General features: G+C 42.3%; 2 protein-coding genes and 1 long non-coding RNA gene across 10 annotated transcripts in view; 2 read left to right on the top strand and 1 right to left on the bottom strand.

The window, feature by feature from the left end:
• The window catches only part of RNF44 (ring finger protein 44), a 16,621-nt gene extending 2,582 nt beyond the window's left edge, over positions 1 to 14,039 (top strand). Inside the window, exons 1-11 of one of the 6 annotated variants that reach the window (XM_061150974.1) lie at positions 673 to 3,164; positions 8,471 to 8,622; positions 8,830 to 9,019; positions 9,412 to 9,579; positions 9,984 to 10,160; positions 10,270 to 10,425; positions 10,508 to 10,632; positions 10,918 to 11,005; positions 11,094 to 11,215; positions 11,370 to 11,469; positions 11,666 to 14,039. In XM_061150974.1, coding sequence (XP_061006957.1) covers positions 8,516 to 8,622; positions 8,830 to 9,019; positions 9,412 to 9,579; positions 9,984 to 10,160; positions 10,270 to 10,425; positions 10,508 to 10,632; positions 10,918 to 11,005; positions 11,094 to 11,215; positions 11,370 to 11,469; positions 11,666 to 11,728 — 1,296 coding nt within the window. In that variant the 5' untranslated portion in view covers positions 673 to 3,164; positions 8,471 to 8,515 and the 3' untranslated portion in view covers positions 11,729 to 14,039. Of the gene's footprint in view, positions 1 to 672; positions 3,165 to 3,266; positions 3,962 to 4,002; positions 4,371 to 8,470; positions 8,623 to 8,829; positions 9,020 to 9,411; positions 9,580 to 9,983; positions 10,161 to 10,269; positions 10,426 to 10,507; positions 10,633 to 10,917; positions 11,006 to 11,093; positions 11,216 to 11,369; positions 11,470 to 11,665 lie in introns of those variants that run through there. The other 5 variants (XM_061150972.1, XM_061150969.1, XM_061150975.1 and 2 more) reach the window with 5 other exon arrangements.
• Positions 14,040 to 27,742: 13,703 nt separating this feature from the next.
• On the bottom strand, positions 27,743 to 87,917 carry FAF2 (Fas associated factor family member 2). Of its 2 annotated transcripts, none has more exons than XM_061150976.1 (11): positions 87,791 to 87,917; positions 51,340 to 51,408; positions 43,976 to 44,110; positions 42,278 to 42,354; positions 39,803 to 39,941; positions 38,104 to 38,189; positions 37,914 to 38,005; positions 36,141 to 36,318; positions 35,050 to 35,221; positions 34,309 to 34,452; positions 27,743 to 28,791 (listed from the first exon to the last, which is right to left on the bottom strand). In XM_061150976.1, exons 1-11 carry the CDS (start codon positions 87,851 to 87,853, stop codon positions 28,609 to 28,611), a joined length of 1,338 nt encoding a protein of 445 aa, XP_061006959.1. In that variant the 5' UTR covers positions 87,854 to 87,917; the 3' UTR covers positions 27,743 to 28,608. The 2 variants fall into 2 exon arrangements, with proteins under 2 accessions (XP_061006959.1, XP_061006960.1); XM_061150977.1 differs by lacking the exon at positions 87,791 to 87,917 and adding an exon at positions 57,982 to 58,353.
• LOC133062238 (uncharacterized) lies at positions 87,343 to 96,436 on the top strand. Of its 2 annotated transcripts, none has more exons than XR_009694130.1 (3): positions 87,343 to 87,621; positions 90,988 to 91,131; positions 96,057 to 96,436. It is a non-coding gene; the product is annotated as an uncharacterized LOC133062238 (long non-coding RNA). The 2 variants fall into 2 exon arrangements; XR_009694131.1 differs by having other exon boundaries at positions 87,518 to 87,579.
• The last annotated feature ends 31,893 nt before the right edge of the window (positions 96,437 to 128,329 follow it).

Below are 128,329 nucleotides of genomic sequence, written 5' to 3'. Positions count from 1 at the left end.
CGTGTTATTGGCCTCTGGTCCTGGGGGCAGGAACCTTGAGGGCTGTAGGGATTTGCTGAGGGCATCCCAGGGACATAAACCAGAGGGTCACGTGTGAGACAAGGCAGGAGGAAGATTTCCTGGCCCTGAAGCATCAGGGGCAAGGAAGAGCAACCCAGAGCTCCTTCCTTGGGCATCCACCGTCCAGTGTGAGCCAGGCCCTGCTAGGGGTAGAAGGAGCAGCCCCATGAGATGCTTTCTGCTGTCCTGATGCAGTGTGATAACAGGCGTGCTGCATATTGTAGAAACCAGGAGACAGGTCAGGAGAGGCTCCGAGCAGACAGCCTTTCAGCTGAGCCCCTAAGGTTGAGCAGAGTTTGGCCAGAGGTGAGCAGGGGATGTTGAGGACACTTTAGGCAGAGACAATGGCACAGTCAGAGCGCTGGTGTCTTCAAAGGAGTAAGTGGATTATGGAGTAGTAATTGGAGTCACTTCCTGTGTGGGGTGGTGTCCAACTCTTGCGACCCCATGGACTGGAGCCTGCCAGGCTCCTCTGTCCATGGGATTCTCCAGGCAAGAATACTGGAGTGGGTTGCCATTTCCTTCTCCAGAGCATCTTCCCGGCCCAGGTATCGAACCCAGTCTCCTGCATTGCAAGCAGATTCTTTATCAACTGAGCTATGAGGGAAGCCCAGAGTATTAGTCACTCAGTTGTGTCCAACTCTTTGCGACCCCATGGATTGTAGTCCGCCTCTGTCCATGGAATTCTGCAGACAAGAGTACTGGAGTGGCTAGCCATTCCCTTCTCCAGGGGATCTTCCCAATCCAGTGATGAACCTGGTTCTCCTGCATTGCAGGCAGATTCTTTACCATCTGAGCTTGGTAAGGATTCCCACACTGTGGCCTCAGGCAAGTCGCTTCCCTTCCTTGAGCCTCAGATCCTCACCTGTAAAATGAGATTACCTCTGTGGTGTCTCAGTGAAGGCTGAATGTCACTGCACTTAAAAATACTGAATCCTCTCAGGCAAGGAGGAGATTACTGCGTGAGACATGAAGTGGTCATGACAGGGCTGTGTGCAAATCAAATGGCATGAAGTGAAGGTCAGGGTGCATCTAGGCCTGAATTCAAAGATAGGGAAGTTCAGCTCAAGCTGGAGACTTCACAGCTTCCTGTAAGAGGTGAGATGGGAGCCAAGCTTCAAGCATTGCATTCTACCGATGCATTCAAGGAATGCATCGGTAGAAAGGAAGCGAGAGGCAGGGAAGGCCAGAGGGAGCCCAGCCATGGCTGTGGGAGAGATGCTGGGGAGAAGTGAGCCTGAAGAGTTTGGTCGGGGAAGCTTGTCTTGTTAAGCACAGCCCCGAAAGGTAGGCATTAGGGAGCCATTGCAGGTTCTACCCCTACACAGGCAAGCAGGGGTTGGTCTGTGTAAGCACTTTGAGTGTAGGAAGGATTTTCTGATTGCTTTTACAGTGAGAAAAATAAAAGATTGGAAGGGATTTAGGGGAAGGGAGAGTTTCTGTTAAGGAGATGGTAGAGAAAGGCATCCCCATTTATTCTCATGCACCCATAGTTTAATTGTGATGGTGAGAGTTCGGCATTCCAGGTAACATCTGTAGCATGCCTCCTGAATTTGATCTCTTGTCCCTACAGGTCTGCACCTAGACACCATTTTCAGTTTTTGTGTTATTGGCTGCACATCCACAGTATGGTGTCAGATTGTTGTTGCGCTAAACATTACTTGGATAGGCATGTCTGTTCCCCAAACTTCCTTCTGGGTTGTTTCTATTGGATGCCTCTAAAGGAACACAAGTTTTAATGACTGGAAATCCTTAAGACACACTGTTTTGCAGTAATTTTCTCTAGAATTTTCGGTAGGTTATACGGTATAGGTTTTTTGTTGTTTTTTTTTTAAATAGCAAACATACAAAAGCATATTGAATAAAAAGTTTGTCCTTCTGGCCCAGTGCTCTCCCTTCAGTTCTCCATGAGGGCAGTTATTAATGTCTCCTGTATATCCTTCCAAAAATATTCTATTGTGATACTGAATATATTCTCTTTTAAAAAACATTGATACTGTTACACTCAGTTTAGTATGTTTCATTTTTGAAATCTGGGATTATGAAATATACCAAAGAAGCATAGAAAATCACACACAGGCACACGCCCAGCAGCCCCACTACACGGGCTCAGCAGATGTTTTAACATTTGTGCTGGTATCTCGTGTAGGGCTGATTCGGAAGTAGCCCTGTGTCAGTGCAGCTCCATCTAGAGGAGTGTAGTTATGGATTCTGTGCGTACTTTATATTCAGCCTGTTCCCAGCTCTTGAATATTTTAAATATTACTGATTTTTCTCTCCTTCCCCCCGCCCGCCGTCGATATGGAGGTAATACCTCATTTTGTATAATGTACCCAGGCAGACATGGAGGCAGAGGGGAACGAAGCTCGGCTTTGTCTTGGATTCAAGCGTCACCTCAGCAGTGTGACCTGGGGTGAATGACGCCCCTCTTGATGTTCTTTACCCCTTTGTAAAATGGGCAGGTTGTAGTAATCTGTCTCATAGGAATATTGTAGGAAACTAAAGACTTCGTTGGGTTTAGTTGCACTGTCCACCTAGGCAAGCAGCTCTCCCACGCCTCTCCTAGAGCAATTAGAGCGCAGGTGACCTGGAGAATTCCATGGACCGAGGAGACTAATGGGCTACAGTGAAGCGGCTTGCAAAGAATCGGACAGGACTGAGGGATTAACACTTCCTTTTCACGCCTCCTACTCTAGCTTCAAACTGTTCCCCGCCCCTTTCCCTGGCCACGCTAGGGGCGGGGCGGTTAAATGTGTTTGTGACGTCAGCGCGCTCCGGGCCAATCCCCCTTCCCGGCAAGCGTTAGCTTATTTGCATGGATTGCCCTTTATTGGTTCGTTGAGCAAGCCAGGCCCACCCAACTATTTAAAGTCACCGCGCAGTATAAACAAGGAGATGCGGGGCGGCCAGGCCATGATGTCATCGCGGCGCAGTAGCTCTCGGAGCTGACGTCATCTCCGGGGAGGTTGCCGGTCCAGGGCTGTTAGAGCCTTCCTAACCACTGAAGCTGGCTTAAGGGGCCGCTCTTGCCCCTTCGAAGGTCTGGTTCATTGCACTTCAGTGTCCCAGGCGCCGCCCCGTCCCGAGGAGGGGACTATGACACAGTAAGTCCGGGCTGCAGCTCTCCCAGCGGGACCCGTTTCTCGGGCAGGGAAACCACCTCAGAAGCATGAGTGATTCGCGAGTTTGCATAGCAAGTTAGAGTTGCAGCCAATTTGTCTTAGCCACCTAGAGGGTCTTCCATCTTTAGGTCAGGCCATGTGGCCCCGCCCCTTGCTTGTGATGGCTGCGGTCACTTTAAGTGAGGAGGTGGGGACGAGAAGGAGTTTTTAAAAAAAAAAAAATCTGCCTTCAAGATGGCGACCCACTAATCACGTGCCGAGTCCCGGCGGGTGATTGGCTCTTAGCACCCCCGAGGGGAGGAGCTCTTGGCAAGGGGCGGGGCCCTTGCGGGCAGCTGCCGGCTACTGTTTGCCGGAACCTCCCGGCGCGTCCCCGCGAGTCCCCCTCCCGCCCGGCGCGCGGCCCCGCCGCTTCGAATGTTGTGAATCAAATGTGGGGTTTGTTACATTCCGCTGCCGCCGCGGACAGTTCTTAAAGGGCCAGCCGCAGGCAGCTGCGCAAACCCGGCCGCGTCCTGCACTGCCTCCTGCTTCCCAAGGGCCTGGGCTGGCCACGCGTGGGCCTCGCGAGGCAGACGTTCGGCGGACGGACAACAAAGAGAGAGGGCCCCGGAAGGATCCGGACAGCCCCCGGACTAGGGGGTGGGGAAGGGAGCACATTGTTCCGCAGGGCGGGGGCTCTTAAAGGGTCCAGGCAGCATACTCCCACCCCCACCTCCGCCCCCTGCCCAGCTTGGCCGTTCTAGATCGGGAACAAAGGAGTCACCGTGAGGCCGAAGGTGAGTCGGGGACTGAGCCCCCAACTCCCGATTTCTGCATCCCTAGAACTCCTGCCCCCCTTCCCCTGGGACTGGGTATTGTGATCTAGCTGGCTCTGCAGGAGTTAATCACGGGCAGTTCGGAGTGGGGACGGCGAGGCCTCTAGAATCCGGGACCCCTCCCCACCCCCAGCGCCCCCCAGGCCAGGCCGAGTCTCCTTCTCCAGAGGCTGAGCGCTGCGGTTGGAGAGGAAGGAGCTGCCCCCTCCCCCTGCCGCCGCCACTTCCTTTGTTGTTGCTTTTGTCTCACGCCGAGCACATGGTCCGGGATCCTCGGTTCTTAAAGTCACAGCGCTCTGGCCCCGACGCCGCAGTCTGGCCTCTCGTCCCCGATGTTCCTCTGAGCACAGCACAAAGGAGTGAGAAGGGGGTGAGGGAGGCCCGGCTCTGGGCGAGTATCCGTACCACGGCCCCCTCCCCCACGCCTGTCCCCTTTCCCAGGGTGGGTTGGTTGAGGAAGCTCCCCGAACCCCGCTACCTGCGTCTGGCCCACATTAAGAAGGGGCTTGCCCTTTAGGGACACTGGTTACCTCCCCGTATAATGTGACCACCTGGTTTCTTGCGTCTTGCTTATTGTGGCTTTATTTGGGAGCTCTGGGAAGGAGAGATTTCCACCCCCATTTTACAGTTGTGCCAACTGAGTCTCAGAAGGGAAGATTTCCTTGACCAAGGTCACCCAGGGAGTCTGGGCTGGCGCACGGCTCTTACTTAACTCAGAGCCTGGTGGTCCTGCCCTCAGCTGCCACGAGACACACAGTTGGGTAGCTCTGCTTGTCCTCCAGGCAGTGCGGGGCCCGGCCTGCCTCTTTTGGGGGGCTGGTGGGAGGGAGTAGGGAGGGATGCTTCTCAGCCTGCCTCAGTCTGCTCCTCTCCTCAGGGCCTCACTTGGCTTATCTGCAAAACAGCCCCTGTCCTGCAAACAGCCGCCAGGCCCAAATTATATGTTAGGGTCTCCCTCGACCAGGATGAGGATAGCTGCTTGGGGCACTGAAAGTGCGTGGGGGAGGAGCGGGATGCAAGATGCAGTCCCTGCTTCTGGGCAAGATTGGATTTAGGGATGGGACCCTCAGGACTCTTTTTCAGAGACCTCATTAAGAGCCCAGCCCAAAGGACGCGTGGTAAAAGACAGCAGTTAGGTGGTGGCTTTGCTGTTTGACCTTGAGCAAGTTGCTAGCTCCAACTTTGGGCCTCACTTACTTCTCACCACGATAGGGCTCATCAGGGTTCCTGAAAGAGAAAGCTCTCCTGATCTCCTTCAGGGCCCGCAGTAGAGATTTGGCATTAGGTAATTCTTGAGGGTACTGATGATAATGCAAGTTAGGGTTAAAGAAGCCTGGGCCTAGATGACCAGCCAGGACTAATTCTGACCCGCTTTGGCTTTATAGTCTGGAGTGAGTTATTTCCTTTCTTTGGGTCCCAGTTTCCTCAACTGTAACGTGGGTGAGTTCCTCCTGGGCCATCTCTGTTCCCAGTCAAGAACCAGCTGGGGTATTCCCTGCAGGATCCTGTCTGACATTTTGATAGTGTAAAGCTCAGCTGATACCTGAGCTTTGCAGATCACTGCAGTGGACTTTGGGGAGTCCTTACCAGTCCCCTGGGAGGTGATTATTGGCCTGTTCCCATTTTACAGATGAATAAGCTGTGGCTCAGAGAGAGGAAGCAAAGTGCCCAATCCTCAACCAAGACTGCCAGGTCAGGGCATCACGTGTTAATAAAATGCAAGGGTTGACACTGCCACTTTTGGCACCATTGGCCACAGCTCAAGGGCTTCTGTCTGGTGGCTGGATTTCCCAGCTCCTCACCACTTCCCTTTCCTGCGCTGTGGGCGTTTTTGAAGAGGCTGGCCAGAGCAGAATCCCATGGGCCTGGGCCTCTGTAGTTCTTCACCCCGAGCCTTGACATTGCCCAGCCTTCAACAAGATAGCCTAGCATAAGAGGAGCAGTTGAGGCCACTGCTGTGTCCCTGGGCACTCAACTGTAGCTGACTGGCCTTGGGTCTCACTTCTCTCAGTGAGATCTCATCCTCAGTGTTCCTACTTCTGAGGGTTGCTGTGAGGACTTAACTGGGATGGCACATGGAAAGTATTGTAGTTCTTGTTAATAACTCCCCATCAGCAGGACTGAGGTCTCTCAGAATCTCCGAGGTCAGTTAGAACAGAGGTTATTAAGCACTGCCTGTGCTATAGAAACTGCTGGGGAATTTGGTGGAATTCCAGGCACTTTTGTTCCCCAACCTTCCTAAGATTCTGATCCAAAAAGTGTAGGGTGGGTCAGGAGTTTGTCGTTTCAGCTATTTGGGGGTTTCCTCTAAGTCTTTCTTGGCCTATGTTTGCTCAGCTGGATCATCAGCAGGAATCGAGGCTGTGTGCGTGTGTGTGTGTACACATGTGTGTTAGGATGTGCACTTGGCCCACACCGGGGGTTACAACCCCAGTCACCTGTGGTGGACAGGCGGGGAATGGGTCTGGGGTGGCCTGGAGAGAAAGCTCATGCTCAGAGTGAGGGAGTCAAGCAGGAATGAGGGACCAGATTTTCTGCTTCACCACACACACACAGACACACATACTCACACTCACTCACTCTGAAAGGCCAGATTTTTATGTAATCTCCCAATTTTTAATCATTGGCACTAACTTCACTGCTGCCAGACTGATTACATAGACCTTAGGCCTAGGTTATCAGCTCTCCTGGGTGCATTTACCACATCAGGCCTGCCCTGTGCTGGATACAATCCACTGGACCTTGTCCACCCTTCTGCCAATTGCTGGCTGGGAGGAGTGTGAATTCCAGCTCTTCCGTGGCCTTGGGCCCTATGCTGTCTTAGCAGGTAGAGAAAACTCCTCCCTTTCAGGCTCATTGTGAAAGTTAGGGCCCATACACATAAAGCCCAGCTCAGAGGAGAGGAACAAGGAGTTGAGGGGACAGTGCACACATTCCTAACTGTGTGAACAGAGAGGAACAAGGAGTTGAGGGGACAGTGCACACATTCCTAACTGTGTGAACAGAGAGGCAGCACTTGAGGCTGTGTGTGGAGGAAGCATAGGAGTCTCGTTCTATGGAGGCGGGGTCCCAGTGGTAGAAACAGCCAAGGGCTGGTCATGCTAGACGTGCCCTTTTGCTTTGCAGGGCCTGACAGATTCCAGAGCTTTCCCTGCCAGGACCTCATTCCAACCTCTGGAGTTAATACCCCTGCCCCCCCAAAACTTGCCCCTCCTGGACCCCAGCTCCTGCCCCACCTCGTTCCCACTCAGCTTCCTCCCTTGGGTTTAGGTTCTTGCTTCCTCTTTTTTTTTCTCAGCAAACCCTACCTCCGACTTGCGGGCTGTGTTGGGTCAGGTTTATACCACCCCCTCCAACCCCCTCCTCCTGCCCCAGAGGGCCTGGCTTCTTGCCAGACCCACCAGTCCATCAGAGGTTGACTGCGTTTATTGCTTCATTGCGTCATGCCAAAATTCTTGGCCTGGACCCTTTCGCATTGGGCAGCAGGGTACAGCAAGAGGCTTGTAGTCAGCCCACCTCCCCGCTTTGACACTTCCTGTGGCACCTTGAGCAAGTCCTTTCTTGTCTCTGAGCCTCAGTTTTCTCTTCTGCAGCATGGAGCTAACAGTTCCTTCTTTTAAGAGTAGGTGAAGTCTCACTTGGGTGGGCACTGTGGTAACAGATTATGGAAAGGAAGTATACTGTCGATCCTCTCTATCCATAGGTTCACACCCAGAGATGTAACCAACTGTAGATTGAAAACATTGGGGAAAAAAATCCATCAAGTTGCAAAAAGCAAAAGTTGAATTTGCCCTTTAGGTAGCATTTACATCATATTTACCTAGCATTTACATTGTATTAGGTGTCATAAGTAATCTAGAAATGATAGAAATTCCAGGGGAGGATGTGTATAGGTTATATGCAAATATTACACCATTTCACATAAGGGATTTAAGCATTCTCAGATTTCGGTATCATGGGAGTCCTAGAACATGTACCCTATGGATACTGAGGGATGACTCCTGACTTGTCTTGGACTGAGAACCCCCAAGGGCAGGAACCAAGTCAGAATCTCTCATATATAAGTAGTGGGAGGAATGCAATCCTTCTTGAGCCAAGCAGATAGAAGGGAGGAAGCTGGAGTCCCCTCAGAAACCCTACTACCTGTAGGTCATATTTGTAGATCCTTGCACCACGACAGGGTTCCCTGAAGACCCACCTGGAGGGAGCCTTACACCAGAGCCATCTGGCCTGGAAGCATGTGAGCCAGCCCTCTGGACTCCCTGCAGGCCAAGCCTCTCTCTGGTCTGTCCACCCTGAATCCCAGTGCCAGAGTGCAGTGCTTCCAGGGGAGCACAGGGGCGTGGCAGGCGGGCATGAGTGGGCTTCTGGAACCAGGGTGCAGAAGTTTGATGCTCCCTCCCTGACCCCTCGTGGAGCAAGGGACTGGACTTCTCTGTGCCTTAGTCCCTTTGTCGGTTTGCCTCCTAGGGTCGTGTGCCCTGGCCCAGCCCCTCCAGCCCTCTGCCACCCCTGATGCAACCATGGGCTCTGGCAGTGACTAGGTGGGCACCCTCTGCCCCTGGGGGTCAACGGCGATTCCCTGCAGGACCCAGCAGCAGCCCGGGCCAGTTCTGGGGAAGGTAGGAGGGAACCTCCCAGTCCTATGGATCCTGGAGCCACTGGCGTGGGGGCTGTCAGCCTGGGCTGGACACAGGGACCAGGGGTGGTGGGCCCAGGGCCCTGAGCTGTCTTCCTTCCCCAGTGGGTAGTGGACCTTTGGCTTCTTCCGTGCTCTGTGAATGAGCGGCCCTCGTCAGTGCTACTGGGGCCTCCTCTCTGTGGTGCAGCCCCAGCCGCGAGGGCCCCCTGGCCAGCCCGCCTGCCCAGGATGAGCGCTTCCCCTCCCAGCAGCTGCCGCCCCGACCAGCACACCTCCCCGTAGAGGAGCGCCGAGCCTCGGCTCCTGCCGGCGGGAGCCCCCGAATGCTGCACCCAGCCTCCCAGCAGAGCCCGTTCATGGTTGATCTCCACGAGCAGGTAGGCAGAACCCCCCACCCTTGCACTCCGCCTTGCCGCCCTGGCCTCTGGCAAGTCGGTCCAAGGAACAGAGAAGCAGTACCCTGACTTCATCTTGCTGAACTCATTGCTCTGTTTGGGGAGGCATCTTTAGCCCTGGTGTACAGGTTGGTACATTGAAGCCCAGAGAAGGGAAGGACCTTCCCTGGGGCCACATGGTGGATGAGTGATAGAGCTAGAGAGCCCCTCCTGGGTTCCCAGAGGACTCTCTCGGGCTTGGGGCAGGAGGTAGCAGCCAGGTCTACAGTGGGTAGGCCCCAGCTAGAGAAGGGAAGAGAGCTGGCCCGGCGGGACTTTCTCACCTCAGGGGCAGCCGAGTGGCCTCCTCACAGTTCTGGGTCTCTCTCCTGCAGGTGCACCAGGGACCTGTCCCTCTGTCCTACACAGTCACCACGGTGACCACCCAAGGCTTCCCCTTGCCTACAGGCCAGCACATCCCTGGCTGCAGCACTCAGCAGCTCCCAGCATGCTCCGTGATGTTCAGCGGGCAGCACTACCCGCTCTGCTGCCTCCCGCCCCCGGTGAGTGAGCGCCCGCCCAGGCCTCCTGGCCCACCTCTAGCCGAAGGCCTCGGGCTTGGGCCCGTAGCAGAACTGAGCTGCACTTGACGGCCCTCACCCAGGCTGTCAGAGTTCTCTCGGCTCCAGGTCACAGCCTTGTCCAGAAAAGCGTTCGTGTATTCATGTCCAGTGGAGGGGTGTTGCAGAACTCAGGGATGGCCCTGCATCCCAGGGCCTGCTGTGTGGTTTGGAGTTGTCACTGTGGGCCTTCAGAGCAAGATGTCCTGCCTGGGAGGCCTAGTCCAGGACTAGATGGTCCAGAGGACTTCTCGTCGGGTGGAATGGGCCCTGGCCCTGATCCCACAAACCTAAGACCCAACCCAGAGCCCAGAAGAACGTTCTCCAGCCTCTGCCCCCTTTCTCAGCAGCTGATCCAGGCGTGCACCATGCAGCAGCTCCCGGTGCCCTACCAGGCCTACCCCCACCTCATCTCCAGTGACCACTACATCCTGCACCCCCCGCCGCCGGCCCCGCACCCCCAGCCCGCTCACATGGCACCTCTTGGGCAGTTTGTGTCCCTGCAGACACAGCACCCACGCATGGTGAGTCCTGGCGACGGGTCCGATGCTACAGGGGATGGTGGGTGGGGCAGGGGCCAGGGGACGCCCCTCGTCACTGACTGCCAACGCCCCCCCCCCCAACTTCTCCCAGCCCCTGCAGCGCCTCGACAATGATGTGGATCTCCGGGGGGATCAGCACCCCCTGGGGAGCTTCACCTACTCCACCTCGGCCCCCGGCCCTCCCCTGTCCGTGCCCATGCACTACCTGCCCCACGACACCCTGCACCAGGAGCTGTCCTTCGGTGTGGTGAGTGCTGCCCCTGCTCTGGCTCGAGGGTGACCGGGGAGACAGGCCCGTGGCTGACCTGCCCCTGGCCCCTCTCTCGCAGCCATATTCCCACGTGATGCCTCGGAGACTGAGCACCCAGAGATACCGTCTGCAACAGCCGCTCCCCCCGCCGCCCCCGCCGCCTCCCCCACCACCGTACTACCCCAGCTTCCTGCCCTACTTCCTGTGAGTACCTGCATATCTGCTCCAGAGCTGTGGGGCTGTTCTCCTGGGGCCTTTAGTGGTTAGACCCAAACAGGGTCCCACAGAGGTCCCGAGGCTGCTTGAGAGCCCCAGCATCCCCACTAGACCAGACCTGCACACTCATGCTCCCCAATGGGGTCCCTGGTGTGAACAGTGCAGAGTTCTGGGCTTGGTCTCATGGCGGGAATCGGGACCGCCCCCTCCCCCCGCAATGCTCCCTATGCCTACTGCCCTTGACCCTGGGCCCACGTGCTTGTCTCTCACTAGCTCGATGCTGCCGATGTCACCGACAGCAATGGGGCCCACCATCAGCCTGGATCTTGATGTGGATGACGTGGAGATGGAGAACTATGAGGTCCCGTGGAGCCCGGTCCTGGGAAGTGGGGGCCTGGGGGACCTCCAGCCCTGGCCGCCGCTGACTCTCCCCTCCTGCCCGCGTCCAGGCTCTCCTGAATCTGGCCGAGCGGCTGGGAGATGCCAAACCCCGTGGCCTCACCAAAGCGGACATCGAGCAGCTTCCATCATACCGCTTTCACCCGGACAGTCACCAGTCGGAGCAGACGCTGTGAGTGCCCTGGCCGCCCCTTACACCCCCCTGCTGCCCCCAGCTTCTCTGTGAGCACAGATGGGGTTCTGATTTCCGGGGGAGGGGCTTTGTGCTCTGCCCTGAGTCTGCCCTTGCCGTCAGGGTGGGGGTGATGCTCTGTAACTCCTCCCAGGTGTGTCGTCTGCTTCAGTGATTTCGAGGCGCGGCAGCTGCTCCGGGTCCTCCCCTGCAACCATGAGTTCCACACCAAGTGTGTCGACAAGTGGTTGAAGGTAAGGTTCCCATGCTGGCCCCCAGGTGTGGGGAGGGAGGAGGGGGACTGGAGGGCTTCCCTCTGCGTCCTCTTTGGCTTCCAGAAGTTTTTGGTTCCACGCAGGGAGCCAGGTCCCCACCAGGCAGCAGAAGAGCCTCAGATGGGATGGGGGTTGGGAAGGAGTGGAGTCTTGACATGAGGCTGCTTCCCCCCAGGCCAACCGGACGTGTCCCATTTGCCGGGCCGACGCTTCCGAGGTGCCCAGGGAGGCTGAGTGAGGCCCCACAGCCGCCCCGGAGAACCCTGCCCAAAGCTCTGGAAACTCGGGGGGTGCCCAGGGAGGGCGTGGTCCCGGCCTGCCCTGCCGTTCCTGCCTGCCTCTCCAGAGCTGCTGTCAGGGTCAGCCCGAGAGAAGCCCCTGCAATAAGCCCCTGCATTTGCCAATCTCCAAAGACTCCTTCCCCATCTGCCCACCCGTCTGCCCACCAGGGAGCAGCCTGAGCGTCCGTAACTCAGTCTCTCTCCTGTTTGCCCTCGGGTCTGTCTCCTTTTCCTGCCAGCACTGGGAGCCAGGGTCCATTCCCTTAGTGTGGCCGGTGGAGATCGTTGGCCCCAAGATGGGCAAAGGGGGAGCTGTCCGGGTCGCCTGGTCTCTTGCCCTGAAGTGGCATGCCCTCTGTGCAGGTGGCACAGACAGGCGTGGACAGGTGGTGGCAGGAAGCCCAAGCGGGTCCTTCCGCCCTGACCCTCGGCTGACTCAGGCAGCCAGGCTGCTGTGAGGGTGGGGCTGGCTCCCTAGAGGGCCCTCAGCCCAGGCACAACATTCCGGCCACGAGCCCAGGCTGGGGAGCATCAGAGCCAGCCTCCCAAGCAGGCAGGAGGCAGGCTCTGGGCTGCGGCAGATGGGCCCTCTGAGAGGGCCTGGGCCAGGCCGGGGAGAGCGACCTCCTGTGTTGCGGGTGGCTGCCCTCCCTGGCAGTGACGGTGCCCAGACCCGTGCCCGATCTCCCCTTTCTGTCGTTTTGCATGAACGTGAGGAGCAGCAGTTTATGTTGATCATTTGGCCCCAAATCGCGTGTAGGATCTGAGGGTGTGGATTTTTAAACAATCTCTTTTCTTTTGGTTTAATGGGGGGGGGTATGGGGACCAACCAGGACCAAGTGCCCAGGGGGCAGGGAATGGTCTGCGCTGTACCGCCTGGTCTACATGCATGTGCGCGGCTGGGGCTGGGCCGGGTGGCTGGCGGTTGTGGGTGGGGTTGGGGGGTCTGTGCTCAGCTGATAACTGCCATGCACTGTACTGCACACGTCCCCAGAGCCTACCGGGACCGTACGCTTTTCAGGGCATTTCTCCCTCTCTAGCCAGGACCTGTCTCCCACCTGCCTGGGCGTGTCTCCTCCAAGGAAGTCCGGGAGGACCTGGCTCCAGGGAGGGTGTGGACCCACCTCCAGGGGCCGCCTCCCAGCTTGAGCCCTGCCCTCCAAGGTCTGGAGGAGCCCCCATAGGGTCTGGCTGAGTTCCCCACCCTCGCCCTCGTGGTCCCATTCCTTCTCTTCCTCACCCCCAGCTGGGGTTGCTGCCCTGAACGAACCGCGTGTGGGGCCGGCACATCCTAGCAGGCAGCCCCTGGCGCCTGCTGCCTCAGGGATGCTCCAACCACCCTCGTTCTCCAGCAGCGGCCCTGGCTTCCCGCCACCCCCCAGCCTGCCATGGGGCCCCATCAGCCTGGCCCCACCCCGTGGAGAACCCAAAGTCTTACTGTATATAACTCCAGGTGACATTTCTATATTTATAGCAGTGTTGAAAACCCCACGTTTTACACAGAGAACCACCCTCTCCAACCCCCCTCCCTTCCCCACCCCCAAAAAAGGTTTTCAAAACCCTTTCCAGTTCCTGGGGCAGGCGGAAACAGGCTCACGGATTGTGTGTCGGCTGCAGCAGTGATTCCAGCGAGCAGCTATTGGGGGGGAAACAACATTAAAAAAAAAATCACTTAAAAAAAAGATTTATAAGACAATTATTTAGGATGTTTGTGATTTGCCGACCTTGCTATAGATGCCATGTTACCAATGATTTCCTGTGGTGGGGGCTTGTCATTGTTTACTGTTTTATTTACCAACTTCTGGCCTAGGCATGACAGTGGGCTCCATCCCCCAGCCCTGGCTGGGCCCAGCACCTGTGTTCTGTGTTAGAAAGGTCTTTTATATATATATATATAATTACATATATATATATAAACATGTAATTTGGGGGGGCCCTGTTCCTTGCACATTTTACAGTTACCTCATTTTTCCCATGTATGTATTTGAGAAAATGCTAATATATAGAGAAAAAAAAATGGTTCTTAAAGCTTAAATGTGTGGTTTTTTCCATTCCATTGGATTCACATTGGTTTGTAGCATTTAACATAACTAGTATGTTGTATTATATATGTGTATACCGATTGAAATTTTTAACAGATTTGTACTTTTTTTAAAATGAAAGTTGCTAGTTCTGCTTGACCAAGTAGTGCAATCATTATTTTTTTTAATATTGTTGCTGATTTCAGAGGGATATTCACTAATAAATGTATGATGTATATCAAGTATTGCCCAAGCTGCTCTTGGCTGCCTGTGTTCTTACTGTTTTAATGGGAAGTAGGGCAGGGGGCATCAGTCTGAGAGTGGGTAGGGGCCCGGGATGAGAGGGGCAGAAAAGGTTGTTATTTGCTTTGGAACCTTAGGGGAAATGATCTCTTGATGGAGAGGGGTCTGCGGATCCAGTTCAGTGATAACTTACTCTGAGCCAATCTGCTTCACAGGCCAACTAGGTAGGATTCTGTTGGCAACTGACAAGATTCCATCTCACCGGTTTGAGGAAGAGGGCACTTACTAGTCTTGTCATTTACATTCTGGAAGTAGGTTTTGCTTCAGCCTGACTAGATCCGGCTCAGTCTTGTGTAAGGAACCAAGGTCTCACTTCATGTTACAGCTTTGTTCTGCATGGTGCTTCCTGGTAGCTCTAGCTTAGTTTAGTTCAGTTGCATCCGACTCTTTGCGACCCCATGGACTGCAGCACGCCAGACTTCCCTGTCCATCACCAACTCCAGGAGCTTACTCAAACTCATGTCCATCGAGTCAGTGATGCTGTCCAACCATCTCATCCTCTCATCCCCTTCTCCTCCTGCCTTCAACTTTTCCCAGCATCAGGGTCTTTTCAGATGTGTGAGTTCTTCCCATCAGGTGGCCAAAGTATTGGAGTTTCAGCTTCAGCATCAGTCCTTGCAATGAATATTGAGGACTGACTTCCTTTAGGATTGGCTGGTTTGATCTTGCAGTCCAAGGGATTCTCACAAGTTTTCTCCAGACTCTGAAGAGTTTGCTCTAGCTCAGTGCCTCCTAATTTAGCATCATCTCCATGCAAAAACTTTTTTTTTCTTATTCTCTCTAATTAGAATTATTAGTAATTCTAATAATTTCTGGTCTGGAGTCATGTTAGACCAGCAGGTTGTACATGCACTCCTGGACCCTGTGCTACCATTAAGGAGCTAGAACAGCATGACTGGCCCAGCTGCGTTACATACATCCCCACCCATGGGTCCCACCGAACCTACAAAAATTAAGCTGCTCATCCTCAAGCTTACTGGGGATGAAGGGCCTGAGAGCCCCCAAAGGGACTGGACTGGTGAGGTGGAACGTTCCTCCTCTCCATGACGGTGTGTGGTGTTGCAGGGCTGCCTACTGACTTCGTATGTCAGAGCAGCATGGTTGGGAGCAGGAGCGGCCAGCTGGGGACAGGAGACCTGCTGCGTCTGTGATGTCACCATCTGTGACCTTGGTCAGGGCACTTGTCTTTCAGCCTTTGAATAGTTTGCAAATTAGGGGACAGACTCAGTTGAGTGGTTCCCTAAGTGTTTCAGAGAAAGTCCTATGAAACATAATAGGGTTTGTGCAAAAAATTGCCGTGTGATAAAATAAGTTTGGGAAATTCCATGTTGAGAATCAGCTTATATAACACAGGGCTTCTCTGTGCCTTGGCTATGCCGTTGTAAATCTATAGCAGTGGACACACTCTGGGCAGCATTTCCTGTGTTGGGCTTCTTTAGCCACATGCAGGTCCAGGTTGCATTCTTGAGCACACTGGGGCATGGAGAACTAGACCAGTGGTAGAAGCTGAGTTCCCAGTCTGAGCGAATTGTCAGATGGGGAAGTCTCTAACCTCTTTTTCAGTATTTCAAAAGCCTGTAGGAAACAAAAAACCACAGATAATAACAATTGATGCAAAAAAAATTTTTTGGGACAAAATTCAACATTCATTCTAAATAATAAAACTTGACAAGGTCATCTATACAAAACCTATAGCTAACATCACTGTTTATGATGTGAAAGACTACTTGCTTACCAATCCTGAGATCAGGACAGGCAAGGATATCTGCTTTCATCACTTCTATTCAACATCATACTGGAAGTCTGAGCCAGCACAACAAGGCAAGAAAAAGGAAATGAAATCAGGAATGCAGAAATGGAAGAAATAAAAACTAACACTATTTGTAGATGATATGATGAAGATCTATGTAGAAAATTCCAAAGAATCTACAAATACCTAGAACTAAATGAGTTTGTCAGGTTTGTCAGGCTATGAGATAAACAAAAATTAATTGTCTTTCCATATACTAGCAGTGAACATGTGGAACTCAAGAATAAAAACCTGATATTATTTATAACCACTTGAGAGAAAAATGAAATGTATAAATCCAACAAGACATAAGACTTGTATGTTGAAAACTACTAAACATTGATGAAACAAGGCAAAGACCTACATAAATAGAGAAACCTGTCATATTCTTGGATTGGAAGACTCAGCATAGTGAATTGTCACTTCCAAATTGATCTCTGGATTTAATGCAATTCCCATTAAAGTCCAGCAAAGCTTTTTTTTTTCTGACATACTGACATGCTTGCTTTAAATTCTACATGAAAAAGTCAAGAAACCAGAGTAGCTAAGGCAATTTTTAAAAAGAAGAAAATGAGAAGAACCACTCTTCCTGATTCTAAGACTTCCCTGTAGAGACACATTAATCAAGACATTTTGTCAGGAGAGGGATAGCCAAATAGATCCACAGGACAGAAAAAAGAATCTAGAAATAGACCTGCAAGCATACAACCAACTGATTTTTGAACATTCAGTGAATAATTTTCAACAAATACTCCTGGAGTAATTTGATATCCATGAGCCAAAATCACTGTGGATGGCACCAACGTCAATTTTCTGGTTTTATACAAGATGCTATTGTTGAGGGAAAGTAAATGTACGTAAGACCTTTTTGTAATGTTTTTGCAACTTCCTATAAATGTATATTTTTTGCAAAGTTAAAAAAAAAGGGAAATTGGATAAAGATTTGACATTATGAATCAGAGTGAAATTATATTATCCTTGGGCTGCAATTCTGTCACTTAAGGTGTGGTCATTCTGGTTACCTCCTTTCTATTAAAAGCTCTGCCTGCCACCCCAACTACAACAATGCCTGGCCCATGGTGGTGGCCATTTGGGGAATGAATGAATCGGCAGTTGTTTCACTAACAGTTGGTATAATTGGCAGCATCTTTTCAAGGGTCACATACTACAAGGTGTCCTTGGAAGGAGGAGGGTGGATCTCCCCAGGACTGGATGTTTTCTCACCATTTGGGGGCTCAGTGACCTTTGAGCTCAGCCTGTATGCTGACATGTAGACCCTTCAGGGCTCTTCTCTGGGCACAGGGTGTAACAGTCTAGACACTCTATAAAGGCAGTTCAGTTGCCTCTGAGTCCTCAAGGCCTGGTAGGGTTCTTGGGTTGTCATTCAGCAAAACTGGCTGAGTACTACTGCCCCAAGCCAAACGCTGTTCTAGGCCTTGGGGAGACTCCAGTGAATGAAACTTAAGTTCCTGTCACCAGGAAACAGGCATTCCAGGAGAGACAGACAATAAAACAAACAAAAGGGAAAAAAACCCCCACTGTTTCAAATACAACAAGGGCCATGAAAGAGAATGGGCACCTCTATATAGGACTTTCAGGAGAGGCAGCCAATATTGAGATTAAAGAGACCTGAGTGTTGAGAAGGAGCTAGTCAGGAGAAGAGCATTCTGGAGGGAAGGAACAGAATGTGCAAAGGCCCAGAGGCAGGGATGAATTTGGGCAGGATGAAGTTGGAGAGAGGAGGCAGGGGCCAGCTTCCACAGTGTTTCGTTTGTTCTTCCACACCCTGAGTTGAGGTATTTATCATCTTTGGCTTTTATTTGGAGGACCTGAAGCTCAGAGAGGACCGGGTCTAGGCCCGGGGAGAAAATGGGAGAATCAAGATAGCCTTGTAGTCTTCACTTGTAAATTCTCCCAAGTCAGAGAATACACTTCTGAAAAGCCCAAACGGTGGCCTCTTAGGTCTCTTCTTCCCCTTCTTCCGGGCTCCAGGCGGGGCCTCTCCCACCGCCACCAAAAACTTCCTGGGTGAACCGGGAGTGGAAGATTTCTGTCCCTAGGAGGGGTCCTTTGGGGGCTGGCAGCCACAGGAAGAGTTTTGTTTATGTTTCTTTCCCAACATGCCCGTTTTCACCCCCTTGCTGCGTGTGCTGTTCTCTCTGCTTGGAAGACCAGTCACATTCAATGAGCACCCACCACACTGTCATTTTTCTCTCACGATCCTTCTTCTATGTTCTTAACTGTAAAACTGTTTATACCTTCCTCACTGGGGCAACTGGGGGCTGACTGAGGCTTGGATAGAGGAGCTGCCATGTGCCCCCTGCCCCCTTGGCCCCTGAATCACACTAAGATGCCTCAGGGGCTTTAAATTCTTTCCTGCTGGTACCATGCTCCCTTCCCAAAGCCCAGCTTGAATGTCCCCTCCTCAGACCCCTCCCTCAAGCCAGAGCAGGCCACACTCGACTCTGGTTTCCCCTGCACACCACGCGAATGTCTCACCTGTTAGGAGTCCTGCTGGTTGCCCATGACTTTGCTTCACCAGACCAAGGGCCGTCATATTTGCCACATTCCCGGACCCTAACGAAAGGGCAAGGACACAGTAGGCATTGGTGAGGGTTTCTGAGTGGATGACTGAATGAGTGAATACATGAGTGAGCGGGTGTTAGGAAAAACACATGGGATGTTGACCCCAGCCCCAGGGCCCAGATGATTTTATACAGGCCCTGCCCTCTCCTTTTATGGTCCCAGCTACAGTGAAATTAACTGTTCTCTCTCACATTAGTTTTTGTATGATGATGTCCACTCCCTGGCCTCCACTGATGAGCTGGGACACATCGTCATCCTCCAGCGTTATTCTGAGCACAGATGAAGTTTCTAAGAGAGAAGTGCAGACTGGGAAAGCCATCTGAACGGCAGAGGCTCACGGCCAGCTGGTCAGACTCAAGGCTGCAGCAGATCGCCGGAGGGGCTGGTGCCAGGCCCAGATCAGCCAGAAACTAGCCGCATCTGTTGCGGATAAAAGGATTTCTTTGCAGTAAATATATAAACATTTTGGGTGATTCTAACCAAAGCATAAGCAGGAAAAAAAAAAAAAAAACCAAACCAAAAACCTGAAGCAGATATGCCAAAATAGCAGTGTTAATTATTTTGAGTGGTAGGAATGTGAACGATGGTTATTTTCTTTACATTTTTCTGCACCATTTTAAAAGAAATGGCTCTGCCTCTGCTGTATGGGGAGCAACTAAAAACAAAAACCCCAATCTGCTTGTGTTACGCTCCAAAGGTGGGAGGATTGACATCTGAATGTGCCTTCTACCTGTGACAACCCCCATCCCACAACTGCACTCCACCCTTTCTGAGACCTGGACCCCACCCTTTCTGAGGTCTGGCTTTCCATTCTGGGACCTACCTCATAGTCTTTCAACACACGTTTTTTCCTTAAATTAGCTACAGTGTGTTTCTTGTAGTTGTTTGCTAACTACAGACCTCTTTAAAGGGCTTCCTGGTGGCTCAGATGGTAAAGAATCTGCCTGTGACATGGGAGACCCGGGTTTGATCCCTGGGTTGGGAAGACCCCCTGGAGGAGGGCATGGAAACCCACTCCATTATTCTTGCCTGAAGAATCCCATGGACAGAGGAGCCTGGCAGGCTATAGGTCCATAAGGTCACAAAGAGTCAGACACAACTGAAGCGACTAACTTTACTTTTTAACTACAGATCTCTTTAGAGATAGACACCAGAAGGTAAGAACTACATGAGCAAACTCAGGTGTGTGCAGTACTGTGTGTCTAAATTGGCATACTAGGCCAAATATGACTTTCATCTACTCTCCTGCCAGGACCTGGGTGATAATGAAGCCAGAGTTAAACAAGAGTCATATCAGTATGATTCTGGGAGACTAGAATCATGTAGTCTAGGTACTTGCCTTCTTGGCAATCAGAGGAGTTCGAAAAATTGACAGCATGTCGTTAAAAACTTTTCTATCCTATGTGAGTTGTCTTGGTCTGACTTTAGGCAGGCAAATGCCTGGTGTGGAAACACTCAAGAGATCTGTGTGTGTTACTTAAGTGTGATCGTATGGAGGAACAGAGAAAAATGAAATTATGAAGTTCCACCAGGGCCCCGGAGTTGAGGCCCCGACTTCTAGGCTGGGGAGCTGAAAGTCTCTGGATGTTCCCACATGAACTCTGTTTTCAGAAACCACTTGGCAGCAGTGAGGGAGGTAGGCTAGTAAGTTTTCATGCCTACTCCCAGTGTATTCTGGTCTTAACTTAGCCTGGGCCCTCAGTTTGCTGAGACAGGCTTCTAAGTCTTCCTACACTCTGTCTTGCTCTCTAAAACAGACATTTTAAATCTCTCAGTCTAGTTAGATCTCTGGCCCCATCACTTTCATCACTCCCCCCAACCTGACAGAGTGAACAGACATCATCACATGGGGACACCTGTAACTTGTCTTCAAACCGACATTCTAGAAGTCAGAATGCACTGACTTTTGCTCCCATCCTTCTTCCTAAGGCCAATGCCTCCCACCACTCCAGTGGCATCTTTCTCTATTGTCCCTCCTTTGTGCATGTTCAACCTCTTTCTCTAAAATCTCTGCTTTTAGCACTTAAACATAACAAAGTCTCTCCTACTTTAAATAACCCTTCCTCAGTCCTGGTTCCTATTTCCCCCCATACTTTCACTGACAAAGTCTGTTAGAGCTGCCTACATTTGATCTTCCCACTTCACCTCTTACGCATTACTTCTGTCTCTGAGACTATCTTCCCCCATTGAAATAGCACCTTTGTTCCTAAATTTAGTTTTTGGAAACCTGTAGCTCAGCTGGTAAAGAATCCACCTGCAATGCAGGAGATCCTGTTTTTGATTCCTGGGTCGGGAAGATCCCCTGGAGAAGGGAAAGGCTACCCACTCCAGTATTCATGGGCTTCCCTGGTGGCTCAAATGGTAAAGAGTCGCCTGCAATGTGAGAGACCTGGGTTCAATCCCTGGGTTGGGAAGATCCCCTGGAGGAAGGCATGGCAACCCACTCCAGTATTCTTGCCTGGAGAATCCCCACAGACAGAGGAACCTGTCAGGCTAGAGTCCATGGGATCGCAAACAGTTGGACATGACTGAGTGACTAAGCACACATAAGCACATTCTCAATTTTTCACTCTCCTTGACCCTCCATATTTAATCAACCTCCTAGTCTTGGCCACTGTTTCTCCTAAATAGGGCTCAGTCCATCATTAGCCTTTCTCCATCCCTTCAGTTCAGTTCAGTTGCTCAGTCGTGTCCAACTTTGTGACCCCATGGACTGCAGCACACCAGGCCTCCCTGTCCATCACCAACTCCTGGAGCTTGTCAAACTCATGCCCATAGAGTCAGTGATGCCATCCAACCATCTCATCCTCTGTCGTCCCCTCGTCCCCTTTGCCTCCTGCCTTCAATCTTTCCCAGCATCAGGGTCTCTTCCAATGAGTCACTTATTCGAATGAGGTGGCCAAAGTATTGGAGTTTCAGCTTCAGCATCAGTCCTTCCAATGAATATTCAGGACTGATTTCTTTTAGGATTAACTGGTTTTATCTCCTTGCAGTCCAAGGGACTCTCAAGAGTCTTCTCCAACATCACAGTTCAAAAGCATCAGTTCTTCGGTTCTCACCAACCCTAGGCCGCTCCTGATACGTAACTCCATCGTGTCACTTCTTATCTTGCCCTCTCCCATCCAGTCTCCCCACAGTGAGAAAGTCAGCTTTCTAAAACCCTAATCCAACCTGCCTCCCTTGTTTAAAGCTCTCAACGGCTTTCAGGATAAAGTGTGAATTCTTTAACCTCTTCACATATTCTGACACCCAACCTGTGGGAATGGAAACAAGGCAACAATTACTCTGTGTCAAATATCAACTGGGCCACTTCTACATTCCAAAAGGTCTTATAAGAGGCCAATGAAAATGGTAACTAAGAGGTCATGGGGGGACTTCCCTGGTGGTCCAGTGGCTAAGACTTCGGGCTCTCAATGCAGGGAGCCTACGTTTGATTCCTGGTCAGGGACCTAGATCCCACATGCCACAACTAAGACCCAGCATGGCCAAATTAAATAAATTTTTAAAAAGAGGTCATGGGTGACCATAAGAGATGCGAAGTGGAGATGAAAGTATAATTAACAGGAGGTTAATGAAGAAGGGGGGCTGGTTGTGCAAACTATCTTGGAAGGGGAGGAGACAGGGTGGTGATTTATGGGTAAAGCAAGGTTAAGATTTTGTAAGGGAGGAGATGCCAAACAGTTTGTGGTAGAAGATAAAGCGATCCAAGCAATTGAAAAGGGAATAGTTTTTGATAAAGATCTGTGATCATAACACAGATGGTGTCTGACAAGAGCATAAAATAACTTTTCTGGACTACAATTTAGAGATAACATTTTAAAAAGTAAAAATTTCCATTCCTTTTTGACTCAGTAATTTCACTACTAGAATTCTTTTTCCTGAGAAAATAAACATGGACATGCATATTTAGCTATAGGGATGTTCATCAATTTATTATCTAGAAAAGGAAACAAAAAGTTTAACAACCTAAATGTCATAAGAGGCTTTTAATCAATATGTGGTACATCTATTCAGGGAAATGCTGCATAGCCATTAAAAAAGATATAGAAGAATGTGTGAAATAGAGATAATTCAATATTTATAATATCACCCCATTTCTGTACTAAAAATGCTTTTATATGCAGTGAAAAGTCTGGGAAGATACACATCACAATATTAACAATGGACATCTCTGGACAGTGTGGTTATAATAATTTGTTTTTTTGCTTCTTTGAACTTCCTTAAATTCCCATCATGAAAACAACTTATAAAATTATACAGTCATACATGCATGCATGCTCAGTCGAGTCCAACTCTTGTGATTCCAAGGACTATAGCTCGCCAGGCTCCTCTGTCCATGGGATTTTCCCAGAAGGAATACTGGAGTGGATTGCCATTTCCTCTTCCAGGGGATCTTCCCAACCTGGGGATCAAACCCGTGTCTCCTGCATCTCCTGTATTGTCAGGTGGGTTCTTTACCACTGAACCACCTGGGAAGCCCATGCACACACAAAGTGAATCCATTTATACAAAGTTTAAGAACAGGCAAAACTTCTATGGTGAAAAAAGTCAGAATAGTTACCTCTGAGAGGCCACTGAGAAGACACACAAGGGAACTTTCTGGGGGCGAGGAGGTGTTCTGCACCTGGGTTTGGAGTACACTTGGGTAAAACTGTATCAAGCTGTGGATTTATGAGCTGGACGTTTTACTGTGTTAATTATATCTCTTTTGAGAAAAAGTACACCCACAAGACAGAAGAGAAACAGGAAGCAGGTGACAAAACAGAACAATTTTGAGGTGAAAAAGGAAGATGAGGAAGTTCTGTGACAAGACCTCATTTTTCTCAGGAAGCAAGATGTTGCAGTAGGCTTAAGAGTGAGTAGGATGCATGTGGGCTTGGATTTGAGAAAGGGGACACAGTGATGTCGTGCCAGTGGGGGTACAAATACGTGAATTTCCCTGAGCTGAATCAAAGGAGTGGGCACCATCCCCTAGGGCTCCTCAACTCACTGTGATACATGCTAGGATTCTGCAGCTGAAGGAGCAAGAGGAGGGAAATCAAACAGCTGAGCTAACTTTGGGAATTGTGACAGTCAGTACTGGCTTGTAGTGGAGAGAGATGTGAAGCCAACATACTCAAATAGGGACACTGAAGCAAGAAGGGGACAGAAAAGCTTTGAGGGCAGAGTAGGGCAGTGGAGTTGGAATAGTAATGGCTATGGTGAGGAGGGTCAGTTCTTAAGTCCTGAGGGTGAGGCAGTTCTGAGTGAAGGCCACACTCAAAGCCTAGGACTGCTGGCATAGGAGGGAGAAAGCAACCACTCAACTCCGTATCCATGTACCCAGTGCCAAGCACTTCAGATGCCAGTTCCTTCAAATGGCACCTGGAGGGACTGGACTGGCAGTACAGTGGTTAGGACTCAGCGTTTTCATTGCCAGGGGCTGGGATGGTTCGGGAACTAAGATCCTGCAAAATGGCACCTGGACTTCGCAAGGATCCTGCTCTGAGGTTTATGTATGAGGAAGCTTGCCAGCAGGAAGCAGTTTCAAATCCAGATTTGACTCCAAAGCTGCTTCCCACAATACTGCGCTGCCACACAAATTGAACACTGTGCCCCACACGAGTGGAGCTGGGGTTAGGGAGTCCACATACGCAGCTGCGGAGTCACCCACATTGCTGGCGGGAAAAGTGTCAGTTGCCAACATCTGGAGAATGGCCAGCAGCAACCAGGAACAGGATATAGTAGCCCCAGCACATGGCACGTGCTTTGGTAGCTTGCCTTGGAGGACAGTGCATCAAAGTGGCAGAAGCAGCAAGAGGAAGGAACTCGGGGGGGGGGGGAGGGCCAGGGCTTGTGGCTCTATCAAGGTAAAAGCACACGTGGAGTCCCAACAGCAGCGATGGACGTGTGTCAAGAAAAAAAGTGTCAGGCACTATTTGCCCATAAGCAAAATCTCAACCTCTCCCCTATTTCTCTCCTTCCTTGATCTGCCTGGGGATGAATTGCTAGCAGTGGGCCAGCTACAAATGCAAACAGTAACAGGAGCTTTTACCCAACACTTACTGTGTGCCAGGCACTCCGCAGCAGCAATTTATTCAATCTTCATGGAAATGCTACACCTGGACCTATCTTACAGATGACACTGAAGCCTAGGGAGTTGAGGTTAGTTGGCCAAAATCACAGCCACAGCCAAGATTTGTGGCCAGATGTACCTGGCATCAGAGTCTGCATTTTCCTTGACTATTAATAGATTAAACAAATCTTGTATGTCAGCAATCAAGCAAATCTTGTGAACAATCAACTGTAAAGTTTTCATTTTTTAGGGGATTCTGACCTAAGGTGAATAAACTATTATTGCAGACTTAGTAGACTGAGAAGACATTCTAGTTTGCACTTAAGATGTAGGTTAAAAAAATACATATATGTATCTTTGGGTAAGCAACAGGGCAGACTCTGCAGGTGACAAAAACTTATAGATGAGTTCTTTGCCCAGGACAGATAGTAGGAAAGAGGTGAAGAAATGAGGCTTAAATTTCCTCAGAAATAAAAATAAGAGCAAAAATAGACTAGGAGGGTAGTTCTAAGTCAAGAATCTGTTAGATCCAAAATGACTCTTCTCTAACCACTCATTTCCAAGAACATGGGTCTGTGCAGGCGGGAGAGATGACATTCCTTAAGAAACTGATTATTAGTGCTAGAAAATATACCTTCAAAATATACTTCCTCAGAGGAAAGGAACAGACGACGACGACGATACCTGTGTCAGGTGCTTCATATATATAGCTTCTTTCCCCCTCCATTTATTTGATTTCATCTGCAAGCCCATCCTGAGGCAGATGGTATTAATTTTATTTACATTTGGGTAAAACTAAAGCTCATGGGACCTGAGACAATGAGGTTAACAAGACTGACAAATGACAGACCACAATCTGAACACAGATCCGCCAGCTTTCTATTCACTGCCTGAGCTGCCCTTTTCACAAGAACACATCATAGGTCTATTTTAACTCCCTGCTTCTTTTTGACTCTCTCTTACTTCTTGGCAATATTCCCTCCCCTGATGTTTTCCAACCTTGCCTTCAGACAGAACCACATCTACCACATCTCCCCCCAGAGAGAAAGACCCACAACCTGGTATGAAAATTTTGTTATAAAACATTTAATGTTAACCTACAATACAATGTAAACTTTTATGAAAAAAATTTAAAGTACACTAGATTTCCTCAGTAAATCACCACGTAACTTATTCAGGTGCAGTACACGTTAGGGCACCGCATCCTTTGTGGATGGATTTCTTGTTGCTGCGTCTCTCGCAAGTCCTTGGAAAAAAAAAAAAACAAAACCAGTTGTAAAGTGGAGCTCCTTGTTCAAGCACCAGATTAATACTCCCCTAACTTTGCGTTCTGGGGGTTATCACTCCTTCCCACAGTCATTTTCCGTAACTTTCTCCTTGGCCTTGGCACCATTTGCAATTTTCATAATGACTGTTCAGTTGAAGATTCTAGGTTCCTTTTAGCTTGTTTATAATTTTTCTTTTTTAAAGAAGTATTCTCCATTGGCCATTTTTTATCCAAACATTATAGTGAAAGCAAGGAGAAAGAAGTATTTGCTGCAGGAAATTCTGCAGGCGTGGAAGAAAAAACTGAGGCTGCAGAAATTCAACTGACTCCTATGGGGTATCTCTGCTTGGTCACTTCCTATGGAAATTCAGCCAAATATACAACTTCAGTCTTGGGAGTACAGAACAAAACTGGAAACAAATGTTTTTGTTATAGCTGATGACTTGGCATTTGAAAACAGCTGAAATAATCAGGCGATTTGGAAACAAGAGCAAATGCTTGTGGATCACCAGCTTGTTTTCTCGCTTGAAGGTCCCTCATCAAGTTCCCAGAGGTCCTTGGGAGTAACACACAGATTGTACCGGCATTGACAAAATGTGCATCTTTCATGGAGGAAAGGAGTGGGATGAGTGGCAGGTCTACAACAGCAAGAAGACAGGAACTGCTCTGAGTAAAGCAGCACTAAAAAAAAAAAAAAAAGACAAAAACAAAACAAAGCAAATTGACAGGCCATCCTGAGAGTTGTACTGACACAAATAGACTTTAATACTCTGGCACTGGACCTCCTTCACTGGACAGGTTAGCAAAAGGCAAGAGGCATAAAGTGCACATTGTAGAATAAGATGCAGATTGAATTATTAAGCAAAAAAAAGTACAACTTCCCAGAGGTGTGGGCAAGATACTTGGTACACCCAGCCTGGCAAAGGTCCTGCCAGGGAAATGCAAATTCTAGGCAGGTAGGTTGGTTCTGAGTTAACTGAAAATTCTTCTTTGCGTGCTTGTCAGCAGGAAGCAGACTTCTCACATAAGGTGGAGTGGCGAATACAGTTTATCCTGGTATTCACTTCAGATAACATTTTATGACAACAGCCAGCAATTTCCCACTCATCTGGTCATGGGATAGCAGGAAACAAAGTGGAAGAATAACTGAAGCCAGGAGCAGGATTACATTTTCCCGGAGATGGTACTGTAGACACTTGTGCCAAGGCCACTGCAAAATTCTCAAGGTCCTCAGGCGATACCTATGGGGCTCCCCACCAGCCCTTGGTGTTTACCCCAACCACTGAGGGCAGCAGGAAATAGCAGCCATGTCAGTGCAACTAAAAGGATGGCCCTCAGGTTTTAGCTAAGCGGGAGAAAGCCTCTGGAGACTGCAAATCCAGCAAGTTGTGCTTGACCTCGGTATGAGCCCCTGGCCTCACCACAAGCTGGGGAACTGTGGTAACTTCGGTAGGTTGCAGCGTTGTCTACACCAGTCTACCACAGAACACTTTGGAATACTTGTCAGCTCATGCTAATACACGGCCTGACCCATGTACCCACTGCCATAAACTCAACCACAGACAAGACATCCAGAGGCTAAAAACCCCTACTACTTCAACAGCAATAGAGAAAGAGGATAAAAAGTTGTCTCCACAGCAGGTGGCTACATCAAAAACTGAAATGTGCCCTCCAACAATTTACACAGGCCGAGTTCTGTCCTGGCTTCCTTCAGGCCTATGGTTCTTCCAATCCTTAAACCACCACTACCACCACATTCCTAAGGAGACGGGCAGGGTCCTCTCACATGGTTCTATTGGTTGCATCACAGGCCCTGTTAGTCCTTTGGAAAGGCACCAAGCTTGGCAATTCAGGAAGGCTCAGGGCTGGACAGAAAGAACATGCGCATGTCAGAACAGGAATGAACTGCCATCCTTCGGTTCAGACCCCATAATGACCACCTGATCCAGATTCCAAGGAAATGCTGCAGTTTTATGTATAGGTAAATCTACACGGAGCTCATACCACATATATGGGTATACTGGTACACACACAACCTTTGCAGGGCTACAAACCCGGACTTCCTCCCATTGCCCCAAGGGGGGTACACAGGTGGCAAGAAAGGAGAGCCAGAGTTGGACCAAAAAGAACCTCTCTGGGAACGAGAGAGGGACAATGGCAGAAAGAAGTACAAACCAGCCCAGGGCACCTTTATTACACTCTTGTGGGCCAAGGAGCCCAGGGCAAGAATTCATGGGTTTAAAAACTGGTCTTTATCAAATAATGTTAAGGAAAACAAATACACCTATGTCAGCCTCATTCCTTTGGTCATTACAAAGCAACAGAAAAAAATTTAAAATTATTCATAAATTGTAGGAAGTTGAAGGAACATCTCTCTGCTCTGTGCCTTCTCTTCCCTCTCTTCTCTGGAGGTGGGAGAACCGAGTCCTCAGGAGATGCTGCAGTAGCTGTTTGATGAAGGTTTTCACTTTTATTTTCCATAAAAGCAAGAATGCATGAGATCTAGTGGGAATGTCCCCTTCCGCAGTTGGAAGAATGGCTGGGTTGGAGGTGAAGAGTCTCCTTTCATCGGAAGGTGTATGGTGCAGAGGCAGTAGGGAAGGGTGGGCTTGCCAGCGGGAACGTTCACTGCTAACCTCGCGTGCGCACACAGGTGGTGACTCTTGCAGGCAGCATGGTTTCTGATCCTTCCTTAGGATGCAGCAGTCTTTAAAAAAAATATTGTATTATAATAATAATAATATGAATCTCTCTTATTTTTTTGTTTTTTTCCATTTCTTTTGGGGATTGGGGTGGGAGAGAAGAGGAAGAAAGTGTCATTCGTCTGTTAGGTCCTGAACAAAGAGAACTTCTGTGTGGCTGAGTCCGGCCTCCTGCAGCGTTGGGGGGTTGGGCCACTCCTCTGAAGGGAGGCAGGGCAGCACCCTTCGGGGAAAATTGGCTTCAATCTGAAACTTTTCAGGGCTTTCTTTCAAGGAGAATAAGAAGTCGTGGATTACCTGCAGAGGTCACAGAGAAAAAGGGCAGTGAGAAAACACACACACACACACACACACACACAAAAACTATGAAATCAAATACACCCCAGCTCTCTCCAGGATGACTTGGAGATACAAAATTACCACACTACACTGAAATTTCATTTCAAAATCCATCCATTTCACAGGGCAAACATGCGACCCCATGGACTGTTGCCCTCCAGGCTCCCCTGTGCATGGTTTTCCCAGACAAGAATACTGGAGTGGGTTGCCATTTCCTTTCTCCAGGGTCTTTCTGACCCAGGGACTGAACCCACGTCTCTTCAATAGGCAGGTGGGTTCTTTACCACGGAGCCACCAGGGAAGCCCTAAACATTTTTTACTTATAAATAGTCAAGAGTTACAGAAAAGTTGGAAGCACAGGTATAGAATTTTTCCTTTGAACCCATTGAAAGTGAGCTACCAATTGAATGTCCCATCATCCCAGAATACTTGTGTATCCCATCATCCCAGAATACTTGTGTATATTTTATAAACAGGGCAATTACCTTCATAATACAAAACCCGCAAAATCAGGAAACTGATATATTATTACTATAATAATGTACGTTAAATTTTCATTCAGGCCCCATTCAAGTACTGGCAGTTTCCTTTTAGAGCAAAAGCATCCAGTTTAGAATTGTGTGTTGCATTTAGTAGCTGTCACATCTCCTGTCTATTCCTTTAGCCTGGAACAAATGTTCAGGATTTCCTTAACTTTCATGACCCTGACACTACTAAAGGTTACTGGTCAGTTATTTTGCCTCTCAATTTATTTATCTGAAGTTTATTCATGATTAATTCCAGTTATGCATCTTTGGCAGGAGTATTATAGAAATGATGATGTGACCTACTCAATGCATCCTATTCAGGTGGAGTATAATTTCAATTTGCTCTATTACCTATGATGTCCACTATAATCACTTGATTAAGGTGGGACCTGCCAGGCCTCTTCACTCTTAGTCTTTTCTCCATTATAACTAAGGAATATTTCGTGGGGAAGTACTTTGAAACTCCAGAGACATTCTGCTCCTCAAAATTTCTTCAACTTATTAACATAGAGCCATGCTTTCCTATTTTATTCAGTAGGTTACAGAGTTCAAACTGTTTCTGATGGAGTCTGAGAAGTCCAGGGAAGCTGGCTTCTATTTTTTCATGTCACCAATGTTCTCTGAACAATTCCTTGTTCTGTGGCACAAGGTGTTATAGGCGAATCTTGTATTTTCCATCCCAGCCCTGCAATCAGCCATTTCTTCAAGGAGCCCTGATTATTCTTTAAAAATTTTTTTTTTAATTTTTGGTTGCACTGGGTCTTCATTGCTGCATGCGGGCTTTCTCTTGTTGTGGCTAATGGAGGCTACTCTTCCTTGGAATGCAAGGGCTTCTCACTGCAGGGGCTTCTCTTGTGGAGCACAGGCTCTAGGCCCATGGGCTTTGGCAGCTGCAGCACTCAGGCTCAGTAGTTATGGCACAACACATGGGCTTAGCTGCTCTGCAGCATGCGGTATCTTCCTGGACCAGGGATTGAACCCATGTCCCCTGCACTGGCAGGTGGATTCTTTACCTCTAGACAACCAGGGACATTCTCTGGTTCTTCCTAATGGACAATGGCATTTAAAAACCATGACCTAGGGAATTTCTTGGTGGACCAGTGCTTAGGATTCCATGTTTCCATTGCAAGGAGCATAGGTTCAATCCCTGCTCAGGGAACTAAGACCTTACATGCTGCATGATGTGGCCAAAGAAAGAAAATAGTAAGAAAATAAAAACCACAATCCAGGTACTATAAGTATGTTCACTGCTACTGGGGTGCTGATGTTCCTAGGCACTCTCTGTGGAGAAAGCTAGGCAATGTGTACATACATATACACATCTGTATCTTTATTTCCCTCTATATAAGCTGAATGCTAAGAGTTGATTCCTCTTTCCAAGAACACCCTGCTTACCTGCTTTTGGCTTTAATATCTACTCCGTTCCCAGGCCACCTGGCCTCTGACTTCTCTGCACTGACTTCTCACCACAAGTGGATACCTCCTTAACTTGATCGAGAATGGGACCAGCACCCTCCATGTGGACCTCTCCTCTGAGAAAGCCCTCTTAACTATGGTCTGGCTCTGACAAGATACAGGGAAACTCTTATTTTCCCCTCCCTCTTAACTCCACCCATTAAGAACACATACCCTGGCTGATCTATGGTCCTCTTCATCTCATATTCCGTTTCTTTTGAAAAAATATTTATTTGGCTGCGCTGGGTCTTAGTTGTGGCACATGGAATCCTTAGCTGTGGAACGTGAACTCTTAGTTGAGGCATGCAAACTTTCAGTTGCAGCATCTAGTTCCCGGACCAGGGATGGAAGCGAGCCCCCTGTGTTGGGAGCATGAAGTCTTAACCACTGGACCATCAGGTAAGTCCCCTTTTTAGTTTTTTAAACAAGTATTTATTTGGCGGTGTCCAGTCTTACGGGTGGCATGCAGCATCTTCACTGCAGCACACAGGAACTTTTCATTGCAGTGCATGTGGGCTCAGCAGTGGTGGTGCGTGGGCTTAGTTGCTCCTTGGCGTGTGGGATCTTCTGAGACCAGGGACTGAACATATGCCCATGCACTGGAAGACCAGGGAAGTCCCACATACTCATTTTCTAACAAGACTCTAAGGGATGTGCTATGAAGGATACTGCATTCAGGTCCCTCACAAAGATCAGGAACACACTATTCAAGTTACCCTTACTTTTTTGAGGGAATCTATTTCTATTTCCTTTTTATTCCACCTCTCATATAAGTGTATTCCCTTTTGGTGAAGCAGTCCTTCCTGCGTTTGTCTTAACTTAAACTTACCTCTTTAGAATTTTTAAGGGGCTATAGCTACAAATCCATTTAAAGAGTAAGTTCATTTTCCTCTTAAATAATCCATTCATGATTTTACAAACTTCTCATATTTTGGTCCATCAACCTTAATAATTTTCAGTTCCCTTCTGTCTTTGCAATTTCCATTAACATTCATTCTCCTTTACTTTTCTTGAGATGCATCAGTTAGACTTGCACCAAGTATTCTTGGTATGAACCCAGTAAGGGTTTTACAAAAGGGCAAAATATCTTGCTCCTTTTTTCAATCACTGCTTGATAACACTCAACACTAATACAACACTCATGTTCTTTATCATTGGCAATGCCCTAATACTATCAAGAAACACATAAAGTCACTCCAGAGGTCCCCTTTGGTTTGTAATGGATAGAAAAATGAGTTCTGGGCTTAGTTAGGAGAAAGTCAGGTGCCACTTTGCCCACTCACGGAAGCTGGAGATTTTTGTACACTTTATCCTTTTTTTAATCCTAGCATTTAATCACTGTCAACAGTTGAGCATCATGCGCAAACAGTGCATTTCATGTAACATTCACTCATTCAGAGTATGTATAAAGGGCAGAACTCACAGGTCAGATCAGTCTGTAAGAGCACTAAAAAACTGTAACTCCTTCTTCAGCTACATGCCATTAACACTACGAATGCTAAATGAAAAGCCAACAGGGCCACTACGCCTCTTGTCACACTTCTTTTCCTATCTCTGGGCCCTGTCCTCATTTCTCCATCTTAGTTTTTATTTTTTAAAATAACTTTTAGTGCGAATCTTTTTAAAGGCTTACAGGGATTAAATATTTATTAACAAATGGGTTGGTTACCCTTTGACTAAAAGTCTATTCTATTCCACAATTCTAATAGATTTTCCTCTAAAACTCTGAGGAGAGGAAATTTTGGTTAGGCTTTTCATATACGTAATGAGAGTTTGGGGAGTAAAAGCTCCAGAAGAGCGTGGGCATACTACAGGGAAACTGTTAGTCAAGATGGTGGCAAGCTAAAACCTACACACAAAACAGCAGTTAGGAGACACATCAAGTGAAGGGAATGAACATGTAACCATCTACAACATGGTAGGTCCTGTGTGAGGCTCATTCATGTTATTCCCAGATAAAATATCCAAAGTTAAGGATGAAGAGTACCTTCCTCCATATAAATCAGTGTGTAAATGAGATAAATAAAATGGAGAAGCTATTTATTTCACCAGAATGCCTCACAATGTTTTTACTGTGAATTAGCTCTTTGAATCATCTTAATATTCTTAGTAGTCAGTAAGCTCTGTGAATTTCAGAACCACACTTTACTCACCTGCATAACTCACAAGGTACCCAGCACAGGGCCTAAAATACTTTCAGTTTAATGTTATCAGAGGGCAAGTCGTATTTCCATTTTACATTTGCGATATATCTGAGGCCCTGTAAGAGATTCTGTAACTTGCTCAATGTTCTCCAATTAAACAGGAAGAAGTAATCAAAGTGCCACCCAGCCTCACCTAACCACAGAGCAGCCACATTTCTATTATGCGGTTTGTTGTTGTTTAGTCACTAAGTCATGTCTGACTCTTTTTCGACCCCATGGACTGCAGCCCATCAGGCTCCTCTGTCCATGGGATTCCCCAAGAAGAATACTGTGGTGTGTTGCCATTTCCTGCTCCAAGGGATCTTTCTGACCTAGAGATTGAACCCAAGTCTTCTTCATTGGCAGGTGGATTTTTTACCACTGAGCCTCCACAGGAGTCCAATTATGCAGTTTACTCCTGATTATTTCAAGTGATCAGGGAAATGGCAGATCTAGTATGGTTGTGAATTTGGAAAGGCAACATGCCAACACAATATAAACATAAAGGCAACATACCAACACTAAACATAATTCCTTCTGATAACAAATATCAAAAATAGCATTTGAATGTTTACTATGAGCCAGGCACAATGTTGAGTACTTTACATACAAACTTAATCCTAATTATCCTATTACAGAGTGACCATTACACTTATTTTACAGATGAAGAAACTGAGGCGTAGAGATTAAGTAAACTGACCAAGGACAGACATCTATTAACAATGGAACAATGAGAATTTGCTCCTCATTCTGTAAGACTCTGTCTCTGCTTTTAACTACATCCCTATGGAATGACAAATACTATTTACCTATGGACACCAGCTATACAATGCAGCCCTACTACGTGGGGCTTATGGGTTAACCTGAGAAGAAAGAAAAGAGTGACACTGCATGAAAGCTGCACATGCACTTATATTCAGTTGTGTATTTCCAGCCCTTCCAGGGCCATGGGGATAGAGCCTTTTCTAAACAGCAAGGGGTGCTGATGGGATTCTGAAACCAATGAAAGCTGAGCAGCAAAGGAGAGCCTCCCACCTCTAACACCTGAGTCTTCTGTGGAACTTCTTGGTAAGGTATCTTTTCTTCTTGGCAGAGCTCAAACATGACATAATGAAATCTTAATAACTGCTCTGTGTTGGCAGCTAGACCTGAAGGAACCTACAATAATTCAGTGCCCTCTTCACTTCCACCCCCTTCCTCCTCTGTCCGTTAGAGCAGCAGATAAACCAACAACGTTCTTGAGAGTCCTTAAAAGCTTTCAGATCTATAGCCCAGACTTTAACACTTCACACAATTGAAGCAGTCCTTACTGTTAGAGACTGTGAAAAGTGGAATCGTCTCTCTACTCGAGAATCATTGGGTAATTTGAAAATGATTTTGACACTTTCAGGGTCATCAGGGGAAGGCTCTGGGGGCAGACACTCCAACTTCCTTTCCTTCTCCTCTTGTAAATTCTGTAGAGACACAAAGCAAAGGTAAGACTATGGTTCCAACTAGGGAACAAGGAAACAAGAAATACAATCATATCATGTAGGTTTACTGGGAAGCATCAGGAAAAAAACTTCTTGGCAAGAGTCAGAAACACCTTACTTCAAATTATATTTATTTGATTACACACCACTGCATCACATGTATTATTTATTGACTATGGTAAGGTACGCAACTGTTAGAAAAGAGGGAATGACTAAAAGACACTGGCTATAATCAAGCAGCAATATGCAATGATGAACCAAGATCATGAATTAAATGTGAGATGAGCTAACACTGGTACTTGAATGTTTAAACACCACTGCTGTGAATCAGCATATTGAACTGTTTACTATCTGTTTATGCTTCCTTTTCATGGAACAGAGCTGTTTTACATAACCTTTATACTTACTCTTATATTTGTTTTAATAAACTTTTTAAAAAATACTTTTTGTGAAAAATGTAATAAATATTAAACTGGCACGGAGAATTTAAATCATTCACAATCCTATCATCTAGTTTTCTCCTTTCACACTTAAGAAAAGACCAGTCTGGGAGTCACCAGAAGCAGACAGGCTCCTCACCCGCCGCCGCCTCTCTTCTGCCAGCTTCTGCTGTTGCACCTCTTCCTCCTTCCGCCTCTTCCGTTCTCGCTCCTCTCGCTTCTTTCTCTCTTTCTCCTGGTCAGCTCTGAGAGAGGCCAGGTAGGCCTCATCCTGTTGTTGTCTCAGCACCTGGGTCTGGTTTCGTTCTTCCCTGTGGACAGATCAAAAGCACAAAAGGAAAAGATAAATCTCACAAAGCCCTGTGTTTCCTTGAAACTGAAATTTTTTAGGGGGTTAAAAAGGTTGACAATCTCAGCAGATGACTATTTCACACTACCATGAGAGAGTACAAAAAAGGCATGCAGAATCTAAATGCACTATCTCGTCTTAATTTAATTTGGCAGAAAAAGAAATGGCGAGCTTTTCCATCTCTCTTCAATTTTTCATGTAAAACTATCCTTTCCTCCCAATCCTAACACAGTATTATTGCCATCAAATGATCATCAATATCATATTTTATAGGTAAATACCTTCTTGGGTAACTGCATTTTTGTATATGTTGCTTTTGTAAAACGAAGAAACACCTTATTCAGAGTCCTACTAATCAAAAAGAAAACACTAACATTTTGGGATATTTCTTTTTCTCTTTGAAAAATTGGGTATGATGTAGAGTGTTGTGTGTCTGTGTCTGTAAAATTAAAAGAAAATATCCCAGAATGTTAAAGTGGTGGTAGGATTATGAATTATTTAAAATTTCTTCTTTGTATTTTTCTGTGATTCCTGAATTTTCTACAGTAATTCCTGTATATTACTTATATGATGGGGGGAGGAGTTATAACCATTCCTCAGTTTTTATATTTAAGTTCTTTATATCATGCTCAGCTATTTTAAATGACACTATTTATAATCCTGAGCACAGAGTCTTATCTTTATTTTGAATGACATCTCCAAGGACAAATGATCTGATGGAGTTATTTAGGTCAAAGTATCAATATATGAATATTTTAACATTAAATGGACAAGGCTTTTGAAGTTGCCTAACAGAGAAGAAGTCAGGATTTGTGAAGCCCCAGGTAAGGCACCCATGTCTGCAGCTGGTCTCTCAGTTCCAGAGAGGAACTCCCCTGTACCTCTCTAGGCGTTCGGACACCAGGTAAGTCTGATTTGCATCCATGATAAATGTCAGCTGGTTAATGAGGTCATCAGGCTGAATGAGGCCTTCTAGACGTCCTACCACAGTCATCCTCCGATCCTTCAACATAATCATGGCCAGGAATGGATAGGTGTTTTCTCTTAAAGCCTGAGAGACTGACAGAAAGAAGATCCAAAAGATCAAGGGCAGGACTTAGGGACGAAACAGATTAATTCTTAGAGTTCACACAACAAGCAAGAGATAACTGCTTTAGTCTCAACTGGGAAACAATGGAGGTGTCATTTATTCCCTGCCTACTTTTTTCCTTTCCTAGTTTCTCAATCTTTTTTTCTGTTGTTGTTGTTATATATTCGTGTCCCTATGTCCAATAGGACAGGCTTTTCTGGTGGGGTGTGGCTGTCATGATGATGCTAGAGCAAGCTGCAAAGTTCAAGGACAATGTCTATTTGACAGAGCAAAAAGGATATACAAGGACTCTGGCTATTGCTTATGATAATAATCTTCCTTTGTGTTTGTTGGGGTCAAGCCTAAAGAGGCCAAGCCTGCAACTCTCCAGTTTTCTGTTACTGGTGATGATCTCAACCATCATCTTCCCTATCTTTTGTTCCTTTTATCCAATCCCTTCCTTATCCCCTTTTCCTATGTCCCATACATGCTACCCAATAAAAAAGGGCTAGCTTTTCTATTTTGAACAAGCTTAGAAAGTTGGTCCTTCAAATAACTAAGATTTTACCATAACAGTTTTACCTTATGATTTGAAAGAAGAGATTTTAAGCTTCTATTGAAAATATCCTTAGTCTCCTTCTATCACTGCTCATCTCCAAAGCCATATTAGAATGGCAAATATGCAGGGACTTATCAGCTGTTTAAAAACCAATTAGGAACAACAATTCGGATTCCAGGATGCAGACAAACCATCTCCTGCATCTTTGGTTCTCAGGATTTAGCACAGAACCTGTATGCCAATATATACTCAAAAGTTGCTGAACAGAAGTAGCTGCAAAGTAAACTATGTTTTCCTTCACTAGATGCCTTTATATCTTATGCTGGTTTAGTTGCTAAGTTGTGTCCAATTCTTGTGACCTCATGGACTGTAGCCTGCCAAGCTCCTCTGTCCATGGGATTCTCCAGGCAAGAATACTAGAGTGGGTTACCATTTCCTTATCCACGGGATCTTCCCAACCCAGGGGTCAAACCTGGGTCTCCTGCACTTCAGGCATATTCTTTACCGACTGAGCTACCACAGAAGCTGGTATATCTTACACTGACTTCTAAAGATATTTACCTCCAGTTAAGAGTTAGTTACAGTCAGTAAAGATCTGAGCTTTCTGAATCCCTATGGGCACTCAATATACTCAAACAACTATCTCACTGTGCAAGAAGCTCTGGTAAAATTGCTAATGACAAGAATAAACTCTTTGGTAAAAAGCCCACTAAGATTAAAGTCAAGTTGCTGGCTAGGACTGGGTATTTTAAAAAATAAAACAGGTTCTGGCAAGGGTTAACTGTAATAAGTGGGTTAGAGTATGACAGACCTGAGAGTGCTCCAAAACTTGCTAACTGTATGATCCTGGGCCAGCAGCTTAAATGCCTAAACTATACAGTGGAGGTAATACAACCCCCACCTCTTATGACTGCTGAAGAGGATTGGTTGGCCATAGAATGGTCACGCGATAAATGTTATGTCCGTCCAGATTATTTGAAAGATATTCTAACAATTTCAACAAGGGAAGAAAAAACTACAACTTACCCCTGTATCCCTCAGGTTTGTTTGTGGAGCATGCCCAGAAGAGCATCCTAGTGTTTATCAGTGAAATAACTTCAGGCGCACAGAGTGTGTTGCTGTGGAGAGGGATGAAAATGACATGAGAAGAACTTGCTTACCACAACCATCAGCAGATAAGATCAGAAAAGAGGGAGAGAAAAAACAATCCGCTTACCGACAGAATTCATCAGAGTCCTGGTGATCATCTCCATGAAGATAAACCAAAAGAAAGCGAAGCTCCCGTTTGGCATCATTAAGTGCCTGTGAGAAACAGAAGATCACTAATTATGATGATGACTATGCCTCAAACTTTTAATTAGGATACGGGTCCTAATGGATACAGCTATGTATTTAGAACAAAAGAAATAAGGAAAGAAGATAAGCAAGAAAACCAGAAAACTCCTGGGCTTCTATCTTCACACCCTTGGCATTCCTCTCCCAATAGAAAGTTCATATGCTAATAAGCTTCAATGAAAAGGTTTTTAGTGTTGTTAGGATTTAAATTGTATTAGGCAAGTGAGAATAAGCAGGCTGACAGAAAAAAGCCCCATGCAACCACAGAAAAGTCAGCTGTTCCCACAGTCTAAAGGAAGATAAAAACAGGAGAATCTGACCTGAAAAGGGAGATGAGAATTTTGCCACTTTATAGCTACAGCATCATAAATACTGTGAAGATAAGCCTGATCCCTGGCCACATGCCAAACAGGGATGAGAAAATGAGGGGCCCAAAGGCATTTTAAAAAGCATGAGTTTTAAAAGATCTTCAAAAACAAGGCAAGTGTCCAAGATTCCTGTGTGTGCTTTTGCATTTGTAGAATCCTGGGCACATTACAATTCAATTAAGATTTCCTGAATGACCAATAGGGGTCTACCCTCAGGATCACAGCAAAGAGGGTGTATGACAGGACCCATCTCATTCATGACTGTATCTCTAGCATTGAGCACAACGTGGGGCATACAGCAGGTGCTTAAGGCTTACTGAGTGGGGTGGGAGCAGCCAGTGAGAAAAAACAGATGTGGGAGAATCACACAGGAAGCAAGAGTCAGTATTTTTCTCCTTTTCCAGATAGATTCAGGAATCCTGAAGGCTGCAGAATAGAACCACCCTTAGAAGTAGCCCACAGTGCTACTTCTACATTTTCTTCTGGTAAAGTAGGGGTATGCCCAACACCCACAGAACTCCTACTAATTTTTGCCCCCTGAGAGCTAACAATCAAAGGTGTGTGTTGCTTGGGTTAAATGAGATATGCTGCCTTGAGTCTATGGTCTATGGCCTTATTCAGTTCTGTGAGGGATCCAAGAAGACTTAGGCTTTGCCTATGAGGAGCTTATAGTCTGTATAGGAGATAAGACATGAACACAAACAACTATAAAACAAGGAAGACTGAAATTGCTATAACATTAAAAAAAAAAACACTATGAAAGTACAAAAGACTACTTTAGTCTGTAAGCAGGCAGGGTAGAATGCAGTCATCAGGAAAGGTACAAGAGGGGAGAGGCATGAGCTGGTGAAGGTGGGCAAGATTCCAGTTAAAACATGTGAGGAAGGCACTCCAGACAGAGGAACAGTAAAGTAAAAGAAAGGCACAGAGGTGGGACATTACAGAGTGTGTTAAGGGGACTGTTTAGCTGGAACCTATGCTATAGGGAAACAAGTTATGCGGGAAAGACCTCAAAAGGAGGTTGGGATTAGATCAAAGAGGGCCCAGCTAAAGGGCTTGGGGTGTGTGTGTGTGTGTGTGTGTGTGTGTAAGCTATAAAAAGTCATTTAAAGTTTTTGAATAAAGAATGACATGATCTGTGCTGGCCTATGCTTTCCTTTGAGGATAGAACCATATCAATAAATTGGCATCTATATGGTCTGTGGCACTGACCTGGCTGTACGTTCCCAGGTAGAAGACAGGGTGTGCCCTCCCATATTTCTCTTCAAAAGAGTGCATAAATGAAACAATGTCCCCAACGGGATCAGTGACCCGGCTGCGAGGGTCAGGCCGTATAAAACGAAGAGCAAACCTGGGGAGGAAGGAATAAATATCACGTGAATCGGCTTACTGTAGTGCATACGGAGTGGGCCAGTTTGTAAAGATTCCTATAGCAGAGCCACAGGCATGGCGGCAAAGGGAGGTGAAACACCTGTGAGTGGACCATCAAACCTGAGAATACAGTCTGGCTCAAAAGCCACAAAGCAGCAAGTTGTGCCACTGCCTGTTTAAGAAGAATGCAAACTACTAGGATTATAAATTTCAACACTGGTGTAAACAAATCTTAAGTGCTTTTTGCAGAAAAATTTAGGGCTAAAAGAACTGGGAAATGAGTCACACAAAGGTCATGAGTCAGGCTGTGCACTCAGACTCTCGTAATGGCACTGTCTAAAACAGCAGCAAAGAGCCACATACGGCTATCTAAATCACCAAGGAAATTAATTCAACACAATAAAAAAATTTAGTTCATCACTCACAACAGCCATATTTCAAGTGCTCAATAGCTACATGTGGCTAATGGCTTCCACACTAGACAGTGAAGATACACAACATTTCCATCATCACAGAAAGTTCTATTAGACAGTGCTGTTCTAGAACAGAGCTGTCTCTTTTCGGTTGTTCTACTTGCCTCTCCCTTTCCTTTCTGTTCTCCTGGAATTTTGAATTATGAATCCACATTCCCAAACTATTCAGATTATGGGCAAGAACTTCAAATCCAAACTTGCAGTCATGATTTACTTGCTCATCAATGGGGCAAGTAAATTCTGCTCAGTGATTTATGGTTGACAGCATCCATAGAGGAAGTTATAAAATGGATCTAGACAGCACTTGGCAGAGTTGGAAACTTGGCAGTTACTTAAGTTTAAAGATGGTACATCTGTTTCTGAAGAGGCCATCTTATCACATTTGGATAGTACCATTTATTTATCCTTTGGGTTTCCATAAAAGGCAAAGGGCTTGATAAGTCAAGGTGCTACATAACATTAAACAAGTTGCTTGGATGATACAGTTGCATTAAAATTAGTAACACATGCCATGCATATTTTTTCCCAAGGAAGCGAACAATATTCATATACTTGAAGAAATTTCAGCATAGAAAAGCTAACTACACTATGATTCTCTCCTTACCAACTACTAAGCCAGTTCTTTATACCCTTAACAAATCCCCAATATACACACAATGTCACTTGGAATTTCTCCTGAATAATCAAATCTAACTCATTAATACAAACATTCCAGAGCAAATTAAAAACAAAAGAAAGAAGCTGTGTATGTGGAGGAGTGATTAGAAACCCTTAAGATTAATGTTTTGATAACTTTCTCTGAAATCAAGTATTTTAGGATTATCTTATTACTCCAAGTTTTCAAATTTTATGAATGAATGAATAAAGGTTTTAATTATTTTTTGTTGTTGTTCTTTCTCATCACAATATATTCCAATGGCCAACACAATTTAGGACAATTAGCTTATAAAAAACAAAACAACAGAGATATCAATTCAGTCTTCATTATGATTTTGAAGATTTTTACATGCACCTCTGAAGCTGGTCAGTCCATACCTTCAGGTTCTGTTCCCTAGAGTAAGGTAAAGACTAGCCTGTATTCAGAGGCAGGTACAGGTTGCACTGTATGCACACAAGGCTACATCTGTTGGCCTGGATGCCCATAAACATTCTAGTTCTCCATAAAGAATAGGTGTGGATTCATCTATTACTGAGTTCCAGATCAGACACTCAAGTCTGATGTGCACCTTGAGTCCCCTGACATTTTCCAGTCTTTCTGTAGCTTCCTGTGCTGAGCTCTCCAAACGATAAAAGAAGGAAGTGAGAAGAAAAGTGAAGGTGTGAAGCAAGGGTGTACACACACGTGGAAGGGTTATAGTGCCAGCAACCTATGGGTTGCCAAGACAGAGGGAAATGTACAGAAAGGGTGTCTAGAACAGTGAAACTGTTACAGGAGGAATGTGGAGAAAAATGGGTCATTTCAGAGCAAGTCAATCTGTTGGAACTATGAAGGTGTAAGATGGTTTAAGGTGAAAGCTAACAAGGAGTGTGAAGCTAGTAAAGGTAACAAAGGTTGGAACAGAAAGCGTGTGAAGACTAACTGGGGAATGTAGGGGGAAAATATGGTGGGATAGGGAGGATACAATAAATATAGGCAGACTCATTTGTGAAAATGGTAACATCTGCTATTACGTTCGAAAAACCGAAAATATTTTCATGCTATATGAAATACTTCAGGAAAAGTATTCAATATGATGATAAACTGTCAAGTCAAAATTGATAAGAGCATAAACCTTATTCTGATCTCTTTCTGCTCCAAAGTCTACCCTGTTGCTACTAAACACATGGATACAAAGGTACGTACCTAAATATATCAAGTATTGTATAATACGTAAACCGGAATGGAAGCATTATCAAGTAATAACCCCATCCAAGCAGGCCCTGAAATTCCAAAAACAAAGTTAGATATCATTCTCTCAATCCCTAATACCTTAATTGCTAGTTAAGATTTTCATTCTTTTTTGTCCTTTATGTGATTTCTCCCTCTGTCACATATGGTTCTCTTTTCCTGGACCACTTCATCTTTCTTAAAAAACCAACTACTTTTGACCTCATTTCATCTAATACTATCATAATTTTTGTATTAAATCTGCTTGAACACGTTTTGTGCAGCTACTTATATTACTTGTCAAATTCAATTCCAAGTTTTCCTCCCCAAATCATAAATATTCATTCTTTCATTATTAGAGTTAACACATTAAAATCCAGTATATACAAATAACAAGAAAGATAACCAATATTACTACCTTGGACCTCTGTATATAAGTGATGAATAATTATATTAATCACAATTACAAATCTCCAAATAGCTGCTAATCTCAATAACAGTGTTAATTATTTTAACAATATTGATTATTGCTGCTCTTATTATTAACTAATAAATACATAGGGCTCTATAGCTTACAACTCATTTATTATATTGGGTTAATCTGATATCCTCTTTGTGTCCATGGCCAGGCAACTCCAGAGCTCTGGAACTCCATTAGTCGACATTAGGGTCTCAAACACAGTCAAGCCCAAAACAAACTGGAGAAACACTGGGCACATATAGGACTCTTCTTTTTTTTTTTCCTCTCGTTGCACTGCACAGCTTGTGAGATCTTAGTTCCCTAACCAGGGATTGAACCTGGGCCCTCAGCAATCAAGTGCAGAATCCTAAGCACTGGACTGCCAGAAATTCTTTGAACTACTCCTTGAATCATATAATCCTCTAAGATTCTGTGCTCTTCTACTGTAAAATACCCTAAAACAGCTACTTAGAAACTCTTTTTTAAATCTTACCAAGTAGTCTGCAAAAGGAATGATGGAATACATTTTAAATTCAAGTGTAAGAAGTGAGTGTTAACTCTTAAGAATAAGAGAAACTCTAAAAGTTCTCTGGAGTTCACTGTGAGTATACATACCTGACTTCCCTAATCTGACTGTGAATAATCTGAAGAGAGAAAAATGCCTCTTTATTCATCTCTAGATTCCCAACAGCAAAATATCAAGTACCCTGAAACACTCTTAAATGCCAACTGAATATAACTGAATCACCTCCTTGCTACTACTAGCCCTGAGATTAATTTCAAAGATATGGCCAAGGCTCCCACAGAACTTCCAAGTATTTCCCTAGAAGTAGCTTCAAATTAAGCAAAATGAAACAGCAAAGAATTCAGTAAACATTTTAGCTTAAAAGTGCAGGATCTACTAAACGTACAGCAAACATTTTAAGACATGTAAATACATACAGATAAAGTGTCATAAACACAAAACAAGGCACAGAAAACTCTTCAAGTAACTGGTGTAGAAACAGGGAAAAAAAGGATAGTTACTTTCATTGGTTCACTAAGGAATCAAGAAAAAAATGATAAACCCAATAAATCTACCAAGGAGCTACGTCAAGCTAACAGGTTTATATTCTCAATATTCCTTTTGCTCCTACCATCCAGAGATCAACATAACCAAGTAAAAGAACTTTTAAAATAAAAAAGGGAGAGGTTCCAGCTCTGAAGTAACTTGCCCTTGGTTGTGGTCTTGAGACAACATAGCTGTAGATCCTGTGGTCAGCTGTGTTCACTTGCAAGGGCCGAGATGGCGGTGGGTTGAAAACACTTGGTACACCCTCTTGCTCGTTCAACCTGTCCTGTACAGCGGCCTGAGAAGAAGAAAACAGGAGCGCTTCAGTGATGCTCAGATCAACCTAGAAGAGACAACTGCTGCTGGTGTGTCAAAATAGGTCACCAGGGAGTACATACTCATGAACCTTTTTTTAACTTGCTAAGGTGGGAGGCAATGTGTGGTGATGGCTCCAGAATTCATCCACAGAGGAGTCCCAAGGAACTTGTCTGGAAGCTCACTGCTTTTATTCAGATGGTATATGCTATTTAGGGTGCCGGGATACAAGGTGTTTCACTGTACAAGCATAAAGAAAACCACCCACAGAAAACACAAACTGTAGACGGTGTCCCCAGAACTGTGCAATGGAGCCATCTTGATGGGTTGGTATTGAGGGAAAGCGGGGCTTTGGAGCAGAGAAAGTTAGGTCTGAATCCTAGCTCCAGCACTGAGAAAAGTTGCTCGGCTTATGTGCCTCAGTTTTCTCACACGCAAAATGAATAAACAATACTTTTCAGGGTTAATTCGAAAATTTAATGAGATGATCATACAAAATTCTAATATAATTCCTGGCACAAAGATGATATTCAGTTAAAAAAAAAAAAAGTCTCATTCCTTTCATAACTCTGCCCCTGAAACTGGATATTTGTTCCAGTGTAGTTAAAAAATTTGGCTTTACCCAAAGGGAAATCTGATCTCTACCTTCAGCTTCTGGAGGTAATCTATGTCACACCTGGTAAGAGTATCTTTGCTATGGGATTTTATGGTGGGGCTGAGCACCCTAGAAAGACCAACCATATAATTTAGGCTGGGGACAAAGTCAAGTGGGCATTATGAAGCATCACTATGCACAAAGCTAATGGAGGTGATGGAATTCCAGCTGAGCTATTTCAAATCCTAAAAGATGATGCTGTTAAGGTGCTGCACTTAATATGCCAGCAAATTTGGAAAACTCAGCAGTGGCCACAGGACAGGAAAAGGTCAGTTTTCATTTCAATTCCAAAGAAAGACAATGCCAAAGAATGTTCAAACTACCACACAACTGCACTCATCTCACACTATCAAGGTAATGCTAAAAATTTTCCAAGCCAGGCTTCAACAGTATGTGAACCAAGAATTTCCAGATGCTCAAGCTGGAGTTAGAAAAGGCAGAGGAACCAGAGATCAAATTGCAAACATCCTCTGAATCATAGAAAAAGCAGAGTTCCAGAAAAACATCTATTTCTGCTTCACTGACTACACTAAAGCCTTGAACTGCAAATCACAACAAACTGTGGAAAATTTTTAAAGAGATGGGAATACCAGACCAGCTTATCTGCCTCCTGAAAAATCTGTATGCAGGTCAAGAAGCAATACTTAGAACCAGACATGGAACAATGGACTTGTTGAAAATTGAGAAAGAGGTATGTCAAGGTTGTATATTGTCACCCTGCTTATTTAACTTATATGCAGAATACACCAAGCAAAATGCCGGGCTGGATGAAGCTCAAGCTGGAATTAAGATTGCCAGGAGAAATATCAATAACGTCAGATATGCAGATGACACCACCCTTACAGCAGAAAGCAAAGAGGACCAAAAAGCCTCTTGATGAAGGTGAAAGAGGAGAGGGAAAAAGTTGGCTTAAAACTCAACATTCAAAAAATGAGGATCATGGCATCTGTTCCCATCACTTCATGGCAAATAGATGGGGAAACAATGGAAACCTTGATAGACTTTATTTTCTTGGGCTCCAAAATCACTGCAGATGGTGACTGCAGCCATGAAATTAAAAGACGCTTGCTCCTTGGAAGAAAAGCTATGACCAACCTAGACAACTTATTAAAAAGCAGAGAAATTACTTTGCCGACAAGTATAGTCAAAGCTATGGTTTTTTCAGTAGACATGCATGGATGTGATAGTTTGACCATAAAGAGGACTGAGCGCCAAAGAATTGATGCTTTTGAACTGTGGTGTTGGAGAAGACTCTTGAGAGTCTCTTGGACTGCAAGGAGATTCAACTAGTCAATCCTAAAGGAAGTCAACCCTGAATATTCATCGGAAGGACTAATGCTGAAGTGCCAATACTTTGGCCACCTGATGCAAAGAGAAGACTCACAGAAAAGACCCTGATGCTGGAAAAGATTGAAGGCAGCAGAAGGGACGACAAGAGGATAAGAAGATTGGATGGCATCACCAACTTGATGAACATCAGTTTGAGCAAGCTCCAGGAGGTCATGAAGGACAGGGAAGTCTGGCATGCTGCAGCCCATAGGGTCGCAAAAAGTCTGACACGACTGAGTGACTGAACAGAGCAACAACATGGTAATAAACAAACAGATACAGCTTATATAAATAAAAGCTCTTTGGAGAACAACATATATATTTTGGGGCTTCCCTGATGGCTCAAACAGTAAAGAATCTGCCTGCAATACAGGAGACCCAGGTTTGATCCCTGGGTCAGGAAGATACCTTGGAGAATGGAATGGCTACCCACTCCAGTATTCTTGCCTGGAGAATTCCACAGAGGGGCCAGGCAGGCTCGTCTATGCGGTCACAAAGAGACACAGCTGAGCAACGAACATTTTCATTTTTAACACATAAATATTTCTAGAGAGGCACAAAAATATCTGGGAGAAAAGCAAAAGAAATTGTTAATACTTCTATGTTGGGAATGTAGGACTGCGAGACTAGTAGTAGGGAAGTGGTGAAAGCCAGAGTTTTTCATATTTAATCTTAGGGTTAGTTTGAACTTTTTAAGCTAAATTTTTTCCTTCTATGAAGTGATCTTTAAAAATTGAAGTATAATTGATCAATTTCTGCTGTACAACAAAGTGACTCAGTTATACACATCTATATTATTGTTCTTCAGTCGCTCAGTCAGGACCGACTCTTCGCAACCCCAAGGGCTGCAGCTCACCAGCTTCGCTGTCCTTCACAATCTCCTGGAGTTTGCTCAAACTCATGTCCATTGAGTCGATCATGCCATCCAACCATCTCATCCTCTGTCGTCCCCTTCTTCTCCTGCCCTCAATCTTTCCTAGCATCAGAGTCTTGGTTAACTGGTTTGATCTCCTTGCAGTTCCAGGGACAAGAGTCTTCTCCAACACCACAGTTCAAAAGCATCAATTCTTTGGCGCTCAGCTTGCTTTATAGTTCAACTCTCACATTCATACATGACTACTGGAAAAATCATAGCTTTGACTAGATGGACCTTTGTTGGGAAAGTAATCTCTCTGCTTTTTAATATGCTATCTAGGTTGGTCATAGTTTTTCTTCTAAGGAGCAAGTGTCTTTTAATTTCATGGCTGCAATCACCATGTGCAGTGATTTTGGAGCCCCCCAATAAAGTCTCTCACTGTTTCCCCACCTATCTGCCATGAAGTGATTGATGGGAACGGATGCCATGATCCTTGTTTTCTGAATGTTGAGTTTTAAGCCACTTTTTTCACTCTCCTCTTTCAATTTCATCAAGAGGCTCTTTTTTAGTTCTTTTTCACTTTCTGCCATAAGGGTTGTATCATCTGCATATCTGAGGTTATTGATATTTCTCCCGGCAATCTTGATTCCAGCCTGTGATTCCTCCAGCCCAGCGTTTCTCATGATGTACTCTGCATGTAAGTTAAATAAGCAGGGTGACAATATACAGCCTTGACGTACTCCTTTTACTATTTGGAACCAGTCTGTTGTTCCATGTCCAGTTCTAACTGTTGCTTCCTGACCTGCATACAGATTTCTCAGGAGGCAGGTCAGGTGGTCTGGTATTCCCATCTCTTCAAGAATCTTCCACTGTTTGTTGTGATCCACACAGTGAAATGCTTTGATGTAGTCAATAAAGCAGAAGTAGATGTTTTTCTGGAACTCTCTTGCTTTTTCGATGATCCAATGGATGTTGACAATTTGATCTCTGGTTCCTCTGCCTTTTCTAAATCTAGCTTGAACATCTGGAAGTTCACAGTTCACGTACTACTGAAGCCTGGCTTGGAGAATTTTGAACATTACTTTGCTAGCGTGGGAGATGAGTGCAATTGTGTGGTAGTTTGAACATTCTTTGGCTCTGGAATGAAAACTAACCTTTTCCTGTCCTGTGGCCACTGCTGAGTTTTCCAAATTTGCTGGCATATTATGTGCACCACCTTAACAGCATCATCTTTCAGGATTTGAAATAGCTTAGTTGGAATTCCATCACCTCCATTAGCTTTGTTTGTAGTGATGCTTCCTAAGGCCCACTGACTTTGAATTCCAGGACGTCTGGCTCTAGGTGAGTGATCACACCATTGTGGTTATCTGGGTCGTAAAGATCTTTTCTGTATAGTTCTGTGTGTTCTTGTCAACTCTTCTTAGCATCTTCTGCTTCTGTTAGGTCCTTGCCATTTCTGTCCTTTACTGTGCCCATCTTCACATGAAATGTTCCCGTGGTAGCTCTAATTTTCTTGAAGAGATCTCTTAAGTCTTTCCCATTCTTTTGTTTTCCTCTATTTCTTTGCATTGATCACTGAGGAAGGCTTTCTTATCTTTCCTTGTTATTCTTTGGAACCCTGCATTCAAATGATTATATCTTTCCTTTTCTCCTTTGCCTTTAGCTTTTCTTCTTTTCTCAGCTATTTGTAAGGCCTCCTCAGACAACCATTATGCCTTTTCGCATTTCTTTTTCTTGGGGATGGTATTGATCACTGCCTCCTTACAGTGTCACAAACGTCCGTACATAGTTCTTCAGGCACACTGTCTATCAGATCTAATCCCTTGAATCTATTTGCTACTTCTACTGTATAATGGTAAGGGATTTGATTTCGGTCATACCTGAATGGTCTAGTGGTTTTTCTTACTTTCTACAATTTAAGTCTGAATTTGGCAATAAGGAGTTCATGATCTGAGCCACAGTCAGCTCCCATCTTGTTTTTGCTGACTATATAGAGCTTCTCCATTTTTGACTGCAAAGAATATAATGAATCTGATTTCGGTATTGACCATCTGGTGAAGTCCATGTGTAGAGTCTTCTCTTGTGTTGTGAGAGGGTGTTTGCTATGACCAGCATTCTCCTGGCAAAACTCTGTGAGCCTTTGCCGTTTCATTTTTTCATTTTCTACTAAAAGGCCAAATTTGCCTGTTACTCCAGGTTTCTCTTGACTTCCTACTTTTACATTCCAGTCCCCTATAATGAAAAGGACATCTTTTTTGGGTGTTAGTTCTAGAAGGTCTTGTAGGTCTTCACAGAACTGTTCAGTTTCTTCAGCATTAGTCACTGGGGCACAGACTTGGATTACTGTAATATTGAATGGTTTGCCTTGGAAACGAACAGAGATCATTCTGTTGTTTTATTTCACTTAGTATGATATAATCTCTGACTCTATCCATGTTGCTGCGAATGGCATTATTTCTTTTTTTTTTTATGGCTGAGCAGCATCCCATCGTATATATACACACATGACATGTTCTTTATCCATTCCTCTGTCAGGGGACATTTAGGCTGTTTCCATGCCTCATCTATTGTGAATAGTGCTATAAACATAACGGGGGTGCATGTATCTTTTTGAATTACAGTTTTACCTGGATACATGCCCAGGGAGTGGAACTGCTAGATCATATGGTAATTCTATTTTTAGTTTCCTGAGGAACCTTCACACTGTTTTCTACAATGACTGCACCAACTTACTTTCCCACCAACAATATAGGAGGATTTGTTTTCCCTACACCTTCTCCAGTATCTGTTACTTGTAGAACTTTCAAGGACGGCCATTCTGACTGTACATGACAGCCCCTCACTGTAGTCCTGATTTGCGTTTCTGTGCTAGGTTAAGTGATACTGAGCATCTTTTCGTGTAACTTCAAATGAAAGTTATCTTTATGTATTATTTTTATGAGTTATTGACAGTGAAAAAATGTAAATATGGCATAATTCCATTTATGTAACAAGAAAATTATATACAAATCTATACAGCCATATAAACAAACAAAAAAATGTTTCTAAATAACTCCTGGACCAAAGAAGAAAACAAAACATTTAAAATAATAGTTTCAGAAGATAATTCACAGGCTTAAATGTAAGTATGCTAACTAGGTTTCTCAACCCATTTTATCAAGTCAGTCGCTTTTTTTTTTTAAGTCAGTCATTTTTAAAAGCCAGCATATGCTTGAAATAAAAGTCTAACAAGGAGACAATACCAAAGTATCATACAGAGCAACATCATGCCTTCTTCCGAAAATGCATTCCCCTTGAAATTTCACATTCATCATTCCTTTTCATCATTCAGGTGTCAGCTCAAATACAACCTCCCTAGAAAGGCCTTACTTGACCACCCTATTAAAATGACTTTCCTTATCCTCTTTATTCTATTTTCTGTACTCATCTTATTCACAGCATTTATTACAAACTGAAGCTCCATGAGAACATACGTCTTATTTGCTGGCATAGTGCCAGAGACTTGAATTGCTCAAAAATAGTGCTGAATAACTAAATACCACTTGTAATCCAGTACTCTATTCAAATAATATACCATAATTAAACAGTTAAGTTCAACAGATATCAAAAGCATGCTTGATTCAACTCAACATTCACTAATAAAGCAAGAAAAGAAGAACAGTCAACAGATATTTGAGAGTCTATGATATACTAGGATCGATTTTAGATGCTGGAATACAGCAATCAAAAAAAACCAAAAACACTCTGCTCTCATGGAGTTTATTACATTCTAGCGGCTCTATCTCAAAACGATAACTAGCATTACACTTAATAATAAAACGTTGGAAGCATTACAGTGAGGACAAGGTGTTTGCTATTACCATTATTAACTGAGATTATTCTGAAGTACTAGCCAATTCATCATCAAATAAAACAAAAGATCCATATACTAAAAAAAAAAAAAAAAAAAATCAAGTTGCAGGTAACATAACCAAATAGAAAATTCAGAAGAATAAATTTTATCATATTTAATAAAAAGGTTCACATTATGGTATCTGGCTGTAAATCAAATATATAAAAACCAGTATTTTCTCCAAAGAGTCATTAAGAAAAAATAAAGAGGGAGGGACACTATACTGAGGGATTTGGTCACAATCTTTTCTGTGATTTTTATAAACTCTCATCATAATCTTCACCTTTCACACAAATTTAAAGACTAAAGAAAAAAATAAAATAAAATAAAGACTAAAGAGCTGTAAATTAAAAAAAAAAAAAAACTATTGAAAGAAGATTTTTGCTGTGAAAAGGAAAAAAAGAAAAGTACATGTCTTTGAGATCTATTATCAGAGCAGGGAATAAGAAATAAGTACACTCAAAATGAATCCTATAATACCTCTATGTTCCAGTTATGCTGTTCCAAGGTATGGCGACACTGATCCATAGATTCTATGCCAGTCAGATCCTGAAAGATAAAAACAAAAAGTTACTTAGGGAAAACCAACAGTACATGGTGAGTATTTTTACCCCTAACAGAATACTTATAAATACTGCAGGGGAAATACTCTATAAAGTGCTGAAGGCAAATAGATATTCAAGTATGGTAAAACATCACTATTCAGAATTCATTCAAATGGTTATACGTTAAAACAAAAAATTTCTTGTCTTAACTTCAAGGCTTTTAATTAAAAAGACTACTTGACTATATTCTCTCAAATTCAAGTTTAAAAAATGAAAGATTTCTTCAACCTCTACATTTAGCAAAACTAGTCTTTAGTGTTAAACATCTATTCTGTTTACAATACATACTCACATAATGCAGGTTTTCTGCAAACATGCCTTTTACTAACTTACATATTTTACCTATTAGCATAAGACTTTAGCTTACAATGCAAACTGTGAAACTTTTTATTTAAAAGAATCTGTAATTCAGATGTTTCCCTCCTGTAAGTACTCTCCCTACTCCCTTCTCCTTACACGATTCTTAGGTTTCACTTTGTATATGATCAAATAAATCTGCGCTGACTCTTCTCTCATCCCCCTCTAAATGTAGAAAATTTCCTGAAGATGTGTCTTTGGCTTTTGCCTCTTCCTGGCAATCTCATTTAATCCTTAGCCTTCAATGATCCTTTCTATTCAAATGACTCCTAAATGTATTTCTTCTCTTCTGAAGTTTGGCAGCACATTTCCAATAGCCATTTCCATCTAGACGTGGCACAAGTACCTCAAATACATCATTTAAAACTACTGTATGTGTTAATGACACCGCCATCTTCCAAACTATAGAGGCAAAGATGACATCTGGAACCTCAGTCGCATCTCTGAGTACTTTATACCTTGAAATACACACTTCATCGATAACCAAGTTCTGATGGTTTTCTGTATCTAGAACCGTATTTCCATTCCCATAGCATCTCCCACTCGTGTGTGTGTGTGTGTGTGTGTGTGTGTGTGTGTGTGTGTGTGACTTCTCTGCTCAAAACTTTTCAACTAACTGGATAATAAAAGTGTTTCTACAATGTAGCCCCAACCTGGACTTCTGCATTATTTTGCATCTCCCACTTGTGTGTGTGTGTGTGTGTGTGTGTGTGTGTGTGTGTGTGTGTGTGTGTGAGACTTCTCTGCTCAAAACTTTTCAACTAACTGGATAATAAAAGTGTTTCTACAATGTAGCCCCAACCTGGACTTCTGCATTATTTTGCATCTCCCACTTGTGTGTGTGTGTGTGTGTGTGTGTGTGTGTGTGTGTGTGTGTGTGTGTGTGTGTGTGTGTGTGACTTCTCTGCTCAAAACTTTTCAACTAACTGGATAATAAAAGTGTTTCTACAATGTAGCCCCAACCTGGACTTCTGCATTATTTTGCATCTCCCACTTGTGTGTGTGTGTGTGTGTGTGTGTGTGTGTGTGTGTGTGTGTGTGAGAGACTTCTCTGCTCAAAACTTTTCAACTAACTGGATAATAAAAGTGTTTCTACAATGTAGCCCCAACCTGGACTTCTGCATTATTTTGCATCTCGTGTGTGTGTGTGTGTGTGTGTGTGTGTGTGTGTGTGTGTCTGCTCAAAACTTTTCAACTAACTGGACTGTGTGTGTGACTTCTCTGCTCAAAACTTTTCAACTAACTGGAGTGTGTGTGTGTGTGTGTGTGTGTGTGTGTGTGTGTGTGTGTGTGTGTGTGACTTCTCTGCTCAAAACTTTTCAACTAACTGGATAATAAAAGTGTTTCTACAATGTAGCCCCAACCTGGACTTCTGCATTATTTTCTATTTTCCTTTACGTATCCAATACTCTACAAATCTAACAGCTTCTGTGTATACCAAATGACCAGAACAAGCTAAATCCTAGCCTTCCTTCAAGGTTTAAGAGAGAAGCCAAACCTACCCATCTATCCTTTTCATGCAACGTATGTCTACTATTATTGTATCCCAGGGATACAGGGATAAATACGAAGTCTCTATCCTCAACAAATCCTTCTTAATAACCAGCAAGCAACTGGAAAAAAGAAATTGATCTCAACCTGACAAGAATGTGGTAACATGCACTGGTCAGTCAGGAGGCTGAGATTCTTGCTTTGGTTCTGTAACCTATGATCAAAGTGAAGTGATGTGAAGTTGCTTAGTCGTGTCCGACTCTTTGCAACCCCGTGGACTGTAGCCCACCAGGCTCCTCCGTCCATGGGATTCTCCAGGCAAGAATACTGGAGTGGATTACCATTTCCGATCAGACATAATTGAATTCCAGCTTCCTTTATGTACAACATGAGGGATTTAATTTGGACTGAATATCCTTTCCAGAGCTTAAAAGAACAAAACAAAAATTAAAGTTTGCATTCTTGAGATATGCAATTGTTTATTTTTTTAAAAATTACACAGAAATTTAAAAAAATTAAATTACACAGTATAGAAACTTTGTTAATATATTTTTATGTTTAAAATACTGCAAAATTTTCAATACTGAAATTAGAAAGCTCTGTTAAGAACTCTAGAGATCTATTAAGAACCAATGGCTATGACAGCTCTGACCATCTTTAATTTTGGTTCCTGACCATTCTGGGCCTCTTACTAGTTTGGTTATTCCCTTCTGGCTTGTACTATGTTGCTGCAAAAGTAACTACAGTTTTTCATTGTTGAACTTTGCTGTTTGGTATCAGAATACATTTTTTTTTTTTCATTTATTTTTATTAGTTGGAGGCTAATTACTTTACAATATTGTAGTGGTTTTTGCCATACATTGACATGAATCAGCCATGGATTTACATGTGTTCTCCCATCCTGATCCCCCCTCCCACCTCCCTCCCCATCCCATCCCTCTGGGTCTTCCCAGTGCACCAGCCCTGAGCACTTGTCTCATGCATCCAACCTGGGCTGGGGATCTGTTTCACACTTGATAATACACGTTTCAATGCTGTTCTCTCAGATCATCCCACCCTCGCCTTCTCCCACAGAGTACCAAAGTCTGTTCTATACATCTGTGTCTCTTTTCCTGTCCTGCATATAGGGTTATCGTTACCATCTTTTTAAATTCCATATATATGTGTTAGTATACTGTATTGGTCTTTATCTTTCTGGCTTACTTCACTCTGTATGATGGGCTCCAGTTTCATCCATCTCATTAGAACTGATTCACATGTATTCTTTTTAATGGCTGAGTAATATTCCATTGTGTACATGTACCACAGCTTTCTTATCCATTCGTCTGCTGATGGGCATCTAGGTTGCTTCCATGTCCTGGCTATTATAAACAGTGCTGTGATGAACATTGGGGTACACGTGTCTCTTTCAGATCTGGTTTCCTCAGTGTGTATGCCCAGGAGTGGGACTGTTGGGTCATATGGCAGTTCTATTTCCAGTTTTTTAAGGAATCTCCACACTGTTCTCCATAGTGGCTGTACTAGTTTGCATTCCCACCAACAGTGTAAGAGGGTTCCCTTTTCTCCACACCCTCTCCAGCATTTATTGCTTGTAGACTTTTGGATAGCAGCCATTCTGACTGGCATGTAGTAGTACCTCATTGTGGTTTTGATTTGCATTTCTCTGATAATGAGTGATGCTGAGCATCTTTTCATGTTTGTTAGCCATCTGTATTTCTTCTTTGGAGAAATGTCTATTTAGTTCTTTGGCCCATTTTTTGATTGGGTCATTTATTTTTCTGGAATTGAGCTGCAGGAATTGCTTGTATATTTTTGAGATTAATCCTTTGTCTGTTTCTTCATTTGCTATTATTTTCTCCCATTCTGAAGGCTGTCGTTTCACTTTGCTTATAGTTTCCTTTATTGTGCAAAAGCTTTTAATTAGGTCCCATTGATACCAGAATACATTCTTAAATAAATGTGGTGATGTTATACATCATTTTAATGTGCATTTCACACTTTTCTTTTTTTGCTAATGACTTATTACTTGCTGTTTATATTTATTTTAAACTAGGGAAATGATGTTAAACAAAAAGCAAATTCGAGTGATTTTTAAATTTGAGCTTACTGGGTGATAAAGCAGGGAGACAACTTGCAACATTCACAATGCATTTGGCCCAGGAACTGCTAATGAACATACAATGCAGTGGTGGTTCAAGAAATTTTGCAAAGGAGACAAGCACCTTGAAGATGAGCACAGTGGCCGGCCATCAGAAGTTGACAATGACCAACTGAAAGCAATCATAGAAGCTGACCCTCTTACAACTACACAAAAAGTTGCCAAAGAACTCAAAGTCGACCATTCTATAATCATTTGGCATTTGAAGAAAGTTGGAAAAGTGAAAAAGCTCGTTAAGTGGGTGCCTTATGAGCTGACCACAAATCAAAAAAAATCGATTTGAAGTGTCGTCTCCTCTTGTTTTATGAAACAATGAACAATTTCTCGATTGGATTGTGACATGTGACAAAAAGTGCATTTTACGCAGCCAGTAATGACCACCTCAGTGGTTGGACCAAGAAGAAGCTCCAGAGCACTTCTCAAAGCCAAATTTGCACCAAAAAAAGTCATGGTCACTATCTGGTGGTCTGCTGCTGGTGTGATCCACTACAACTTTCTGAATCCTGGTAAAACCACAACATCTGAAGTATGCTCAACAAATCAAAGAGACGCACAGAAAACTGTAACACCTGCAGCTGCCATTGGTCAACATAAAGGGCCTAATTCTTCTCCATGACAATGCATGATGCAGGTCACACAACCAACACTTCAAAAGTTGAATGAACTGGGCTACGGAGTTGTGCCTCATCCACCACATTCACCTGATCTCTTGCCAACCGACTACCACTTCTTCAAGCATCTCAACACCTTATTGCAGGGAAAAGCTTCCACAACCAGCAGGATGCAGAAAATGTTTTCCAAGAGTTCATTGAATCCCAAAGCATGGATTTTTATGCTACAGGAATAAACAAACTTATTTCTTGTTGGCAAAAATGCGTTGATTGTAATGGTTCCCATTTTGATTAATAAAGATGTGTTTGAACTTAGTTATAATGATTTAAATTTCACAGTCCAGGGACTTCCTTGGTGGTCCAGTAGCTAAGATTCCCTGCTCTCAATGCAGGAGGCCTGGGTTCAATCCCTGGTCAGGGAACTAGATCTCACATGTCACAACTAAAGATCAAAGATCTTGAAAGCCGCAACTAAGACTTAGTGCAGCCAAATAAAAAAATTTTAAAAATTCAATTTGAAGCTACAACTACTTTTATACCAAGCCAGTCACAGAATCTCCTTTAACTTTTTTTTTCTTTGCTGTCCACTGCAGAGAACTGGGATATCAGGGTTCCACTTCTCTATATATTCTCTTTAAGAACTGGACTTTACTTTTACCTTCTTCTCAGGGTATGAATGACCACTGTGTCTTTACCAAAAGTATTTTCTACCTCCCTTATACACCTATCATTTTCTATCATCTATTATGACTATTTACACTCATTCTATTGCCTTATTAGAGGATGCAGGGTCCTTAAGAGCAAGGAATGTGATTCATCTCTATATAATGCTCCCCAGTACCTTGCACACAAGAGATGCAGTTTAGATCCCTCGGTCGGAAAGATCCCCTGGAGAAGGAAATGGCAACCCACTCCAGTATTCTTGCCTGGAAAATTCCATGGACAGATGAACCTGATGGGCTACAGTCCATGGTGTCTCAAAGAAGTCAGACACAACTGAGCGAGCGCATGTGCACACACGCACACGCACACACCCCCCCCCCCCACACACACTCCTATCCGCCCACCCCTGGCACACAGTAAGGGCTTAAAAGCTTACAGAAAAAGGCTGTCCAAGTTAAAAAGACCTTTTAGGATAAGCTTCAATAATCATAGCTATTAAGTGAAATCCTCTAGACATTTTTACCAAAATTCACTGTACATTAATACCCTGAGTTTTTTTAAAAATTAAACTCCAAATATTCTAACTATAGACTAAGCTAGTAGTTAAAAATACCTATTTGCAGAATATTCCCTTATGAATTAATGCTCATAATCATTTTAATTGTCACATGTCAATTGGCAAAAACAATTGACATACAGATGCTATACCTGCTTCTCATTTTTTGCTATTAAAACAGCACTCTCATGAACACTTCTGTTTATAAAGTTTCTCTGTATTGAGGATGTCCCCCCTGAGGATCCAGCAAAAAATTACAGGCCAAAGAATGTACATATTTTTATGTTCTTGATACATACTGCTAAAATGCACTAAAATGCACTTTAAAAGGACCATTCCAATTTACATTGATTAGGGTTGGTTTCAATGTGAGTCAAAAGTTAAGTATGTCTCAAGCCAATAATCATTTCATGCCTATTAAGTTTCACAATGCCAGCTTTCTTCAAAAAGAAAGACTATAACAGGTATAGCCTGAGACACTACATAAGCTTTGCTACCAATTCTCTCCTCACTTCCAACACATTTAGCTGTAAGCACATACAGAAAAGTAAAACAGAGAAGCTGAGTAAACATTATATTTAGTAACTTCAGTTATTGTTTCAAGCTCCTCCCAAACTAATTTCTTTAGAACTCAACAGGCTGTAATTCTCTTGTTTAAATTTTATTTATTTATTTATTTACCATCTTTGGCCCTGCTGGGCCTCCGTTGCTGTGCGGGTTTCTCTTTAGTTGCCCTCGCTGCAGTTCATGGGCTTCTCATCACAGGGGCTTTTCTTATTGTGAAGCGCGGTCCCTAGGCACACAGGCTTCAGCAGGTGCGGCATGTGGGCTCAGCAGTTGCAACACACTGGCTCAGTTGCTCAGAATCATGTGACATTGTCCTGGACCAGAGATCGAACCCATTGTCTCCTGCACTGGCAGGCAGATTCTTTACCACTGAGCCACCAGGGAGGCTCCTGTAATTCTCTCTTAAAATGAGCTGGCGCAAAGCCTAAGAATCTGTCTGCCAATGGAGGGGACACGGGTTTGATCCCTGGTCCGGGAAGACCTCTCACGTTGAAGAGCAACTAAGCATGTGCACCACAACTATTAAGCCTGTGCTCTAGAGCCCGCAAGCCACAACTACTGAAGCCTGCGCACCGGAGAGCCTCTGCAGCAGAAGAGGCCACCACAGTGAGAAGATGGCACACCACAAGAAGAACAGCCCTGCTGGCCACAACTAGAGAAAGCCTGAGCAAAGCAACGAAGACCCAGTGCAGTCAAATAAGTAAATAATTTTTAAAAAGGAACTTTCTTTTGAGAAGAGAACCCACTTCTCTCTATATTCCCTAGATCCAGTGCAGTACCTTAACATACAATAGAAAATATTTAAATGAACACTCTGTTCTCATGTCAATGATCACCTTTTACTTCATCTCTCTCTAGTTTTTAAGTATTGTTCTTTTCATTATTACTTTGTGTAAGGAATTATATATTTTCCTCAACAATCCTATGGGTATCATCATACCCAGAATCAGTTGAGAATATCAAGACTCTTTTAAAAAAGAATTATGTGGAAGATACTTCACACTAATTCAGGTACACAGGAAGTGCTCACGGAAGGTCAACTAAATCTGTAATCTCACCTAACTGGCTTGCTCCTCAGAATTTTGCTTTTACATTCAGATCTACTGACATCTGAGGTGACATGAGATGGCATTAGGGAAAATAGCTTCAATATGTAGAAAGTTTTAACTTCGGCACCCTCTAATCTCTCAGGACCAAAGTCACCACAAATCCCCTTCTCTGGCAGGCCCAACCAAGTTTGTCTTACTGAGAATCATCTCTGGTTCCAAGATGGTCTCTCCCTTCCTCCTCCCCCTAGAGCTAACTCCTCTTCCAGGAACTGCCCCCGGCAAGGATATAGCACAAATGCTACACTTAGTTTCATTAATTTATACAAGTGTAACAGAAGGTGGCTCAGTAGTAAAAAAAATCAACCTTCAATGCAGACCAGGATTCCATACCTAGTTCAAGAAGGTCCCCTGGAGAAAGAAATGGCAACCCAGTCCAGTATTCTTGCCTGAAAAACCCAATGGACAGAGGAGCCTGGTATACCGGCTATAGTCCACAGGGTAGCAAAGAGCTGGAGAGGACTTAGCGACTCAACAACAGTAACAACAGACTGACAGCATTAGTAGGAGAAAGGCATTATTTATCATTAGGGCAAAAAATACCCTGAACTCCAGTCAATCTCTAAACAGCAAAACGCACAAGAGAGATTAGAGGGAAGTGTGTGAACTATTCAATATCCTTCACTCCAGCCTTGGTCTAATTTCCTCCTTTCCCAAGTCAGTTGGTAATAGGATGTCAATATCACTTGGCAACCTACCTCTGAAATATTCTGATCCTTGATCTCTGGCTTAAGTGCAACTCAAGGAAGGTATCACAACCAGATATATCATTCAACTACTTGGAAAGGGACTGCGCAACTCGAATTAATCACTCTAATGTAATCACTAGAGTGTTTTCCTAAGAAGTGTTTCCACATCTCATCTGTTTATAACTAACAAACACTGTAGGAGGTTGGGGCAAAATCTCAGTTGAAATCTAAGTACTCTCTAAATTTCACTTGGCTTGTTGGCTCTTGCTTGTTGAGGATACATTAAAAAAAAAAGTATTTATTTTAATTGGAGGATAATTACAATATTTTAATGGTTTTTGCTATACATCAAATCAAACTGGCCACAGGCATATGTGTCCCTTCCCTTCTGAATCACCCTCACTCCCCACCCCACCCCACCCGGTTGTCACAGAGTTCTTGCTTTGGGTTCCCTGCGTCATACATCAAACTCCAACTGCCTATCTATTTTACATATGGTCATTTTATGTTTCAATGCTATATTCTCAAATCACTCCACCCTCTCCTTCTCCCACTGAGTCCAAAAGTCTGTTCTTTATGTCTGTCTCCTTTGCTGCCCTGCACATAGGATAGTTGGTACCATCTTTCTAGATTCCATATGTATGTGTTAATATGATATTTGTCTTTTTATCTCTGACTACTTCACTCTGTATAACGGGCTCTAGGTTCATCCATCTCATTGAAACTGACTCAAATGCATTCCTTTTTTATAGCTGAGTAATATTCCACTGTATATGTACCATGACTTCCTTATCCATTCATCTGCCAATGAACATCTAGGTTGCTTCCATGTCCTAGCTATTGTAAATAGTGCCACAATGAACACTGAGGTACATGCGTCTTTCTCAATTCTGGTTTCCTCACGGTATAAGCCCAGTAGAGGGATTGCTGGGTCATATCGTAGTTTTATTCCTAGTGAGGATGCATATTTTAACTTTTGTTTTCAGTTATTCCCAGAGAGAAACTTAGCAAAAAGCAGAGATCTCTGTTCTCTCCTTCCTGCAACACAGATAGCTTTGCTTTATACAATAAGCAATATGCCCTCTTTGGTAGCAGAAGGAGAAATGGAAAGTGAAGTCCTTTCAGGAAGTGAAAGGCTAGGCTTTCAACCTAGGCTCTAATCTGTAACTAAAGCTCTTATACTCAATCTTTATTATTTACATTTAATTACTGATTTACCAAATTAAATACCTGCAGACTCCACTTACTAAGCACCTATTCCTATGTAATAAGCACTGTAAGTAATAAAGCCCTCATTTTCACCACTGAGAAACCCAAGTATTCAAGAGGGTATGTACTCTGTGTAAGAATATCCTTATTTAAGAATAATAAGTGGGACAGCCAAGATTGAAACCTGGAGTAACAATCTCCGAAGTCCAAGTTGTCTCCTATGCTATACTGCCCCCCATTATTTATTTAATTCATGTTAGAAAAACAAGAAGTTTTCAATAAATTCTCAATTTGGAAATTTTCAACAAAATTTTTGTTCAACTGAGAATAAAACATCTGGAATTTTTTCATTTTCACATTAAAGAAATGATAAATTGAACACAATATTTCAACCCCCTCGTTTTGCATAAAAGGAAACTAAGGCTTAGCAAAGTGAACAAGCTTTCCCAAGGCACAGAGCATGAGAATGGCAGAACTATCCAGTCTTATTCCCAGTCTCTTCTTTCTTCACTGTATCTACAGGCAGCTAAGTAACAGCTCATAAATGGACATAAGATTATTTTCCTTTATGCCTAGCATCAACAAATAATCAGTATAGATTTGTTCTTTGAACATAGTTTGGTGTCAAGTAAGACTGGAAAATGCTGCTTATCAAATCTCCTTTCTGGAAATCCCCAATACATTTTTTAAAAGGCTTTGAAAACACCTGCCTTCAGTTAAAAAGAAAAAAAACCTTTAACTTCACATAAAGGAAGTTTTTTTTTTTTTTAAAAGAACTCAAACTAATATCCGTTTGAAGAGTTTTCCTACAGAACTGTTTGTGAACCACAGGTATAGACCATCAAGAGATGTCAAACTAATGTTCCATGTGAATCAAGAGCTAACCATACCCACATAGTAGCTTCTTAAACAAACCCACAATATTTATCCAAGCAATTAAGAGTAGGTGGAATAAGGGATGGAACTTTGTTGGAAATTTCACTCCAGTCTTCAACAATCCTTCATCATCTAACTCTACCCTTCACTAGGTTGGTGCCCTTAAACACTTCTGAGTTTCAGTTTCTTTACTGGTAAAATGTAAATAAAAATACTCATTAACTCACTGGGTTGTAAAGAGTTTAAGTGTACAGTGCTCAATTTAGCTATTATTTTTAAGATACATGAAGGAAACATTAAAAGTGAGAATGTTATCAAGAACCTTTACTTAGCTTATGAGGACAAGAAAGACATTTGTACATCAATTAAGATAATCATGTGGATTTTTCTCCTTCATTTTTTAATGTGAAGTATTACATGCATAGTTTCATCTATCAAACCACTTGTGCATTCCAGAGATATATCCCATTGGTCATGGTGTATACTCCTTTTAATATGCTGTTGAATTAAGTTTGGTAGTATTTGCTTGAGGATTTTTGCGTTAATGTTCCTAAGGGATATTGGTCTGTAGTTTTCTAGTAGTATTTGACTCTCAGGCTAATGCTGGCCTCAAAGAATGACTTAGAATGTGTTCTCTCCTTTTCAGTTTTTCAAATGTTTGGTACAATTCACCAGTGAAGCTACTGGGTCCAAGGCTTTTCTTTGTTGGGAGAGTTTTAACTATGGGTTCAATCTCCTTACTAGTTACAGGTCTATTCAGATTTTCTATTTATCTGTGACTTAGTCTTGGTAGGTTTTATATTTCTTGGAATTTGTCTATCTCATCTAAGTTATCTAATTTGTTGGCATTCAATTGTTCACAGTATTCACTTCAAAACATTTTTTTTTTTTAAACAGAAATGATAATGTCTCCATTTTCATTTCTTTTTTTTTTTTTTTCTTAATTCTTTTGGCCGAGGGACATGTGGGATCCTAGTTTCCCAACCAGGGACTGAACTCACAACCCCTTCAGTGGAAGAGCAGAGCCCTAACCACCGAACCACTGGGGAAGTTCCCCCACTTTCCTTTCTGGTTTTAGTAATTTGAATCTTCTTTTTTCCTCAATTCCACCTAGCTAAAAAGTTTGTCAATTTTGTTGATTTCAAAGGGCCAACTTTTTATTTCACTGATTTTCAGTCTTATTTTTCTATTCTCTATGCTGTTTACCTAGGCTCTCTCCTTTATATTTCCTTCCTTCCACTAGCTCTGAGTTTAGTCTGTTCTCTCCTTTCTAGTTTCTTAAATTATAAAGTTAGGTTGTTGATTTGAAATCTTCTAGTACTGTACTGTACCGTACTACATTGTATTTTGATTCTTGGCAGCATGCAGGATCTTAGTTCCCTGATCAGGGATTGAACCTGTGCCCCATGCACTGGAGCATGGCATCTTAACCACTGAACCACCAGGAAGACCTTTTATTATTACTTTTTAAAGTTTAAGACCTTCTGTGCTTTTAACATTCATGTTAAAAAGCTACAAACGCCCTGACCACCCCCCAAGCACTGTTTGCTGCATACTGTAAGTTTTGGCACACTGTATTTTCATTCTCATTTATCTCGACATATTTTCTAATTTCCCTTGTGATTATTTCTTTCATCCATTGGTTAAGTGTGCTGTTTACATAAATTGAAATTTTCAATTTTATTTGTTATCAATTTCTATCTTAATCACATTGTGGTTTGAGAAACTACTTTGTATGATAGCTATCTATTAAAATCAATTGAGACACAACTTCTTATATACAGAAACCCTAAAGATCTCCCCAATCTCTGTTAGAACTAAAAAATGAATCAAACAAAGTAGCATGAACAAGTCAACATAGAAGTTTCAGTTGTATTTCTTTACACTAACAATGAATCCTCTAAAGAGGGAAGTAAGAAAACAATTCCATCTATAATAGCATCAAAAAGAATAAAATACTTGGGAATTAACTGAGGAGGTAAAAGACTTATACAATTAAAACTACAAAACACTACTGAAAGAAATTAAAAGACCTACATAAATGGAAAGACACCCAGTGTTCATGGATTGGAAGACTTAATACTGTTAAAAGGTCAATACAACCCAAAGTCAGCTACAGATTCAAAGCAATCCCTATCAAAATCTCAATGTTTTTTGGGTGCAAAAATAGAAAAACCAATACCCAAACTCATATGGAATCTCAAGGGACTCTGAAGAGCCAAAAATAATCTTGAAAAAGTAGAACAAAGATAGAGGACTCACACCTCCTGATTCCAAAACTTACTATAAAGTTACAGCAATCAAAATAGTGTGGTACAGACACAAAGACAGACATAAATATGCATTGTATGATCTCTGGCCCCCAGTTCCTGACATAGAGTTTGTTGCAAATATGACAAGACTCTTGTTCTAACATTTAGTTTTTGATCCCAGTTCCTGACTCAGAGTGACCAAAGTGACCAGAGTGACCAAAACTGTTGTAATTTCCTACGTGATAAGAACACTAGGAGCATCTTGTATTCTAGTATTTGCTTTTTTGACCCTGATTCCTGAGAGACATCCTAAATCCCTTGGAGTTTAATGGATGACAACATTGTATTTTGTTCTGATGAGGTGACTCTCGGATAGGGACTGGTCATCAGAAAAACCATGATTAGAAACTTCAATTTTCAGCCCCAGAACTTCCCTACCAGTACACTGGTTAAGAATCTGCAGGGAACTAAGATTCCACATGCAAATGATAAGCTTGGGTACACTAGAGCCTGCCCGCTGCAACAAGATCTGAGGCAGCCAGATACATAAATAATTTTTAAAAAAATTCTTAGCCCCACCCCCCAATCTCGAGAGAGGAGCTGGAAATGGAGTTAATAGTCAGTCGTGCCTAAGCAATAAAGCCTCCATAAATAATACCCTAACAGTATGAGATTCAGAGATGAAGCCATCTACATGCCAGGAGGAGGGTGTACCCCAGCTTCTCTGGGACAGACGCTGCCCTGCACTTGGGACCCTTCTGGACCTTGCCCTACATGTCTCTTTATCTGGTCATTTTTCTGTATCCTTTATTATATCTTTTGTAATAAATCAATAAACAAAAGTGAATCCCTGAGTTCTGTGAACCATTCTAGCAAATTATCAAACCCAAAATGGGGGTCATATGGACCCCAATTTATAGGTGGTAAGAAGTTCAGGTGACAATGGAAGTGAGGGCGGTCTTGTGGGGCTGAGCACTTAACTTGTGGGATCTGATGCCAACTTCAGGTAGACAGTGTCCAAACTGAACTAAATTGAACCTGGGAGAACTATACTGCATGACCTGTGGAAAACCCACACATCTGTTTAGAGCAAAGGAGAAACACAGAGGAGGTGCTTCTCCTACTCATTTACCTAACACCACGTGCTGAGCCGTGTCTGCCTCTGCGACCCCATGGACTGGAGCCCACTAGGCTCCTCTCCTCTGTCCACAGAGATTCTCCAGGCAAGAATACTGGAGTGGGTTGCCATGCCCTCCTCCAGGGGATCTTCCCCTGGGATTGAATCCAAGTATCCTGCACTGCAGGCGGATTCTCTGCCATCTAAGCCACCAGGGAAACCCACCTAACACCATACACAAAAATTAACTCAAAATGGATCCAAGACCCAAAAGTAAAACCTAAAGCTATAAAACACTTAGGAAAAAACATAAGCTAAAAACTTCCTGACACTGGATTTGGCAATGATTCTTCTTTTGTTTTTTTAAATTGGCTGCATGGCATGAAGGATCTTAGCTTCCCTGCGGCCCCTGATTTGGAAGTTCGGAGCCTTAACCACTGGACCACCAGGTAAGTCCTAGAAATGATTTCTTCAAAGTGACACCAAAGGCACAGGCAATAAAAGAAAAGAGACAAACTGGATTTCGAGACAATTTTTAAAATTTGTACAACAAAAGACATTATCCAGAGTAAAAAGACAACTCCAGAATGGGAGAATATATTTGTAAATTATGTATTTGATAAGGAATTAGCATTCAGAATATAGAGAACTCTTAAAACAACAAGAAAAACACAACTTGATTAGGCAAAGGACTTGACCAGACATTTTGGCAAAGAAGATACACAAATAACCAACAAAAACATGTAAAGATGTTCAGCATCACCAATCATTAGGGAAATGCAAATCAAAACTCTAAGGCACCACTTAACACCTGTTAGTATGGCTACTATTAAAAAAACAGGAAATGAAAAGTGCTGGCCAGGATGTGGTCAAACTAGAACCCTTGTGCACCACTGGTGTGAATGTAAAATGTTACAGCAACTGTGGAAAACAATGTGCAGCTCATCAATAAATCAAAAACAGAACTACTATATGACACAGCAATTTCACATCTGCATGCATACCTAAAATACACGCAGTCTTGGAGAGATACCTGTACACCCATGTTCACAGCGGCACTGTCCACAGTAGCTAAGATAGGAAATAACCCAGTGTCCATTAACAGATAAGGCAAACAAGTAACATGTATATATATGTAAAATGGAGTATTTTTCAGCCTTTAAAAAGAAGGAACTTTTGCAATATCCTACAACAAGGATGAACTTTCAGAATATTATGCTAAGAAAAACAAGCCAGTCATAAAAAGACAAATACTACATGATTCCACTTCTATGAAGTATTTGGAGTACTCAAAATCACAGAGAAAGACAGTAAACTGGTGGCTGTCCTGGGCTAGAGGAAGGGGGAAATGGGAGTTATTGTCTAATGGCTGTAATTTCATTTTCACAAGATGAAAAAAGAGTTATGAAGATGGATGAAAATGGTCGCACAACATTATAGATGTATTTTTTTATTACTAAATTGTATACTTAAAATTGCTAAGATAGTAAATTTTCTATGTATTTTACCATGTTTTAAAAATTGGAGGAAAAACACATTTTTAATATATTGTGAGATGAACTTGAACTTGATTAAAAGGTTCTGAAGTACTACAATCAGATTACTTTGTTTTCTAGGAATCAAATAAATTGATTTTTTTTTTTTTTGGTTTTTCCCTTCCTCCTAAAAAAGGGATACTTAAAGCCGCAGGAATTGCTTTAACAAAAAGAGATAAACATCAGGAACAACTGCACTGGGATTTCCCTGATTAAATCCCTGGTTAATTCAGTGGTTAAGAATCCACCTTCTAACACAGAAGACATAGGCTCGATTCCTGGTCAAGGAACTAAGATTCCACACGCCTTGGGAGATAAGACTGAGCACCACCAGAGAAGCCCACCACTACAATAAAACCCCTCTGGGAAGTGAAATTTCTTGTGAGTTATTAAATTCACTCAGCAAATAATAACTGACATCATGTGGCAAGCACCACAAAGAAATCACAGTTCTGATCCCCAGTAATTTTGTGGAGTAAAAAGACTTGTAAGTAATTAAATTATTATGACAATGACCATATACCAGTAGAAAACAAATCCAAGTGTTCCAGGGGACTCAGGATGATATCAAAGTTCTGAGCTGAAAACTAGTGGAAGGAGGTGTTTCAGGACAATAGAGGAGTATGCATGGAGGCACAGGGGAATGAGAAAGAATGTCATGATAAGAAAACTAAGAAATATCACTGGAATAGAAATAGACAGGGTAGAATATTATAGAGTTGAACAGTGAAATAGGAGTCAGATCATGAGAAGCAAAGAAAGATTTCATGCTGCTTTAATCAATACAAAGCAAATGAAAACTCTTAAAGAGTGACACAATCAAATCTTTGCTAGAAAGATTATTCTGGAAAAACTAAGGCGGCTAAATTGAAGAGGAGAGAGACTTGAAACCAGGAGCACTGGTATAGTTACTGAAATAGTTCAAAGTATATTGAAATGTAAGTAAAAACTAGGGTAGAGGCAATGCAGATAGAGTGGACGGTTAATTGAGTATGATGGATTTTTTGGTTTGATTTAACTCCACTGCAGACAGTGGTTATGGCCATGAAATTAAAATATCTTTGCTCCATGGAAGGAAACCTATGACAAACCTAGACAGTGTATTAAAAAGCAGAGACATAAAAAAAAAAAAAGAAAAGAAAAAGCAGAAACATCACTTTACCGACCAAGGTCCGTCTAGCCAAAAAATATGGTTTTACCAGTAGTCATGTACAGATATGAGAGCTGGACCATAAAGAAAGCTGAGAGCTGAAGAATTGACGCTTTCGAACTGTGGTGCTGGAGAAGACCCTTGAGAGTCCCTTGGGCAGCAAGGAGATCAACCAGTCAGTCCTAAAGGAAACCAACCCTGAATAGTCACTGGAAGGACTGATGCTGAAGCTGAAGCTCCAATACTGACACCTGATGCAAACTGCTGATTCACTGGAAAAGACTATGATGCTGGGAAAGAATGAAGGCAATAGGAGAAAGGGGCAGCAGAGGATGAAATGGTTGGATAGCATCAGTGACTCAATGCACATGAGTTTAAGTAAACTCTGGGAAATGGTGGAGGACATGGGAGCCTGTTGTGCTACAATCTGTGGGGTTGCAAAGAGCTGGACATGACATATGGACTGAACAACAACATTCAACTCCAACAGGAATTTATAAACATTAATACATATACACATGCATACATACTGAAAAAAAAAATTCCCCAGATACTTAGCATGAAAACATTTTTTCTTCTAAATTTATTCCAAGAAACTGACACTCTCATGAAATAAGAGTTTAATTAAAGACACACATACACAACTGGAAGCATTAACATCAAATCTTCAGTTTTATTACTTATTTTTTGCTATTCATTTTAAGAAAAAATATAATATGGACAAATGGCCACTAAAATTTCCTCAATATATTAAAAGACCATCAACTGGCCCAAAAGAAAATTGACAAAATTAATCTTTACCAATATTCACCTCAAAGACAGGCAGGGTTTCCCCAGTGGCACAGCAGTAAGAAGTTGCCTACAGTGCTAGAGATGAGTTTGATCCCTGGGTGGGGAAGATCCCCTGGCGAAGGAAACGGCAACCTACTTCAGTATTCTTGCCATGGAGAGAGGAGCCTGCAGGGTTATAGTCCATGGGATTGCAGAGTCAGACACGACTGAGCACGCGCGCGCGCACACACACACACACACACACACACACACAGATTTGCTTCTAAAAGAATATCTGCAGTACAGATAATTTGAATTTATACTGCTCTGCCAATTACACAAATGTTATTCCTGAAAACACTTAGAGGAATGTATAAACAAACACTGATGGCCAGCTCATTCTGAAGAAACAACCCCAAACTTGAATCAACTTGATCACAAATGCCTGTAATTGTTACATAAAGATGTAACAAACAAAAGCCCAACAAGAACTACTGAATCAGTCTGTCCAAAAGCTTACAAGACAAAAATTGTGTTCTTGAATAACAACACTCAACAACACAAAGATGTTAATCACATCCCCTCAAATTCCTTTATAAATTTAATAAAATTTCAATTTTATGAAGCTGATTATAAAGTTCGTTTGGAATAGTAGGTAAACAAGAAAATCTGTAAAAATCCTGAAAAAGAGTAACAAAGAGACCACCTCTTCAGATTAAAATATATTATCTGTCATTGTTCAGTCGCCCAGTCATGCCTGACTCTTTGTGACCCTATGAAATGAAGCATACCAGGCTTCCCTGTCCTCCACTATCTCCCTGAGTTTGCTCGATACAATTATGAGTAGTATGTGTAAGATGAATGGAACAGAAAAGAGAGTTAAGGAACTGACTTAACTGCATACAGAATTTTGTACTGAGAAAAGTATTTCAAAACAAAGCGCAAAGGAAAGTTAAAAAACAAAGAAAACCCCTTGTAGACCCTATTTCTTCGCTTAACGTTCACAGGAAAACTGTACAGAAGTACGGAGAGCTCCTACACCCCCTTCCCGACACCCATGTCCCTGTCACTGACGTCTTGCAGTGTTGGGCACATGTTATAACTGCATCACTATTAACTAAAGCCCACAGTTTACATTAGGGTTCACCCTTTGTCGTACACTCTGTGGGTCTTGTGAAATACATAATATCATGTATCTATCATCATGGTGCCATAAAGAAGAGTTCCATTGCCCTGAAAGTTCCATGCTCCATTTGTTCTCTCCCCTCTAACCCCATCCCTGGCAACCACTGAGCGTTACACTACCTCTATAGTTTTGCCTTTTTCAGAAAGGTATATAGTTGGAGTCAGGTTTTTTCTGACTGGAAACCAGTCAGACTGGTTTCTTTCACTTAGGAATATTCATCTAAGGTTCCTCTGTGTCTTTTCATGACTTGAGAACTCATTCCCCCCCCACCCCCACGGAATAATATTCTATTGTACAAATGTACCAGTTTGTTTATTCATTTATATATTGAAGGACACCTTTGTTTCTTCCACCTTTTTGGCAACTGTGAATAAGGCTGCTATAAACATCTGTGTGCAGGTGTCTGTGTGGACATAAGGTATTTTTATTTTACTTGTGTTTTACTTGTATTTAATTTTACTTGTACCTAACCTGGATCATATGGTTAAGACTATGTTTACTTATTTTTTGGCTGTACAGCTTGTGGGATCCTCATTCCCTGACCAGGTACTGAAGCCAGGCTGTTGGCAGTGAGAGCTCAGAGTCCTAACCACTAGACCACCAGGAATTCCCTAAGACTATGTTTACTTTTTTAAGAAACTGCATAACTGTTCCAAAGTAGCTGTACTATTTTGTATTCGCACTAGTAATGGATGAGTTTCTGTTGTTCCATATCCTTGCACTTGGTGTTTTAGGTTTTAGCCATTCTAACAGTTTATGGGCGTTATCTCATTGTTTTAGTTTGCAATTCCTTAAATGATACTTCATCTTTTCATGTTTCTTTATCATCTCCTGTATATTTCTTCAGTGGTGCGGTATCAGTTCAGATCTTTTGCCCACTTTTTAACTGAGTTGCTTCTATTTTTTTTTTATTGTTGTTGTTATTAATATTTATTATTTATTTATTAGTTGGAGGCTAATTACTTCACAACATTTCAGTGGGTTTTGTCATACATTGATATGAATCAGCCATAGAGTTACACGTATTCCCCATCCCGATCCCCCCCCCCCCCCCCCCCGAGTTGCTTCTTTACTGCTCTATTTTAAGAGCCTAACCATACAATTGTTTAGGAGAAAACACAAGTGAATTCTTCTACTGCCTAAGTATGGGGAAGTCTTTAACCATGACTCAAAATTCATAAGCAATAAAGGAAAAGATTTTGCATTACAAATAAAATTCTGAGTGTGTAAAAAAAACACAAAAACCCACAACATGAGTCTGGACAAAAAAACAGCATCATACAAAATGAAAAGAGCTGAGAATGACATCTGCAACTTATTTAACAGACGAAGAGTTAATATCCCCAATGTATACATTTAAAAAAAAATACAGAAGAAAAAGGATGGGACTTCTCTGGTGATCCAGTGATTGCGGCTCTGTGCTTTCACTGCAGGGGGCATGGGTTCAATCCCTGGTCAGGGAACTGGGATCCCACATACTTCAAAGTGAGGCCAAAAAAGAAAAAAAAAAAAACAGAAAAGGATAACTTGCTACAAGAGTGGATAAGTGGACTATTCATAGAAAGATAAACTCAAATGGTCCTTAAAAATATAAAAGTTGATCAACCTCACTTATAAAGGAAAAGTAGATTAAAAACTACACTAAATTTGACAACATCCTCTTGTTAGTGAGGTTGTTGGGCCCCTCAAACATGGCTAGTGGGAACATAAAATGGTACAGTCCTCAAAAGGAAAATTTGGCAATATCTAGCAATATGTATATATATGCATTTAACCCTTTGACCCAGAAACACTAGCAAAAAATAGAATGTTAGTGCACAAGGCTACTTACCACTATGTTAATTATTATAGCAAATGAGAAATAACCCAAATATCCATCAGTAAGGGGCTAAATTATGGTATGTATACAATAGAGTATTACACAGCTATAAATATCAAAGAGAGAATTTCCTACATTGCCATGCAGTGATCACAAGAAAATAATAAGTATAAAAGGCAGGTGGAGAAAAGTGTGTAATAAACATCACCATTTATCTTTTTTAAAAGGGGAGAGTCACAAATATATTTACTTAATACTTATATTTTTAAATGAAAGGGTTCTTTATTTTTTTTAATTCTAAGCTTATATAGGAGTAGGAGAAGGTAGGGAACAGAACAGAGTATAAGGGAGAGTAATAGGAGTTAGAGTTCTTTAAATATATTGCTACACGTAGATTTGACTTTGGAATCATATAGCTGTTTTATAAAACAAAATTTAAAAAACAGCAGCAGCAACAATCCCTAAACATCACAAGTAAAAATCAATGTAGAGACAGTAGCATAACAACTCAAAACTATCCCACATGACCTGAAAACACAGTAAAATTGGCTTCCCTGGTGGCCCAGGGGTAAACAATCTGCCTGCCAATTCAGGAGATGCTGGTTCAATCCCTGGGTCAGGAAGATCCCTTGGAGGAGGAAACTGCAACCTACTCCAGTATTCTTGCCTGGAAAATTCCATGGACAGAGGAGCCTGGCGAGTGGGCTACACTGACAGAGGAGTCAGTTGCGTGTGCAGGCTCGGTTATGTCTGTCTCGTTGCAGACATAACGAGATGGACACAACTGAGCATGCACACGAAACTGACTATACATTCTACAATAAAAAGGCTTAAATTGTTTTAAATAATCATACTGTTGTTACTAGTAAGGGTATTATTTTGAGACACTTAAAGTGATGACTATGTGATAAAGCAAATGAATCATCATGTTAACCTCATTAAGAACCACATTTTTTGGTATAGAGAAAGGAGAGGTGAAACACAGTGCAGAATTTTAACTAGCAGTCCTGAATTTGAATTGGAAATATAAAACTGTTTCATCATGAATTAAATAAATACAATTATATGTGTGTGTCTGTTATATATGTATTTCCTAGTTCTATTAACTAAAAAGTTCTAGGCCAACCCAAGAGCAATGAGCCAAGGCACACACACATTTCCTGGAGAAATGGTTAATTCAAGATTTAGATAGAAAATGCACAAGATGAGTCAAACAGCTTACAACATCAGAAAGCTAAAAAGCTATCAAAGGCTACTGGTGCCATGACAATATAATAAAAGTCTTTAGGAACAAAAACACAAGGCTCTTACAAACTCAAAAGGGAAATATTTTTCTGTGATTCTGAAAAAATAAAATTGTATCTATTAGGTTTTCCTTAAAAAAAAAAAAAAAAAAAAAAAAAAGTCATCAGGAACCAACCTAAGAAGACTCACAATTGTCAAAGATGGCCCAATCTAAGCATCAATAAGCACAATGGCATGAAATGTACAACATTAAATATGTTTACATCCTTGACTTCATTGCAAATTTTGAAAATTTACAATTCAAATTTTAAAAATCTGGCTGGTTACTTTCTAGGATGCTGGAATCAACCCATTATTTTAAAGAGTAATAACTGAAAGGATTAAATGTTTATCTTGCCTTTATTATACATACTGTGTCTGTGCCTAGTCATGTCTGACTCTGCAATCCCATGGACTGTAGTCTACTAGGCTCCTCTGTCTCTTGGATTCTCCAAGCAAGAATACTGGAGTCCATTGCCATTTCCTCCTCCAGGGGATCTTCCCAACCCAGGGTTTGAACCCAGGTCTCCCACACTGCAGGGAGATTGTTCACCAGCTGGGCTACCAGGGAAGCCCTATACATACAATAACTTAGTGTAACTAAATAGGTGAGCCAACATACATCTTTACAGAAGACTCCCTATTAACAAAGAAAGAAAGAAAGAATCAAAATGTCATCATATTGCATGTGAAAAGACTAGGTAAAAGCTAATGAAATACAATGTATTAATATTAAACTTATAGAAAATGTATCCAAGGATATTATAACTATAAGCTAAACTTGAATTTTCAAGTGAAAAAACTTCACAAAGTTTAATTAACACTTTTAATTCCCAAATAAGAGTTAATTCTGTATATGTGAAAAATACCAGACAAGTCTTCTGTTTAAAATACTTTCTGTATGTATTCTTTTTGAAGAGGGCTTGCACTCCTTCAAGTATATGTTAGGCTACTTGGTAAGTGTTTATCTTCTAATTCCAATTTTTAAAAAGGACACATACTTGCAAATTCTCAATTCTACTCTTTTATCAAATATTCCCTGGAAAAATACAGAAATGTAAAAAAAAAAAAAAACACGTGCAAAACTGAACAATCTCCCAAACAGCCTCTTTTTGGATAGAGCCCTAGTATTTATCAGGTACTTTACATGCACTATCTCATGTAACCCTTTAAGAACCCAAAACACCCTTTCATGATAAAGATTTAACTGGGAATAGAAGGGAACTTTCTCACCCTGATCCAAGAAACATTCACAGCTGACACAGACACAGAGAACAGACTTATGGACAAGGCGGGTGAGAGGGGAGGAGGAAAGAGAAGGTGGACTGTATGGAGACAGTAACATGGAAACACGCATCACCATATGCAAAACAGACAGCCAATGGGAACTCAAACCAGGTCTCTGTAACAACCTGGAAGGGTGGGGTGGGGAGGGAGTGGGAGGGAGGTTCAAAATGCAGGGGACATAGGTATACCTATGGCTGATTCATGTTGATGTTTCACAGAAACCAAAATAATACTACAAAGCAATCATCCTTCAGTTAAAAATAAATAAATTTAAAAAAATACAGCTAGTATAATAATGGTCAAAGACTAAATGATTTCATCCTAAGATTAGGACAAGACAAAGATGTTTGCTCTGGCCATCTTTATTCTACATTATATTAAAACATTTAAACAAGGGGGGGAAAGGCACCCAGATTGGAAAATAAGAAGTAAAACTATTCACAGATAACATAATCTTATATACAGAAAAAACTAAAAAATTTTTTTAAAAAATGAATAGAGAACTAAAAATGAGTTCAACCAAGTTGAACAATACAAAATCAGTACACAAAAATCAGTTATATTTCTGTATTTCTATACACTAATAATGACCCTGAAAATAAAATTAAGAGAACATTTCCGTTCCCAGTATCATTAAAAAGAATAAAATATGTAGGAATAAATTTAATAAAAAGAAGTGTAAGATTCGTACACAGAAAACTACAAAAATCGAGAGAAACTAAAGATGACTTAAATAAATGGAAAGACTCATATTCCTGGACTGAAAGATTTAGTATTAAGATAGCAATGCTCCCCATATTGATCTAGAGTAAACAGTAGTTCCTATCAAAGCCCCAGCTGGTAATTCCTATCAAAGTCCCAGCTACCTTTTTTTGCAGAAATTGACACAAGTGATGCTGCACTTTATTTGGAAATGAAAAGGATCCAGAATAGCTAAAACACTTCTGAAAAACAATAATGTTGGAGGACTCCTACTTTCTGACTTCCACTTATTACACAACTGCAATAGTCAAAGACAGTGTAGTAACAGCATAAGGATAGATACAGACCAATGGAATGGAAATCAGAGTCCAGAAATAAATTCTTAGTTATGGTCAACTGATTTTAAACAAGGGTTCCAAGCTTATTCAATAGAGAAAGAATAATCTTTTCAAGAAATGGTGTTGGAAAAAAAAAAAAAAAGAAATGGTGTTGGGAAAACTGGATATCCACATACAAAAGAATGAAGTTAGACCCCTATCTAAAATTCATTAACTAAAAATGAATCAGACCTTATACATAAAAGCTAAAACTACAAAAGTCTTAGAAGAAAACAAGTGTAAATCTTTGTAGCCCTGGATTACACCATGGTTGCTTAGATATGACTGCCAAAGGACAAGCAACAAAAGATAAAGCAAGTAAACTGGACTTCCTCAAATTAAAAAACTTTCCGAGACACCACTAAGTGAAAAGACAACTCACAAAATGGGAGTAAATATTTTGCCAATGATATATCTGAAAAGGACTTGTACTCAGGATACATAAAGAATACTTACTACTCAACAACAAGAGAAATAGCCCAATTAAAAAATGGGCAAAGGACAGAAATAAACCCACTCACCTACAGTCAATTAATGACAAAGGAGGCAAAAATATGTAACGGAGAAAAGACACCCTTCAACAAGTGGTACTGGAAAAGCTGGACAGTACAATGAAATCAGAAACACTCCCTCACACCATACACAAAAATAAAAATGGTTTAAAGACCTAAATATAACACACCAAGCCATAAAATTGCTAAAAGAGAACAAAGGCAAAAATACTTGGACATAAATCATAGCAATGTTTTCTTAGATCAGTTTTCCAAGGCAAAAGAAATAAAAGCAAAAATAAACAAATGGGACCTAATCAAAGGTGAAGGCTTTTGCACAGCAAAAGAAAGCATCAAAAAAGAAAAAAAAAAAAAAGCAACCTAAAGGAATGGCAGAAAATATTTGCAAGTGATGCAACCAACAAACGTTTAATATCCAAAATATTACAAACATCTCATACAACTCACTATCAAAAAAACCCCAAATAATGGAATCAAAAAATGGGCAGAAGACTGAAACAGACATTTCTCCAGAGACACACAGATGGCCAATATGCACATGAAAAGATGATCAACATCACTAGCTATTAGAGAAATGCAAAGTCTAAACCACAATGAGTTATCACTTCACACCTCTCAGAATGGCTATCACAAAAACACCACAAATAACAAATGCTGGCAAGGATATAGAGAAAAGGGTAACCTTGTACACCATTGGTGGGAATGTAAATTGGTGTAGCCACTGTGTAAAACAGTATGGAGGTTTCTCAAAAAACTAAAAACAAAACTACCATATGACCCAGCAATTCCACTCCTGGCTATATACCTGAAAAACACAAAACAAAAAAGGTCAAAATTTGGACTCCCCTGGTGGTCCACTGGTAAAGAATCCACCTACCAATGCAGGTTTGACCCCTGGTCCTGGAAGATTCCACATGCTGCAGGGCAACTAAGCTCATGTGTCATAATTACTGAGCCCAAACACCCTAAAGTCTGTGCTCTGCAACAAGATAAGCCACGGCAATGAGAAGCCAATACACTGCAACCAGATAGTAGACCCTTAGTTGCTTGGCAACTAGGGAAAGCCCAGTGCAGCAACTAAGACCCAACACAATCAAAATAATTAATTAATTTAAAAATTTTGATCTATTAAAAAAGGTTAAAAATAAATAAATAAATAAGGTGAGACTTTGCCATTTGCAGCAACATGGAGAAGCTGGGAGGGTATTATGTTAAGCTAAGTAAGTCAAAGAGAGAAAGACAAATACTATACAGTATCACTTACATGTGGAATCAAAAAAATACTATAAACTAGTGAATATAACACAAAAAGAAGCAGACTCACAGATACAGAGAGAAAACTAGTGACTACTGGTGGGGAGAAGGAAGATGGGAGGAATGATATAAGGACAGGGGATTAAGAAGTACGAAAAAACTATGTGTAAAATAAGCTACAAGGACATACCATACAACACAGGGAATAAAGCCAATATTTTATAATAGCTATTAAATGGAGTATAACTTTTAAAACTTGCAAATCACTATATTGAATACCTGTAGCTTATATAATATTGTCCACCAACTACACTTCAGCTACAGTGTGTACACACACACACACACACATATGTACAATGAAATATTACTCAGCCATAAAAAAGAATGAAATATTGCTATCTACAGCAACATGGATGGGCCTGGAAAACATCATACCAAGTAAGACAGAAAATCAATCTGATTTCGGTGTTGACCATCCGGTGATGTCCATGTGTAGAGTCTTCTCTTGTGTTGTTGGAAGAGGGTGTTTGCTATGACCAGTGCCTTCTCTTGGCAAAACTCTATTAGCCTTTGCCCTGCTTCATTCTGTACTCCAAGGTCAAATTTGCCTGTTACTCCAGATGTTTCTTGACTTCCTACTTTTGCATTCCAGTCCCCTTTAACGAAAAGGAATCTTTTTTGGATGTTAGTTCTAGAAGGTCTCGTAGGTCTTCATAGAACTGTTCAACTTCAGCTTCTTCAGCATTACTGGTCGGGGCATAAACTTGGATTACCATGATATTGAATGGTTTGCCTTGGAAACAACAGAGATCATTCTGTCCTTTTTGAGATTGCATCCAAGTACTGCATTTCGAACTATGCTGACTATGAGGGCTACTCCATTTCTTCTAAGGGGTTCTTGCCCACAGTAGTAGATATAATGGTTGTCTGAGTTAAATTCACCCATTCCAGTCCATTTTCGTTCACTGATTCCTAAAATATTGACGTTCACACTTGCCATCTCCTGTTTGACCACTTCCAATTTGCCTTGATTCATGGACCTAACATTCCAGGTTCCTATGCAGTATTGTTCTTTATAGCATTGAATCTTGCTTCCATCACCAGTTACATCCACAACTGGGTATTGTTTTTGCTTTGGCTCCGTCTCTTCATTCTTTCTGGAGTTATTTCTCCACTGATCTCCAGTAGCATATTGGGCACCTACTGACCTGGGGAGTTCATCTTTCAGTATCCTATCTTTTTGACTTTTCATACTGTTCATGGGGTTCTTAAGGCAGGAATACTGAAGTGGTTTGCCATTCCCTGCTCCAGTGGACCACATTTTGTCAGAACTCTCCATCAAGACCCATCCATCTTAGGTGGCCCTACATGGCATGGCTTAGTTTCACTGAGTTAGACAAGGCTATGGTCCATGTGATTAGATAGTTTTCTGTGATTGTGGTTTCCAGTCTGTCTGCCCTCTGATGGAGAAGGATAAGAGGCTTATGGAAGATTCCTGATGGGACAGACTGACTGAGGGGGAAACTGGGTCTTAGTTCTAAAGGGCGCTCAGTAAATCTTTAATCTAATTTTCTGTTGATGGGTGGAGCTGTATTCCCTCCCTGCTATTTACCTGGGGCCAAACTATAGTGGAGGTAATGAAGGTAATGGGGACCTCCCTCAAAAGACCCCATGCGTGTACTACTACACTCAGTGCTCCCAACCCTGCAGCAGGCCACCACCAACCCACCCCTCCGCCGGAGACTCCCGGACACCCGCAGGCAAGTCCAAGACAGTCTCCTGTGGGGTCACTGCTCCTTTCTCCTGGGTCCCGGTGCACGAGGTTCTGTTTACCCTCCAACAGTCTATTTCCCAGTCCTGTGTAAGTTCTGGTAGCTCTATGGTGGGGTTAATAGTGACTTCCTCCAAGAGGACTTATGCCATACCCACACCCAGACCCCTTTCCCTGCGGCAGTCCACTGCTGACCCATACGTCCACAGGAGATGCTCAAACACAGTTCTATCTCTGTGTTGAGTCTCTGTGGGGTGCTTGGGACCTGGTGCACACAAGGTTTGTTTGAGCCTTCTAGGAGTCTCTGGTGGGAATGGGACTTGATTCTAAACGTGAATTCGCCCCTCCTACCATCTTGCTGGGGCTTCTCTTTTGCCCTTGGGTGTGGGGTATCTCCTCACAGCCACTCCAGCACCTACCATCTTACTGGGGTTTCTCTGACCTTGGACATGGGGTATCTCCACATGGCTGGAAGGACTGATCACTGAAAGGACTGATCACTGATTACTGTTCACTGGAAGGACTGATGTTGAAGCTGAAACGCCAATACTTTGGCCACCTGATGCAAAGAACTGACTCATTTGAAAAGACCCTGATGCTGGGCAAGATTGAAGGCGGGAGGAGAAGGGGACGACAGAGGATGAGATGGCTGGATGGCATCACCGATTCAATGGACAGGAGTTTGGGTAAACTCCGGGAGCTGGTGATGGGTCTCGCGCTCTCTCCTGCGTGCGTATGCTCTTTCTCTCTCTCTCCCTCGCATGCATAAGCTCTTTCTCTCTACCCACGCCCCCCACCCCGCATTGGCATGCTCCTCCACCCTATTCTCTTCTTCAAGGATGGATTCTCCTGCTATCTTCTAAATAAAATAGAGCTGTAACACTGATTTGTCTAAGAGCTATGACACGGTTTGTCCAAGACCCAAGAGCTGTGACGCGCCGAGGGCTTTAATGTCCATCACTCCAAATCATTGTTGTGACGAGGCAAGAACCGAGGAGCACACACCCGCCTGACATCTATGGTGCCATGCCTCGGGTTTATCCTGGCTGAAACAACCTCTGCACGGAGGAGGCCAAGCGCAGCAGGAGCCCAACTCAGTGACACTCCCACGGTAGAAGCGGAACACGAAGAAAACTCAGAGCAAGGGAAGTGACAAGAGGCCCATCGTGCTGGAAACCAGGACAGCGAAAAACAAACTCAGCAGAAAGCTCACGCGGCTCAGCCTCAGATTCCAGAAGACCTCTGGTTAAGGCAGGCAGTCCTCACTCCTATGGCTGGAGGGATATGCCTAACAAAATCTTAATTCCTTTACAATCTCTCATTTGTTTCCTTGAACACCCCGCGAACAGTGGGTGCAACTGAGGAACTCTGGAGAGGCTACTCTTCGGTATGTCCCGAAGGCGCTGTCTGCTGGGCCCCAGTAGCTGTTACCCAAGCCTGCGGGGGTTCTTCTGTCCTTACTCTTCTCTGTGCCAAGAATCAGGCCAACGGAAACTGTGAGCACCGGTCAGGTGTCTAGCAAATTTTCTGACAGGCTATGAAGGGGATTCCTTGGCACATTTTTCCCACTGCTTTTTCCTCCTGTCCTTCAGCTCTATCCCGGGACTCAAGCCAGGCCAAAATGTAAGAGGTGGATTTGTTAGGATTCAGAGAGAAGCCATGCTTCAGGGTGTGGGCTACTGCCGATGGCAAGGGCTCAGGCCATGGAATGTGGTCCGGATAGGTTTTGTGAATGAATTCATATGCTAATGAGTGGGAGGATCATCCCAGTCATTGGAAAGCCACCCACTCCTCCCCCTATTGCCAGTGCCTAGGGCTTCCCTGGTAGTTCAGAGGGTAAAGCGTCTGCCTGCAATGCGGGAGATTCGGGTTTGATCCCTGGGTCGGAAAGATCCCCTGGAGAAAGAAATGGCAACCCACTCCAGTATTCTTGCCTGGAGAACCCCATGGACAGAGGAGCCTGGTAGGCTACAGTCCATGGGGTCGCAAAGAGTTGGACACGACTGAGAGATTCCATTTTCACTCACTAGGGAGGCCTGGCGTGCTACAGTGCATGGGGTCGCAAAGAGTCAGACACGACTGAGTGACTGAACTGAACTGAAGACAGAAAAAGATAAATATCATATCCCTTATCTATGGTATCTAAAAATAATACAAATGAATCTAGATACAAAACAGAAACAGACTCATGGTTACCAAAAAGGAAGGATCTTAGGAGAGATGAGGGATAAATTAGGAGAATGAGATTAAAAGCTACAAACTACCACACATAAAATAGACAAGCAACAAGGATTTACTGCGTTAACACACGGAACAAAATTCAGTATCTTTTTTGTTTAGTTGCTAAGTCCTGTCCGACTCTTTCGCGACCACATGAACTGCAGTCCGCCAGGCTCCTCTGTCCATGGAATTCTCCAGACAAGAATACTGGAGTGGGTAGCTATTTCCTTCTCCAGGGATCTTCCTGACCCAGGAATGGAACCTGGGTCTCCTGCATTGCAGGCAGATTCCTTACCATCTGAGCCACCAGGGAAGCCCTAAATGGCCAATAAGCTTAAGAAAAGATGCTCATCATTATTTAAGTCATTCAGTTCAGTCAGTTCAGTTCAGTCGCTCAGTCGTGTCCGACTCTTTGCAACCCCATGAATCGCAGCACACCAAATGCAAATCAAAACAACGAGATAACGACTCACACTTTTAGGAAGGTTTCAAAGATGAATGATTAACAAATGTTAGTAAGGATATGGAGAAACAGGAACCTTCACATACTACTGCTAGGGAAAATGGTATTACCTGCTTTGAAAAAAGTCTGGCAATTTCTCAAAAAGTTAAAGTTACCATGTGACCCAGCAATTCTACTCCTAGTTGAAATGAAAACATGTCCCAATAAAAATTGGTATGCAAACTCGCAGCAGCATTTATAAGCTGAAAAGTGAAAACAACGGCCATCGACTGAAGAATGGATAAACAAAGTGCGGTTTATCCACATGATGAATTACTGGCCATAAAAAAAAAATGAAGTAGTGATACAGGCTACAATATGGATAAATATTGACAACATTATGCTAAATGAAAGAAGTGAGGCACAAAAGGCTGTGTAGTGTATGATTCCATTAATACCAAATGCCCAGAACTGGCAAAATCCATAGAGACAGAATATAGATTAGTGGTTACCAGGGGTTAGAAGGAAAGAATGGGGAGTGACTGCTAATGGGTTTCTTTCTGAGGTGACAGAAATGCTCTGGAAGTAAACAGTGGTAATGACTGCACAACTCTGTAAATATACTAAAACCATTGAACTGTATACTTTAAAAGGATTAATTTATGATATGTGAATTATATCTCAATAAAACTGCTATTAAAAGAGCCCAAGACATAAAACTACAAAACTATCAGTTAGAAAACTAGCAATGATCAGAAAACATGATAAGAAACTGGAAAGAAGATCAAGTTTAAAAAAACTAGATAAATATACAAAATTCCAGTGTTTCTATTGGTAACCACTTAGAAATAAACAGGTATCCCATTCACAGGGTGACCAAAACTACAAAATACCTAGGAATAAGTTTAATAAGGAACGTACAAAAATCTGAAAGAAAGTTACCAAAAATATTTTAAAGGACATGTGACATCTGAATAAAGAAATGTACATGTTCCTGAACTTCAACCAGTCCCAAATTAATGTATTAAGCAATTTCTGTAATTCCGTGGCTGCACAAAATGATTTTTAAATGTACATGAAAGAACTTGCAAGAATTACCAATAATTTTAAAAAATAATAGGCAAAGAGTCCTGTCCTCTCAGATATTAACACTTGACATAAAGCTGGTATTATTAATTCAGTAATGCTACCAGCAAATAGGTTATCGAGAAGAATGATAAAGAGGACTACTCAAATCAGTTGGGGGAAGATCTGACTATTTAGCTAACCTACAGACTTTACTGGAAAAATGTGAAGTTGGTTTCTCATGTCATATATACAGAAATTAATTCCATATGGATTAAAGACCTGATTTTAAAAATAACTCTGTAAAATATTTTGAAAACAAGAGAAGACATTTGTATAACCTCATTAAGTGGAAGGCATTATTACACAAAATAGACAATCAAAAGGCCAGAAAGAACAAAAAGGCAATCAGATGACAATTTTAAACAACACTTGTTTAGTGGAGATAAAAGCAAAGATAAATGATGTCATGAAAGAAAATATTTGCTATACATGTCCAGTATAAAGAACTTGTACAAACTGATAAGAAAATGTCAAATAATCCAAAAGAAAGTGAACAAAGGATAAACAGGGAATCTATATAACTAACCATAAATAGCCAAAAGAACTTCAATCTCAGCCACAATCAGGAGTTTATAAAACAATGAAATTGAAAATTGGCACATTTTATTCGGCAACCAGAAAACGTAACTTCCATATAACGTGGGACACACGCATTCTATTTTTTAAAAACAAAGGCTGATAAGCCAATCCGTCACTCTTATGTCCCTACTCTTTCCCGTTTGAACTAGCTTAAAACAAGTGTTTGCATTAGCTGTTCAAACTCAAGTGACTGCAAAACAAAAATCAAGAATTATAACTACCACTATCACTAGAAATGCAAATTGAGATAAGGACTCTGAAAATTTAACCAGATTGACAAAAACTGAAAAGATACCATCCAATATGCTGGCAAGGATGTGGAGAAACAGGTCATCTCACATCCTCTCGGTGAGACTGTGGGCTGCCAAAACTTCCTGGAAAGTAGTCTAGCACACATTTAAGATTCTGTTTAGAATTAAAAGCCCTGTTATATCAGCTATATCCCTGAGATCCATCCTTAAATTCCCTGAGCACTTCCTTCACTTTCATGTTCTAACTGAAGCTCGGCTTTTCCCTGAAAATACTCCCTCTGAAGCCCTCTCTCCCATTTTCTCTCTCATACCTGTGGGTATGGAAGTGAGAGAATGGTGCTCCTTGTTCATTTCCACTTTGGGGGATTCTTCTTCCCTTCTCTTAAAATGTCCACATCTTCATGTAGAGGAGGTTAAGAGAATTCATCTTAGCGATGACCTCCAGGATTAGAATCACACTCCTGGACTTTCTTTATTGTGTTCTCTTGTCTTAAAAGTGTCCCATACTATTTCTACTGGCCCTACTCACTCACCTGTAATTGAAAACAAAATCAACACCTAAAGCCAGAGAGGTAGTGTTAGGTGACACGAAAGAGAACCAGACTTCTGGATTGTAAGCTCATTGCTAACCTTAGGTAAACTATCTCCTGATCCTAGTTTACTCACCAACACCAGAACCTACACCTTGCTTATTGGGAGGACTTAATGATACAACGCATCTAGAGCACTTTGGATAAAGTAAATGTTCAATAAGTGTATGTGTGTGTGTTAGTCACTCAAGTCTGCCGTGTCTGACTCTGACCCTATGGACTGCAGCCTGCCAGGGTGCTCTGTCCATGGTATTTTCCAGGCAAGGGTACTGGAGTGGGTTGCCATTTCCTTCTCCAGGTGATCTTTCCAACTCAGGGATTAAACCTGGGTCTCCTGCATTGCAGACAGATTCTTTACCATCTGAGCCACCAGGGAAGCCTGATAAGTGTTTAAACAACATAAAAATAAAAACACCTTCAAATCTTAAATTTCATACTCCTGTACAAGAAGAAAAGAACTCTTCCTCTCCTGGCCATGCATAGCTCCTTTAGTCCCTTCTCTTTGCCCATGTCATTCTTTTCCAGGTGTTCAAACAACAACCTAGAGGCAGTATACCGGGAAGTCTGCTACACTTGGAAGTTTGGAAAAATGGACTTCAATACACATGACCTTCCCCATATTTGCATTAGCTCCTCTAAAAACCCATTATTTCCCATTTGAAGCAGCCTAAAACAAACATGGCATCAGTTATTCATATTCAACTAGATCCAAAATAAAGAGAAGTAAATAACTAGAAAAATCTTAAAAGACAGAAGATGGACTCAGAACCTGCTATATATACCCTAAGGAATTCCAATCAAATCACATGTCACAAAAAAGGTGAAATAGAAGAAACCTGAGATTTCCAAAACATTTCACTTTTTGCTAATTTCAATATACAAAATGAAGCAACAAATTAAAAACTGACTCCTAGCAGTGTCGTCCTGTTCTGACCCCTGTGGAGAGTCCAAGCACATGCTCCATACTTTTAGTGACGCAAGCTTGAAACCCAGTGTTATTTCACTCCAGAGTTAGAAAAAACCTTTGGTGGCTCCTCACGCCTACAGATTAAAGTTTAAACCATTGAACACTGCTTTGAAAGGCCTCCAAAATCTGGCTCTAATTTACCTTTCCAGTCTTATTTTCAACTTCCAATTCTCCAAATCCATCACAACAAACACATTCCACATTATTTCATAGACATACCTCAGCTCTGAACATATTCCTGCCCACCTCCAGTTATTTCATTCCAAAGTGGCAAAGAACAGTGGAAGGAGACCAGCCTTTAAGTTCAGATCCAGACCCACTAGATTTCTAATTCTAATTCCATCCCCACTACTTAATAGCTTAATTATCTGGAGAAAATACTTCAATAGACCCATTTCCTTACCTAGGAGGCATACCTCCTGGGGCACCTTTACAAGGCTATTGTGAGAATTAAGCATAATGGTTATAAACTATCTAGCACCATGCCTGAGGCACAGGAGAAACTTAATGGTAACTGCTAAGCCATCTTCTTTACCCCTCCCACCTTCATCAGTACTACTATTCCCTAAATTTCCACAGCACTTGGTTTATACCACTATGTTTATTATACTTATGAGCACTAATATACTGAAAAATATCCATTATTTATGTATATATCTGGCTTCTCCATTAGCTTATAGGCAAGATGGCTATGGGTATGGATTTCTAAATCTCTGTCACTTACTACTTCACCAAGTTACCTGGCCCCATAGAACCTGTTTCTTCGTCAATAAACTGAATTGGGGTTAACACCTTACAGTGTTACAAAAAGGTTTACAAGAGTTAATGTACATCAAATACCTGGTATAATGCTTAACACCTAGTAAATTTCAGAGTGTTAATGGTAATCCGGATAATGAACCTGATCCAAGCTACTGCCTAGAGAATACACAAATGTAAAATGTACTTGCCTTATTAAATAAAGCAATCAATACAATTCTAACCTGCTACTAACCTCTCTTACTGATAGAAATATCCAGTGAAGACAAAAACAGAGGTTTCCACGCACTTTATCCCAGAAATGCTACCACATATTCATGTTCTTCCAGGACCTAAAGAGTTAGTACTTCAAGACTTATGGTTCACATCACCTCATTACACTTTAAAACCATATGGGGGCTTATGCCTCAAGAGTTGTAAGGAATAAAATGATCTGCCAAAAGTTAAACAAAACTCTGAAATTAGTGGTCTACCAACAAGTGGAAGCAAGTTGTCCACTCTTTATTCATTCTAATTCTAATCTGCTGTGTCATCAATTTGTCTACTCAGAACTCCAATCAAATGTCAACTACTTCTATGACAGTATTTTCCAATCTATATGCTTCCAACCCACTGCTTGATTTAAGAGAAAACACTTCAAAATTAACTGCAGTGAAATCAAGGAAACCACAGAAAAGCTAGAACTTACAAAAAGGAAAAAAAAAAAAAAAAACAATATTAAAGCACAGGCATTCCACTTTCAGTTGCACACTGCTACTTCCACGTGTTGCACAGTATCACCTCAAGAACTCAGGAAATGCTGAGGAAATTCAATGGACCAGGTTTTAAATCTGACACCATAACCTACCTACTAGTTGTGTAAACTAGGCATGTTACTTCTTAAGCCTCATATCCCTCATCTTTAAAATAGAGATTGTAACCATATGAATCTCATAGGGCCATTGTATTAAATACAATTGTTGTATTAAACAATTAAACTGTTGTATAAAATACATTAGTATGCTAAGTGTTTTAGCAAAGTACTTAGCTAAGTACACCACACTCAATAAATGGTATTCTAACCATTTGGTGTTATCACCTGAGCACTACAGTTCTTGGTAAATACCGCGGATTAATGAATACTTAGCACAGTTTATATTAGGAAATAAGTGTACCACAAACTTTAATTCTACCCTAAGTTAAATAAGGATTAACAGTTGCAATACTGTTTGAGAGAAGTTTACTGTTTATGAAGTCCTTTAAACATTCATAAACTCACTGTGATCTCCACAACGTCCTTAGGGGGTAAACGCTTAAGATATGTACTGTAGAAATAAACTGGTACCCACTAGGGTAACACAGACCCAAAGAAACCTAAGTTTCCTCCAACCGGATTCTCCAGCTCAGGGATAAGGTGCTTAGTGTCAAAAGTTTTTAACCTACACATCCACCAAAACGAGGCAGACTGCAGCAAGTGTACCATCCATCCTCCTCGAGCAGAGTCAAGCCCGAGAGTCCAGGAATCAGCTCCAGGAAATAAACCCCCTCAGAAGGCACAGATGACATTTACAATGCTGCATTGTTTCAACACGAGGTGTCCTCCCACACCTTTAGGGTGGGGGCAGGAATGGCCCCCACCCTACCAAAGCGCCCGACACAGGGCCTGGCACCTAAAAAGCCCTCAATAAATGTTTGTAGGAATGGCATGGGAAATTGGTGAAAGGCTCTGAGAGACTCGAAACGAGGCCAACTCCACGGTGGGGATTAAGCATCTCAGCGGATCCAGAGTCGTGGGCGGAGAGGGTCCAACCGGTAACCTGGTTGGAAAGGATGGCTGAGAACGGGCACCGCTAAGGAGAACCTGGAGAGCTGACCCTCTGATGAGAGAGAGCGAGAGCAGGTCTGGCCGCAGCCATTCCTGGAAGGCCGGGGACAGACAGAGGTTCGGAGGCCGGGGGCACCTAGCAGGGCAGTTGGCGGCTGGGGGGGGAGGGGGCCGTCTGCTGGTTTGAGAAGAATCTCGGGCCCAATCTGAGCAGGGTTCTGGGCTCCTCTAGGGACCCACTCCCTAGCCCGCGGCAACATTCTTTGCACCGAGTGCTCGCTGCTACCTGAAACTGCAGCAGCTTCTCTGTCTGCTCCTGGGTTAGATCCCGCTCCTCAGGCGCCGCCATTTTGCCGCCGCCTCTACGCTTCTGACCCGTCCGCACCGTCACCCGCCGGAAAGTGACCTCAGCAGCAACCACATCCGGTCTGAACGGCCGCCGGCGCGCAACTGCGTCTGCGCGTGCCGGCCCAACCCGGGGCATGGGGAGGGGTGGAAATGGTGACAATTTCCGCCGCCAGAGGGCGCCTTCTAGTGGGATGACCCCGAACACTTCCGAAAATAGTCGAGGAACTGCGTGGGCATGGCGCCCTTGGGAGTTAGTCGAAGGCAGGATAGATCCTTGAAAGAAAAGTTATGACCAACCTAGACAGCATATTAAAAAGCAAAATCAGAGACATTACTTTGCTGACAAAGGTCCGTCTAGTCAGAGCTATGGTTTTTCCAGTAGTCGTGTAGGGATAGGAGAGTTGTGAGAGTAAAAATGTAAAAGAGTAAAAAGAGAGTAAAAAGCTGAGCGCCGAAGAATTGATGCTTTTGAACTGCGGTGTTGGAGAAGACTCTTGAGAGTCCCTTGGACTGCAAGGAGATCCAACCAGTCCATCCTAAAGGAGATCAATCCTGAATATTCACTGGAAGGACTGATGCTGAAGCTGAAACTCCAATACTCTGGCCCCCTAATGTGAAGAACTGACTCATTTGACAAGACCCCTGTGCTGGTCAAGTAATGCTCAAAATTCTCCAAGCCAGGCTTCAGTAATACATGAACCGTGAACTTCCAGATGTTCAAGCTGGTTTTAGAAAAGGCAGAGGAACCAGAGATTGAATTACCAACATCCACTGGATCACCGAAAAGGCAAGAGAGTTCCAGAAAAACATCTATTTCTGTTTTGTTGACTATGGCAAAGCCTTTGACTGTGTGGATCACAATAAACTATGGAAAATTCTTAAAGAGATGGGAATACCAGACCACCTGACCTGCCTCTTGAGAAACCTGTATGCAGGTCAGGAAGCAACAGTTAGAACTGGGCATGGAACAACAGACTGGTTCCAAATCAGGAAAGGAGTATATCAAGGCTGTATGTTGTCATCCTGCTCATTTAACTTATTTGCCGAGTACATCATGAGAAATGCTGGGCTGGATGAAGCACAAGCTGGAATCAAGATTGCCGGGAGAAATATCAATAACCTCAGATATGCAGATGACACCACCCTTATGGCAGAAAGTAAAGAACTAAAAAGCCTCTTGATGAAAGTAAAAGAAGAGAGTGAAAAAGTTGGCTTAAAGCTCAACATTCAGAAAACTAAGATCATGGCATCTGGTCCCATCACTTCATGGGAAATAGATGGGGAAACAATGGAAACAGTGTCAGACTTTATTTTGGGGGGGGCTCCAAAATCACTGCAGATGGTGATTGCAGCCATGAAATTAAAAGACTCTTACTCCTTGGAAGGAAAGTTATGACCCACCTAGATAGCATATTCAAAAGCAGAGACATTACTTTGCCAACAAAGGTCCATCTAGTCAAGGTTATGGTTTTTCCAATGCTCATGTATGGATGTGAGAGTTAGACTGTGAAGAAAGCTGAGCGCCGAAAAATTGATGCTTTTGAACTGTGGTGTCGGAGAAGACTCTTGAGAGTCCCTTGGACTGCAAGGAGATCCAACCAGTCCATCCTAAAGGAGATCAGTCCTGGGTGTTCATAGAAAGGACTGATGCTGAAGCTGAAACTCCAATACTTTGGCCACCTGATGCGAAGAGTTGACTCATTGGAAAAGACCCTGATGCTGGGAGGGATTGAGGGCAGGAGGAGAAAGGGACGGCAGAGGTTGAGATGGCTGGATGGCATCACCAACTTGATGGACATGAGTTTGGGTAAACTCTGGGAGTTGATGATGGACAGGGAGGCCTGGTGTGCTGTGATTCATGGGGTTACAAAGAGTCGGACACGACTGAGCAACTGAACTGAACTGAACTGGATGCTGGGAAAGATTGGAGGCAGGAGGAGAAGGGGAAGACAGAGGATGAGATGGTTGGATGGCATCAGCGACTCAATGGACATGAGTTTGAGTAAACTCTGAGAGTTGGTGATGGACAGGGAGGCCTGGCATGCTGCAGTCCACGAGGTTGCAAAGAGTCGGACATGACTGAATGACTGAACTGAAGTGAACTGAAGTCAGGGTCTTCCAGACTTATGACTCTTGAATAGACTGTAGAGCCGAGAGGTTCCAAATGCTTCCGTAACTCCTGAATGCCACTCAACAGATTTTGCCTGCTCTTTAAGCATTTTCATTTCCAGTGTTTCTGAATGTTTCTTAAGAAATTGTGGCTGTTCAGAAATATCAGTCGTTTGATGTTTGATTCTTGCCATGATGTTTCCAAAAGCCCCTGACCATCTCTGGGAGGTTCCAAAAGTCCCTGAATACTGGGCTGGGGACAGGAGGCATTTCCCCTCACTGCCTTCAAAGCAGAAGCTGGAAGATTAGGGGCCCTTGAAAATTGTAGGGACCCAGCCACCTGGACTCTGCCAGACTTAGGCAGAGCTCTCTATCCACTCCTCTTGGGACTCTGCCCCTGCCTGCCTCAGGCCTTCTCTGGTCTCTGCCCTCTGGCCCATCTTCTCTGTGATCAACTGAAGGAAGATCCCAGGAATGGGATCAAAGGACTTGGATTCAGGTTCCAGTGTCCACGTGGCAAAGTACTGGACATCCCTGAGCAAACCTCCTCCTCTCTGGTCTAGTTTTGACATTGAGGGAATGAGGTTCACCAGCAGCCCCGGATATGCTGCCTTATCTCACTCTCCTTGGAAGCGGTCCCTCACCCTTTCTACTACCTTATCTCCACCTCTCAATGTCTGCCTTCTTCTGTACTTTCCCCTTCGAACCCTCCACCTCACTTCAGATCTATTTTCATTTCCATTTCTTTTCTCCTGCCACCTGTTTTTTCTGTCCAATCTCCAGAAGACTTTGGGAGGCAGAGGGGTCAGGGTCTGGTGCCTGCTTTTCCATCAAGTGTCTTTCTAACTCCTAGCAAGGCACTCAGCCTCCTGGGCCCCATTGTCTTCCCTATTTGTGGTATCTCACCTGTCCAATTTCACAGCATTGAAATTGCTGAGACAGAACCTGAAGGGCTGTTGAAAACTAAAGTTCTGTGAAGAGTATATTAAGGGATGGAAGGACTTAAGTTTTGGCTATTTCTTTCAGGCCTGAATCCCGTCTTATAATAGATCTTGAGAAATGGAGTATTTCCTGCCATCTCAGTAAACAAGGATGCTACAGTCATCAGTGATTCCAGGCCTCCAGGGCAACCAGGAAGAACAACCTGTGATCCAGCAGCCACTTACTAAGGTTAGCACTGAGGGAAAAAGGCAGGATACTGGCCCTAGATAGCTGAGATGCATACGAAAGAAATGATTTCTGAAAACCCAGACTCTTTCATTTTTCTCATATATAGAAAATCACCAAATTCCTTAACTTGAGATATCTGGTTTTCTTTAATTCACAAAAATACCTTTGATGTTCAGACTTCCTGCCCTTTGATGCAAACCTCCATACAACCTGACTCCTCTCCACATTCCTCGGAGCAGTTCTCTCAGGGTTACTTGAGATGCTGCCTCCTGGGCTTAAGTCCTAAAAATTTCTGCCGAATAAAACATAACTCTCAACTTTTAAGTTGTGACTTTTTTTTAATCCGACAGTCTGCACAAACTTTATAATAGTGTCCTGGAATTTTTCTTAGACCTTTAAGGTAAAATTGGAAGCAAGTAGCAGCCACTTGAAAGACTTTCTTTTTACATCAATTCAAAGCTTAAAGGAGATGCAGTACTATTCAACATCTCCAATAATGATGGATCCAGAAGAACTAGTTGAGGGACTGCAATGTCAGTTGCCTTCTAGAGTTGTTGCATAATTCTGATTTAAGATGTATTCTTTCCATGAAGAAGGAATTCAAAGGGCCTGGACTCCATCTCAGGCCTGTCTGTTCTGAGCGTGTAGGCCGCCTCCCCAATGGACTCTGAACTCTGTGCTTAGAGCCTGTGGGAATGACAATGGAAGGATAAAACCCCTTCTGGGCAGGGGAATCTTGAAGATCACATCCAGGTTAAGAGAAAGCAGACACTAATCACCCCTGCCTCCGGACAGTATCTATCAGAATGTAACCACAGGCTTATCGGTTATTAACTGGTTGGAATATAACCTTGGGCTTATTGATTATTAACTGTTTGAACACATAACACGTGAATGATGGGGTTGTTGTGATTGTATTTACCCTTCCTTTGTAAACCTCAAGGGATTTGGGCTGGTGGGTTTGGACACGTACACATGGGGTATAAAAGATTTTCACAAATGCTGGTCGGGGTCCTTGGCTAAGAGTAGACTCTGCCTTGGGCCTGCCGGTGTAATAAACTGCACTCCAGTATCTGCATTGTCCTTCTGAGTGAGTTTGTTTCCCGGAAAGCATGACTATAACATTTGGTGCATGGGCCAGGAAACTCCTCATTTTGAGGAGACAGGTCTTATTTGAGGCCACCCTGAGGCTTTGTAGCTTGAATCTCCTGGGGGGGGAGTGCCTTGCCCCTCTGGAAGGATTCTGCTTCTCAACGCCCGGACCTTTCACGTCAGCAGGTAGTGGACGGCAGCAGGGGAACTGAGCGCTCAGGTGAGGGGGAACCCACCCAGCAGGGTGGAAGAGGGGGCCTGATCACCCCCCTGGGAGGGACTAGAAGGAGCGGGGACCCACAGGAGCCTGGAATAGGCAGGCGGTGATTGCTTGGTACACAGGTCGATGAGCGTGCTAGGGTTTAGGAAGGAAATTTGTGAAGGTCATTTAGGAGGTGTGTCCATGCCGTCTCGGGGAAGATTATTACCAAGCAATCGCCAGGGGATTTTTAGGATAGGAAACTGGTCCTTGTATGCTCTTATTCTGACCTCCCCCAGGAGGTGTCCTATCTGCTGTGAAATTCTTGACCCCCTCGGAATTGTGAGGCTAGAAGGAGGGGGATACAGAAGTGAGTATGAATTGGCTTTTCCAGAGATGGCCTGGGACATGGGATATTTAACCCATCTGTGTTTTCAAGCCCACCAAGGCAGAACGGACTTTAAGGGAGAAACAGTCTTGGACCATGTGATGTTCTGGTTCAGCTGTGCTGACCGGCAGGTGAAGACACGCTGATCCCCCTTCTCCCTCTGGGATCTGGCAGGTAAGGCTCTTCTCACCCCAATTAGGAAGGAGGCAGAATGGCAATTTAAGTGTCACTGAGTGGAAATATCAGAAGTACATAGGGTACTGAGAACTTCATAGACAGAACGAAAAGGAAAAGTAGAAGAAGGTCTGAGAAGGTAAGCAAGATGTGGGGAAGTGAATCTAAGGCAACTGTATTGGAGTGCATAATTAAAAATTTAAAGAAGGGATTAGGAGGAGACTATGGGGTGAAGATGAAGCCTAACTGCCTCCACATACTCTGTGAGGTCGAATGGACCCCTATGGGAGCAGGATGGCCACCAGAGAACACCGTGAACTTAAAAATAGTAGAAGCAATCTATACAGTAGTCACAGGAGAGCCAGGACACCTGGATCAATATCCATCTATTGACTCATGGCTAGGGTTAGCTTGAGAGCCTCTTACTTGGACAAGGTTCTGTATCTAGAAGGGAAAGGGAAAAATATTAATGGCACAAAAATTGACTGATGATAAAAAGGAAATTCTACAGGATTTGTATGGGGATGACCTGACCCCTCCCCGATGCTGGATAATGACACGCCTGCCTCCCAGTGCTTCACCAGGACCGGAGGCCACCTTAATGCCTGATCCAGGGCCAGGTGAAATTTCTGCAACAGCCACTGCTCCTCCGCCAGCTTTCCCGGAGTTCGTAGAGCCGCCGTTTGGGCAGGCTCCGATCCCGGTGACAGAAGCCTCTGGCTAACACTTCCAGGATCCGGCTCCAACCTAACCGCTCAAGCTATACCCGCCTCTCCCGGTGAGTACAACAAGGGGAGGGAGAAGGAATTAAGCAGAGACCGCGCTCTGCCAAGGAGCCGGAGGGAACGAAAGAGAACAGACGAGAGACTTACAGTGCAAGCTGCTGCTCTGGGAAAGTCTATCTCGGGCCCTCCGGAAAACCTCATCTGCCCCAGGGACAGGACAGTCCTTCAGCCTGTCCCAAGGGAGGCCCTGGGCCCGTTACAGCCAAACCAGTGTGCCCGGTGCCAAGGTTTTGGCCACTGGAAGGATGAATGCCCTAAGGCAAGGAAGGAAGAGGAAGCTCCCGCAGTTGTGGGGCTTGCTGACTTGGAAATTAACTAGGGCTGCCAGGGCTCAGAGATATCAGGTCCCTGAGAGCCCATGGTAACCTTAAAAGTGGGGGACCAAACCACTGACTTCTTGGTGGATACAGGAGCAGAACTGTCGGTAGTAACAAAACCTGTAGCATCACTGTCCAAAAAGACTACCGCTGTAACTGGGGTATCGGGAGAAGAGATGATTAAATCGTTTTGCCAGCCCAGAAAATGTCAGATGCGGGGGGGAGGGGGGGGGCACCAAGTGATTCATGAATTCCTCTACATTCCTGAGTGCCCAGTACCCCTGTTGGGAGACTTGCTCTCCAAACTAGGAGCACAGGTGACTTTCTCCCCTGAGGAGAGGCCCACCTTCTGGACGGACTCTATGACTTATTTGCCCTCTCTCAGTGCCAACCCAAGATGAGTGGAGGTTGCAGGAGCCTCTGAAGGCAGAACCGGGTGGGCCGGAAGAGCATGAGAGAGCTAACTCAATTGTTCCCTGATATCTGGGTGGAAGACAACCCCTCTCCCCCCAGGCTGGCTGAACATCACGCCCCAGTGATAATGGAACTCAAACCAGGCACCATCCCGGTTAGAGGGTGCCAGTACCCGCTATGGATGGAGGCCTGAACCGGCATATTGCCCCACATCAATAGATTGAAACAAGCAGGCATTCTAGTAGAGTGCCAGTTGGCTTGGAATACGCCAATCCTGCCAGTCAACAGGGAAGGAGGACAGGACTATAGGCCTGTACAAGATCCCAGGCTAGTCAACCAGGCTACTGTGACTTTACACGCCACTGTTCCAAACCCCTATACCTTGCTTAGCCTCCTCCCACCGAGGACTAAAGTTTACACTTGCCTAGATCTCAAGGATGCCTTCTTCTGCATACACCTCGCCCCAGCGTCACAGCCCATCATTGCCTTTGAATGGGAAGATCCAGTCGGGAGCACCAGATAACAAAGGCTAACTCCACAGCCATCTTTGGGGAAGCCTTGGCTTCTGATCTGGACTCATTCCATCCAGAAGAGTATGGATGTCAGCTCCTACAATATGGGGATGACCTGCTGCTGGCTGCCTGAGACCAAGGAAAAATGCTGGAAAGGGACAAATGCACTGCTAGAGCTGTTGATGGAAGCAGGTTGCCGGGTGTCAAAGAAGAAGGCACAGATCTACAAAGAGGAGGTAAGGTATCTGGGGTTTGTTTTAAAGAAGGGCTCAAGGTTCCAGACCCTAATTGGGTCCTATATACTGATGGCACTAGCCTGATAAAACAGGGACAACAGCTCTCGGGTTAGCCAAAGCGGAAGGGGCCATCAAGACTGAGATGGTGGGAACTGCCAAGTGGAGCGACCCACCTAGGCCATGCTGCCTGCTCACAGGTTAATGCTGCCTCTCAGGTATTCAGACAAAAACTTCCAGGTATTCAGAAGTAGCCCGGTGCCTGCTTAGGGAAATGGTTCCCAGATTTGGATTTCCTACCAGCATTGGATCAGGCAATGGCCCGGCTTTTGTAGCTATTTAGTGCAACAACTAAGCATCAAATGGAAACTGCACACTGCATATAGGCCCAGAGTTCTGAGATGGTGGAATGAACCAACTGGACACTTAAAGAGACTCTCCAAGTGGATCAGAGAGACTGACTGCTCCTGAGTGGACTTGCTTCCGATGGCTCTGCTCAGACTCAGGATGACCCCACAGTCCCAAGGCTATTCTCCATATGAAATTGTGTATGGGAGGCCTCCTCCCATAATAAAACAGGTGTCAACAAATTTGCCTCAGGTAAGGAGGGATAGGATTTCACAGCAGATGGAATTGGGTAAGGTAATAAATCGGGTAACTAAGTTTGTACAAGAAAGGGTGCCGTTCCCCCTTGGGGAACAGATTCATGAGTTTACACTTGGTGACCAAGTATGGGTCAAAGATTGGAAACATGATTTGCTAGCCCTTTGGTGAAAGGGCCCTTATGTTATTCTAACTACCACTACTGCAGTTAAAGTTGCAGGTATTGTCCCTTGATCCATCACACCAGAGCGAAGAAGGCATACCACGCTGACCCGGAGGACGCTGAGTGGACCACCCAGAAGGACCCCATTGACCCATGGGAAACCAAGATCATTCTGAGGAGGAAGAAGAAAACGAGGTCCTGGAGGAGCCCTCTACAGGATGGAGCTGGGTAAATGACTCCTGCTGCGCGGCCTCACCAATGCAATTCTGAACTTGGGCATGTGGGGCTATGCCCCTGTCGGTAATGGACAGACTCCCCTAGTGGGTATCGCCACTCCGTCCCTCTCTCTCACCAACCATAACCTTTCTTTGCTCTCCTGGTGTAAGAAGAAGCCATCAATGGGCCAGGGACAGAGGGTTACATTTAACATGAACACCAGCCTTATGGAGATAACAAAGGCTTATACCTCATATATGAAAATTAAAGAGGAAAAGGGCTCCCTTACAAAAGGGGGACAAGGCCTCCCGGTACCTTGAGCAATACTACCAGGTCTGGGATGAATATTTCTGGATGACTCCTGAGAAAGGATAGTTGATTGCCTCTGCTACTATTTGCTGGGAACAAAAAGAACAGGAAGTTGGATTTGGAGACCATACAAATCTTGGAAGTTACCTATCACCCCATTCAGTCTGCTCAGTGGCCCAGTTCCAACTGGAAATATAATCCTGGAATCCGCTGGGTAGCCCCCAGTGGGACCCGGTGGCTCTGTGGGCTTAACTTATGGCCATGGTTACCAGTTGGCTGGGTGGGGCATTGCACATTAGGATTTGCTTTCGCCCATGGCAGTATTAAGCCTAGCCTACACCAGCCTTCAGTAAACCTCCCTTATCTGCATGCAAGATGGACACGATCCATATTCCATTGGTATGACTATCTTGCTGCCTTGTTTGTACTCTCTGTAGGGACAACGGATATCATGGTTAAGGTAGAGGCCTTAACTAATTTCACTAAACAGGCCCTCTTAGACAGTACTAAAGCCATTAAGGCTAAATACCAGCACGAGACCGATAGTCAACAAGTACCATAAGGGAAAGTTGAAAAGAACTTTGAAGAGAGAGTTCAAGAGGGCGTGAAACCATTAACGAAGAACAGATTCAGTAATTCAAAATAGGACTCACAGCAGCCTAAGGAGGGACTTCTGCCATAATTAAAGTCAAATATATGCAATGAAAATATTCCTGGAAAGCATGGCTATACCATCCACACACAAATTTTGCAGTTGTATTAAACACTATTCAATGTTTTGCTTTTCATACGCCCTCTTAATCTACATTTCCCTTTTCTTTGAATGAATATGTGGTCATAAGAATATTTTACTTAGAAAAAAAACACTCTACCATAGGAATATGATATGACAAACTGGAGAGTCCATCCCATGAGGAAAGGTAGTTTCTGCTACTTGGCTATACTTTTTGGCTTCCATGTAAGGCCAGTGGAGGGATAAATTAGGAATTTGGGGTTAGAAGGTACATACTAGGACTTTCCTGGTGGTCCAGTGGTTGAGAATCTGCCTTGCAGTTCAGGGTTCAACACGGGTTCAATCCCTGCTCTGGGGAGATTCCATATGCCTCAATTAGGAGGCAGCAACAAAGACCCAGTACAGCCAAAACCAAATAATTTTTAAAAAAAGAAAAATAGGTTTTAAAAACAGGTACATATGTGAAATAGATAAGCAACAAGGGCCTACTGTATAGCACAGAGAACTATATTCAATATCTTATGATAATAATGGAAAAGAATCTGAAAAAGAACGTGTGGGTGTATATATATATATATGGGTGTATATATATATATATATATACAAATAACTGAATCACTTTACCATGTACCTAATGAATGTATCTACGAAAGAGAAACAGACTCACAGCCATAGAGAACAGACTTGTGCTTGCCAAGGGGAAGGTGGGTGAGGGACAGAAAGATTGGTAACGGGGTTAAAAGATGCAAAGTGTTATATATAGCGTGGATAAACAGCAAGGCCCTACTGTATAGCACAGGGAACTATATTCAGTATCCTGTGATAAAGCATAATGGAAAAGAAGATGAAAAGAAAAAAAAGAATTTGAAAGAATATTTATGTATGTGTGTTTGTGTAACTGAATCACTTTGCTATACAGCAGAAATTGGCATAACATTGTAAATCAACTATATTTCAATACAATTTGAAAAATTATATGCATCTACAGATTTTGCTAATTTATTCAGCAAATGTTGATTGAGTGCTTGTTCTGAGCCAGGCTCTGGACCAGATGCTAGAATGGTAAACAAGACACAGCCACTGTTCTTCAAAGAATACATAGTTTAATGAAAATTTAATTGAATTTTCATCAGTCTCTGGACTGGTGTGTGTGTGTGTGAGAGAGAGACAGAGAGAGATTTTTGAGTCCCAGTTTTATGCCTATAACACAATGGGATTTGTCACTGAGAGCTAAGAGAATCTAATGAATAATTGTTCCTCTAATTCTAGTAATAAGGATTTGTTAACTCCTTACCATTTGATTGCTGAGTAAAGCAGACCGTTGAGATGTCAGCAGCAGTTTTCGTTTGTTGGCTTTCTGTCCATCAAATTATTCATTACAGGTTAAGTGGCACCAGCAGGAATTAAGATGGCTCAACTAGATTCATTCAAAAAGTAGGAGAAGTGAGAGAAGTAATACCTTTACCCAACAGTGTATTTTAGATTCTCAGGCTTATGCTAAGGGTGTTTGGAGTAATGAAAATAAACTAAGCTTGGAAACAAAGTTTTGCCTTATGTAAGTCACGAAGTACATCTCCTGTTCTGCAGGGAGACATAAATTGTTACTCTTCAGTAGCTAAATCATATCCAACTTTTTGCGACCCCATGGACTGTAGCATGCCAGGCTCCTCTGTCCTGCAGTCTCTCCCAGAGTTTCTCAAATTCATGTCCATTGAGTAGGTGATGCTATCTAATCATCTCATCCTCTGCCATCCCCTTCTCCTTTTTGCTTTCTATTTTTCCTAGCATCAGGGTCTTTTCCAATGAGTTGGCTCTTTGATTCAAGTGGCCAAAGTTTTGGAGCTTTAGCTTCAGCATCAGTCCTTCCAGTGAATGTTTAGGGTTGATTTCCTTTAGGATTGACTGGTTTGATCATCTTGCTGTCCAAGAGACTCTCAAGAGTCCCCTCCAGCACCATAATTCACAAGCATTGATTCTTTGGTGCTCAGCCTTCTTTATGGTCCAACTCTCACATCCCATACATGACTACTGGCAAAACCATAGCTTTGACTACACGGACCTTTGTTGGCAAAGTAATGTCTCTGCTTTTTAACACACTGTCCAGGTTTCCCTTACTGGTAAAGAATCCAGTTTATAAAGAATCCGCCTGCAATGCAAGAGACCATGGTTGGATTCCTGGGTCAGGAAGATCTGCTGGAGAAGGGATAAGTGACTACCCTCTGCAGTATTCTTGGGTTTCCCTTGTTGCTCAGCTGGTTAAGAATCCGCCTACAATATGGGAGACCTGGGTTCAATCCCTGGGTTGGGAAGATCCCCTGGATATGGGAAAGGCTACCCACTCCAGTGTTCTTGCCTGAAGAATGCCATGACTGTATAGTCCATGGGGTTTCAAAGAGTCTGACACAACTGAGCAACTTTCACTTCCACTTTCCTTGGTGGCTCAGTAGTAAAGAATCCACTTGAAATGCAGAAGATGTGGGTTCGATCCCTGGATCAGTAAGATCACTTGGAGGAGGGCATGGTAACCCATTCCAGTATTCTTGACTGGAGAATCCCATGGGCAGTGGAGCCTGGCCAGCTACAGCCCATAAGGTCAAAGACTTGGACACGACTGAAGTGACTTAGCATGCACACACTAGGTTTCCTTCCAAGGAGGAAATGTCTTTTAATTTCATGACTGCAGTCACTATTCACACAGATTTTGGAGCCCAAGAAAGTAAAATTTGCACTGATTCCATTTTTTCCCCTTCTATTTGCCATAAAGTGATAGGACCAGATGCCATGATCTTAGTTTTTTAATGTTGAGTTTGAAGCCAGCCTTTTCACGCTTCTCTTTCACCCTTATCAAGAGGCTCTTTAGTTACTCTTCACTTTCTGCCATTAGAGTGGTATCATCTGCATATCTGAAGTTGTTGATACTTCTCCTGGAAATCTTGATTCCAGTTTATGATTCATCCAGTCCAGTATTTTGCATAATGTACTCTGCATAGAAGTGAAATAAGCAGGGTGACAATATATAGCCTTGACATACTCTTTTCCCAATTTTGAGCTAGTTATTTGTTCTATGTCCAGTTCTAACTGTTGCTTCTTGACCCACATACAGGTTTCTCAGGAGATAGGTAAGGTGGTCTGGTACACCTGTGTCTTTTAAAAATTATCCACAGTTAATCGTGATCCACACAATCAAAGACTTCAGCATACTCAATGAAGCAGAAGTAGATGTTTTTCTGAAATTACCTTGCTTTCCCCACAAGCCAAAGAATGTTGACAATTTGATCTCTGGTTCCTCTGCCTTTTCTTACTGAGTATTGCACTATTAATTGTATGGCTTTGGCAAGTGAATATCTGTCTCAGTTTGCTCATCTCTTAGCTGTAAATGAATAATTCCCACCTCACAGTTTGTGGCAATGATTAAATCATAGAGGACATGTAAAATTCATGACCTTATTATAGCCACCTTGCAGATTTGGGAGAGGATAGAGTGAAACAGTGCATTATCTGGCCTATTCAGAATAGCCAGGATATGGGAAAAATTAAATGCCCATCCACAGATGAATGGATAAGGAAGATGTGAGACATATACCCAGTGGAATATGACTCAGCTATAGAAAAAGATGAAATAATGCCATTTGCAGCAACATGGATGGACCTAGTGATTCTCAAACTAAGTGAAGTAAGTCAGAAAAAGAAAGACAAATAGTGCCTGATATCACTTATATGGGAAATGTAAGCTACGACATAAATACACATATCTATGAAACAGAAACAGACTCACAGACACAGAGAACAGATCTGTGGCTGTCAAGGGGGAGGAGGGTTGGGGAGCAGTGGATTGGAGTTGTTGGGGATTAGCAGCTGTGAAGTATTACATAGAGAATGGATAAACAAGGTCCTACTGTATAGCACAGGGAACTATTCAATATCCTGTGATAAATCATAGTGGAAAAGAATATGAAAAAGACTATATCTATATATACACACAGACACACACAGACACACACACACACATATATATATGGGCTTCCCAGGTGGTGCTAGTGGTAAAGAACCTACCTACCAATGCAGGAGATGTAAGAGACATGGGTTTGACTCCTGGGTCAGGAAGATCTCCTGGAGGAGAGTATGACAACCTTATCCAGTATTCCTTTTAAAAAGTTATTTATTTATTTGTTACTTTTTATCTTTTTGGCCACACCGTGCAGCATGTGGGATCTTAGCTCCCAGACCAGGGATTGAATCCGTGCCCCCTGAAGTGGAAGCATGGAGTCTTAACCATTGGACCACCTGGGAAACCCCAAATTCCATTATTCTTCCTTGGGGAATCCCATGAACAAAGGAGTCTGGCGGGCTAAGTCCATAGGGTCGAAAAGAGTCGGACATGACTGAAGTGACTTAGCATACACGCATGCACATGCACACATACATATCTGAATCACTTGCTATATACCAGAAATTAATACAATGTTGCAAATCAACTGTACTTCAATAAAATATTTTAAAAAAAAGAGAGAGAAAAGGCTTTATTATTACTAAAGCCCTTTGCAGAAGTTAGATTTTGCTATAGATTGACTCAACATGTGTTACTGTCTTACACTTACTCAGCTCTGGGGGTGGCCTAGCCTCAGGAATCTCCTAGAATAACAGGAAGTCAACTGCAGTATCAGTTGGGAAATGACAGAGCCCTAAAGTTATACAGTCGGTAATAGACTGTATCTTTCACGTGTGAGTGTGTGTGAGTCACTAAGTCAGGTCTGACTCTTTGCGACTCCATGGACTGTAGCCTGCCAGGCTCCTCTGTCCATGAAATTCTCCAGACAAGAATACAGGACAGGACAACCATTCCCTTCTCCAGGGGATTTTCATGACCCGGTGATCAAACCTGGGTCTCCTGCATTGCAGGTGGATTTCTTACTGTCTGAGTCCCAGGGAAGCCCTGTTTGTTACAAAGGACCTCTTAGCTCCCAATCTCATCTCTTCCCTGGAATGCTGCAGTTTCCTCCTAACTGGTCTCCTGGATTTTACTCTTGCCCCTCACATCACAGCTGCCAGAGAAGCTTTTCAAAAAGTAAGTCAGATCCTATCACTCCCCAACTCCAAACCCTCTGTTAGCTTCCCATTGTCTTGGAACAGAATCCAAGCTCCTTTCTGTGACCGACAAGGAAGCCTACCCTACAATTTTCTGCCCTCGTTATTGTGAACTCATTACTCTCAAACCTCTACCTCATTATTCTTACTCATACCTCAGGGACTTTGCATTTTTAGTACCCTCTGCCTGGAACACTTGAGTCCTCACATGACAGGTCCCTTTTGATGTTCAGATCTCAGGACATGAGTATAACAACCTCAGATAAAACCTAAAATGTATGTTTTCTTCAAATCACTGGTAACCAGATGCTATTGTGTTGTTTATCCGTTTATCTCCCAGCTCTGTGCTCCAGGAGGAAGAGAGAGGCCAAGTTGGCTTGGGCCACCACTGAGTGCCCAGAACTGAGAGCTGCACCAGGCTTAGAGTCCAAGGTCTATAAATATTGAGCCCGGGCTAGATCCTTAGAGTGAAGACCTCATGAATGTAGATGGACTTATGGGAATACAGCCTTGGGAACTAAATCAGGAAATAAAGCTACTGCCTGTGGGATGTAGAGGAAAAGTCTTTAATCACAGCATCTCAAATAGAGAAGAAAAGGAGGACCACCTAAGTTTTGCCCGGTCGAGGAAAGGATGCTAATAACAGTGACTTTTAAGGCAGATATACTTTTTAAAGGCAGAAATAGCAAATGTATTGCTCTTTTAAAACCCCATGTTCATTAAAAATCACATGATTTGCGAACTGTCAGCAAGTTCAAACAACACCTCAGTTGGCAGACTGGGAAAGGGAGGGAAAGGAGGAGACCTATTTACAGATGGTTTCAGTAACTCAGATGCATTGAAATTGTTGCTACAATCTTAGACTCTGGCTTGTGGGAGGAGAGGGGAGGATGCTTCCCAAAGATGTGGTGTAGGTTCCACTGAACTAATGCTCAGATTACCATCTGGATCCTTTGGGCTCAATATGCCAATGAACATGGAGATGGAAGTGTTAACATACTACCAGGGCAACCCCCACGCCCCCATAACAACGAGCCACCAGGGTTGCTGTTACACACAGCAGAGTCGGGAAAAGAGGGGTTGGAGCCCAGGGGATTCACTGGGACATCTCTGCCCGCTTCTGTACCCAATGGTAACAGAAAAGAAGCAATTGCAACAGCTATAACCTGACCCCGCAGAAATCAAAGTCTGGCTATCTCCTCAGGAAAGCAATCAGGCTGATGAAGTATTAGCCGAGAGTGACAAAATCTAGACTGAATGGCAGGAGGGAGATGATGTAATGTTCACTTAGAGCTTCAGAACCAGCCTCAGCTGCAGAGAACTGTAGCTCGTCTCTCTAACTCATATTTCTTAAGTCTTAAGAGAGATTGTGGCTTGTTGTGGTTCAGTCGCTTAGTCGTGTCCGACACTTTGCGACCCCATGGACTGCAGCATGCCAGACTTCCCTGCCCTTCACCATCTTCCGGAGCCTGCTCAAACTCATGTCCATTGAGTTGGAGATGCTATCCAACCATCTCAGGGATTTTTATGAATGACTGGACTTGTACCCTGCCTTTCAGAAGGAGTGAAGTCCTTTTGTTCCCACAGTAGAGGAGACCCCATATTGTCAGATTGAGACCAGGTATAACGAGAGGGAATGAACAACACTGAGGGTCCGAGGGTGTACTGTGTCAGACAACCGTGCTTCGCCTCGTGGGTGCGCCTCCCAGCCCACACTTGCCTATTGCTACTGGAGTACAAGACACTGGATCAGTACGATGTCCACACATGTACTACACAGAAGTGTGGGAGAATTCACGGGCAGAACCCTGGCCTCTGAGAGCTGAGATCCGCCAAATGAAAACTTCATTTCCTGCTCCGTGTTGAGCTGTCTTAGGAGGCAAGCATTCAGATGGTCTCTCGGAGACAGACCCACGGGATGGAGCAATGTAGTTCCTACCAAACAGTAGCCTTCCTCCTGTATCTCTCCCTGTTCCTTGCCTCCCTGCCTTGTTCTGTCATGCCCGATACCTTGGAATTGCGCTCCGCAGTAAAGTATAAACATGTAAGCTTTTGATTCAGGCTATGTTTCCTATGGGACCTAGCCTATGACATCATGTATCAAATGAGTGGCTCAACCACAGAGAAAATAACAATTTCAAGTGAATTTAAAACACACTATCTGTAGGCAGTAATCCTACACTTTCCCAATAGGCTATATCTTAAAAACAGAAAAATCTTAAACGATATTTAGTAATCACAGGTCAATAATAATATTGATGTTGTTATTTAAAAACTATCCAGATATAGAAAACAAATATATGGTTACCAAAAGGGAAAAGACCCTGATGTTGCAGAAGATTGAAGGCAGGAAGAGAAGGGGGTGACAGAAAATGAGATGGATGGATGGCATCACTGACTCAATGGACATGAATTTGAGCAAACTCCAGGAGATAAGGGACAGGGAAGCCTGGCATGGGGTCACACAGAGTTGAACACGGCTGAGCGACTGAATAACTGAATAACTGAATAATAATAAAGGGAAAGGAAGAGGCGGGGTTAGGAGGTTGGGATTAACAGATACACAGTACTATATATAAAATAGGTAAAACAGCAAGGACCTACTGTATAGCACAGGGAACTATATTCAATATCTTGTAATAACCTGTAATAGAAAAGAATCTGAAAAAGAATATATATTTGTGTGCATGTATGTGTATAACTGAATCACTTTGCTGTACATCAGAAACTAATATAACATTGTAAACCAACTATATTTCAATAAAAAATAAATTTAAAAAGCTATATATGGGGGCTTCCCTGGTGGCTCAGTGGCAAAGAATCCACCTGCCAATTCAGGAGACCCAGGTTTGATCCCTGGATACCCTAGATCCCTGTCAACCTACTCCAGTATTCTTGCCTGGGAAATCCCATGAACAGAGGCGCCTGGCGGGCTACAGTCCATGGGGTCACAAAAGAGTCGTACATGACATAGCGACTGAACAACAACAATAGCATATATTCCCGTAGATAGAGCAAAAAAGAGTGGTTGTATTATGCATTAGAACCAAGATTTATGGCTTCCCAGGTGGTGCAGTAGTAAAGAATCTGTCTGCCACTGCAGGAGAACCAAGATTTTTGGTGAAAGAGAAATATATAGATCTAAAACCAAAAGGATTAAGTAAAAACCTTATATTAAATAAGAACACAATTTGTTTTTCTTTTTCAAACAGGAAATGTGTTGCCTAATTCTATTGACTAAAGAGGTCTATAAAACATAATTACTAAGGAGCCCCAACAACAGTTTCTAAATATCATTTTCCGCTAACAGATTATAGAACTCCTTGAAGAAATGACTGATCCCAGTCTGAGGGCAGGTAATGTACAGGATGAGCTGGGAATGTGTGTCAGAGAGCAAACGAGCTGTTGAACAGTTACAAGGGGCCAAAGATGGGGAAATTTAAGCATCAAAAAGCATAATGATGGGCTTTACTTGCGGCTCAGTGGTGAAGAATCCACCTGCCAGTGCAGAAGACACAGGTTCGATCCCTGATCCAGGAAGAATGCACATGCTGCGTAACAACTAAGCCTCTGAACCACAGCTTTTGAGCCTGTGCTCCAGACCTTGGGAGCTGCAACTACTGAGCCCATGAGCTGCAAGTACTAAAGCCTGTGTGCTCTAGAACCCATGCTTGGTTCTAAAGCCACCGCAATGAGAAGCTCATGCACCACACCTAGAGAGTAGCCCCTGCTTACCCAACTAGAGAAAAGCCCGCGCAACAACAAAGACCCAGCACAGCCAAAAAATTTTTTAAATAAATAAATAAAATTATTTTTTAAAATATAATGACTATCTCTTCTGTATTGAATTGCCTATGCAACTTTGTCAGAAATCAGTTGTTTATATACGTGTATGACTTTTTTCTAGACTACTTTCTTTCATTGATCTATTTGTTTATTTTGATGCCCAAACCACACTGTCTTAATAAATGTAACTGTATGATAAGTCTTGAAATCTGGTAGTGTTAGTCCTCCAATTTTGTTCTTCGCCAAAGTTTTTTTTTTTTTTTTTTTTTACTATTTTAGGTACTGCTGGGGTTCTGTGATTGCATTGACTCTATAGATTAATATGAGGAGAATTTACATCTTAAAATTGAGTCTTCTAATCAATGAGAAACACTGGGCTGGAAGAAGCACAGCTGAAATCAAGATTGCCAGGAGAAGTATCAATAACCTCAGAAATGCAGATGACACCACCCTTATGGCAGAGAGTGAAGAGGAACTAAAAAGCCTCTTGATGAAAGTGAAAGAGGAGAGTGAAAAAGTTGGCTTAAAGCTTAACATTCAGAAAACTAAGATCATGGCATCTGGTCCCATCACCTCATGGGAAATAGATGGGGAGACAGTGGAAACAGTGTCAGACTTTATTTTTGGGGGCTCCACAATCACTGCAGATGGTGATTGCAGTCATGAAATTAAAAGACGGTTACTCCTTGGAAGGAAAGTTATGACCAACCTAGACAGCATATTCAAAAGCAGAGACATTACTTTGCCAACAAAGGTCCATCTGGTCAAGGCTATGGTTTTTCCGGTGGCCATGTATGGATGTGAGAGTTGGACTGTGAAGAAAGCTGAGTGCTGAAAAATTGATGCTTTTGAACTGTGGTGTTGGAGAAGACTCTTGAGAGTCCCTTGGACTGCAAGGAGATCCAACCAGTCCATCCTAAAGGAGATCAGTCCTGGGTGTTCATTAGAAAGACTGATGCTGAAGCTGAAACTCCAGTACTTTGGCCACCTGATGCGAAGAGTTGACTCATTGGAAAAGACCCTGATGCTGGGAGGGATTGGGGGCAGGAGGAGGAGGGGATGACAGAGGATAAGATGGCTGGATGGCATCACCGACTCGATGGGCATGAGTTTGAGTAAACTCCGGGAGTTGATGATGGACAGGGAGGCCTGGCGTGCTGCGATTCATGGGGTCGCAAAGAGTCGGACACGACTGAGCGACTGAAGTGAACTGAACTGAATCAATGAACAAAGAATTATCTCTCCATTTATTTAGATCTTAACTTCTCTCATTCTCTCAGCAATTTTTAGTAGTTTTTAGTGTGCAAGTCTTTCATTTTATTTGTTAGAGTTATCTCTAAATATTTAATATCTTTGATGCTATTGTAAATGACATTTTAAAATGTCAATTTCCTCTTGGCCATTGCTTGTATGTAAAAATGCAATTCATTTTGTATGTTGATCTTGTATCCTGTATACCAGTTGAACACACGTATTAGCTCTAGTAGCTTTTTTGTAGAATCTATTTTTCTACATAAAATAATCATACTGTCTATATATGTGTATAAAGATAATTTTGCTTCTTGGTTTGAAATATAGAACCTCTGGTACAATGTTGAATAGAAGCGCTGAACGAGGACATCCTTGTGTGATCCCTGACCGTAGAAGAAAAGTGTTCAGTCTTTCACCACTGTATTTAATGCTAACTGAAGGTTTTTCATAGCTGTCCTTTATCAGGTTGAGGGAATTCCCTTCAATTCTTAGTTTGCTAAGAATTTCAATTAGGAAGATGCTGAATTTAGTCAAAGACTTTTTCTGCATTGAGGTGATCATATGGTTTTTCCTCTCTTGATTTTGTTAATGTGATCAATTACCTGAGCTGATTCTTGAAAAGTGTGGTAAAAATTATATGACATAAAATTGACCATATTAATCATTCTATAGTGTGTAATTCAGTCTTTGTATTGCTGAATAGTATTCCACTGTATGGATATACCACATTTTGTTTATACATTTGTCAGTTAACAAACGTTTGAGTTGTTCCCACAGTTTTGCTGTCATTAATAGTGCTGTTATGAATATTTGTAAACAACTTTTGGCTTGAGCACCTATTTTTGATTCTTTTGGATATATACTTAGGAGTAGAATTTCTATGTCATATGGCAATTCTATGTTTAACCTTTTGAAGAACAACCAAACTGTTTCCCAAAAAGGCTGTCTCATTTTACGTTCCACCTGCAATGTGTCAGGGTTCCAATTATGCAACATCCTGGCCAACACATTTTCCTTTTTAAAAAAATTATTGCCATTCTAGTGGCATCTCATGTGGCTTCAGCTTGCGTTTCCCTAGTGACTAATGATATCGAACATCTTTTCATGTGACTGTTGGTTATGTCTTCTTTGGAGAAATGACCATTCATATTTTTTAATTGGGTTGTTTGCCTTTTGGTTGTTGAATTATATGAGTTTATTATACATTCTGGATATTAGATCCTTACCAGATGTGTGATTTGCAGATATTTCCTCCCTTTTTGTTGGTGGTATGTTCCCTTTCTTGATAGTATTCTTTGATGCACAAAAGATTTTAATTTTGATGAAGTCAAAATTTTTTTCTTTTGCTGTTTGTGTTTCTGTGGGTCATCTCTAAGAATTTATTGCCAAATATGTGGTCATGAAGATTTATATTTAGGTTTAAGAGTTTCATAGTTTTAGTTCTTACATTTAAGTTTTTGATCCATTTTCAGTTACTTTTTCATGTCTTATGAAGCAAGTGTCCAACTTCATGTTTTTGCATGTGGGTATCGAGTTGTCCCAGCACCATTTGTTGAAGTTAGTCTTCTCTTATTGAATAGTCTTGGCACCCTTTTCAAAAACAATTGATGATAGATAAATGGGTTGACTCCTGAACTCTCAATACTCTTCTGTTCATTTATCTTTATGCCAATACCTCTTTCTTTTACTGCAGCTTTGTAGTAAGTTATAAAATTGGGAAGTGTGAGCCCTTCAACTTTGTCTTTCTTTTTCAAGATTGTTTTGGCTATTCATGGTTCTTTGAGATTCCATCTGGATTTTAGGATCAACCTTTCCATTTCTGCAAAATAATCATTGAGATTTTGATAGTAGTAACATTGAATCTTTAGACTGTTCTGCCCGTAGTCTGAGTCCCCGGTTGGGAAAGAAGACTCCTCGAAACAATGCAACTCGCAATAGGGGAATTTATTACTGACTCGAGCCAGGGCCTCCCGCCCTCACCAGGTGTGTGAGGACGAAAGGCCCCGAGCCCCAGTTCTCTTGGGTATTTATTAGGTCAAAATAAGCAGCAGGTAGTTGGCGCAATCGGATTGGTTACACAGTGGGTAGTTGGCGCAAGCTGATAGGTTACACAGTTGCAAGGTAATTTTTGTTGGCCCAACGTGGGGCTTTCAGCTTTCCCCTGATAGGTTCCCTTTTCTCTGGCTAGGCATATGTTGATTGGCTGGCTCTAGGAGGCCTGATTATTATGTTACCCTGGGAAACCAGGCCTACTCCTAATCTAGGCTGCCTGCCATGGCGTTAGCCGTGACAGCCTCACATAGACTACTTTGGGCTGTACTGCCATCGAACAATATCAGGGCTTTCAATCCATGAAAACTGTATGTCTTTCCAGTTATGTAGGACTTCTTTAGTTTCAGCAATAGTTTGTAGTTCTCAGGGTACAAGTCTTGCACTTCTTTTGTTAAGTTTATTCCTAAGCATTTTATTTTTATTTTTTTCCCATTTATTTTTATTAGTTGGAGGCTAATTACTTTACAATATTGTAGTGGTTTTTGCCATACATTGACATGAATCAGCCATGGATTTACATGTGTTCCCCAATTCCTAAGCATTTTATTTTTTTGATTCTCTTGTAAATGAAATTGTTTTCTTAATTCCATTTTTGGATTGTTCATTACTAGTGTATGGCAATACAACTGTTTTTTTTTAAATTTATTTTAATTGTAGTTGATATACAATACAAGCAACTATTTTTTGCTTGTTGACCTTGAACCCTAGAACTTTGATAAATTCGTTTATTAGTTCTAAAAGTGTTTGATGTGTAAACCTAAGGATTTTTGATATATAAAATCATTTCATCTGTGAATAGAGATCATTTCACATCTTCTGTTCCAATTTGGATTTCTTTTATTTATTTTTCTTGCCCAACTGTTCTGATCAGAAAGTTTAGTTCAATGTTGAATAGAAGTGGCCAGACTGAGCATTCTTATATAGGAAAATTTTTAACTACAAGTTTTATTTCTTTAATAGATATACGGGTATTCAGAAAGTTTGTGTCATTCAAGGAAATTTGTTTATAGACTTAGATATAAAACATAAAACTAGAGAAGGAAAACATCAGACAAAAATCTCTGTGGAGCTTCACTAGTGGCCCAGTGGATAAGAATCCACCTGCCAATGCAGGGCACGTGGGTTCAATCCCTGGTCCAGGAAGATTCCACAAGCCGAGGAGCAACGAAGCCTGTGCACCACACCCAGTGAGCCTACACGCTAGAGCCTGTGAGCCACAACTACTGCAGTGTGAATCCACACTGCAGCCCTCACGTTCTCATGCGCCAGTGAGCCCTCATGCTGCAACCCACATGCCCCAGAAGCTGGGCTCCACAACAAGAGAAGCCACTGCAATGCAAAGCCCATGAACTGCAACAAAGAGTAGCCCCTGCTTGCTGCAACTAGACAAAGCCCAAGCAAAGCAATGAAGACCCAGCACAGTCATAAATAAATAAATAAGATTCAAAGTTAAGAAAAAAATATTCTGATCTTGGGTTAGGCAAATATTTCTTATATATATAATGCAAAAGTATGATCCATAAAAAAACAAACTGATAAATTATAATTCATCTTAATGTAAAATTTCTGCTCTTCAAAATACTGTTAAGAAAATAAGATATGGGACTTCCCTGATGGTCCAGAAGTTAAGACTCTGTGCAGCCAAGACTGGGGTTAGGGGACCCAGGTTTGATCCCTGGTTGGGCAACTAAGATCTCACAGCCAAAAAAAAAAAAAAAACCACCAGACTGGAAGGACATATTTGCATGTTACATATCTGATGAGAGGCTTTAGTCAGAAACTCTAAAGTATTGCTGCTGCTGCTGCTGCTAAGTCGCTTCAGTCGTGTCCGACTCTGTGCGACCCCACAGACGGCAGCCCACCAGGCTCCCGCGTCCCTGGGATTCTCCAGGCAAGAACACTGGAGTGGGTTGCCATTTCCTTCTCCAATGCATGAAAGTGAGAAGTGAAAGTGAAGTCGCTCAGTCGTGTCTGACTCTTTGCGACCCCATGGACTGCAGCCTACCAGGCTCCTCTGTCCATGGGATTTTCCAGGCAAGAGTACTGCAGTGGGGTGCCATTGCCTTCTTCGAGGTTGATACAAAAGTAATTGTGGTTTTGGACCGTGAATTATATATCATTATAACTAGGCTCGAACACATCTTTATTAATTAAAATAGGAACCATTACAATCAACACATTTTTGCCAATGAGAAATAAGTTTGTTTCTGTAGCATAAAAAATCCATGCTTCAAGATTTGACAAACTCTTGGAAAGCATTTTCTGCCTCCTGCTGGTTGTGGAAGCATTTTCTCTGCAAAAAGTTGTCAAGATGCTTGAAGAAGTGGTAGTCGGTTGGCAAGAGATCAGGTGAATATGGTGGATGAGGCAAGACTTTGTAGCCCAATTCGTTTAACTTGTGAAATGTTGGTTGTGTGATGTGTGGTTGGGCGCATGCACTGTGCCTTATCATGGAGAAGAAATGGGCCCATTCTGTTGACCAATACCAGCTGCAGGTGTTGCAGTTTTCAGTGTATTTCTTTCATTTGCAGAGCATAATTCTCTGATGTAATGGTTTCGCGGGGATTCAGAAAGCTGTAGTGGATCAGGCCAGTAGCAGACCACCAGACAGTGACCATGACCATTTTCTGATGCAAGTATGGCTTTGGGAAGTGCTTTGGAACTTCTTCTTGGTCCAGTCACTGAGCTGGTCATCGCCGGTTGTCACATACAATCCGCTTTTCATTGCATATCACAATCTGATCGAGAAATTGCTGTTTCATAGAATAAGAGAAGATGACACCTCGAAGTGACATTTTTTAATTTTTATTTTTGGTCAGCTTATGAGGCACCCACTTAACGAGCTTTTCACCTTTCCAATTTCCTTCAAATGCTGAATAACTGTAGAATGGTTGACATCTTCGACAACTTCTCTTGTAGTTATAAGAGGATCAACTTCAGTGATGGTGCTCAATTGGTCATTGTTAACTTCTGATGGCTGGCCACTGCATTCCTCATCTTCAAGGCTCTCCTCTCCTTTGCAAAACTTCTTGAACCACCACTGCACTGCATGTTCATTAGCAGTTCCTGGGCAAATGTATTGCTTTGTTGAGAATCGTCTCTGCTGTTTTACAACCCATTATGAATTCGAATAAAAAAATCGCTGGAATCCGTTTTTTGTCTAACATCGTTTCTATAGTCTAATATAAACAGCAAGTAATGTCATTAGCAAAAAAGCATGAAGGGAGAAATGTGCATTAAAATGATATATAACATCACCACATTTATTTACAAACGTATTCCAATATCAGGCTTCCCTGTGGCTCAGCTGTAAAAATCAACCTGCAATGCAGGAGCAGCAGGAGAATCAGGTTCAATTTCTGGGTCAGGAAGATCCCCTGGAGAAGGGCATGGCAACCCACTCCAGTATTCTTGCCTGGAGATTCCTATGGATAGCTGAGTCTTGCGGGCTACAGTCCATAGGGTCCCAGAGTCGGACACAACTGAAGTGATTTAGCATATGCATGCAAAAAACCAAACAATCCATTTTCAAAAAATATTTATTTATTTACTCACTTGATTGCACCAGGTCTTAGTCGCAGCATGCAGGATCTTTAGTTTCTGCATGTGAACTCTTAGTTGCTGCATGTGGAATCTAGTTCCCTGACCAGGGATTGAATGCCCCCTGCATTGGGAGTTTGGAGTCTTAGCCACTGGACCACCAGGGAAGTCCCTCAAACAATCCAACATAAACACTAGGTAAAAACTTTAAATAAAATATAATAATATTATACTAACTTTAGTAAATAGTACATCAATATTATTTTATTATCTGTGACAAATATACAGTATTAATGTAAAACCTTAATGGGGGAAACTGGGTATGGCCTATATGGGAACTCTCTGTATTACTTTTACAATTTTTCTGTAATCTATAAAAAATAACAACTTTAAATGATAAAAATAAAAGTTGAGCCTCCTCTTATCCTATGATCCAGTCATTTCACCTCAGGTATTTACCCAAGAAAAAAGAAAACATGTGTTCATACAAAGCCTTGTGCACAAATGTTCATAGCAACTTTATTGGTAATATCCAGAAACTGGAAACAACCGAAATATCTATCAACAGGTGAATGGCTGAATACGTTTTAGTACTCAACACAATAAAAGGGAATGAACTATTGATACATGGAACCACATGGATGAATCTTTAAAGAATTATGCTGAGTTAAAAAAGAATGAATATTGTATATTGCATTTATATAAAACTCAAGACAATACATAAAACTCATCAGTGGTTGCCTGGAGATTGGAGGGAGGCTGGGACTTAAGGCAGAGAGGAATTACAAAGGGCACAAATAAATCTTTCACGTTATTGGAGATGTTCATTATCTTGATGGCAATGAGGATTTCCTAGCTGTACACATATGTTAAAATTTCTCAGACGGTAAACTTTAAATATGTGCAGCTTATTACATACCAATTATACCTAAATAGAGGTACTTAAAAAGTATAATGCCTACAATGAATTGAAACACATCAAATATATATAAATCCAGGAGTTTATTATGCTATCAAAAAGACAATAAACACAAACCCATAGCTCATTAACTGCTTTTGGAGATTGCCAGCACAGCACTTCATTTTTCTGAAAGCTGGTATATTAAGAGAAGGAATCAAACTTTGGTCTTACCTGTCCTCCATGAATTCTACCTGTGGGCAACCAAATTGATAACAAGTGAAAGTTCTTTAATAACTTCCAGTTAATGCAGAAATATTGAGAGGAATAGAATCACTATAACTTCAATCCCAAGTAAAATAATTGATTTAGATAAAGATCACAATGGATGCTAAAACCTAAGATGAAAAGCTGATCTGAAACTTTGTTATGAAAGAGTTGAGCTGACTAACACCTAAACCCGCTGATCAACATTAATGTCATTAAGAGGCAACTAGATGTGATGTGATATCTAATGTGATGCAATGGGAATTTCCCAACATCATGTATGAAATATTCTTGCAAAAAAGTCATGTGGAATCTGCTCAAGTCTCCAGATTGTGGTTTCTTGACTTGGGCTTTACTAAACTTTTTTTGGTGGATGATTCCTTTTGTGAAGGGGTGTTTGGTGCTTTTTAAGATATTTAGCAGCATCCTTGGCTAAGTCATATCAACCATGTCCAACTCTTTGCGACCGTATCAACTGTAGCCCGCCAGGCTTCTCTGTCCATAGTGTTCTGAAGCAAGAATACTGGAGTGGCTTGCCCTGCCCTTCTCCAGGGGATCTTCTCCACCCAGAGATTGAACCCATGTCTCTTACATCTCATGCATTGGCAGGCAAGTTCTTTACTCCTAGCGCCACCTACTTACTAGTTATTATTAGCACACTGGCAAGTTGTGACAATACTTTGGCCACCTGATGTGAAGAGTTGACTCATTGGGAAAGACACTGATGCTGGAAAAGATTGAAGGCAGAAGAAGGTAGCAACAGAGGATCAGATGGTTAGATAGCATCACTGACTCAATGGACGTGAATTTGAGCAAACTCCAGGATATCATGGAGGACAGAGGAGCCTGGCATGCTAGAGTCCCTGGGATTTGCAAAGAGTCGGACACGACTTTAGCGACTGAAAAACAAGTTGTGACAGTTAAAAAAGGTCTCTAAACATTGCCAAATGGTCCCTGAGGAATAAGATCAACCCTGATTGAGAACCACTACTCTAGATCTGACTACTAACGTGAGTAATAAAAGTCTCGAAGAGCAAGTTAAATACCACAGGAATGCAAATGGATAAACCTACACCGAGATAAACTCTACTAAACAATACAATTCCTTCAATGACAACAAATTGCAAGGGAACAAATGGGGGGGGGGGTGCGGAATGTGTCAATTAAAAAAGATTTAAGAAACATCCTTAGAGCCAGTGAACTAGTAAGTTCCCCAAAGTTAAATTTCACAACATATGGATGGAGTGAGACCCTAAGAGACCCAAAACCAAGAGAACTTTAAGTGTAAGTAAGATATGGACCTCTCATACCATAGAGATCAGCTACTTTCCCAGGATGGGATTAACTGAGGATCCTGTGAGGGAAATACTCCAGTTTGCATCAGAGAAGGGAAAGAAAGTCTCCGCCAAAATGCTAACTTAGAACTAAGACTCAGGTACAGGACAGACTGGCGGTTGCCAGAGGCGATGAGAGGAGAATAAAATGGGTGAAGACAGGCAAAAAGAAAAACTTGCAATTATAAATTAAGTCATGGGGACGTAATGAATAGCAAAGTGACTATAGTTAATAATACTGTTTTGCAGGTTTGAAGGTTGACAAAAGAGTAGATCTTAAAAGTTCTCATCATAGGAAAAACACGTGTAACTGTGCAAGTGCTGAGCCACTTCCCCGACGGCTCAGCAGTTAAAAGAATTCGCCTGCAATGCGGGAGATGCAGGAGACACCAGTTCCATCCCTGGGTTGGGAAGACCCCCTTTAGGAGGGCATGGGAACCCACTCCAGTAATCTTGCCTGGAGAATCCTCATGGACAGAGGAGCCTGGTGGGCTACAGTCCATGGGGTTGCACAGAGTCGGACACCACGGAAGCAACTGAGCACGCATGCACGGTGTACAAATGTTAATAGATTTATTGTGGTGATCATTTCATAATACATACAAATAGTGAATCTTTATGCTATGCACTTGGAACGAATATATTGTTATATGTTTTACTTCAATTAAAAAAATAAACGGAACTAGGACTCAAGATTTGTTTCACTGGTTTTTAACCCAGAGAAAAGACAAAGGGTAGACCATCTCTTGTACAAGCCCTGTCAGCCCAGGCCCAGGAAAAAGGAGGGCTAAGTTATGGGTAATAAAGATGCTGAAAGTCAGGAGAAGAAGAAAGGCATTGGGTGGATCTTAGAGAAGGAAATGTTAATTTCATGTTTGAGCATAAGAAAGGGATCATTAGCACAGGCACCTCCTTTAGCTGGATGATCCTCAGCCTTCAGTGGCCTCTGACGGGCTGAAATTTTTAGGCAGAGACAAGTAATTCAGAGACAGAGGCAGACATCCCAGGAAAATGGTGCATTCCCAAGATCGACAATAGTGAAGGTCTCCTTCCTTCCACGTCCTCCAGGGACACTGTGTCCCATCCAGCACCAGCAAGGATGCACCAAGAATGCCAGGAACCTCAGGATGCCATCTCCATCTTTAGGGATGTGTATCTCATTGTCAACCAGAAAGCCCTCCTCCAGTCCCTACATAGTAGACAATTTTGTTCTAAGAAATGTCTCTGTTCAGTTTCAGTGACTCCATTAAATCTCGGAGAAGCACATCCTCTAATGAAGATTAACTTTGCTTTTCATTGTTGTTGTTCAGTCGCTCAGTCGTGTCTGACTCTTTGCGACCCATAGACTGCAGCATGCTAGGCTTCCCTGTCCTTCACCATCTCCCTGAGCTTGCTCAAACTCATGTCCATTGAGTCAGTGATGCCATCCAACCATCACATCCTCTGTCGTCCCCTTCTCCTCCTGCCTTCAATCTTTCCCATCATCAGGGTCTTTTCTCATTTGTCGGCTCTTCGCATCAAGTGTTCAAAGTGTTGGAGCTTCAGTTTCAGCATCAGTCCTTCTAATGAATATTCAGGATTGATTTCCTTTAGGATTGACTGGTTGGATCTCATTGCAGTCCAAGGGACTCAAGAGTCTTCTCCAACACCACAGTTCAAAAGCATCAATTCTTTGGCGCTCACCTTTCTTTATAGTCCAACTCTCACATCCATACACGACTACTGGAAAAACCATAGCTTTGACTAGATGGGCCTTTGTTGGCAAAGTAATGTCTCTGCTTTTTAATATGCTGTCTAAGTTTGTCATCACTTTTCATAAGCAGTGATATTTATCCTTTGCAAACACACTAAAAAAAAAAAAAGTTAAGAGGAGATTTCTACTTTTCTCCGCTGGCCATGAAGGAGTAATAGTGTACAGAATTACTCTCCCACAGGACTTCCTTGGTGGTCCAGTGGTTAAGATTCTGTGCTTCCACTGCAGGGGGCACGGGTTTGATCCCTAGTAGAGAAGTTCTGCCTACCTCACAATGTGGCCAAATACAGAAAAAACAAAAACCAAAAAAAAAAAAAAAAGAGAGAGAGAGAGAGATTACCCTCCCATTATAAACAAATAGAAAACTGGATAAAATATATGATAGAATTGTTTTATTGTTTTTAGACAGTGACAGCACAGAATTGTATCCCTGGGAGAAGAGAAAGAAACAAGTAAGCCCTGTAACTTTCCAGGCTTTCTTCCGGAAGAAGTTTCTAAACTGCAGCGTGTGAAACAACAACCCAAACAGAGCTCAGTGGTCTCAAAAGTCAAGGAGACCGAGATAGGAGTCTGGGGAGGTTGAAGTGAATAGCATTTGCAGGGCAAGGTCCTGGAGAGGAGGGATCTAGGCAGAGCAAGAATTTCAGAAATATACATAGGAACTGTCCTTGATTCTATGACCAAATAACAACCGACATGTAGTGGCATGGTTTTACATGTAGAAAACCCTAAAGCTTCTACACACATACACAAAACTGTTCAGTTGTGTCCGACTCTTTGTGAGCCCATGGACTGGGGCTTGCCAGGCTCCGCTGTCCATAGAATTCTTCAGGCAAGATTACTGGAGTGGGTAGCCCATCCCTTCTCCAGGGGCTCTTCCCAACCCAGGGATTGAGCCCAGGCTTCCCACATTGCAGGCAGATTCTTTACCGTCTGAGCCACCAGGGAAGCCCAAGAATACTGGTGTGGGTAGCCTATCCCTTCTCCAGGGGATCTCCCTGACCCAGGGATCAAACCAGGGTCTCCTACATTGCAGGTGGATTCTTTACTAGCTGAACTACCAGGGAAGCCCACGAAACTGTTAGAACTAACAAATGAATTCAATAAAGCATCAGGATACAAAGATAACACACACATTTCAGTTGCATTCCTTTACACCAACAATGAAAATTCTAAAAAGGAAATTAAGAGAACAACTCTTTCAACAAATGGTTGTGGGAAAAGTGGATCTGTTCTGTTCAGTCATGTCCAGCTCTGTCACCCCATAGACTGCAGCACACCAGGCTTCCCTGTCCATCACCATCTCCTGGCACCTGCTCAAACTCATGTCCACTGAGTCCTTCCATCCATCTCATCCTCTGTTGTCCCCTTCTCCTCCTGCCTTCAATCTTTTCCAGCATCAGGGTCTTTTCCAACAAGTTGGCTCTTCGAATCAGATGGCCAAAGTATTGGAGCTTCAGCTTCAGCATCAATTCTTCCAATGAATATTCACAGTTGATTTCCATTAGGATTGACTGGTTTGATCTCCTTGCAGTACAAGGGACTCTCAAGAGTCTACATGCAAAAGATGAAACGGAATCTTTACCTAATACCACATACAAAAATTAACTGAAAATCAGGTCCAGAAGAAAAAAAAAAAAAATTAACTGAAAATGGATCTACACATGTAAAACCTAAAACAATAAAAGTCTTAGAGGAAAATCAAGGATGAAAGCTTCCCAATATTGGATTTGGCAATAATTTCTTGGATATGACACCAAAGGCCCAGGTAACAAAAGGAAAGATAGACACATTGCACTTCATGAAAAAAGTTTAAATTTGTACGTTGAAAGACACTATCCACAGAGTAAAGAGGCAATCCACAGAAAGGAAGAAACTATTTACAAATCAAATATATAATAAGGAATTAATATCCAGAACACAGAAATAAATGCTAAAAGTCAGCAACAAAAAGCAAACAACCCAAATTAAAAATGGGCAAAAGACTTGAACATACATTTCTCCAATGAAGACATACAAATGACTAGTGAGCACATGAAGAGGTGCTCAACATCTAATCATCAGGGAAATGCAAATCAAAACCACATTGAGATATCAATTCACACCCATTAAGACGACTGCTATCAAAACAAAGTAGAAAATAGCAAGTATTGTCAAGGATATGGAGAAACTGCAACCCATGTGCATTGTTGGTGAGAATGTAAAATGGTATAGCCACTGTGGAAAACAGCATGGCAGTTCTTAAAAAAATTAAAAACAGAATTGTAATATTGGTGCAGCAATTCCACTTCCAGGGATACATTCAAAAGAACTGAAAGCAGAGTCTTGAAGAGATATTGTCATACCCATGTTAATAGTAGCATTATTTACAATAGCTAAAACTTAAAAATAACCTGAATGTTCATCAACAGATGAATGGATAAACAAGTTGTGATATATACATACAATGGAACATTATTCCACTTTAAAAAGAAAAGAAATTCTTATGCTACAAATTCATATGCTACTATAGGGAGGAAACTTGAAGAAACTTACGTTAAGTGAAATAAGCTAGTCATAAAGATAAATACTTCATGGTTCCACTTACAAGAAATACTTAAAGTAGTCAAAATTAGAGACAGACATTGGACTGGTGGCTGTCAAGACCTGGGGGGAGGGGAGAACAAAGAGTTATTCTCCTTTTGTATGGGTTTAGAGTTTCAGTTTTATAAGCTGAAAACAGTTCTGGAGATGGTTTGCACAACAGAGTGAATGTACTTAACACCCTAAACCACATACTTAAAAATAATTAACAGCAAATTTTATGGTATGTGTACTTAACACAATAAAAAAAATTGGATAAAAGACTATTGGCTATTTAAAAGCAAAAATACTGTTAATGCATTGTGTGGTTTAAACCATACATAGAAATAAGATGTAGAACAACAACTGCACAAAAACTGAAAGGAAAAAATGGAAGCATAGTGTTGTAAAGTTTTTATACAAGAAGTAATAGTACATTATTTGAAGATAAACTCTGATAAGGTAAAGATGAGTATCATAAAACCTAGAGCTATCACAAACAAATGAGCAAATGACAACCAAAAACATACACAAAGAGACCTAATTAATAAATGAATAATGGAGGTAAAATTCAATCCTAAAAAGTACTCAGGCAATAAAAAGGAAACAACCTAGAGCAGGAGGGAGGAGATAAATACAATAGCAAAATCTAAGTCCAGCCAGATTAAAAATTATATTAAATGTAAATGTTTCAACATTGCAATTAAAAAGCAGAGCATATCAAACTGGATTTAAAAAGCAAGACTCAGGCTTCCTTGGTGGCTCAGTGGTAAAGAATCAGTCTGCCGATGCAGGAGATACAGGATCAGTCCCTGATCTGGGAAGATCCCACATGTCATGCAGCAGCCAAGCCTGGGTACTACAACTATTGAGCCCGTGCTCTAGAGCCCAGGAGCCACAGCTGCTGAGCCCAAACTCTAGAGCCTGTGCTCTGCAACAAGAGAAGCCACCACAAGGAGAAGCTCATGCATCGAAACAAGAGAGAAGCCCTTGCTCTCCACACACAAAGAGGATCCAGTGCAGTCAAAAATAAATAATAATTATTTTTAGATAAAGGCAAGACTCAACTATAAGCTTTCAATAAGACAATCACTTTAAATGTAAAGTAGGTTTACAGGAAAGGATGAGAAAAGATAATGTCACTAGAAAGCTGAAATGCCTATAATATCGAACAAAATAGATTTCAAAACAGGGAGCATTATCAAGGATAAAAAGGATTATATCATCACGGTAAAGGCTTAAATTCATCAGGAGATCTTACAATCCAAAATGTGTAGGCACCTAAAAATAATAAAAGCCTCAAAATGATGATAGGCAAAAACTGATAGAAGTAAAAGAAGACAAAAGACAAATCCATAACTACAGTCGGAGATTTGAACACTCCTATCTCAGTAATCAACTGAACAAATATAAAGTAAAGCAGTATGGATATAAAAGACAAGTGACACTATCCATTAATTTGACTTAATTGACATAAAATACACCACTCTAGAGTAAAGCGTGTAGAAAATATACATATTTTTAAGAACTGTAGAATATATTTTCAAGAACTCATGACAGACTGTGTGTATCATGAAATAAGCCTCATAGTTTCAAATTATTGAAATCATATAGAAATATATCCACTGTAAAGCACTCCAAATATTTGCAAATTAATTAACATACTTCTAAATGAGAAGTCAATGGAAAAACTCATGAGAGAAATTGTAAACTATTTGAATTAAATTAAAATTTAAAATATGTCAAAATTGATAAAATGCAGCTAAAGTAGTGCTTAGAAGGAAATTTATAGCATTAAATGTTTACCTTAGAAATTAAGAAAGGTTTGGGGAATTCCCTGGGAGTCTAGTGGTTAGGACTTTGGGCTTCCACTGCACAGTGCACATGTTCCATCGCTGGTGGCAAAACTAAGATGGAACAAAATAGAGAGTCAAGAAATAGGCTCACGTATATATGATATGTTTATGTTCAACAAAGAATCAAAATACTTCAGTAGAGGGTAGAGCATATAATCTTTCCAACAGATGAAACTGGAACAGTTGTACATCATATGGAAAAAATTCAGCTTAATTCTTATCTGACTCCTTACATAAAAATTACCTTGGAATGGATCACAGACTGACCTAAGAATAAAAGATAAAACTATAAAACTTCAGGAAGAAAACAGAAGAAAAACTGCTACTTTGATGTAGGGCAAAGATTTTAAAAATAGGTCACAAAAGGCAAGAACCATAAAAGAAAAAATTTGCTAAATTGAACTTCATAAAAATTTAAAAGTTATGTATTTTAAAAGACACAGTTACAAAAATGAAAAGGCGATGGGAAAATATTCACAGCACATATATCTATTGAGTAGTAGTGTTGGTCACTCAGTTATGGCCGGCTCTTTGCAACCCCATGGACTGTAGCCCACCAGACCCGCTGTCCATGGGATTCTCCAGGCAAGAATACTGGAGTGGGTTGCCATTCCCTTCTCCAGAGGATTTTCCCGACCCAAGAATTGAACCTGGGTCTCCTGCATTGCAGGCAGATTCTTTACTGTATGAGCTACAGGGAAGTTCCATATCTACTGAAGGACTTGAATTTAGAGTAAACATAACACATAATTCAACAATAAGAAAATAATCTAATAATAAAATGGACAAAAATTTGAACAGACACTTCACAAGAGAAGCTACACAAATGGCTAATAAGTACATTAAAATGAGCAACATTATTATTTGTCAGGAAAATACAAATGAAAACCATAATGACGTACCACTGCATGCAACAGAAAGGTTGAAATGAAAAAGACCAAGCGTTGCTGGGGATGTGGAGCAACAGGAATTCTCATAATTTACTGGTGGGATGTGAAATGGTACAACCACTCTGAAAAAAAGTTCAGCTTTTTCTTATAAAGTAAAACATACACTTTCCTACAAGCCAGTAACTCCGTTCCTAGATGTTTACTCAGTTTAGTTCAGTTCAGTTGCTCAGTCGCGTCCGACTCTTTGCGACCCGATGAACCGCAGCACGCCAGGCCTCCCTGTCCATCACCAACTCCCAGAGTCCACCCAAATCCGTGTCCATTCAGTCAGTGATGCCATCCAATCATCTCACCCTCTGTCGTCCCCTTCTCCTCCTGCCCTCAATCTTTTCCAGCATCAGGGTCTTTTCCAATGAGTCAGCTCTTCACATCAGATGGCCAAAGTATTGGAGTTTCAGCTTCAGCATCAGTCCTTCCAGTGAACATCCAGGACTGATCTCCTTCAGGATGGACTGGTTGGATCCCCTTGCATTCCAAGGGACTCTCAAGAGTCTTCTCCAACACCACAGTTTAAAAGCATCAATTCTTTGGTGCTCAGCTTTCTTCACAGTCCAACTCTCACATCCATACATGACCACTGGAAAAACCATAGCCTTGACTAGATGGACCTTTGTTGGCAAAGTAATGTCTCTGCTTTTGAATATGTTGTCTAGATTGGTCATAACTTTCCTTCCAAGGAGTAAGCGTCTTTTAATTTCATGGCTGCAATCACCATCTACAGTGATTTTGGAGCCCCCAAAATAAAGTCTTCTTCTGTTTTCATTGTTTCCCCATCTATTTCCCATGAAGTGATGGGACTGGATGCCATGATCTTAGTTTTCTGAATGTTGAGCTTTAAGCCAACTTTTTCACCCTCCTCTTTTACTTTCATCAAGAGGCTTTTTAGTTCTTTACTTTCTGCCATAAGGGTGGTATCATCTGCATATCTGAAGTTATTGATATTTCTCCTGGCAATCTTGATTCCAGCCTGTACTTCTTCCAGCCCAGCATTTCTCATGATGAACTCTGCATATAAGTTAAATAAGCAGGGTGACAATATACAGCCTTGACGTACTCCCTTTCCTATTTGGAACCAGTCTCTTGTTCCATGTCCAGTTCTAACTGTTGCTTCCTGACCTGCATACAGGTTTCTCAGGAGCCAGGTCAGGTGGTCTGGTATTCCCATCTCTTTCAAAATTTTCCACAGTTTATTGTGACCCACACAGTCAAAGGCTTTGGCATAGTCAATAAAGCAGAAATAGATATTTTTCTGGAACTCTCTTGTTTTTTTGATGATCCAGCAGATGTTGGCAATTTGATCTTTGGTTCCTCTGCCTTTTCTAAAACCAGCTTGAACATCTGGAAGTTCATGGTTCACGTACTGCTGAAAGATTGTAGCTTTTGCATTATAGCAAAAACTTGGAAAATAACTCTAATGACCATCGACAGATGAAAAAATACATGTGTGTGCATGCTCAGTCATGTCTGACTCTTTGCAACCTCATGGACTGTAGCCCACCAGGCTCCTCTATCCATGGAATTTTTCAGGCAAGAATACTGTAGTGGGCAGCCATTTCCTCCTCAAAGGATCTTCCCAACCCAGGGATCAAACCTGCATCTCCTGCCTTGGCAGGTGCATGGTTTACCACTGAGACACCTGAGAGAGATCTGGAAAGATACACAATTTATGTTATATATGTATTACTGAGTATATAACAGAAAGCAGTGCTTGCTTGGGGCTGAGGGTTGTAGGCAGCCATGGGAGTTGACTGAGAAGGAGCATAAGAGAACTTTCAGAGTAATGGATATGCTTCATATTTTGGTGCTGACAGTCACACAGGCATACACATTTGTTAGAGCTCATGGGACTGTACAGTTAAAATGGACATACTTTATTGATTATAAAATTTACCATGTAAAAAAAAATTTACCATGTAAAGCTGATTTTTCAAAGACTTAAGAGACATGAATGTAATACGGAGAATTGTTTAGATCCTGATTCTTACAAACCAACTGAAAAAAATAAGATAATTATGAAAATTTGAATACTTACTGAATATTTGCTAATACAATTAATAATAGTTTTAATTTTTATCTATGATAATTACATTGATTATATTAAGAAGGTATAAGAAATTCTTCTGTTTTAGATCTATTTATAGATGAATTTATATGGTATGTGGAATCTGTTTAATTTTTTTTTTTTTTTTGGGAATCTTTTTTAAAAGAATTAAAGCACAGGGCAGTGATGGGGATGTAGATGAAACAAGTTTGGCCAAATATTGATAATTATTGAAGCTGGCTGATGGCCACATTGAGATTTATTATAATCTTATTATTGCATTACACATTATATTAATTTTGTTATCTCTACATTTGTATATAATTGAAATTATCCATAATAAAAACATTTTTTTAAGGAACTTAGGAGTTATAACAATCAAATGCAATGTTTTGACCTCGTTTGGATCCTAAGTAAGCAAACAGACAATAGAGAGATATTTATGGCAACCAGCTGGGGAAATCTGAATACTATGATGGATGACATTATGGAATTTGGAGGAGAAACTTGATGTTATAATAATTTTGTGGTTACATAAAGGAGAAAGTGAAAGTCACTCAGTCGTGTCTGAGTCTTTGCGACCCCATGGACTATAGCCTGCCAGGCTCCTCTGTCCATGGAATTCTCCAGGCCAGAATACTGGAGTGGTTAGCTGTTCCCTTCTCCAGGGGATCTTCCCAACCCAGGAATAAAACCCGTTTCGCTCATTGCAGGCAGACTGTTTATTGTCTGAGCCACCAGGGAAGCCCAAAGGAGAAGATGAAGATGAGGACTAAGGAGGAGAAGGAGAAGTTGCAGTCATAGCAAGGATAGCACCTGGCGCATGAATCTTGGTTTCCTCATTTTCCTCTCAAAAGTACCAGAAGTTCTTGTAGAAATGGCTTATTCTTTCCAGTGTCAGCTTTACTGAGAAATGAAGGACATATAGCATTGAGTAAGTTTAAGGTGTAGAACCAGTTGATTTGATACTTTCAAATATTGCAAAATAATTGTCACCAAAGCTTTAGTTCACCCATGTATGACATTAATCACCATCATTTCTTTCTTTTTTTAGTTGAAGTATTGTTGACTTACAATATTTTGTTAGTTTCAGATATACAGCAAGATGATTAAGTCATATATATATTTCATATTATTTTCCATCATAGATGATCACAGTTCAGTTCAGTTCAGTTCAGTCGCTCTGTCGTGTCTGACTCTTTGTGACCCCATGAACCGCAGCACGCCAGGCCTCCCTGTCCATCACCAACTCCTGGAGACCACCCAAACCCATGTCCATTGTGTTGGTGACGCCATCCAACCATCTCATCCTCCGTCCAAGATCCTGAATATTTTTCCCTGTGTTACACAGTAAATCCTTGTTGATTATCTATTTTATGTATAGTATATTTCTGTTAATTCTATGCTTCTAATTTATTCTTCCACCCATTTATCCCTCCTCTCCCCTCCCCTTCGGTAACCACAAGATTGTCTTCTATGCCTGTTTGTTTCTGTTTTGTATATAGATTCCACATTGTTAGATTCCACATATATGTGATATCATATAATTATTGTCTTTCTCTGTCTGACTTACTTCACTTAGTATGATATTCTCTAGGCCCACCCATGTTGCTGCAAATGACAACATTTCATTCTTTTTTATGGCTAATATCTCATTATATATCTATATTACATATATCTCACATCTTCTTAAATCAATCATCTGTTGATATTTGGGTTGTTTCCATGTCTCAGCTGTTGTAAATAGTGCTGCTATGAACCTTGGGGTGCATAAATCTTTTTGAATTAAGAGTTTTTGGCTTTTCTGGATATATGCCCAGGAGTAGGATTGCTGGATCATATGGTAACTCTATTTTTAGCTCTTTTAAGGAACCTCCATACTGTTCTTCATAGTGGCTGCACCAACTTATATCCCCACTAACAGTCTATGCAGATTTCCTTTTCACCACACCCTCCCTAGCATTTATTATTTATAGACTTTTTGATGATGGAGAAATGACTTATTCTTAAGCCTGAAATATTTTGTTGTGCCAGAAAATGAGAAAGTGCTCAAAGAATGATGCAGACATAGGAGATGCAGTTTCGATTCCTGGGTTGGGAAGATATCCTGGAAGAGGAACTGGGAATTCTTGCTGGGACTATCCCACGGACAGAGGCACCTAATGGACTTGCAAAGAGTCGGACATGACTGACAACACACACACACACACACATTAGAAACACAGGAGCCAGCTCAAAGGGGCTCCTACTGACCCAATCTTGGACAATTTGAGCACTAAAATAAATAATGATAGCAAAGCACTACTAATACAATTCACTTGGATCAAATGAATTTATGAGTCTTGCAGACAGAACAAACACCCTATAGTAGAAAGAAAACTAATAAATTTATATGGCAATAGAACTAGAAGATTAGCATTTGTCAACTGTCATTCTAATGCCTGAATCCTATTATTCCTGCCAAAAATGTTTAAACTGAATCTAACCAGGAGGAAATAAAGACAACTCAAATTGAAGGACAAAATAACTGACTAGTAATCTTCAAGACGTCATCTTCATGACAGAGAAAGAGAGGAGCCATTCCAAACTGAAGGAAATCAAACAGAGAAGGTAACTGAGTGGAATACCTAAACACACTCTATTATTGGGACATTTGGTGAAATCTGAGTAAGTTATGTCAATTTGATAATGGTATTATATCAAAATTAATACACTGATTTTGATAATTGTATAGTGGTGATGTAAATGAATGTCCTTATTTTTAGGAAAACATGAAGTGAAATATCTAGGGATGAAGGGTCATGGTGTGTGCAACTTAGTCTCCAATAGTTTAGGAGAAAGAGAAGAAAAAAAGAATAAAGCCAAGGTGATAAAATGTTATCATTTAGGGAATCTGGTGAGAGTGATGAAAAGCCTATGGGAATTATTTATAATTTCCTGTAAGTTGGAATATGTCAAAATAAAAACTTGAAAAAATGAAGGAAAAAAAACAAACTTTGAAAGTGAAATCAACCAATCAAAAAAAAAAAAGGAGTTTATTAGTGGGAATGTAAAATGGTTCAGTAGCTCTGGAAACCAGTATGGCGATTCTTTAAAAAACTGAAAATAGAATTACCATAGAATCCAGCAATTACATTCCTGGGTACATATCTAAAAGAAAAGAAAGCAGGATCACAAAGACATATTTGTACATCTGTGTTAACAACAGCATTACTCATAGTAACTAAGGTGGAAGCAATCCAAATGTCCATGGACAGATGGATGAAGAAAATGCAATATATATATCATATGACAGAATATTATTTAGCCTTAAAAAGGAAGAAAATTCTGACCCATGCTACATCTGTCAGAACATGATGAACTTTAAGAACATTATGCTAAGTGAAATAAGGATACAAAACTCTATAATTTCACCTTTGTGAGCTATCTAAACCAGTCAATTCATATTAACAGAAAGAATACTGATGGTTGCCGGGGCTTTGATGAGGGAAAGGTGAGGAACTGTGTAATGGGTATAGAGTTTGTTTTGTAAGATGAAAAAGTTCTGGATGTCAGTTGTACAACCATGTGAATATACTTAACACTACTGAACTGTACACTTAAAATGGTAAAGATTGTAAATTTATGTGTTTTTTACCACAAGATTTTAGAAAAAAGTTATGATTTACTGATGAAATTATATAAT

This window comes from Dama dama, chromosome 9 (assembly GCF_033118175.1).
Source record: "Dama dama isolate Ldn47 chromosome 9, ASM3311817v1, whole genome shotgun sequence".
Classification (NCBI taxonomy): Eukaryota; Metazoa; Chordata; class Mammalia; order Artiodactyla; family Cervidae; genus Dama; species Dama dama.
This window is presented reverse-complemented; position numbering and strand designations above follow the sequence as displayed.

Bases quoted from the DNA above. Each gene is read 5' to 3' on its own strand.
- FAF2 (XM_061150976.1), bottom strand. From the start codon at position 87,853: ATGGCGGCGCCTGAGGAGCGGGATCTAACCCAGGAGCAGACAGAGAAG. The intron at 42,355-43,975 runs GCAAGTTACTTC...TTGGAATTTCAG, and splicing joins TCTCAAGACCACAACCAAGG to GGCCTGCTTGGATGGGGTTA. The intron at 36,319-37,913 runs GTAAGTTGTAGT...TCTTTCTGTCAG, and splicing joins CAAACCTGAGGGATACAGGG to TCTCTCAGGCTTTAAGAGAA.